Below are 144,179 nucleotides of genomic sequence, written 5' to 3' on the forward strand. Positions count from 1 at the left end.
AATGTACCGCAAAGACAGGTAACACCTAAAATAAGTTCCGATGTTACTATGCGGTCCGTGAATAAACCGGATACGCCCCAGTATGCTGCTCAGAACGTTTTCTATACTCAAGGTCAACCAGTATTATATGGCAATGAATGCCATAGCAACTACAATGAAGGTGAGTACCCATATCATGTAGTACAGGAACCTGAAGAGGAGTACCAGCAGGATTTTCCTCAAACCCAGGAGATGCCAGACCAGACCTAGTGAAAATAAACTTGTTGGTCAGGGATCACCTCCCTTACATAGAAATACCCGAATTAGGAGGTAAGTTTCTTATTGACACTGGAGCAAGCCGAAGTGTGATTGCTTCAGATGCTATTTTTAATACGTATTATGAACCTTATGTGGAATATCAAATAGCACATAGTTTATCTCTTATAAGTAAGAAAATTAGTTTTATTATTCCGCACATTAATAGAAGGAAGAGAGGCCTTGTAAATGGTTTAGGCTCTATAGTAAAATCAATCACAGGAAATTTGGATAACGATGATGCACTTAAATTCGAAGCAGAAATTTCTAATATTCATAATAAAGTAAATAATATCGTGAGCACCCAGGGCAAATCCCTGATACTTGCCGAAAATACCATTAAAGAATTTAGCCATCAAATTGAGAAAATAAATGTAAATCAAAATAAATTGCTTCTAACCATCCAAAATCAATCACGGATTAGCGATAAGATTGCCAACCATTTACATTTCTTAGAGATTTACGTAGAAATAGATTTTAGCTTACAAATTATTTTAGATAGACTAGAAATTTTAGAAGACGCAATGACGTTTGCGCAATTAGGAGTAATGCACCCCAGTATTATAAGTCCATACAACCTTTTAAATGAAATTTCATTAATTCATAAAAAACATAAGTTTTTGCCAGTAGCAGATATAAGTTTAAATAAGATTCATGAGTTGGAAAAATCAATAAAAGTAAAATCATATAGTACGGAACATTCTTTGACTTTTATCTTAGAAATCCCTTCCATTGATTCTAATATATATGACCTCATCCACATGTACTCCATTCCTAACTCGTCAAACCTAACTATTATTCCAAAATCCAAATACCTAGCACTTGGTAGCGATGAGTACGAATACCTAATGGAAGGCAAATGCAGAACAATCAACGGAAACACGCAGCTCTGCGAGATGTCCAACACAGCATCCACGAGGGCATCAGAAGATTGTATTATATCGCGAATTCAACACCGCATGTCAAACTGTACATACGCGAAAATGCAAATTAATAAAAGTATAGTGCAGAGGATCAAGGACAATACTTGGATAATTGTCCTGAGAGAAGAAACAGTCATCAACATCAAGTGTTTAGCAAAATCTACATACAAAAAGGCTTCAGGTACATTCCTACTTACCCTTACAGAGGAATGCCAAGTTGAGATACTGAATAAAACATTAAACTCAAACCGCAAAGAGATTACATTTAATGAAGTTGTTCCACTACCTAGAAATATTGAAAAGAGTGTACCAGTACAGTATCATATAAAATTGGAAAATATAGAACTGGACAACCTGCAGCACCTTCTGGAGACAGCCCAAGACATATCTGTCACGGAGGAACCACACTGGACCACCATGATGGCAACACCAAGTTGGACTACCCTTATCCTATATGGCTTGCTGATTGCTGTTGGAGTCACAAGGATCATTAGCTGGAGGAAGTCGCATGCAGTCAAGGACACCGCTGTACAACACAGTGAGGACACTGTGGGAAGCTGCCGGGTCAGCTTCCAGCTTAAGGAGGGAGGAGTTACGCAGGCCCAACACGGCTAAACCTGCATACGTTGCCACCCCGTACCTCGACGTAGTGCTGATCGAGCACCCATTGTCTTTTACATTTCTTTAGCTTAATTATAATATTGTTTATTCAGTCTTGTTCCAATTTTTCTGTGAGTAACATTAAATATTGTTAAATAAAGTGCTTTTTAAAAACTTAATTCCCGACGCCCGATACATAACTCCCTACAGAGATATTTTTGAGGATTTGGGACGTGGACGTTATGGGTCTCATAGCGTTAGAGACAAATAAATACTCAAGGCTAAATATTGAACAATATAGCAATCGTCCCACTGTTCCCAAGTATTTGGGGCAATGGTCTGATGTCACTATAGACGATTTGTATAAGTATTTCGCCTTGCTGATTATTTATTCGTCATACAATAAAGTTCTAGAAATTTTTCTTTTATATAAATTTTTAAAATAATTGTACTTATTGATTGGTTATAAATGTTCTTTTGTATAAATTTTTATAGATATTATAATTTCTTTGTTCTATAATTTAAAAAAAATGTTATTATTTATTCGTACAACAATAAAGTTCTAGAAATGTTTCTTTTATATAAATTTTTAAAATAATTGTACTTACTGGTTATAAATTTCTATAAATATTATTATTTCATTGTTGTATGTCTATTAGTCATATTATAATAAAGCTCTAGAAATATTGTTAGACTTGTTTCTAATTTATTCTCCCGTTTAGACAGCCCGCCCATGTTCATATAAAATTTATAGATATAATAATTGATAATAAACATGACACTAGGTCATACCACTCAGTCTGGACAGTAAGCAAGTCTTATGCAAAGAAATTCAGAATTCTCAAGAGGCGCGAAGTTAGAGCACCCGTATAGGGCCGGGTAAGTACACGTAAGCATGTGTGTGTGTGTGTAACGATTTTGCGTCCACGCAAGCCACTTTCATTCAGCTTTTCTCAATAGTTTTTGTTTTATGGTGTACATGTTTTATATATTGCTGAATAGGTCATTTCATTGCCATTTTGATAGATGTTCTGAATGAACAGAAAACATGGATTATCATGACAAAATGTACAGGATAAAAATATTTGGATTTTATGATGAATTTCCTACCCCAGTCTAGTTTTTGCTTCAAACAGTATAGGATTTTATAAATAATCTGATCTACTATTATTAGAAAAAAATCTAGATTAAATTTCCTACCGAATGGTATATAAATTAAAGTCTAGAAGCTAAATATCTATTCATAAAATCGTTTTGAAGAACGGCTCCTAACGCGAGCAATTTCTGTTGATCATCATTTTCGTGGGGTTGTTTCTGCATGAATATATCAAAATATTACTATAAAGGCATGTATATTTTGGTTTTATTTTATAAAGAACATATAATGTTTATTACAAAAACATAAAAGTTAGTAAATAAAACAAGTAATTATTATTGAAAATCATCATTTATTCTAAAATATACATATTTTTACACTTATTGTGGAAAGAAAAGTCTGTGTGAAATAAAATAAAAGTACAAAATGAATAATTTATACATGGTCTTATAGCTTGTTTCAATAGCTTTCAGTGACAGTCATTCAAATCACCAAGTTATAAGCATTTTATTACTACACGTAAAATAATACGCACGGGGAAAACGCTGCGCGAGCGCCGACCGCTTGCCGATCTAAGGTGTACATCGAGCGGCGGAGCGCGCCGATCCGGAAAGGTTAACAGGGATTTTGAAATCGAGTCTAAAAAAATTTTTATTAAAATTTTTTTTTTCTTTGAGCTGATGATCTTTTTACCAATACTCTTTAAGTTATAACAATAATTAGGTAGGTAGCTACCAATATAAAAATCTTAATGTTATCTCTTTCCATATTAATCTCCATCAATGATCAACACAATACATAGCACGAGCTCTCAGGTCCCAACTGTCAAGCAAAGAGGATATAAATACTACCTACGCAATAAGAGGCGGGATTGCCTAAGTAAAAATTAAAATTAGTTTAGTATGAAACGTGCAGTGAGATAATATTAATGACGGCATCTATCAGTCACTGCACGTTTCATAATTCATGCAATCGAGGTAGGTAATCGCTTTTATCATAGTTTCGCTAGGCTGCTTTCAAGTCGCAACTCCCAGTGTCAATGATGAATGCAATGCAGATTGCAGAATGACGATTGACGAATGAGGGAATGACATTCTTAGCTAGCTGCTACTGCTAGTGTGTAGGCAACCTTACATTCCTCCTTTTTAATAATAATTCTGTACTCCTAAACAGTTTTATTGAAATTTGATAATTATTTATTTTCATTTTACATCCCTACCTGCCTTTTATGTCGCGGAATTTTGTTGGTTTTATTGAAAATATTTGTTAGTTCTCACAGGAGAACCTCATCATAAATGGGTACAATTTTTGTAAAATAAATTAGACGTTTTTAGTTATATATATTATGTAGACAGGTAAATAATTATTTGCATTTTTTTCATTCATATTTCATAGCGTAAAGTGATGGAGTTCAGTGGATGTCGTACAAATGAAGTTTTGGAACCGGTAGAAGTTGAATTTTGTTCTGATCGATCACACACACCGAGTCCATTACCAGTGTTATCAAGCAATGTCTGTTGCGACTTGGAAGACATATTGAGCGACGTAAGATGCATTTATATTCACTTCTGCACGTTTGTTTAGGTAATGAGTTTCTAACTAGATTGGAATAGCTATGGGAGAACTAATCAGAGTACATCTATATTCTATAACACATAGGAGATAATCTGATACTGATTCATTATTATTGATTACAATGTAATACTAATTATATTTTTAAAACAAAATACCTTCTTAAGCATTTTTAAAATTAAATTACAAAACTTGCCAAATAGTAAATGTTTATATATTAGGTAAGATCTTAATAATTAAAATAGAACCAAATCTGTTAATCTTAATTAAAATATTGTTGAACTCACATGGATGCAAGATAATTGTCTGACCTTGACATTGATTTAGAGTATTGTTTTTACTTAGCCAAAGAAGAAATAAGTGCATAATATCTTGCACTCCTCTAATAATTTTAAATTTGGTACATATTTGCTATAAATAATTTGTTATATCATTTTGATGTGGCTACTTAAAATTGAGACCTTCTCTAGAATGAACTTAGCAAATAATAATAAGTTCTTTCTGAAGAAGGTCTCCGAAGGGGATAGAATGAAGACTGTGAAATTTTACCACCAGATGACACAAGTTTGTATGATTACCATAAAAAACCTCTCAATACCACACTCAATATTGTTAAACTTGGTCTCATAAGATAGCCAATTCAGAGACATACTGGGTTCATCAATACAGTGAGACTAACTTTACACTCTAAATGGTGCACAATTTTCATGCTCTATATGGATCTTTGTTCTCAACTCTTGTATGGTGTATTACAGTATGGTTTTGAACCTTGCAACACAGAGCTGAGGGAATCCAGTACACATACTGTTGTGTCTTCTGCCATAATTATCACAGGGAGTGTTCAGAAAGGCCACTTTACGTCCTCCACAATGTAATTTAAAGAAACTTTCTACCATGTATTACCAAACTTTAAATGAACTTCCTTGTGTTTTCAGAACTTTAAATGTGTCAACACTCTTGTGTGATTCCTGTGGTGGTGTAAGAAATTTTGGGAGATTAAGTAAGAGGGAGAGTAAGAGTATTGGTGAACTGTTCACTGGAAACTTATAAGAATCTTATATGTAGATGTTTTGTGTCTTATATGTTCATGAGTGAGTGATTTGGTTGAACACACATTTACTGCTGTCCCCAAAGCTTACTATATTTTTAGCTATCCAAAACATATTTTAATTATTTTTTTCAGGCTATATCTGAGTCTCTACAGGGCTCATTGAGAGTCAGTCGCAGTCAGCTAATAAATCAAGAACTTACTATAAGACCAGAGGCAAATATTGAGTCTAACGTACCTGAAGGATTGGACCTGTATAAAGTAATATTTGAAGTGGAAAGTGATTGTGAAGCTAAGATGGGAGATGATAGTGTACCTCTGAAAAATTCACCTAAAGAACAAGTGAGTACTACTATTTACTCTTTTCAGTAACTTAAATAATGAATGTGAGTCTACACTAACTGAAGAATTAGCAGAAATATGAACTGTATTAAAAACATCTTTGTATAATGTCTCTGAATTATGAACAAACAAACATACAGTATGAAGTGGCCATGGTACTTATTAAATATTTGGAATGAGTTAAATATAGAAGAGTTAAAGAATGTGAAAATTATTTGTAAATATTTCTGTTGTGTACAACAGAAAATTGTTTAAATAGTATTTTTATCAATAATACAAATATTGATACAAAAAATTCTTCCTATTTAAGTATGTGTTTAAATGTTGTCAATAATAAATATACTCATAGTAGTGTTAAATTATAAATAAATACTTACAAGTATTTTAAAGAGTATTTATAGATTGTAATAAATACAAATATTTGGTCCATCAACATTATTCTGCAGCTAAATGCCTTCAACCCTGTCTTGACATCTAGTCACTGAAAATATTTTACGGTAGTCACTTAAACTTTCTATAAGATTTGATAACAAATAATTCAATAACAATCACAATTGTGTTGTGATATAGTAACACCAAACACAAGCAACTGATTTGGACTATGTGGCTACTAAATATCAGTACCGAGATGCAATACAAGTTATCAGTATGATCGAACATATCACATGTAAGAGTGAGACATTATTGAGACCCCATTATTGTTCAGTGTGAGTGGCTACACTGAACAACAGTTGACTTACTGTATGAAATAACCGTTGAGTGTTTTCTCACGAGTTCTACTTTTTCTGAACATATGGTAGATTCAGTAATTTCAATTAAATATTTATAGTGATGATTCAAAAGCTCTTAATTAAGGCCTATTTGAATATGACTTAATTAGTTTTCGAAACTATTATTCCTTCCGAAATGTAACTCTGTATACCTATATATTATATCACGTAACAGTCCCAAATCTGACGCCAAGCTCAGTTAGAAGCTGAATGAACATTTGTATAAATGCTTTGCTTCAAAAGATGATTTGCTATGGACGAAGCGAACTTACAAGCAGAAAAAGGGACAGAAGAAGGTTTATCTGATGTTAAGTGACTGTTCTCTAAATCAATTTCAGTCCTAAATTGATGATTCATATTCGGCTTATCACATTTCAATTTCTTGGATAGTTATGGAGATCTTCATTAACATTTATCTTTTTTTTTTATGGAATAGGAGGACAAACGAGCGTACGGGTCACCTGGTGTTAAGTGATTACCGCCGCCCACAGTCTCCTGCAACACCAGAGGAATCACAAGAGCGTTGCCGGCCTTTAAGGAAGGTGAACGCGCTTTTCTTGAAGGTACCCATGTCGTATCGTCCCGGAAACACCGCAAGAGGAAGCTCATTCCACAGCTTCGTAGTACGAGGAAGAAAGCTCCTTGAAAACCGCACTGTGGAGGACCGCCACACATCCAGATGGTGGGGATAATATCGTAACTTGTGGCGTGTCGTGCGAAGGTGAAATTCGGCGGCAGGAATCAGGTTGAACAGCTCTTCGGAACACTCACCGTGATAAATGCGGTAGAAGACACACAATGAAGCGACGTCTCTACGCAACGCCAAGTGATCCAGCCGTTCACAGAGCGCTAGGTCCCCGACAATTCGAGCTGCTCTGCGTTGCACGCGGTCAAATGGATCGAGCTGATACTGGGGTGCGCCAGACCAGAGATGTGAGGAATACTCCATGTGAGGCCGGACCTGCGCTTTGTAGAGAGCTAGAATGTGGGCCGGCTTCAAGTATTGCCGTGCTCTATTCATGACGCCCAGTTTCTTCGAAGCCAATTTGGCTTTGCCCTCCAGATGGCCACGGAATTAGCAATCGCTCGAGATTTCAAGACCCAGTATTCCGATACTAGGCGAGGCTTTAAGGGAAGTGTTCTCGAAGAGCGGTGATACGGCAAATGGGGTTTTTTTTTGTGGTAAATGCGCAAACTTGAGTCTTCTGGGGGTTAGATTGGACAAGGTTGAACTTACCACATTCCGCGACCTTCTCGAGAGAGGACTCGATAGAAGACACAAGTTTCTCCCGGCACTTGTCGACGTTTTCCCGAGAGAGACCTGCATGGCCCGTGTATACGGCATCACCGGTGCTGTCGTCTGCATAGCAATGTATGTTGGCGGTGTCCAACATATCATTGATATGCAGAAGAAACAGCGTGTGAGATAGCACACAGCCTTGGGGCACTCCAGCGTTCACGGGCTTGGGATTCGAGCAATAACCGTCGACAATGACCTGTATGCTGCGCCCAGTGAGGGAGCTGGAGGTCCACTTGCATAAGCTCTCGGGAAGCCCAAATGATGGAAGTTTTGCGAGGAGCGCGTTGTGCCATACACGATCAAAGGCCTTCGCTATATCCAGGCCAACTGCCAGGTCTTCCCCCTTGCTTTCAATAGCCGCCGCCCATCTATGTGTTAGGTATACCAGAAGATCGCCAGTCGACCGACCATGGCGAAAGCCGTACTAGTAAGAGGTGCTTTTGTACAAGTTGCCGACCAGCTATATAACCTAAGCTATAGTGCCATTATTTGCCACAGCTTATTTATTGATTAACAAGTAAACAATTTTTTTATTTTTAAAGTGATATCCTAAAGGATAGAGAGAAGTAAATTTCTGGGATTAAGTATACAAATTAAATTTGTAACCAAAATTTATGAACGACGCGGGTGCCGAACCTGCGACCTCTCGGGTTCCGTCCGAGCGCTCTTACCAACTGAACCAACCGTTCGAGTGACGCATGATTCGTAAATCTTGGTGTTTCTTGTTCAACTCTTACACGTTCCCGCGACCCGAGACGTCGCGGGTTCTAGTCCCGCATCGTTCATAAATTTTGGTTACCAGTTTAATTTGTATGATTAACAAATAATCATAAAATTACCTAATGTTATAATATTCACTGAACCAGTACAATATTTATAATTAATTAAAGTGTTACCCACCTTGTCTCTTTCACATCATCATCACCAATCATGAAGTTATCCAAGGCTAATGAATTATATATTTTTTTTTATTAAAATAAGGGATGAAACGAGCAGGATATTCAGCTGATTGTAATTGATACGCCCTGCCCATCACAATGCAGTGCCATTCAGGATTCTTGAAACACCAAAAAATTCTGAGCGACACTACAATTGCCCTAAATAACACTAAAATAACAGACCTTTACAAAAATATAGATTACCCACGCCATAAAAATATCTGTAAGTATAACCTTTAGCGTGGGTATCGCAGCAGATAAAACTAGTTACAACTTAGGTTATAATATTATTCCAAGAGTAATACAAACAGTAGGTTATATTCATTGAACCTGTAGTGCTCATTCAATGAACCGACAAACGCTATAAATTAGGACACTTGCCCGCAACACTGTAATGATGAAATTTCATTATGAAGTAGATCTACACTAACCGTAGTCAGAGGACTATAGGTAATTGACAATATATCATAATACGACACTGACGTACAATAAACAACTTGACTCACAATCACGCTATAAAGTGACTGAAGCAAAACTATAGACTTTGAACATTACTGCCACGAAATAAGGTGTTAATTTGAATGATTGTCTTAATTTATAAGTTAATGTTTTACGGCCGTTCCCAATATTCAGTCTATCTCTTACTTGAAATATTGAAAATTTGTATGGAAATTGCAATTCACGCGTCCCATCGGGTATATTGGAACAGCTTCAGATTATTGACAGCTAATTACTGACAGTAGAAGGTAGTCATTTATCTCTATCTGTAGATAGTATATTGGGAACGGCCGTTAGTGTATACAACGCCGCTCGGACATTTTTTGACCACCTATTTTAGGCGATTAACGTATTGATGCTTTTACAGTAATAGTGTTCGCTCGTGTATAACGTGTCAATATAAAATACGTTATTGGTATCATTGAACAAAATCTACTTGCCTAGTTGAGGTTATGTTCGATTTTATAAAATATCTCCGAAACCCGGGTTTTTTTTTACAAAAAGAACTTCTGTAGGTGTTACTATAATAAATGTGGTCTCTAAAAAGCAATGTTTGAATTTGACGCAACATGGTACGGGGTTTCAAACAAAAATGGTCCTTTGCAAGTTTTATGTAAAAATATATTCAATTGATCTGTTCCATAATGATTTTCTCTTGTTTTTAAAAAAAAATTGGTATTTAAATATGCTTGAATGATATAATTAATAATCATCTTATATTTAATCCTACTAATATTATAAATGTGAAAGTTTGTATGTCTAGATGTATGTTTGTACCTCTTTAGCGCAAACTACTGAAGGGATTTTGATGAAACTTTATAATAATATAGCTTACACACCAGAATAAATCATAGGCTATAATTTATAAAATTAAAGTGTGAATTATCCAAAATATAAAATAAGTGTGAAGTAAGTAGAAAAGAAATCTGCAATTTATATGGCAATACAACGTTTGTCGGGTCAGCTAGTGAGATCTATAACATTATTAGAATACTGTTATCTATTCCAATCAGTTAATAATTAAATTTGAATATAGAGATAAACATTCGGGGTATCTAATTGTTATTAAATCGCAGCGTCAGTTATCGTTGGTATCTCGTCGATATGCGATTGTCGTCAATTGTCTGTTCCGTTGTTATGGTTCATTAATTCATTGTGTGCCGGCTGTCGACCGCCGGCCATGCAATGCAGAGTATCAAGTGTGTGTGTTGTGTGATTTGACCAAGTGGTAATTTGGTTCTATAACTTACATATAAAATTCTCGTGTCGCGGTGTTTGTTTCCAAACTCCTCCGAAACGGGTTAACCGATTTGTATGAAAATTCGTGTGCATATCTGATAGGTTTGAGAATCGGCGAACATCTATTTTTCATAATCCTAAATGGTAAGGGTGACCCACCTCCAAAATATTTATTTTTTATTTTTTTGACAAAACTTTTTATTTTTATTTTATTATGATTAAGCATTGAAAAATACATACAACTTCAAAGTTTCGCCCTTCAGCGATCTATAACTATTTTTGTATCCCGATTTTTATATTATTCTGTTCCATCCACAGTTCCGCAATAGAGTTGAACGATGGCAATGGATTACAATAATTATAGTACGATAAATTTTATATTAGACATATTTTTATACCCCATAAATTTTAATTATTGAATGTTTTTATTACTTTATATGGCAGTTGTATTTGCTGGGTCAGCTAGTAATTTAATATATTATTTAAAAAAAAATATATTGATTCGTATTTAATGCGCTGCAATATACAATAATGTTACATCCGATGCGATGAGACACCGCCAGCTTGTTGTTGTATTTGCGGGAAGAAGTTTTTCAAAGTCAAATAAACTATTCAATTAGGCTTAAACTGAATTTGAATCGCTACTACAAATATTTCATTTATATATTATACATTTATAAGTATATACATTTATTTGCAAAGTTTGATACTTATCAGCAACAGAGTCTATTGGTCCAATAATACAGATGTAATTTTTCTGAAAAATCATTCGGGTCATTTTCCTACAAAAGTTCAAGAAATTAAAAAAAAACTAAATATGCAGTTATTGGTTTCATATAAATCGAGGGAATGACTCCTTACACGACTTTCCTCTAATTCTCGTAGTTCATGACTTGCCCATCACCGCCCTTCTCAAGTTAAAAAACACCATTAACTCTGATTTTATCACATCAATACTAACTGATTCACCACAGATAATACGCGCACTGTATCCTGATAAAATATAGTAATTTCGCCTACTATATTATATTTTTAAAATGATAATAAGTAGACACTTTAAATAGTAAGATACTTTACTATATAGTAGTGCTGGCAACCCTAGATGGAAACAAAACGGGTATTACGCATTTTCGTGAAGTTAATTCAGGTCGCAGTCCGCCCAACAACTTAATTCCAAAAGCTTTAATGCGGTGAGATCACATTTACGATTTATTTTGGTCCGAGAATAAATTTGCACATAGCGTATAATGCTAATTAACGATTGGGCGAGAAACGCTTGTCATAAGTAACAATGTAAATGGAGGTCATTGTCAAGGTGAGGCATTAACACCCCAGCTTTATTTCGTCGAGACAAAATCGCTAACGGAAGGTCAACTTTTTATTGATATTAGATAATTTTATTGCGATTTGGCTGGATAATGATACTGACCGATTATACTAGTGGGAGGCTCCTTTGTACAGAATTCCGGCTGGATTATGGGTACCACAACGTCGCCTATTTCTGTCGTGAAGCAGTTATGTGTAAGCATTACTGTGTTTCGGTCTGAAGGACGCCGAATTAGGAATTAGCAGGAATTTGGATTAGCTCCTTACTATTTTGAATATTAAAACTAGCTAACGCACACATTGATTGGTCAAGCATTAGTGGGAGGCTCCTTTGCACAGGATGATGGCTAGATTATGGGTACCAAAATGGCGCCTTTTTCTGCCGAAAAGCAGTAATGTGTAAGCATTATTGTGTTTCAGTCTGAAGAACACCGTAGCTAGTGAAATTACTGAGCAAATGAGACCTAACATCTTATGTCTCAAGGTGACGAGTGCAATTGTAGTGACGCTCACAATTTTTGTTATTTTCAAGAATCCTGAGCGGCACTGCATTATAATGGTCAGGTCGTATCAATTACCATCAGCTGAACGTACTGCTCGTCTCGTCCCTTAATGTCATTAAAAAAAAAAGATATAAAAGCCTATTCGTAACCTTGACATAAACGTCAAGTATCCAAGTGGAGACGTGCCAGACCAAAAATTAACTAAATGAACTGGTGAAAATTGTCTCGTATAAATTATGTAGTTAGGGTAGGAGCCAAGTGACGTTAGTCGACGCAGCTACTTCAAAAAATCACCATTCAAAACGACTGTTTACTACACGCCCATATTATCTCTGGACCTCACTGGAACGTCAATACCCTCCCGTTCCCCTTGCTCCCCCTCGCGCTCGTCCTTTTGCGTCAGTACGGTTAGCAGTTTCATAACCGTTAGGTATATGTCGTGATATTTGAGTGCTATCATTGCTTTGTTTTTGAAGTTTTCATTGTTATGTTTTGACGTTTGTTGTTAATATTTCTGTAGTTTCTGTTGTTCTGTGTCGCTCTAAAAGTACTGCCAGAAAAATTAAATCTTTTTTTCCTTAACCCAGATTCTGTAATAGATGTTTTCTCATTTATTTATAATATTTTCCTAGTGAGGCTTGTTTTGCACACCATAACAAAGCGACAATGTGACGTCATTGACGTCCGCGTCAGGTCCAGAGATAATGTGGCCGGGCAGTACTTGTTGCCGACTGATTGTTGACGTCACTCAGCCCGTCCTGCTGACGTTCATTCAGAAGGTTCCGTCCATGTTATAACAACAAATATGTTAGATAAAACATTACATTGTTGGCAACCAGGAAGCCATCAAGTTGGTTCTTTACGACTTATCAATCAAAGTCGGTTACACTAACCATTTTTCTCACTCTATCTCCAATAGAGATGATCTTCTCCCTCCCACGCATGTCAGTACGACCATTAGGGTATACAGTTTAAACACTAGAAAAATATTGTCGTAATTATTTTGAAATAGTGAGTACAATAACAATTAGCCGGTCGTACATTATCGTCGATAAGAGGCAGGAGTCAACTTGTGGGTTGAGTCGCGCACAGGCGTGATTCACAGGGATTTGATGTGTTCCTATTTGATGTCCATATGCATTTAGCATTCAATTGGCGTTAGACGAGTGCTGAGTTTTAAGTCTGGTGTGTCTAATGAAGTGGATGGATATCTTAACATTAACATTTTGTGTGCTAACAACTATGCATTCAGACTATTCTGTATAGTAAGTTATGTGATGTTAATTTATTGAACATTTACATATAATACCTGATAGTTGAAAGCAAATTTTCGTATCTTAAGTGTTTGTGGCATTCAATTTGTGAATTTGAAGTGTTGTGATTGAGGAGCATAATGAAGAACGAAAGGTTTTCGCAAATTATATACAAGGTAATAATTTAACTTGGTACTATATTTTAATGGAATTTTAAAATCGTGTTATTTATACAACGTATATATAATTGTATATACTTATAATATTAAGAAGCGGGGTCTTATACTTGACTCATCGGTCATCAATCGGTCTCATAAGAATAATTATTTCACATTAATCTTAGATAACTGAAATGAAAATATTCATTATAAATTAATTTGAAGCTTTTCGTTAGGTGCTTTAGTGGCGAGAAAAGTAAGTTAATCTTTAATTCTGTTTTTATAGATATTATATTATCTTTTAATTCTCTGAAACCATTTATTAGCTCTATATTTATCTCTACTATTACAATGTTTAATACCTTTCATTTATAGTTAGTACCTACTGTATTCACACCTTTTTTATTTACTCAACTAAGTCGAAATATTCGAGTATTTGTGAGGCGTCATCTTTGAGAGATGGTGTTTTAAAATATTTTGTACTTTGCCTGTAGCTAATAAATAATATGGTAAGGTATAAATAATTCAAAAGTGGGTTTCTTGCCACTTTTTCTCATTATAGCTCAACTTGTCTGAAGTGGTGGTAAACATTAAATTTATATCTATAAGCAAGGCTTTAATGGCTAATCAAACAGTTAATTAATGGCTAACTCTGGTTTGAAGTAATTATTTCGTTCGAAAAAAATATATTTGATTTATCTTCTGTTCTCACTAGTATCATAATCATGTTTACCCCAATTTCGCTTCGTTTATATATTATTATGTTCCATAACCGTATACATAAAACTGTACGTATTCAACAACGTTTTAATGTTTTATCGAGCTATATCGTTTCAATTAATTTGCAATGCTTCAAACGCCTGAGCAATTTACACGAAATAAAATGTTTCATAGCAATTTAAATAATATTTCCGCTGCAATCAGTTTGCAGATTTAAAGTCAGTGATTTAAAATATTGTGTGAAAATAAATACAGCTGAAATATCAAAAATATTTAAAATTGTACTAGAACCATTTCGAAAGTTGTTTATATAAAGTTACAAACTTAAATATTTTCAGGAATCAATTTGATTCCGAACGAAACACCTAAAAAAACCAAAACGTAACTGATCTGAGAAGGTTTCTTTTCATTTTAATATTTTTTCTCTTAACAATATTACTATCTGGGTTAATTCCTACTCAAGTAATAAACAATAGATTCGAGTAGTTAATTAATTGTGACGCCAACACTCGAGTAGGATGAGTATGCAAAATAATTTTACGCAATCTTAATTACCTACGTCTTATGACAGGAAAATATACCTTTTTGTTTCATTATTTTTCTCCAGCGTTTTATAATTAAGTATAATAAAAGATGCAAACTATGATGAACAGGTTGAAGTGTTTCTATAGGAATAAGAGGAGTAGGTATGGTGGTATCTTGTATTGAGTTCATTTGGCTCTTTCCAGATGTTCAGAGCCTTCCTAGGGTGTTCTCAGATTTCTGGGAGCGGCTTAGTTTTCGAGAATTTTTGCCCGTTGATCGGCCAGTCCTGGATTTCATGATTGACAGTCTCTGCACTTGGGGCTGTATATTATGCAAATTGTGAATAGGTGGTTATTTAGGCGTACATGCACTGTTAGAGTGTCCACCATTATTCGGAGGTCATTATTGTTTTAGCTGACGAGATGATGGGTTTGTCTGGGAGATATTGCAGGTATTGCTTCAAAAGTCCATCGGGTATTATGATGGTTACCTACTGATAAGAGATCGCAGCGTAGAGCAATGATCGTTATCGGCTATGGGCTTAGAGGTAATAATGGCAATGGGCCAGTCTCCTATTTTATATACGAGGGGCAAACAGGTAAGAGGATAAAGTGTTAAGGCAATTGCCCATGGATATCCGCAACACCAGGGGTCAAGAGATGCGTTACCGGCCTTTAAGTTGGGAGTATGCTCTGAGCTTGAAGGTATTTGGAGTTGGGTGGTTGCTATTAGACATTTTGGTGCGGGAAAATTGCAGCCGATAATCAAGTACTGTATCGCCAATTTGCCCTTCTCTTCCAAGTTTTTTTTTATGGAATAGGAGGACAAAAGAGCGTACGGGTCACCTGTTGTTAAGTGATCACCGCCGCCCACAATCTCTTGCAACACCAGAGGAATCACAGGAGCGTTGCCGGCCTTTAAGGAAGGTACGCGCTTTTGTGACCGCAGAACTGAATCTACATATTTAATATGTAGACTGTTTTCTTTGACTGGTCTTCGTCAATGTATGTGGCTCTCTTGGATTTTTTTTTCTTTACATCGTTCCACAAGGCTACGATAGTGCTGTCATTTTCATTCTATACGCGTAAGTATTGTTTCTGTTGAAGATCCAACATCGTCTGCTCTCGTTATATATAGATGTGCAGCGGTGTTGGCTCTAGGGTGATTTCTAAGGCCATCGTTAGCAAGTGTGCTTTCGTGACAGCCATTGAATAAGCTTCAATTTTTTGCATGGTTATAAGCTTAGTCTTATAAGTGATGTATAAAGCCATTTGCTAATCTTTGAAGCAAGTCCCCAGGTTTTCACCATGAGTCTTATGCACTGCCAAAATATCCTACAGGCTTGTTCAGGTCGTGCTCAGAACGATAAGTACAGAGTAACTTACTGTCAAATATTACTCTCAGAAGACCTACCATCAACTTTTAATTAGCGATTCAATTCCGATGCAGTTCAGTTTAGGTACTTAAACTGAATCGCTAATATTAGTATCATGAAGTGCCTTTAACTGAATGCCGTTTGAATCGCTTATGGAAGAAGGAACGAAATAAATTTGTCTGTGGTCCGCGGTGTGAGAAAGAGATGACGCTGTGCAGTCGTTGCATAAGTCTGCCTCTGTTACTCGAACCATGCGTTTCGAATACGAAAATGATATGATTTTAGCGGCTTTTTTGCATTACTACAAATACATTTTATAATGGCGCTTTATAGCGTCAAATTATAAACAATTAAGGCCTTTTTAGAACTTTGAATTACAAATTCAAAATTTATTATTCTTTATGAATTACAAGAAGGTTTGCTTAAGTGTATTCGTAAAAATAAACTGATTAAAACGAGTTATGAACGCACCTCCACTCATATTTGATTTGACAGGAGCACAGAGTACTTTTTTTTTAATTCGTCCTTGCGAACAGGCTGTAGCCAGCGGCCTTACTGCCACCTCTTTAGTATTTTCATATTCGGTATTTATTTTCAGTATTTTGTTTCACAAAAAAGTATTAATAAGTATTCGCATCTCATCTTTCATTAATTCCCTTTTTCTTTTCTGTATGTTTTCAATATTTTTCAAAAGTTATTAATAAAACGATTCACATTCCGCTAAGAAATAGCAAGTTTTTATAAATCGCTCACTTTGACACTTTAGCTATCCAGTTTAAGTTGAAATATTACCTCATGGTACGAATGAATGAACGAACTAAAACAGTTTTCGATTAAATTTCCGACTTGATTTGAAGTCAACCTAAATTGGATAGCTCTAATGACGTCGTGGTACGAAATAGCATAGCAGTTAATTTTAGATCGTCAATTAAATCGCAATAAGAGTTCATGGTAGGCTCGCAGGTCCTTGACTTTAATTGTAAGGCTCAGTTCTTGCTAGCCACAGGGACTGGGGTTAAGATCTATAGAGTATACTAAGACATTGCTCAGACTTTACTTACGTAAAACTTGTAACAAAAAGCGAAGTTAACTTTTGAATTGGGCTGTGTTAGCTCAGTATAATTTCAACCGTCAAATGAGTATAAAAAATAAATCAAAGATTGCGCTAAGCTTGAACTCGGCTAAGTTTTACATAAGGAGAGCAAAGTCTAAGTACGCTATCTAGATGCCATCCTAAGACCGTAATCAGCTGCGCTCAAATGTTAATTTTATTAAAAAGTAGAATGTGAAAATGGTAGTGTTGAAAATGAATGTAAACCAATGAAGAATAGGCGTGATTGTCGATTTCGACGACAAGTGATTTGGGTCATGGGCGGGAATGTAATTGGGGCAACGTTGTGTTAATAATTCAGAAACGTTAGTTACGATTACTTTTACAAACGTGCCTATTTACTACACAATATTTGCTCATTTATTCACTTCACATAACATTTATTGCAATATCAAGATTCAAGAAAATTTTACATACCTACATAAGATTTTATAACTCCAATCTTATTTGGGTAATCAATCTCTTCTTTTTGTCAACCACAACTAAATTTGCAATTATAATGAGATCGGCATGAAATATTACCCTATAAATTTGTAAATGTGTAAATGTATGCCCATATGAACATTATCGTAGAAGAAAAAAAAACTTATTAAGTGCCTGCCTTGTGCATCCCAGGCCCAATAGTAAGAGGCGACTTTGATTTGATTTACCTGTGGGAGGCTTCTTCGCAGGATGCCGGCTAGATTATAGATACCACAACGGCGCCTATTTCTACCATGAAGCAGTAATGTGTAAGCATTTAGCTGTGTTTCGGTCTGAAGGGCGTTATAACTAGTGAAATTACTGGGCAAATGAGGCTTAACATCTTATTTCTCAAGGTGACAAGCGCAGTTATTGCAGTACCACTCAGAATATCTGGGTTTTTCAAGAATCCTGAGCGGCACTGCATGGTAATAGGCAGGGCGTATCAATTACTATCAGCTGATCGTCCTGCTCGTCTTTTCTTTTCCAATTAAATTCATTTTAAAAGAAAAAAAAGCCTATTATTTAGCTATAACACTTTTCCTAATTCATTCCTTGCTTACAGGACTCTTGCCGACACGTAGGGGGCTCAAAATTCTATGAGGTGATGGGGGAATCCACTTCGGCGGAGACATGCACTCCGTCGCCCACTGAGAAGCAGGACCATATGAAGCCAACTGAAAGCGATGATGAAGGTATGTGATTCCTCTAATGTCGTAAGATGTGGGCGGCGGTGATCACTTAACATCAGGTGATTGTTTGTCCTCCTCTTCTATAAAAAAAATCTTATATATATATATTTTATATTTTTAATAATACATGTGGAAACGAGCAAGTTGGTCAAGATAGATGTGGCAAACGAGCAAGTTGGTTAATTGATGGAAATGAAAACCTTCAGCCATCTACAAAAACACAGATCAGGAGATACGTTGCCAATCTTGAGATGTGAATATTATCTAAGCTTGAAGGTGTCCCTATCTAGTATTGTTTCGGGAATACTGCAGCTCGCAAATGATTCTCGCAATTTTTTTCTTGCGAAACGCGCGGTTGTCACATGCCTGACATCAACGTGATGCGGATACAATTCCGCATTTTGATGGGAAGACAGTGAAAATCTTCTGGTATTTTCTCTGATGATCAATTATCCAATATTACATTTAATTCTGTGTCTATATACGAGTATATATATGAGATTTCCACGTATATAGTCACTTATCACGATATCTCTGGAACCATAAGGTGTAGAGAATTTGTTAGGAATATTCCTTTCGTAGAGTAGAGGTCAGCTAAGAAAGTGTTTTACGAAATTAGACCCGCAAAAGTTTTTTTTTAATATGAACAGAACAACGTCTATCGGGTCAGCTAGTATATTATATTATATCTTGACTTCAACTTCAGTTGCCCGTGACTATGCAGGGTATAAACGCGAAACGTTGGGTATTCATAATGTTTATTAATATTGGAATAGCGATGTGATGCGAAATATTTGAATCTTTCTAGAGTGCATAGATTTACAATATAATTGCGTTATAAGGTATGGACGAGCAAAGCATGCTCCGGAAAGAATACCTCTGAAGGAGATACAGCAAGATAGCAAAAGGAAAGCGAATCTCTTATTTCTGTAAGCGATTTTTATTGACAAGTAGTAAACAATCAGCTACAGTTAGTTTTCTTCGTTGAGAGATTTTTAATTAAAGTCTAAAAGTGGAATCCTGGTGACCAGAAATACAGGTATTTTTTTACCTACCACAGGCACCAGCGATCCGCAATCAAAACTTTAGTGTCCCTTATATTAAAGCTTTCTTTGCATGTATTGTTGGTTGTCGGTGAGAAATAAAGATTTTATTAGTATTCTTATTTTGAATATTTTATCCTTACGCTCATGCACACATTGACAAATCACAATTGATTACGCATTATCGGGCTGTTAGGTTGTATACACTCTAGTATATTTTAAGTCTATGAAAGAATATAAAAGTTTGCAAGGAGGAGAAGTGTACAAACGAATAACATTTCTTCATCATCATATCAAAAAGATCCCAAAGATCTCCATCATCGGTCCATCTTGTGGGGGGCCTACCAACATTGCGTCTTCCGGGACGTGGTCGCCATTTGAGGACTTTGCTGCCCCAACGGACATCCGTCCTTCTTAAAACATTAGATTATTACTAATTATAAAATAAAATTACGTTAATGTTATTTAGTTTCAGACGTGGACCAGGAGTGCACCGTGTTCTGCGGCGTGAGTTACCTGGGCGCGCAGAACATCGCCGACCCCAAGTCCGAGGGGGACATCCAGCGCATCATGAAGGAACTCAGCTCCATGCCGGAGAACCGGGACGGTATCGCCGTCTCCATATCGATACCAGTGTGCTCGCAGGGACTCGTTGTGTAAGTATTTAGTGTGGAATTTAATGATACATAATAGTCTTAAGGCTGATCTATCGATCAACCTTTAGAGCATACTCAGACTCTCCTCTCACTTTACTTTCGTAAAACTCAGCTGAGTTCAAGATTAGCGCAATCTTTTATTTGTTATTTATAGTCATTTCTTTGGCCGAGATTATGCTGAGCTTACACAGTGGGAGGCTCCTTTGCACAGGATGCCGGCTAGATTATGGATACCACAACGGTGCCTATTTCTGTGTAAGCATTATTGTGTTTCGGTCTGAAGGGCGCCGTAGCTAGTGAAATTACTGCGCAAATGAGACTTAACATCTTATGTATCAAGACGACGAGCGTAATTGTAGTGCTCGTCAGAATTTTTTATCGGTATTTCAAGAATCCCGAGCGGCACTGCATTGTAATGGGCAGGGCGTATCAATCACCATCAGCTAAAAAGAGTGGCCATCGATTTTCTTGTAAGTTTTTCCCACGAGCTCTACTTTTTCCGATCATATGATAGGTTCATTAATTTAAAAAAGAAACGTTTATAGTGACGATTCAAAAGCGCTCACCTTAAGCCTAATTGAATAAAGTTCAATCGACTTTGACTTCGAGGAAGAAGAGTGTTTGAAAGTAGTCTAATTATGTTTGTGTCGTGTTCCAGGCTGTACCAGGCGGCCGGCCCCGCCGTCATGGCGCGCTACTCCGTCGGCCGCATCTCGTTCTACGCGCGCGGCTCGGCCGGCTCGCCCGTGGCCTCGTGCTTCGCCTTCACGTGGTCTCACGGCGACACGCGCGAGTCGGCCGTCTACCGCTGCCACGTGTTCCGCTGCCACATCGGAGAAGCGGTCGCGCAGGTCTCCAGTGAGTGGCCGACCTTCTATTACTTGTGCTGACTTAAATGTTATGGATTACCTAGTCACCTACTGCTCGCCTCGGTCGAGTTAGTGTTTTGTGGAGCAGAGGGTAGAGTGTATGCTTTTACAACGAGATCCTAGAAAATGTTCAAAACAAATGTATTACGATATTCAAAAGAATTTTTAAAAAACGTTTGTGTGGTATGGTTGATGTAACATAAATCACTTTCTTAACGATGACACGGATTGGGAACGGTGCGACCGCCCTCGGGATATTAAATAATTATAATATTATTTTATTGTACGATTTTACATTGTAACTGTATACTTTTTATGCAAAATAAAAAGATGCCCGCCGAGTTTCTTGCGCCCGTTCCTCTCGGGCCTTTAGGCATGCCTTTTCGAGTAGGTTTTGGGAAAAGTTTTTAACTTTCAATAACTGTTATTATATCCTATTTTGAATTAACATTTTTATTTTGAACTATTTCACCTAAGTTAGGGCTACACAATGGCCATCTATGCATTTTGTGGTACTGAGAAAGTATCATAGTCTCGGGTTTGGATGCTATATCAAAACAAAGCATTTTCTGTTCATGCTTAACTAATTCTAGATACGTTATCAATTATAAAAAGAAAAAATAATTTTTATTATTCATGGATGTTTTAAAAAATAATATTTCTTGAAAATAACGCTCAAATTCACCCGATTATTATAGTATAAAAATATATCAATTAGACTACAGTGAACAAGTTATAAATTTTCATTAAAATGCCACAAATTTTACTACACCTTTACTTCATTTTATTGATACTACTTCAACATATTTTTTCTTAGAAGAAATTGTGAAGGGTTTAAAGATTTTATTTTCTTACCTATTTCGAAGGTAAAAATTGGTGGATAGATACAGTGGAGACAATCGCTTATTAGGCGTGCATTCCAAATATTATTATAAAGTGTTTGGTTAGTTATAACAATCACTTCAACCAAATTACAACAAATGTTAACTAATTCGAAAGTATAGCAATTTATTTTAAATCAACTTTTATTTGTTTCTTCACGAAATAAAAAAAAACATCTGAATACGACGAAATAGCAAGGACGCGCTTCCCTTGCTCGTCTATTTAAATACATTTATTTTGTTGAAGTCAAATTCATGATTAGCCGGAGCGTTAAAACGGTGACCATAGATGACGCGAGTGGCCTCAAACCGGAAACATTAAATCAATATTCTAGTTCGAAATTGTAATTGTAATTTGATAGAAACTGTGATAATCATAATATTAACAACAAATTCAAAACTAAACTTGCCAGGCCTAGGTACTACTCGGTTAAAGCGTACTGCAAAACTTGTTGGACGAGGTACATGCCTTTATAACATGATCCCAGAAAATGTACAACACAAATGTTACGAAATTTAGAAGAATTGTGTAAAAAAAAATTATCTGGTAATGATTCAGAGAAATGAGAATCATTAAAATTTGTCTGTTGTTTCCGCCATTGTGGTAACTCCGAAACAATCAGAATGTATTCAGAGTAAGAACGAATTTCCACAGTCGCCGGTACAAACCAATAGTATGCTAAATGCTGTGAGATCACAAACATTTCGGTGTATGTGACGATATGCGGAGCTAGTTGGGAAACTAGCTTCTTAACTCAATCATGTTAGCGCCGCCGCCAAGCGATAACATTTTAGCTGAGATGTAACTCAGATGGCGCTGGCAATTACACCACAGAGTACGGATAGATGGATGGAGTACAGTAAACCTTTTTTTCCATTAACTGTTGTATTTTATTAAAGTTATAGATAAAATAGAATAGTAAAAAGTGTGTAAAGCGACATCTATGTTTTGAGTTTACAACAATATGATTCAAATACACTGAAATTGAAAAGTAGGAAATATAGCTTAGTGTAGAACTTTTCTATGCTCTTCATAATTTATATTCCTTATACCACATTTTCTACCCGTTTATAATATAGTACTTACTAAGATTGTAGACCCTGGCAATAATATAATAAGTACGGCTACCAGTCCGTCAAACGGTAACATTTTCGGTAATGCGCTAGCAGTCGTTTCATCGCGTTGACATTTTTGTATCGGTTTTGTAAAGTTAATTTGTTGTTCTTTTTTTGTAAGTTTGTACTTTATTGTAAGATTTATTGAAGAGTTATATCAAATTTATGTCTTGAATATCATTAAATGGATGGATAATAAATTTTATTATCCATATTAATAATAAAATATTACCCTACAGCACTAGTGAAGACTAGAGATGAGATGTACCAGGCAAAATGCTAGGTATGACTGTGACTCAAAAGTAAGTAAGTGACAAATACCTGTTACTTTAATACTACCTGTGATAATATACGAGCTTCTGTACTGGAGCGTATAGTTTTCATTGTTTGGTGTTACTTGTTAGCGGCTAGCGCCATCTATACGTATCACGTAGTACTTTCTCTTGTGGTAACTTCGAATTTTAAAAGTTCTGTTTATTGTGGTAATACAAATTTACATAATTATTTTTATAATGTAATACTAATAATTATTATTCAATAAACCTACATTATTTAAAAATTGCCCTTATTATACAAATAATTTAAGAATATTGAAGTAATAAGTGTCGTACCTATATACCTCAGATTATTAAAGTGGTAGGTACTATCAAATAACAATATAGGTTTTTTCGTATGTAGATTTGAGTTGTATTATGCTGCTCGTAGGCGCAAAATAGCTGTGAATAAATACGAATACGAAAAATATCAGAAATAAAAATAAATAAATAGATACTTACTGAAAATAAAAACGGTTTTAATTGAAATGTAATTTTAATATGTCACTTACCTTCATTTAATAACTAATCAAATAGTATGTTAATATATAATTAACGTGCATGAAAGTAAAATACTTCTTTATTATTGACGATATTATCAGAAATAAATATATTCCGTAGTCAATTTAAGTAAACAGGATTTTTCTTATCCCACATTTAAAAGAAGAGCTGAGCTATAATTAAATTAAATAAAAATAACATATGGTACAGATGTTTGTTACTCAAATATCAGTTATTTTTGATATCTTGTCACAGTGATAACTGGTGATATTTTAATACCTGTTCCTTATCCCTGTGACGGTAAATACGTCTCACCCCTAGTGAAGACTAAAGTTAAAATTTTGTTTTATTGTCGCCGTGGCTGTTGTTCCAGTTCCATAAAATCACCGTGACTTTGTCACTTCGGTTCCAATGTTCGTAGTGCTGTAGAGTTCCTAGTATCACGTTTATTAATAACGGTAAAACTAGGTAACAAAACAAAACAGTATCAGTTACGGCTAGTGGCCTAGTGCTAAGCGTGAGAACACAGAGTACATTATATTATGAGAAGGACAATACGCATGTTGTATACAAACTTCGATCAACAATCGCAACTACAAAGTACAAACTGTAGTGTATCTGATTTCATGATGACCATAAATCAATGTCAGCTGAAAGTTAGTTGTCTAAGTCAATGTACTCGTTATAGTGTATGTGAGTGAAAGAGAAGGAAGCATTATGTCATCTCTAGCGCACGTGTGGTCGTGATACAGTCAGTCCGCTGTGAGCGACGGGAGTGAGTGGACGCGTGTGTCTAAGAGCCGATAATATTGAAGAATATACTACATTTTGGCGACGAGGACAAACTGCAGGACTACTGTGAGTTATTATAATTTTAAAAAAATAAGAAAGAGAAAGAATAAATACTAATTAAATTTGAAGTACAAATACGGAAAAGCAAAAAAAAAAATTATAGAAAAAATTGTGCATAAGCAATTGATGAGTTACTTAGAAGCTCAAAATATACTACCGGATCACCAATCCGGTTTCAGAAAACAGCGAAGCACAACTACGGCCCTCATTGACGTAGTAGATAATATTTTGGCAGCGCAAGAGGAGAAAAAAGTAACAATTTTAATACTTCTTGATTTTTCACGTGCTTTTGAAACTTTAAATATAAATCTCCTACTTTCCAAGCTAGCGTACTATGGTTTTAGTGAAAATAGTATTAAGTGGTTTGAAAGCTATCTCACTAATAGAACACAGACGGTCTCAGTGATAGATGAGCAGGGTAACACAAAATTTTCAGAACGTGACACTATAACGAGGGGAGTTCCTCAGGGCTCTATTTTAGGGCCCCTTATTTTTATTATATATATTGCAGACATAATTAAAAAAATTAAACACTGCAATTATCAAATCTATGCTGATGATATACAACTATATTTTTCTTTTTCGCCACACGAAGCCCAACAGGCAATAGATATTATAAATGCTGATCTTCATGAAATATTCATGTGGTCTGAAAAAAACTCACTGATTTTAAACCCGAATAAAACAAAATTTATGATCTTCGGCAATTGTAACGGCTTAGAGTTAATTAATGAATTCAATGTAAGACTACTCATTAATGATAAGGATATCGAACGCGTACAAGAAGTTCGCAATCTTGGGTTGATAATGGATGAATCCTTAAGATTTGAGAAGCATATAAATAAAGTCATTTCCAACAGTTTTTATAGATTAAAAGTTTTGTACCAAATTAGACCATTTATAACCACAGAATTGCGCATACGTCTTTGTGAGGCTCTTGTTCTATCCAAGTTTAACTATACCGATACAGTGTATGGTCCGAGGCTGCTTGGCAGAACAAGAAAGTCAATACAAAGAGTACAAAATGCATGTGCTCGTTTTTGCTGGGACATACCGGCCCGACAACACATTTCTCCATACCTCAAAGAAGCAAATATTTTAAATATGGATGCTCGTAGACGACTTCATTTAGCCACGCTTCTTTTTGGTATTATTAAGACAAAAACGCTAAAATATTTATATAGTAAATTAGAATGGCTAGGTCAGCGCAGCCAGTTAAATTTTGAAACAAGGTTCGCATTCAATGTCCTGTCAGTCCCACTCCATCATTCCGCCTCTTTTAGAGGAAGTTTTAGGTACAGTGCCACCAAGTGCTGGAATGATATACCACCACCGTTTCGCAATCTGAAGACTGTTGGAACTTTCCAGAAAAAAGTTAAAAATCTCATCCTTACGTCTATTTAAATTATTAAGTATCTGCTTACAAATTATGTGCATTAGTCCTACATTATAAGATTTATCTTATTAATAATACATAATGGGATCGAAGTTTTAGTTTGTTTGTGCAAATATTTCTAAAATTGCTGTTATTTTAATATTTATGTATGTATGTATATTTATGTAATATTCTGAACAAGTAGAAGCTAATTTCAAATTATCATCTTTAAAAATAATATGATGGAACCTTTAATAAAACTAAATTAATTTTTTAACATTAATAGTTACTCAATGGGTCACCTGGGGGCTGCTGAAAATCAGCGCTGTGTTGGTATTATTCCAATGCAGCATGACGCTGAGTCAGTTCCTTTTGATAACAATGACTACTACACAGTACTTTTAAATTAAGATAATCACTATAATATTATGCATACATTTGTTTCATTTTTTTTTTATCATTTGTATATTTTTATGCTAAGTATAAGTTTTTAATTATTATTTTTTTACCTCTAAGTCTTTCTTAGTTGTATTATTCTGTGTGGTTTGTGTTTGTTATTAATAAAGTTTTCATTCATTCATTCATTCAAATATCCTATTCGTTTAGTAGTTAAATAGTTATCTATGATGCGAGACAACCACGTGATAATTGTTTTGTTGATACTGTAGGTTATAATTTTCGAGGATTTCGAAATTTGTTCTTTTTTTATTTGTTGGTCTGTGGGTTACAGTTCACTTTTGTCGATTAACGTAATTGTTTTGAATTGCACGTAGAAGACTACGGTAAGTGAACGGTTAGAACCGTGTCTAATTATTATATTAGTTTGTGTAATTGTGTAAACCACAAAGGTTTGAATTCAAATGAAATTTTCTTTTATAATTTTATGCTACCGTCAATATTTAGAAGAATTACCTTTTGTTAATTAAATAAAAGATAACGTCTTAAATATAGCTAAGGTAAATTTCTCTGGCTTACTTCGATACGGGGTGGTAACTTTCACTTCACTTTCATTACCACCGTACAACACCTGAGAATTAAATTGTAGTTTTCTGAAAATCATACCTACTATTCGAATGGAAATATTTCAGTTCAATAACTAGGAATTAAGATTTTAACAGCCCTTTACAAAATTTTCATAGTTTCATTTTGGATCTAGTTTTAATAGAAGTGTGTAGATTCAATATAGATATTACTTCAGGGTTATTACTTACGTAGGGTACGTAGCGTGAACCGCACGCAGGTGATGCCTGTAAGGACTTCGTAACATAATTCAGTACAGGTGATGCCTGTCAAAACATGATGTGAGGTGACATACGTGTTTTACCAGATGATGCCTGGTAGTCCGGAAACAGGTGATGCCTGTCAAAACATGATGTGAGGTGACATACGTGTTTTACCAGATGATGCCTGGTAGTCCGGAAACAGGTGATGCCTGTAAGGACTTCGTAACATAATTCAGTACAGGTGATGCCTGTCAAAACATGATGTGAGGTGACATACGTGTTTTACTAGATGATGCCTGGTAGTCCGGAAACAGGTGATGCCTGTAAGACTTCGTAACATAATTCAGTACAGGTGATGCCTGTCAAAACATGATGTGAGGTGACATACGTGTTTTACCAGATGATGCCTGGTAGTCCGGAAACAGGTGATGCCTGTAAGGACTTCGTAACATAATTCAGTACAGGTGATGCCTGTCAAAACATGATGTGAGGTGACATACGTGTTTTACCGGATGATGCCTGGTAGTCCGGAAACAGGTGATGCCTGTAAGGACTTCGTAACTTAATTCAGTACAGGTGATGCCTGTCAAAACATGATGTGAGGTGACATACGTGTTTTACCAGATGATGCCTGGTAGTCCGGAAACAGGTGATGCCTGTAAGGACTTCGTAACATAATTCAGTACAGGTGATGCCTGTCAAAACATGATGTGAGGTGACATACGTGTTTTACCAGATGATGCCTGGTAGTCCGGAAACAGGTGATGCCTGTAAGGACTTCGTAACATAATTCAGTACACGTGATGCCTGTCAAAACATGATGTGATGTGACATACGTGTTTTACCAGATGATGCCTGGTAGTCCGCAAACAGGTGATGCCTGTAAGGACTTCGTTATATAATTTAGTTCAGGTGATGCCTGTAATACATGTGATGCGACGTAGGTGTATCATGTGTGTGAAAGGTACTATGTAGTGTTGTATTCGGGTGACGCGCGTAACCCGAAGTTTGTATATGGGTAACGCCCGTTTACTGAAGTTCGAAGACAACTCATTAGATATTGTTAGTTTAAATTAAAACTATAGCGTTAGTTGAATAATGCAAGGAATAAATAATGAATGTGTCAGGTTATTAAAAGCATGATGCTCATTTGATGACCAAAATATGACATTCTTTATTTATTTAACTGTCCACAGATTAAAATACGATGTCGAGCCTTACTTTGGAAAAATTTGAATGCGATGGTGAAGCAGGATCTGTTGGAGCTAGATGGGAACGTTGGAAAAGAAGTTTATATATTTACTTGGAAACGGCTGATATTAATACTAGTTCAAAAAAACGCGCAAGTTTGTTGCATTGGGGAGGGCAAGAACTTCAAGAAATACTGTTTAATTTACCGGGTGGTTACGTTCAGTCGATAGATGATGGTGACATAGATGTGTTTGAAGTAGCAATGAAGAAGTTAGATGAATATTTTGCACCTAGACAAAATAAACGGTATGAGAGACACCTATTCAGACAAATAAAACAAGATGAAAACGAGAAATTTGAAAAATATTTAGTTCGACTAAGACAACAAGCTTTGAAATGTCAATTTACGGATATCGATGACAGTTTGATTGACCAGATAATTGAAAAGTGTTCATCGGAAGAACTCAGGAAGAAAGTGCTCCGGGCAGGCGAGAAAATTACCTTAAGTGAAGTAATAAACGAAGCTCTAGATGTGGTAGAGCGTCAATTAGGTGATTTCAGCCAGAAAGGAAAAGACCAAACTATTCATAAAATCGATACACAAGCGACGGAAAAGACATTCATAAATAATAGAAAAAAGACGTGTTTCCGATGTGGTAGCTGGAATCATCTGGCTTTCGATGCGAAGTGCCCAGCAAAAGGGAAAATATGTATTAAATGTAAAAAGGTGGGGCATTATCAATCTCAGTCTAGAGGAACAGGCTTAAAACGAAGCAATAAAGATACCAGAGCGGAAATGAACGTAGATGCGAAAAGATCAAAGAAGTCGAGCCAAAGAGTTAAAAATACAGAGCAAGCGAACGCGATAGAAAACAAAATTGATTATGTTTTTAATGTTCTCCCTAATGATACAATCACCTGCTTAGTAGGTGGAACTCAAGTAGAGATGCTTATTGATTCAGGATGTCAATATAATTTAATAACAGACAAGACATGGTTTGAAATTAAAGAAAAAATTTTGAAGACAGGAAAAGAAGTAAAAAGTTCAAAAAAAACATTTGTTGCTTATGGAAGTGAAGTTCCTCTCAAGTTATTAACATCTTTTAATGCAGATATCCACGTGGGATCAAAAACACAAAACATTAACTTTTACCTAATATGTAAAGGGACACGTAATTTATTAGGTAAGGCAACTGCAATAGCGTTAGGCGTATTAAAACTCGGATTAGACATAAATCAAGTCGAGACGACACCTTTCCCTAAATTCAAAAATGTTCAAATACAAATACCAATTAATACTGATGTAAAACCAGCCGCACAACCTTATAGACGAATACCGATTCCACTTGAAGAAAAAATCAATTCAAAAATCGATGAACTACTTCAAAAAGATATAATAGAAAAAGTAGAAGGACCGTCTGAATGGATATCGCCGGTAGTGCCGATTTTGAAAGCTGATGGGGATGTTCGTCTCTGTATTGATATGAGGCGTGCAAATTTGGCAATCAAGCGAGAAAATCACCCACTACCAACCATGGAACAGCTACTACCGAAAATCCAAAATGCTAAAATGTTCAGCAAATTAGATATAAAGGATGCCTTTCATCAATTGGAGCTAGTATCCTCTAGGCTCAAGACATATAACAACATTCATATCTGGAAAAGGATTATATCGTTTTAAGAGGTTGATGTTTGGCATAAATTGTGCGCCGGAAATGTTTCAGAAGAATCTCGAAAGGGTCTTAATTGAATGCGAAGGGGTTGTCAACTTTATTGATGACATCTTGGTATATGGAATAAAAGGAATAGGCATATGTATATGGAATAGAAGAATAAAAGGATAAGGCAGAACATGACAAACGGCTGCAAAAAGTAATAGAAACAATAAGGACGAATCACATAATGCTAAGAGAAGATAAATGTATCTACGGAACAACCAAAGTTCAATTTCTAGGACATGAGTTGTCAGATCAAGGAATCCGACCACTTGACAAATATGTATCGGCTATAAAAGATTTTAGGACTCCTGTTAACATTTCGGAAGTACAAAGCTTTTTAGGGCTTATTAACTACATTGGGAAATGGATTCCTAATATGGCTACTCTTACAGAACCGTTGAAACTATTGCTTCGTCAAAAATCAGCCAGAAATGCTGATATTAGGGATTCTTTGGGGGAAAAGTCAACAAACGGCCTTTTGTGCTTTGAAGGCCGCATTGAGTGACATACCAAATTTGGGGTACTACAATGTGGACGATAAAACGATGGTATTTGCAGATGCTAGCCCGGTCGGGCTTGGAGCAATCCTAGTTCAGACAAATAAAAGTGGTCCACGCATTATTGGGTTTGGAAACAAAACTCTCAGTGATTGTGATCGTCGGTATTGCCAAACTGTAAAATTTGTAAAAATATGGGCCGAATTTTACTACAAACTTGTGGTGAACGGGTTACAAATTATTGTTTGTCTGGTGCGAATTTTACTCAAATAATGGAAAAAATAGTCAATAGTAGTTACAGTCCCAACACTAAGTTAATAATTTTTATTGGGAGAAGAGGAAATGCTTATATGCAGACATTAATTAAATATTTTAATAGTTTGACCAAATTACATGTAAAAAAAATTATCATATGTACATTTCCCTACAGCAATTTGTTGCCCGAGACAGAAAATATGTGTAGATATAAACTTAATATGAAATTACATACATTGACATGCTATGAGGAAAAAATTGAATTATTAGACGTCAATATATTTAATAAATATTATGTTGTTAGTAAAAATTATTATTTGATTGATGGTACATACTACCTTCCTAGTTTTTACAAACGACAGATAGCCATTTCGCTATCCAATTATATTAGTATTACAGCCAAAAACTTGGCTAACCAAACTGCTTTTATTGAGCACTCTCCTGTGGCCAAAAACAAGACATTAGATATTATTCCATGTCATTTAAATTACATGCCAGGACAATAGAGGAAGTCTCTAGCATTGCGAAGCCAAAGAATAAACTGTCAATTAATAGTAAAAATGTTAAATATATTAACTTGGTACATCAAAATATTCAAGGGATTAAAAGCAAAATACTAGAACTGGAACTATTTTTGAACTCAAATAACATAGACATTATGTGCATTACTGAACATTTTCTAAAAAGTCATGAGGTCATGTTTAATCTTAGTAATCATCAAGTTGGTAGTTCTTTCTGCAGAGTGGGGGCCGAATGTGGTGGTTCATTAATATTAATTAATAAACAAATACACTCTAAGGAACGCTTGGATATTGTTAATCTCTCTGTAGAAAGACACATTGAAATAGCCTGTGTAGAGTTGAAGCAGTTCATAGTTATATGCGTATATAGCCCGCCTTCTGCTTCATTTGACATTTTTCAAAAAATTATGGAAGAAATTTTACATAAAATATCAAATTCAAATAAAAATATTATAACATGTGGTGACTTTAATGTAAATATATTAGAAAATAATTCAGATACTACCAAAATAATTAATTTATTTCAATCTTTTGGCTTGATGCCTCAATTTATGGAGCCTACTCGGATAACTGCCACTTCGGCCAAATGTATAGATAATATTTATGCAAATGCTAATATTATAAATAAGAAATTAATTTGTAGCCTTCCGTCTGACCATCTCGGCCAATTTATAAAACTAAAAATTAAAACAAAAATCCCTTGTAAGCGAAAAATTACCTATGTACCTATGACCATGGATAGACTTGAAAAACTGAAATTGAATTTGTCATCTATACTACCATTTCAATATGACACCAATAATCCAAATCAGATGTACGAAATATTTTTTAATAAATTTAGTAATGCATTCAATTCCATTTTTACAGCCAGGTCTATTATGGTCACCGACACCATAAAGTTTTGTGACTGGGCTACAGCAGGCATATATAAAAGTAGACTAAAATTGTATGAACTTTATGGTGAAAAGCAGTATAATTTTAGTGAGGAGTTTAAAGAAAAAGTTAGAAATTATTCAAAAATTTTTAAAAATGTTTGTCTTGAAGCAAAATCGCGTTACCTAAGCTCAAAAATTAAAAATAGTCAAAATAAAATAAAATCCACTTGGAAAATTATTAATAATGAGACTGGAAGAGTCAAAATTAGTAATAAGAAATTTAATTTGAAAATTAACAATACAGCCATTCATCTGGATGAGGAAGTAGCTATAGCGTTTGAACATTTTTTTACAGACATTCCAATCTCTACTACATCATCTTTAAACTCCTCTCCCCTAATAGCAGAATCTCTATTAAAACAAAACGTGTCGGAGTGCAAATCTCAATTCAAATATAACTATATTAATAGTGATGATATCATTAGTGCTTTTAAACTTATTAATGTTAAGAAATCAACAGACCTCTGGGGCATTTCTATTACCGTTGTAAAACCAATAATTGATATGATTGCACCCGAACTTGCATTAATTTTCAATGAATGTATCGACTGTGGTGTGTTCCCTGATTTAATGAAACACAGTAAAATAACTCCACTTTTCAAATCAGGTAGTTGTTCTGACCCTGGTAATTTTAGACCTATCTCTGTCTTACCAACATTTAGTAAAATTTTTGAAAAAATAATTTTAAATCAATTGTTAAGGCACTTTAATTCGCATAATTTATTGCATTGTAAACAGTTTGGTTTTACTAGGGGTAGTTCAACCATTGACGCTAGTGTCGAGTTGATATCACACATTTTTGATGCTTGGGAAGAATCTTACGATGCTCTGGGCGTTTTCTGTGATTTGTCCAGGGCATTTGACTGTGTACACCATGACACATTGATCAGGAAACTACACCACTATGGTATTAGGGATGTTGCTTTAGATTTTCTCTCTTCCTATTTGAGTGATAGAGTCCAAAGAGTCGACGTGAATGGAAAGCGTTCCCCAGGATCAGCAGCTAATTTAGGTGTGCCACAAGGCTCAATACTTGGACCATTTTTATTCTTAGTATACATAAATGATCTACCGCATTTTGTGAGGGACGATCATGAGGTTGTGTTGTTTGCAGATGACACGTCACTTTTATTTAAACTTAAGCGACAACAAAACGTTTTCGACGATGTAAACAATGCAATCTCGAAGGTAGTAAAGTGGTTTTATATTAATAATCTTCTACTTAATGAGAATAAAACAAAGTGTATTAGATTTATACTACCAAATGTGAAACAAGTAAAAGCTAATATTATTATTAAAAACGAAGAATTAGCTCTCGTGGACACCACTGTATTTCTAGGTATAACCCTCGATAATAAGCTTCAGTGGGGCCCTCATATTAATACATTGTCGAAGAAGCTCAGTTCTGCAGCATACGCAGTTAAAAAGATCCGTCTCTATACAGATGTAGCCACAGCTAGACTAGTCTATTTCAGCTACTTTCACAGCATTATGTCTTATGGTATACTGCTGTGGGGAAGTGCTGCAGATATTAACATCATCTTTGTGCTGCAGAAGAGGGCTGTACGTGCAATTTACAATATGGGTCCCAAAGAATCACTCCGTGAAAAATTTAAAGAGATAAGTATAATGACCGTCACTTGTCAATATATTTATGAAAATCTGATGTATGTGCACAGGAATATTAACTTGTTTAAGAAAAATAGCGATTGTCATAAGTTTAATACTAGGAATAAAGATAAGCTTGCTGTTACGACTACCAGGCTCCATAAAGTTGATAAATCATTTAAAGGGCAATGTATACGCTTCTATAACAAACTCCCAAGTGATATGCTTAATCTGACAATAAACAAATTTAAAAATTCAATTAAAGGGAAACTTTATAAAAAAGCTTACTATAAAATATCGGATTACTTAGATGATAAAAATGCTTGGGAATGAACATGCTCTAACTCTGTCTTAATAAAACAAAATATATATTATAATTTTCTAGAGTATAAGTATATGTATTATTTTTACAAACTACATTATGTAGCTCTTATTATTATAAGAAACCTTAAATTGACGATTCAAAATGATCAAATATGATCTCAATGAATAAAGATATTTTGACTTTGACTGAAAAGGAGGCTTTGGCATTGGTGTGGGCTGTGGAGCACTTCCACATGTTTCTGTACGGCAAGGAATTCGACTTAATCACTGACCATAAACCTCTTGAGGTTATATTCGGTCCGAAATCCAAACCTTGTGCGCGGATTGAGCGTTGGATACTGAGACTTCAATCCTATAGATATAATGTCATTTATCGTCCTGGAAAAAATAATATAGCTGACCCCTTGTCTAGATTATGTGCTTTTACCCATGATAAGACTCAATACAGAGACTACGTCCAGAATATTATTGAGCATGCTAGACCAATAGCCGTATCGCTAAAAGATATTGAAGAACATTCGAAGACTGACGCTGGAATACAAAAAGTGAAACAGGGCGTATTTAATAAAAAATGGGATGACTCTGTAAAGAATTATAAGCTATTTGAGAACGAACTGTGTTTCTTTGGTGACATATTGTTGAGAGGTACTAAAATAGTGATACCGACACAATTACGACGACTCGTTTTAGATGCTGCTCACGAGGGCCATCCTGGAATGGTGGCGATGAAGTTGAGACTTAGAACGAAAGTTTGGTGGCCTAACTACGACAAGGATGTGGAAAATTTAGTACGGTCCTGTAAAGGATGCACACTGGTATCGGCACCAAATCCACCACACCCACTCAAGAGCAGAGAATTACCCACCCAATCCTGGGTTGATATCGCCATAGACCTTTTAGGTCCGTTACCGAGTGGTGATTACCTTCTGGTTGTAATTGATTACTATTCGAGATACAAGGAAATCAAAGTATGTCGAGACATAAGCAGTAAGAAAATGATTTGCTTACTTAAAGAGATTTTTAGCCGTTTAGGACATCCAGTTTCCATAACTTCCGATAACGGCAAACAATTTGTTAGTACAGAATTCAAGGATTTTTGCTATGAAAATGATATAAAACTATTCAATTCAATACCTTATTGGCCGCAACAGAATGGAGAGGTGGAGCGACAGAACAGGGATATCATTAAACGTCTCAAAATATGTCAAGTAGAGAGAAAATGCTGGAAAGAAGCATTGACGGAGTATTTGACAATGTACAATAGCACGCCACATAGTGTGACTGGGAAAACCCCGGCAGAGCTATTTTTTCAAAGGAAATTTAGAGACAAGATTCCGATGATAGATATTGCAGAACAAAGTTTTGGAGACATGGATGTACGAGATAAAGACAAAGAACAAAAAGAAAAAGGGAGAGAATATGCAGATAAAAGACGAAGAGCACGTGATGTTGATATACATGTGGGAGATAAGGTGTATGTAAAAAATGCCAATAAAACGAATAAACTTAGTCTAAATTTTGATACAGCTACGCATACGGTGAAGTCCAAAAACGGGGGAGACGTAGAAGTACAGAACGATGAAACAGGACAGCAGTTAAGACGCAACATATTCCATTTGAAAAAAGTGGAGGGAGAGTGGAAATCCGTGAACAAAGAAGTCGATGAACAGAATTTAGAAATGGCAGTTGGGGGAAGTTCAGGAGAGGAGGTTGAGGATGATCAGGATTAAATTGAAGATCATAAATAGTTTTATGTATACTGATATATATTAATAAAATTGTAGTTGATTTTGCAATCATGTAATCAGAAGCTAGGGTGTTAATAAATTGATCAAATAAGAATTTGTAAATTATTTCCTTAGACAAAAATTAATAAAATAAGGAAGGGATGTAGTGTATCTGATTTCATGATGACCATAGATCAATGTCAGCTGAAAGTTAGTTGTCTAAGTCAATGTACTCGTTGTAGTGTATGTGAGTGAAAGAGAAGGAAGCATTATGTCATCTCTAGCGCACGTGTGGTCGTGATTAGTGATACAGTCAGTCCGCTGTGAGCGACGGGAGTGAGTGGACGCGTGTGTCTAAGAGCCGATAATATTGAAGAATATACTACACAAACTGTTGACGAATCCACAGTGAAATGTACTGCTGAGCACAATTTGAAATTATATGCTTCCTCTTGGTTTGTCTTTATCATAAAAATCAGAATCGGTTCAAACGTTATTTTTGTAGGTATATTAGCTTCGCGACTTTTTTCACATGGTAATGGACATACTGTCTGGTCTTGTTTGGAGCATAATTATTAACACCAGACTTAACACTAATAATTAAGAAATAACATAAAATTACTAAATACATACCCTCAATCTTTCTAAAATCAATAAATTTTCGAATTTATAATAGCGAAAATTGGTTCACAAAAAATACAACGCCCTAGTGTTGGGATGTGGTTGGAGTCGATAAAAAATAATTTAATATATTAATTAACAAATTATGTAGTTCGTAACTATTAATTTCATTTATCTCCTTATACAATGTTTAATGCACAAACTAGGTGATATTAAAATTAAGTGAAGAGATCAATACCCTATGTACTTTTCACACCTTCTGCGAGGCGATATGTATGACTTGCAGTCCTCTTTGTCAATTTTTCTATTTAAAAGATTTATTGATTGAATTTTTAGATTGAAAAATTGGTGCAATACCTAGTAAGACGCGACCTGTAGGCCGTTGCAAATTGCAATCCAGTATATCAATAATAAATATAGGATGGATACTATAGTTGTCTGAACTAAACAAAATATTATACACATTATCTTTTGCACCTGCACACTCTAGATGGCGCTGATATCGGTTTAGGACAGAACTGAGTACAGTTAATGTTGTTCTTTCTCTTCCCACTAGGTGTCGCTATTGTTAGACAAGTTTTTTTCTACAACGCGCTTTATGAATCTATTGAAACTTCGTCGGGTTGTGAGAGTTGGACCCATTTTGTTAAGACCCTACTTCATAGGATCATTTCTATAGTAAGCTCTTCACGAGAACCTTCACACTATGTGAGGAGTAGACGGCCATGTTGATGAAGCGTGGCGTGTTGCCCTGAGCGTGAGGCTGGCAGTAATCAACGGTTACTAGCCATCGATGATCGTTCACCTCCCTACTTGTAGGGGGGCGTGGGGTGATGTCGCTGTCTGAGTGGCCAACTTTTTGAATCTATTTATAATATCAAAATAATCTATGTTTTATATATCTAATAATCTTAACAATACTTAAGGGGTGCGTTATTATTTTTTAACAAGGCTGTAATAAATATAGAGTGAAATGTGGGGCTGAGCACAATAAAAATATGGTTTCTCTTGGATCTATCAGATATACTGATTGTGTATGTTGAGAAGGTTTATCATAGAAGTCATAATAAATTTTTTAGTATATTTATATTAGCGTCTGTTTTTTGATATGGAAATAATATCTGGTCTTGCCTGGACCATAATTATTAATATACGTTTTGCAAAAAGTCTCCTTACAAATGTTAACTATAGATAGTAAAAGCCACTTCGCTTACTTACCACTACCTATATAATATAGATCCGCGAGTCCGCGACGTAATGTATTCGACTAGGTTCTATATGATACCGCTCATTTACACCAAGGTATACATGTATTTTACAAGTCTCATGCAATGTTTTCAAATAACAAAAATACAAAACTTGTCGTAAACAAAATTTGTATGAAACTTGTTGGATGAAATTGTTTTAACTTGTTGTTAAATGACGACATCATCGTCATCATCTCATTAGCCGGACACGTACGGACGTACTGCCGGAGGTATATCAAATAAAGCACAAACATGGCGTTGGAATTTGGAAACTTTATCCCCCAGCAAACACAATAAGTACAAAACCCTATAACGTATATCGGAATGGTCTTGATGTGAAGAGCTTAAAATCGTTGAGTCTGTGTTTCTAGGTGGTCCGGTCTAGCCATCAAGTTCCCATACAGTTACATTGAAAATAAGATTTTTCAATAGAATGTGCAAAAAATGACCTTTTTTGAACTAATTGGTTTGCTTACAGTGTAACGCGTTTTGTTTTTTTAACTAATTGGATATAATTTTTCTTAGTTTTAACTACCATTGCATATACCAGGCAAGCATACACGGGCAGGAGACTCGAAGGACGAGCGAGTCGTCACTAGTTATGTGTAAAATATCACATTAGCTAAAATACTAACATCAATGAAACTCATCGCAGGCTGTGAGTCGCATAGATCGTGCAGTATTTCTCTGTATGATTGCTATTCTGATTCGATGGACATGCGATTTCGAGCTCACTGCACCCACGATAAAGTTTAATATTACAATGAGCACAGAGCAATTGTTTGTCGAACCGTTTAATATACGTTTACAGCAATCATTACGATACATGTTAGAGTGATTTGTTCAAATTATTCGGTGCACGCGTCTGTGTTGTGATAAAGAGAGTTGATATTAATAGTGAGCGTCTTTTAAATAATTGTAAACTGCGCAATTTTAATCAGATTAACACATTAGTTAACGTAAAGTGTTGATTAATAATTTCTTGTCAATGAGATTTGGTGGAGTGTTAATTGCGTTGGATTGATATAGACAATGTGACCAGTGGGCTGAAAGTGAGTCACATTTTGTGTACAATTATACAAGCAGAAATGTTATACATTTCTAACGAGGCTTAGAGAGTAGAATATTGTATGAGACTCTTTTTTGTAATGTGTCTATTTTTTGCGACGTTTTCACAGCTGTCATAGTCTATCTAGACGTATAAATGATCTAAGGTAATAATTCATAAAACTTACGTTGATTTCTCAAATATTAAAATATTATTATTAGAACAAGTTTAAAATTATATTATTTACATACAGAAGGTAGCAAAACTAGAAAAAATAGTATTGTCTGAATACAAAAGTGAAACTAAAATAAAGAATTACTTGAAGTAAGAATAGGTGTATATGAGTGTGTAGTGTTAAGATATGATATTTATTATTTATTGTATCAAATTCTCAAAAGTAATATTAATTGAAACAGAATGGTTTTTTTTTGGTAAGATTATACTTACTATGCAGTTTATTAATTCATTTCTATTTTTCTGATAGCTGTAGTAATAAATCACTTTATCTACTAATGGGACAAATGCTCTTCTCAGGCGTATCGGCCTTCGGCTTGGGCACCTGTTTATAACAACACCCACGCAGTAATCGCTTACTTTCATCCCGTGGTGAACAAAGTTATAATTTGTTTAAAATTTCTATTGTACAGTTTCACGAAAAAGCCTAAAACTAAAGTTTACTCAGTTATATGTAAAGCCGATAGTTACCATAACTATTCAATTATCCAAGCGGCAGAACCCTGTGAATAAATGTTCGTTGTACAAGGCGATGGCAAACAACTCTTTCTTATCGACCACGGTTATTTCTTTATTAAATAAATCAAATCAAAATATCTCTATTCATTTAGGTAAAAAGTTACACCTATGAATCTCAATATTCATGACTTGAGCTGATAGAAGTGGCATAAAAGCGTCTACTCACAATCAGAGGCAATATCGGGGTCGAGTAACTCAGAGATGGGTTCGGGCGAGCACACTATTTAGGGCCGATTATCGTCTAGGGTGCGTTGTCAGTGCGCGTGTAGCGAAATCAGAAATCAAAAAAATATATCGTACTTATAATTCTAGTATTCGATTGCCATCTTCCAACCCTATAGCGGATTTGTGGATGGAACAGAATAATATAAAAATCGCGATACAAAAGGTAGAAGGCCGAAAATTAGAAGTTGTATTTTTTTCAAAGCTGAATCATAAAATAATAAAAATAAAAATAAATGTCAAAAAAATATATGTAGGGGTGGGTCTTATCACTTAGGTGATGAAAAATAGATGTTGGCCTTTTCTCAGACCTACCCGATATGCACACAAAATTTCATACAAATCGGTTCAGCCGTGGACAGGGACACGAGAATTTTATATATTAGATTGATCTACGCGCGAACATCTGTCATAGAATTATGGATGGGTTATTATCGCGGCGCGGTCTGCTTATCTCAATATTTGTTATGTTATAATACACTCAGTCACTGTGCGAATGTTGAGCCAGTAGAGTGAAGTGAAAGTATAAAAGTGAAGTGATTTTAATATTGAAGACGACGAGTAAGGTATATTGTTGCAACAGAGGATGGTTGGCGGTGATCACTTAACTATTTTTATACAAAAAATCTCTGAATATTGATAAATTGTTCGCAAACTTTTGAATTGCAGTGAAAAACCAATAACAGTGCGATTTTTTGGTAGGCTTAACGTCGGTAGTAAGCCTGCATACGCATTTAATTTTTGTAATTGTAAGTTTGGATATGTTAGTTAAATATTATACAAAATTTAAATGTTTTATTTATAGAGTTGTATAATATTAACAAAGGTGTACTCGATAATGATTGTAGTACCTACGTTATGATAATTCCTGTTTCCGCCCACATACTATATTGAGACGTCACTTACATAGATATAAACCTAAATAATGTTTCATTTAAATATATTAAAGTAAAATGCAATGTTATCTGACTGGATATTATTTTAATTTGAAATGTATGTGGATTATTGAAATATTTTATATCATGATAATTTCTGTGTGAATATATTTTCATTGACACATATTATAATAATTTGTAAGAGCTATTTACCACATCTATTCTATTTGCCATGTTTTATGCAAATAAAGAATTATGATTTTGTTTTTCATTCATGTGAAAATATAAGTGCATGGAAATTAATATAAATCTGTTAAATTAGAAATTCGTTTCGTAAATAGGGATAGTATTATTTCAATAGGCAATTTTTTATTTTTAAATATACTTATATTCTAAAATGATCGTAAATATGCCAAGCCAACTGGTTTTTTATTTTTTCAAAAAAAATTCAATTATGCTAAGAAAGTTGCACCAAAAAGGGAACCGCCATGATCAAGACGTCATAATAACATAAACAAAGAAACGTGCCGTGCAATCCTTATTGATTTTTGTAAACAAAAAAATTGCCTTTCATAGTCCGCGCCGTTGGTGTGTTGCTAAAAACAAATTGTTTCTGCTATAGTGATGTCACAAAATGGTGGTTGGCGTTTTCGGTCACATGACATACAGATAATACAAATATGAAATTAAATTCTTAAGTTTCTATTACAAATTAGTACTGAATGCGTTGTTCTTGTGGTAATAACACTATAATTAAAATACTTTCATAACTTAATTTTTGAACTTTTAATTTTTCAAATTCAGCAAGGAAACATTAAAAATTATGTAAATTATACATTTATGAGTGTTTTCCCGAAAGCCGATTTCAATTTGCCACAAACTTGCCCTATCTTATTGACTTCCACTAGCATCGGACCTTTCATACGAGTACTCCTACTATTGGAACCCTAGCCAAGTCTAGGATAACATCTGCGATCAAAGATTCAAATTCCAATATTTTTAATCGAAATAGGATTTAAAATCACTTATTTAACGTCAAAAAAGTACCACCCATTCAAAGTAATGTGCCTCAGACCTGAGAAGATAAAGAAGACAGACGGAAGAAACCACTGCGCTTTCTTAACTTTGTTACATTATTTTGTAGAAACGTTTTCAAACAATTCTTTTGAATTTAAAATTTTCTGGCAACATATTGTAAAAGTACATCGCCCAACAAAAGACTTACTAACTTGATTTATCCGAGTAGGCAAAACAAATTTACGATTGTTCCTCGTGTTAACATTATGATTGTCGCAGTTTCTAGCTAATTCGTTAATGTGCTTATGAAAATTAGGAACATATTGAGATGCAATATTGTTTTTAAATCCTCGAAATGCGTGATGAGTAATAATTGTTTTGTATATTGTAGGTTGTTTCGCAAAGGCTTTCGAAAGGATCCCACGTTCGATGGCGTCGTCGGTGGTGGGCGAGTCGAGTGCGGCGCCGTCCATGACGGGGTCGCTGACGGAGGCCGGGCCCGGGCCCCTGCCGCCCGCCATGCAGCTGCTGCACGTGCTGGAGTGTACGGTCCACATCAAGGAGACGGACGCCAAGGTACCACACACATGTATTAACGATGCGGGACTCGAACCCGCTACCACCAGAGAGTTGAACAAGACATACCAACATTTACCAACCACGCGTCACTCCAACGTCATCTTACTCGTGTAACGACTTCTGAGTATATTTGATGCTACAATCTACATAAATTGTAATTAAAATAATTTGAAAATCGTTGAAGCTGTATAAAAGGCAATTATTTTCTCAAAATTGGATTCCTTTACAATTCTTTTCGATGTCACTTCTTATATTATTGTAACACTAGAGATAAGGGATTGCTTGTAACTAATTCTAGTAGGCTTCATAAGATACATATTAGCTTTAAGGGTAAATGTATACACTTCTATAATAAAGTCCCAGCCACTGTTCAGGCATTATCTATAAATAAATTTAAATATTTTATAAAACAAATGGCTCTGTCGTAAATCCTATTACTCCACAGCTGAATATCTAAATGATCGGACGGATCTAAGGATCAATGTGATTATTTTATAGCGATAGAAATGACTGTACAATATTGTATATTTATATTGAAAAGAGCGCAAAAATAATGCTGGGAGGGTTTCTTGCACCGCTTCTTCTCTCTCAAAGCGCCATCTATTTCCGAAGCGGTGGTAATATCTAGTATATTAAAAATGACATCAAAAAGAATTCTAAAGGAACCAATTTTGAAAATATAAATGCCTTTTATGTTGAAAAAGAGTGACAATGAGCTTCTCACCACTCCCTCTCATTAAAGCTCAACTTCTTCCGAAGCTGTGTATGTAAATGGTAAAAAGAATGGAAACTTGACATTCATTAGTGTCATTTCCTTAACCTATATAAATAAATAATAAATATATAAATATAATAAAATAAATAATGTTCCTTCGTCCCTTCGTCTATCCACCGTTGGACGGTCGCGCACAAAGTTATCAGAGTATAGGGACTAACCCGTCTATTCAGCATGTCTGGTATCAGAAGACACTATCACTGAGGCAGTTCCAGATTCTTCAAAACCTCAAAAGATCTGTTATTTCGTACATATTTCAGCGGTATTGTCTTAACAATATAACACCAGATGCGACATTTGCCCGTTCGCTCCCTTTAATAATATCTAAAACATGCACATGGGCCTTACAGCGAGTATAATTTATCATCTTACTCTTCGACGTTTAAGAAAATTATTAAATGATGTCCGAATGCATTATTCACAATGGACTATCAATAAGCGAAGTTACTATATATTTAAGTGTTATAACATTTTTATATATTTATTTTGGAAACTTTACTAGTTGAAGGAGTTATTCCCGATTGTACTTGTTTTGTTAAGATTGTTCATATTATAAAACATACTGTTTGTTTTTTTTGCATAAATAAATAAAATAAATAAATATTTCCAGGGAACATACAGCCACGTCCCTAAGGAGCGGCTGGGGTTCAAGCTGCGCGGCGGCATTGACAAGCAGGTCACCATCAACGTCAAACAGGTCACCAGTAACCTGGATACTGAAGTGGACGATATGACGGTACGATTGGACGCTCATACACTTACAGTATCTGATCACTCATTTCATTTATTATTATTATTATTTTAGTTCCTGGATGTCCATCAACAGTGTATCTCCATCACGATCGGTCCTGAGCATCTCTCTTAATTTCACTCCAGGTCTTTCCGTTGTCATTCGCTTCGTCAATGACTGTCCGCCGCCAGGTTTGCTTGTTGTTGGACGGCCGCGATCTGTTCTCTAGTTGTACATTATTTAGGATCTAATCTGAGGCTCAAGATAATCCACAATAGGTAGTTTTTGACGTTCAATAAGTGATTTTAAATCCTATGTTGAAATTATAATTTGAATACCATCTGGGTGCAACGGAAGACTGATGATCATATGCATTATGCTGAAATAAAACTCAATTTTGTAATTGAATATATCGTTACATCAAATGTTCGTTTCAAAAGAGTTCCATAGGTACGTACTGGTGTTATAGAAGCTTGACCTTGTAGTTGTTTACAAAAATGTGTTTTTCTCGTTAATATTTCCCACACTGTTCGACATAATTCTAATATTATTCTTACCAGTATATAGGATTGCGCGTTTATTCATTGATTCATTCGGTAACTGAGCGGTCAAGTGAATTGTCTTGGCGGTACTTATACTAGTATTTAGTGTTATTAGTACAAAAGGAATACTCCTTTAGTAATATACTTACTGCTACGACGTGAAATAAATTTTCGCTGAATTATGCTGCTATTTCCGAACTCTGTACATTCTCGCGCACACGTAATAATACAATAATAAACGTCAAAAACCATTGCAAACTAGGTTTTTACGTAGAAATTGATCTCAATTTTCATATGCATGTAGTATAGGAAACGATTATCTGCCACATTCAAGCGAACACCAATATAAAAATACCAATACATTTTCCCGTAGATGAGTTGGAAAAAAAAAACACCAAAACATTAATTAGATTGGTTATTGAAATGCCAGAGTTAAGGTTATTTGTGATCATTGTATTATATTAAGAAATTTTGTCACTTTGTTGATTCATGCTCGCATTGCTTGTGATTGAGTCGTGGAGCGGGTCGTTTATAAAAATCCTGACGCTGTATTATGATGGTAGTACACTATCCGTGTGTGCTCTCCATGTTTCGCCGAGAGCACGTGCGCACGAAGTCGAATGACGAGTGCGAGTTGCGACCTACACTCTCGTTATTTTCAGTACGGTTGCGAATACTGAATAGAATGGATGCGTTACAAGTTACTCTATGTGCTAACAGTTGATTAAAATTATGTACAAGAATAATCTCCCCTTAATCATATATGAGACGTCTACTCAGTAAGAAAGCTTACGGCTGCGATAAACTAACTCGCGCGAGAATGTACAGAAATGGATTCACGTCGCCTCGCGAGCATTAGTGAAGTCTTTTGACTCGCGCTCAAAAAACCGACTTGGAGCGATAAGCATACCAGGCGCGAGTAGACTCTGAGCGACGAAGCGAACCACTCGACGAAGAAGTACAGCCAACATTAGGTTTGCTTGTTACTTCTTCTCATCCAATCTCATAGCTGTAATTTTTTGCCACTTTGTAATGCCAGACCCTGGATTGGGTTTGTCAACCACGTTAACCAGGAATAGAGTAAAGTAACTAGGTTATCATCGTCAGACACGATGCGGTTTATATTGTCTAGACCCTCACATGAATTAGTAGCAAACGACAATAAAAATAATTTTCTATTACAGACTTCATACACTGGTGGTTTATATATCGAAAGATGTTTTGGAATACTGCTAGCACCGGGCAGAAGTGTAAAGCACTCCGACATGCAGTTGCTTGAAATGGTGAGATTTCATTTCATATATTTCTTTCCAATTTTATTACTGTGACATTGCTTAGTAACACCACACTTATGTGGTCTGTCAATATCTTGACAAAAACACTTAGTAAAGTAAACTTAGTATATATATATAAATTAAAACTTAGTATATATATAAAAAAATTAATTAAAGTATATATATATAAATGAATTGCTGTTCGTTAGTCTCGCTAATACTCGGGAACGGCTGGATCGATGGAGTTAATTTTGGTCTTGAATAATTTGTGGAAGTCCAGAGAAGAATAATGAAATAAATATGAAAATGCTCGGTATTAAATAAAAACAACAATTTTGTTTTTCCTTTGATGTGTCCCCGTCGTTCAGAAATCAAACTTATTAGAATTTTTATATCTTTCTAACTTTCTCAGGAGGTAAAAAATAAACTGAATTTTGGCTAACTATAATAAAATAGTTGGTAGATTAACTACAGTTGTTAATTCTCTATCAGATTATTTATGTAGATTGATAAATCTTATATAATTTATAATTATTGTAAGGCGTTAAAATATTACATAAGTTTACTTTACTAAGTGTTTATATATATATATATATCTACTTTATTATGCAACATAAAAGTACAAATTACAACCAACTATACGTACGGCACGCTATGATGGCCGTTTGTCCACTCATTAAGTTTCGTATTAATTAATAATTACATTGAAGGAGTAAATTACTGTTCTTTATTGTCAAAAGTGACGTGCAGTTAGTCATAAAAATTTATCGAATGTATAATTTAAGGACACAAAATTTATTAATTACATTGATTTTTAAACTATATTAGGGTCCCGAGAACATTTATTTTTTATTTTTATAAGATTATAATTATTGGTGTACTTATTTACCACAAAACACGGCCTTTGTTTTTCGAAATTATTTTTTTTTTAAATAAAATCTAACATAGGATCGCTGGCCAGCACAATTACAACCTCCGGTAAACTCGCGTCAATGCTCAATGCAAAACAAAGCAGTTTCGACTTGACGTTGCTTTGTAAACTACAATTTGTGAGTGCACTGCGATTGTGATATAGTTTTGACCTGGCTTTGGATTTCGGATATTGATACTGCATTACTGTTGACCCTTGGTCGTTAATTTGGACTCTGTTTACGCCTTTTGTTGTGGATTTCGTCGATATGGCGGAACATACGCAGATAACTGTTCTAAACAGCCAGACACGTGAGTTCGTTACACGCCTTTGTAACTATTTCGAGCTTCAATCTCAAAATGGAGGGCCAATTTTACCTATAACTTCAGTGGTTGAACGCGTAACTGATGCGCTTAATATTGGATAACGAACTGTTAGACGAATAACTAAAGAAAAATATGGCGAGACTGGCACAGAAGAAAATAAACTTCACACATCAAAAAAGAGAAAACGAGCAGAACCAGTCGTAGGCATCGATAGCTTTGATGCCGATGCCATCCGAAGACATGTGTACGGTTACTATTTACGGAAGGAGTATCCAACAAGAAAAAAATTAGTGCTATCACTGAAGGAAGCTGTAATCCAGTTTCTAAATCTTTCTTCGGTGGGGAAAGGTCTTTAACGAATATTTTGCAAAATATTGATGGTTTTTTTTTTTTTATGGAATAGGAGGACCAACGAGCGTACGGATCACCTGTTGTTAAGTGATCACCGCCGCCCACAATCTCTTGCAACACCAGAGGAATCACAGGAGCGTTGCCGGCCTTTAAGGAAGGTGTACGCGCTTTTTTTGAAGGTACCCATGTCGTATCGTCCCGGAAACACCGCACAAGGAAGCTCATTCCACAGCTTTGTAGTACGTGGTGGTGGAAGAAAGCTCCTTGAAAACCGCACTGTGGAGGACCGCCATACATCCAGATGGTGATGATGATATCCTAACTTGTGGCGTGTCGTGCGAAGGTGGAATTCGGCGGCAGGAATCAGGTTAAACAGCTCTTCGGAACACTCCCCGTGATAAATGCGGTAGAAGACACACAATGAAGCGACGTCTCTACGCAACGCCAAGTGATCCAGCCGTTCACAGAGCACTGGGTCCCCGACAATTCGAGCTGCTCTGCGTTGCACGCGGTCAAATGGATCGAGCTGATACTGGGGTGCGCCAGACCAGAGATGACAGCGATACTCCATGTGTGGCCGGACCTGCGCTTTGTAGAGCGCTAGTATGTGGGCCGGCTTGAAGTATTGCCGTGCTCTATCTATGACGCCCAGTTTCTTCGGAGCTAATTCGTGGCCGCGAAATTGGCAATTGCTCGAGATTTCGAGACCCAGAATTCCGATACTAGGCGAGGCTGTAAGGGATGTACCTATTGTCGAAGAGCGGTGATACGACAAATGGGTTTTTTTTAGTGGTAAACGTGCAAACTTGAGTCTTCTGGCGGTTAAATTGGACAAGGTTCAATTTTCCCCATTCCGCGACCTTCTCAAGAGAGGACTCGATAGAAGACACAAGTTTCTCCCGGCACTGGTCGACGATTTCCCGTGAGAGACCTGCATGGCCCGTGTATATGGCATCACCAGTGCTGTCGTCTGCATAGCAATCAATGTTGGAGGTGTCCAACATATCATTGATATGCAGAAGAAACAGCGTGGGAGACAGCACACAGCCTTGGGGCACTCCAGCATTCACGGGCTTCGGGTTCGAGCAATATCCGTCGACAAACGGGAAGCCCAAATGATGGAAGTTTTGCGAGGAGCGCCTTGTGCCATACACGATCAAAGGTCTTCGCTATATCCAGGCTAACTGCCAGGCCTTCCCCCTTGCTTTCAATAGCCGCAGCCCATCTATGTGTCAGGTATACCAGAAGATCACCTGCCGACCGACCATGGCGAAACCCGTATTGTCGGTCGTTGATCAACTGGTGACCCTCTAGGTATACCAAGAGCTGACGGCTAATTATGCTCTCCATGATTTTGGAGAGCAGGGAGGTAATAGCAATAGGCCTGTAGTTTGCCGGATCCGAACTGTCTCCTTTTTTTTGGATCGGATGGACAAGGGCTGACTTCCATGAGTCAGGGACTACGCCTTTAGAATAAGAGTGCCGGAATAAACGCGTTAGCACCGGCGTCAACTCAGGGGCACACGTTCTAAGCACGATTGGAGAAATGCCATCCGGCCCGCTCGACTTCCTGACGTCCAACAAAAACAGAGCTCGCCTAACAGTTTTCTGTCTGAACTGTACTTCAGGCATAGAGCTCTGACACCGCGGGATGGTCGGCGGTGTTTTTCCGTTGTCGTCAAGAGTCGAGTTGGAGGCGAAAAGAGTGCACAAGAGATCGGCTTTCTCTTTTGCCGTATGGGCCAGGGTGTCATTCGTCATGTGCAACGGCGGCATGGACGGCTGGCTGAAGTTACCAAGAGCAGCTTTCGACAACGACCAGAACTTGCGTGTTCCGGTCAGGTAACTGGAAAGCTGCTCGCCGATTTTGACGACGTGTTTTGATTTTGCACGGGCGATTTGCCGCTTAAAAAATCTGGAGGCACGGTTGTATTTCCTCTTAAGAACTATGCAGTTCGGATCCTTTGTGCCCATCGCCGCAACCCAAGCTCGATACGCCTGTTTTTTGCAGTCAGATGCTGCTTTAACTGACGCATCGAACCAGGGCTGTGATCTGCTACCGATGGGTACTACAGAGTTTGGTATAAAAATATCCATACCCTGTAGTATCACATCGGCTACTGCAACGGCGCAGTCACTAGGATCATCCGAAGGGAAACAAACCCTGCTCCAAGGGTAGGATGCAAAAAAGGAACGCATCCTATCCCAATCTGCTGACTTGTAGTGCCAAACGCGGCGGGTCGTTGGTGGTCTGCGACGTTGGCGTGATGGCAAGATAAAGTTTTTTACGGCAAGTGTAAGAAATTGAAGATTGGAAAAATGTTGTGGTTTTGAATGAAACATGGCCTAATGCTAACCATACTGTAAACCGTTCTTGGACCGATAACACTGCAGCATCTACGTCCAAAGTTCAACGGGTTTGTCGAAGGTTCTCTCATGGCTTTTGCGTCAAAAACCACTGGAGACTATCATTAAGAAATGAATGGAGAAAAGTTTAGCTCCGTGAACCATCTATTATAATTATGGACAACGCCCCATACCACTCGATGCAAATTGACAAGCCACCTGCCCAATCCCAAAAGAAAGCTGACATCGTCGCATGGCCTCAAAATAAAAGCGTAGATGCAAACATAAATATGTTAAAAGCGAAATTAGTACATCTTTTAAAAGAAAACAAACCAACCCCCATTTACCACATTACACCTTTCTAAAAGGCTGGCAACGCTCCTGTGATTCCTATGGTGTTGCAAGAGAATATGGGCGGCGGTGATCACTTAATATCAGGTGACCTCAGCGCTCGTTCGTCCTCCTATTCCATAAAAAAGTGCCCATGTCGCGTAGACTTAAATACACCTTACTTGGAAGCGTTCCACGGTTTTCCCGAACGGATACGACTTATTACGACTTATATTGTTGCGGATATCGATGGGCGGTTGCCTCACCTTTCCTCATCCCGTGCTCCTCTTGCCCGTTTGCCCCCTCTTATAAAAAAAGCTCAATCGACTGTTTACTTATGACATGGGTGCCATAATAAATATCCCGTGCACATTTGTTTAAACGCTGACACAAAGGAATGGCCAAGGTGTATCAATTACCATCAGCCTTGTCTGTCGCAGGTGAGTGGTTCGTCGGGCGGTACAGGGTGCTCCGTGTGCGCGCTGTGGAACGCCGGCGAGGCGCCGCTAGCCGCCTTCAACGTGGCGAGCGGGGACGGGGCGCCGCTACACATGTCACTGGCGCTCGACCTGGTCATACGGGGCATCCGGGACCCGCTGCGGTGAGTCGTTACACACCTCTGAACGTGGCGAGCGGGGACGGGGCGCCGCTACACATGTCACTGGCGCTCGACCTGGTCATACGGGGCATCCGGGACCCGCTGCGGTGAGTCGTTACACACCTCTGAACGTGGCGAGCGGGGACGGGGCGCCGCTACACATGTCACTGGCGCTCGACCTGGTCATACGGGGCATCCGGGACCCGCTGCGGTGAGTCGTTACACACCTCTGAACGTGGCGAGCGGGGACGGGGCGCCGCTACACATGTCACTGGCGCTCGACCTGGTCATACGGGGCATCCGGGACCCGCTGCGGTGAGTCGTTACACACCTCTGAACGTGGCGAGCGGGGACGGGGCGCCGCTACACATGTCACTGGCGCTCGACCTGGTCATACGGGGCATCCGGGACCCGCTGCGGTGAGTCGTTACACACCTCTGAATGTGGCGAGCGGGGACGGGGCGCCGCTACACATGTCACTGGCGCTCGACCTGGTCATACGGGGCATCCGGGACCCGCTGCGGTGAGTCGTTACACACCTCTGAACGTGGCGAGCGGGGACGGGGCGCCGCTACACATGTCACTGGCGCTCGACCTGGTCATACGGGGCATCCGGGACCCGCTGCGGTGAGTCGTTACACACCTCTGAATGTGGCGAGCGGGGACGGGGCGCCGCTACACATGTCACTGGCGCTCGACCTGGTCATACGGGGCATCCGGGACCCGCTGCGGTGAGTCGTTACACACCTCTGAACGTGGCGAGCGGGGACGGGGCGCCGCTACACATGTCACTGGCGCTCGACCTGGTCATACGGGGCATCCGGGACCCGCTGCGGTGAGTCGTTACACACCTCTGAACGTGGCGAGCGGGGACGGGGCGCCGCTACACATGTCACTGGCGCTCGACCTGGTCATACGGGGCATCCGGGACCCGCTGCGGTGAGTCGTTACACACCTCTGAACGTGGCGAGCGGGGACGGGGCGCCGCTACACATGTCACTGGCGCTCGACCTGGTCATACGGGGCATCCGGGACCCGCTGCGGTGAGTCGTTACACACCTCTGAACGTGGCGAGCGGGGACGGGGCGCCGCTACACATGTCACTGGCGCTCGACCTGGTCATACGGGGCATCCGGGACCCGCTGCGGTGAGTCGTTACACACCTCTGAACGTGGCGAGCGGGGACGGGGCGCCGCTACACATGTCACTGGCGCTCGACCTGGTCATACGGGGCATCCGGGACCCGCTGCGGTGAGTCGTTACACACCTCTGAACGTGGCGAGCGGGGACGGGGCGCCGCTACACATGTCACTGGCGCTCGACCTGGTCATACGGGGCATCCGGGACCCGCTGCGGTGAGTCGTTACACACCTCTGAACGTGGCGAGCGGGGACGGGGCGCCGCTACACATGTCACTGGCGCTCGACCTGGTCATACGGGGCATCCGGGACCCGCTGCGGTGAGTCGTTACACACCTCTGAACGTGGCGAGCGGGGACGGGGCGCCGCTACACATGTCACTGGCGCTCGACCTGGTCTATTGTTACTTTTCTATAAAGGATTAAATTAATACAGTCACTCACACCTGGGTCGTGCGCATAGGCCCTCAGGGGCCTCGGGGTAACTGTTCGGAGCGATGGCGCCTTTCAGTGATATAATCGCCGCCTGCAACTACAGGCGGGGCACTGGGTAGGACCGATTGGTCCAAATACAGTCACTTAAAAATTAATCGAAATAGGTAATATTAATATAATCTCTGTAGCGTGTTTCAGTGAATCCACAATAAATCTTGATAAAGTTACCTTTTCTGTAGTATGGTATTAAAACACACTGTTTTAAACCGACTTCAAAAAGGAGGAGGTTATCAATTCGATCGGTTTTATTTTATGTATGTACATCGATTACTCTGAGATTTATGATCCTATTTACGTATTTTTTTTGCAACCATTAACTTTGTAAACTAGCGACAATAGACAAACACTCTCCTCGTTACAGCGAGACTAAATTTAAAATGTTCATGTGTGCTTGTTTTACAGATGTGTTAGTGAGTTAGTGAAGTGTGTAGTATTTTGCTTTTGGTCAATATCTATGACAAATATCGATAAAGAGCGTCATATTTACGTTTACAATATTTTATTTTCTAACACATATTTTTTTATTAATATAATCTTTATTAAATAGAGTGTTTACCACGTATATAAAATGTAATACAAAATATTTTAAGCACTACGAAAGCAGTATAGAAGAATCAGTGTGAAATGTTTCTTAATTTGAATTGTTTCTGTAGATAACAACACACCCCCTTATTCATAATAGTCTGCTAACTTAAAGCATTGCTAATTCTCACTCTTTGTTCTTCTATTGACCTAAGTCAGAATGAGAAATAACACTCTGTAGCAGCTGTTTTAAGTTAGCGGACCATTATCAATAAGGGGGACAATGTTATTCAGAACCCGACACCATTATATTTTTTTAATTAAAATCCGTTAAAGCACAGATGAATTACGGCAAAAACACTAAAATTAAAATGGGGTCTAATTTGACAGGAGACTAATGGACACTAAATTGTTTCAAAACGGTTTCACGATCCATGTATTTGGTCTCTTTCTCACACCTAGTGTAATATCAAAGGAAAAGCAACTTAAAACCACATACTAATATTAATTCAGTAAAAAACATATCAAAAGCATTTAGGTGATAAGATATACGAACAATATTACCAACTAAATAAATTATGATATTGTTAACAATAAAAGATATTGATACTGCATATAATATGTCCGTCTCTTGTTATCATTTGGCGTTATGTATCTTTGCGTTCTTGTTGACGATTGAATTGATTTTATTGCTCTTTATACAGAGTGATTTTTTTTGAACAATGTAACACTATTAGAACGACGAGGAGGGTGAATAATAAATATTTTTATATCCATGTTCATTATCACACGCACTTCGTTAAATACAAAAAAATAAAAGCACATTTTTAATTGTTAAATATATCTTTTCTTATACAGGTTGGTAATAGAAACTCCAGTGAAAGTATTTCCGCCCACGGAGAGATTCTGGTACTACTCGAAGAGACCGCTAGTTCAACAGTTTTATATTAATTTGAAAGAGGTAAATCGTCATTTTTTTTTCGCCACTAATTTATTGTCACACATCTAAAGAAGCAAATTAGATTATTGTGGAAAATTAGTTAGGTCTCAGTGCAAAAAACAATTACCTAAGAAATTGTGCTGTAATGAACTTTAACTTGTCCGGATATTATTTTAAATTAGATGGAATACAGTAATAAAACTACATAATCTATATATTATATATTAATCTTTTGAGAAACGAAATTTAGACGAGATATATTTAAGGTCTGGACTTTTATCGAAATGTCAGGCTTTTTGTAAGAACTTTTCGAATTACTTAATGGGAACCCTAACTGTGGTTTTGATTTCAAAATGCGATTCATATAGAGTGGCGTGCGGAACATGTCTCATATGTTGTCTGTTGTCTGCAGTCAGTAGACTCCCTCGGCCAGCTGCAGTACGAGGTGGCCAGTTCGGAGACGTCGGGTGAACTAGACCGGTCGCGACTGAACCTGCCGCTGTCTCTGTCCAGCCTGCTGCCCTCCCCGCTGTCCACGGCCCCCGCGCCGCCGTCGCCCTCCGAACCAGACTCGGGTGAGATCTAGCACGTTGACATTTAACAACATGTTTGTATAAATTATTAAAACTTCATACCTCACGCGATAATAGCAAATGCAATTGTAGGAAATTGATGGTATGTGATCACGAGGATACTCTCAGACGAATCAACAAGACCGTTGCCAATAAGATTGGTGCCGTGGTGTGGTAAGTGCCGAGTAATCGTACATATCAATTTGAAAACCGAATCACTTTGGTACATACGTGGGTGGCGAGAACGAACGAGACTTGGTAGTGAGATTCAGTGGTTCTATCCGTAGCGCCGGCGACGTTGATTGATGATTGATGTGTTAAAGGTAGATTTTGGAGATGAGACCAATAGAAAAAGTAAAAAGAATGTGGTGGCTCAATCTTCGTTGTTCCTTATTCTTCGTCTTGGAATCCACATCCGGAAGGGAGACATTTTCTCAAAACATAGGATACTTTCTGACTCTTTGTTACGTTTTGTAACAATCAGACGAGAACGATGAAGCCATATGCAGATAAAAATTGATTTCAAACCTGCGTTAAAATACTTGGCCACATTGAGAAATAAAATAAATGTGATATAAATATATTGCAGACGGCGATGAACCTTTGCTGAGCGGCACTGGCGAGGTATCCAAAGACTGCGGCGTCGATGTACTCGAGAATTGGGCGCAAGTACTCAGGAGGTATTATTATTATTATTCACAATTACTAAATCATGTATAATTCGAGACTCATAACAGTGTGTCAAACCAAGTTTGATCTAAGTTACTAGTATACAAATACATGTATAGATTACCTATTATTAGCCATTTAGCGTCCACATGAGTTATCAGTCATTCCAACTTTAAGAAATTTATAGCGGTGGGGTATTTTTCTCGAAGATGCGCGATTACTATATTAAGAATCCTGTAGAAAATCATGCAATTCTATGATTTATATGGGAATCAGTAACGGAACAAGTGACAATATGATCTAAGCCGTTATGCACCATAAAACGACCTCTTAGGCTTTAGGGCATACATTTTCCATAGTATAGTAGTAATAATATATTTAAACAGCCTGGCGCCTATTGCATAAGTTTACTAATAATACTAGAAAATAATAAGAGTTACGAGCTAATGGTTTACAAGTCATACTAATTTGTATTGCATAACAATTTTTTTTGCTATTTATATAAGAATATAAATGTTGCTTAAATTGCTCATAATTTTTCTAATCTACAATTTATATGATCTCAACTTACAAATTCTAATGTATTCTGTTGCATAATGTATTTATCCGAACTGGTAATATTGATGCTAATATTATCAGCAAAACATCTGTATGTGTGAGGGTGAAGCTTTTGCACTAGGTATTTTTTTATCCAATAAAAAATGGCGGCAATTTGAATATTGCTAATATATTGTTGTCGGCAACTAACAAGCCTTTAACCTGTAGCATCTCAATACAAACATAATTCAATCTTGTGAAAAATTGAAAATGTGCATTTTCGATCAACTAATACTTTAATAACATGGTGCGGCTTAGGTACGTATAAATGTTTCAAATCAAAATCACAATATATTTATTTGTATACAGTCATTTACAATCACATATGAAACCCTCCTGGTAGATTTAGATAATCTGTGTTAGAAGAGAATCGCTCATTGCAAGTTATACAAAACAAAACTAAAAACTAAAAGTAAGGAAGTTATTGTCTCTAGTGAACTGGATTATAAAGAAACAAAACCAGTTATCTGGCAGCCCGGGCTATCGCATGCGAAATGAGTCATTAATTTCAATGTGGATCAAGTTGCATTAGCATCATGCTAGCCGTAGGTACTCAGCCGGACGACCACATAAACATGGGAGTTAGGATCATGTATAATATATTTTTTATGATATAAATAAAGTTTATAGTAATGATGTACAATATATCAAACATTGTATTTACTTATATTGAAACATAGGAACTTACATAAATATAACATCTTAACAATATATATATATATTAAACCTATATAAAAATATACACACCGGCACAATTAGCGGAACAGAAAAAAAAGTGAGACTATGAGATAATAACGCATATATTTGACGAAAATGTAATTAGACACAAAATAACAAATTGATTAACATCTTTTAACAACGACTTTGAAAAGTATTCGTTATTTTATAGTTAGTGTTTCCCCCTCTTGCTCTGATTACGGTTTCCATTCGTCTGGGCATGCTACAGATTATGTTATCGATGATTTCTTGAGGCAACCGCTCCCACTCCTCAAGTAATGCGTTTCCAAGTTCATTCAGATTGCTGGGGGGTGGCATTCTGGATTTAACCCTTCTTTTTAGCAAGTCCCAGACATGCTCTATCGGATTCATATCGGGGGAATTTGCTGGCCACTGCATCACCGGTATACCTACGTGGCTCAGATATGTCTGTACCGATTGTGCACTATGAGCACGAGCATTATCTTGCATTAGAATAAAGTCGTCACCAATAAATGGGGCAAATGGTACAACATGTTCTTCTAAAATGTCTCTGATGTATCGATCTGCTGTCATGGTCCCTCCTGTGACTATCACTAACTCCGTGCGAGCTCCCAAACATATCCCTCCCCAAACCATAATCGAGCCGCCACCATAAGCCACTGTGTGTTCAAAATTAGACTATATGTGGCGTTCTCCTTTGCGTCTCCATATTCGCTGTCTCCCATCGATCTGTTTTAAGAGAACTCTGCACTCATCAGTAAAGAGAACCTGCTGCCATTCTTTCAAATCCCAACGACGATGTTCTCGCGCATAGCTTAATCGGTTTACGCGGTGACGTCTCTCAAGTTTTGGGGCCTTTGGCAGGTATATACGACTCTAAACCAACTTCTTCAAATCTCCTACGAACTGTACGCTCACTTACTCGTACTCCTCGAACGTCTTCCAGTTCATTTCGAGCTTGTACAGCCGTTAATCGCGTATTCCTACGAACTCCAAGTTGTAAAAAACTGTTATCTCGCCTCGATGTACATGTTTTTCTACCTTGACCCCTCCTCCTCACAAGAGAATTAGACGATTTGTACCGCTGGATGCTGCTTTTTTTGTGTGCCGCTAATTGTGCCGGTGTGTATATATATACTACTATACTATATTGCTATATATAGTACTATAAGTAGATAAAAAAATTCATACATAGGAGCAAATTTTGAGAATGGGCTGTAAATCTTTTATTTTTGTGTTTTTATATACTATTTTTTTAATATGATTTTGTAATTAGAAACCGTTTACTAATTTTTACACTTATTAATTTTTAAGATTTTTTTCCGTATTTTCATAGTTGAGTGTTTTAGCCATTTAATAACATTAATTTTACATTTCCTAAATATAAGTGAAAAAATATTAAGAGATCTATTAATTTTATTATACATGTTGGTGGATTGTGCAGCAAATTGGTTATTGTGTTTTAGGACTGTATAGAGGTTTTTTTTAGAAGTAACGGAAGAGTCAATGATACTACGTTTCTAGAACCTCAGATACGATATTCATATTATTGAAGTCATAATTTTGCGCGGTGGCCATGTTGGATTTTAAAAATGATCCCAAATTCGTTCTCTGCACCCTCGAAAACCTCGGATTCGATATCCAAATTGTTGAAATCATAAATTTGCGCGGCGGTCATCTTGGATTTCAAAATGTTCCCAAATTCGATCTCTGCACCCTCAAGAACCTCGGATACGATATCCATAATGTCGAAATCATAACTTTGCGCGGCGGCCATTTTGGATTTAAAAAAACCTGCACGATACAAGGCTAGTATGGAAGCCCGAGAGTAAGAAATACTCTCACCCTCGGGGTCAATCGCTCTCTCCCTTGAATAAAAACGTCTCAAATTTCCGTGACGCTTCAATCGCGTGAAAAGATGTTTAAAATGTAAAGGAGAGTATTTCGAAAAGCAATAAACATAATAATATATTGTGTACTCGCGGCTCCAGCTGGGCGGGCGGCCGGCCCCGCGCGCTGGGCCCGCTGGTGCGCGGCGGCGTGCCCGAGGCGCTGCGCGGCGAGGTGTGGCTGCGGCTGGCCGGCGTGCGGCCGGACGACCGGCTCATGGACACCTACCGCACGCTCATCACCAAGGTACGACGATACGTCTTGCCGCTGTGTGTGATTCAATTATCCGAGCAAAATGTGTTTTTTTAACTCAGTAAAGTAATTATATTCATATTCAAATTCAAATATTTTTATTCAAAATAGGATTTGGCAACACTTATTGTGAGTCAAAAACTACCACCCATTCCAAAATGAATGCCTCAAACCAGAGAAACACGGGCGCAACAAACTCGGCGCACTTTTTTTTTCATCGAAAAAATTTGTTTACAAAGTAATATTGTACATTTAAACTTATTATTTAACAGCCTAAGGTAATTTATGTTATGGTAACGTTTACCACACAAAAGTTTTTTAACAATTATTTTAAATAATTCAATACTTTTGTTTTGAACATTTTCTGGGATGTTGTTGTAATAGTTATTTACGCAACTGTTGTGTAATAAGGGGCGAGGCGAAGCCGAGTGTGATAATAGTATCACATGAGTGTTTTAATACCTAACTATCAACCGTTGCATACAAGACTTTATCTACACCCAAAATATGAATCCTCTAAAAGATTCTGAAACAGTTAGCTTACTGCTAACATTAAAACAGCCAGTCCTAGTAGTGATGAAACCCATGACTAATATACAAATAAACTAAGTATTAAGAAAGAATTATTTATTTTTGTAGTAATTTACATTTTGTACAGTGCAATAATTAAAATTCACTTGAATATTATGTTCTTTTGCAGCGTTTAAAATGAATCGCTCATTTTTTGTAAACAAACAATAAAAATATCGAAGAAAAATGGCGGGGATTCGAATAACCTACTTTTTTTTACGAGGCGCGACGTTCTGGTAGTGTGGAACGCGCGTAAACGAAAATGTTCTTTTTAGAAATTCATACAGATACCACGCATCGAGCAATAAGAATGTGACTGTTTGTTAATACTCCTTACGCATGAAGGGATCGAAAAAAAAATAGTAGTGTTGTTATGAAATTCAGTACAACCATACAACACTCGTTTGAATGATGTAATGGTTATTACGACATTGGGTGTTTTAATGTTGGTAATAAGCTAACTGTTTCAGAATCTTAAGTAGAGGATTTAAAGCATGGGTGTAGATAAAAGCATATACATCGCCCCAAAAAAGATTTGCTAACTCGACTTAGCCGAATAGTAGGCATTATAAATTTATGTCTGTTCCTGGTGTTCACATTATGGTTATGACAGTTTCTAGCAAATTCACTTATGTGCCTATAGCATACATAATGATCAACAATATATTAACAAGCAACAGTCAAGATGTTAATTTCTTTGAATTTTTCTCTCAATGATTCTGTAGGGCCTAGGTTTTAAATAGCGCGAATAGCCCTCTTCTGCAGCACAAATATTGTATTAATATCGGCAGCGTTGCAAAATTTAATGAAATAAATATTATGACTCTTCATTGTTAGTACGTTTATTTTAAAATTTAATATACGTTCATAAAAATCGTCACCTTTTTGCTTTTTATAGTGATATTCATTATTATAACACTAGAAATAAGGGATTGCTTGTAACTAATTCTTGTAGGCTTCATTAGATACATTTTACCTATTAGGTTACTATATCGCACATATTCATGAAATCGTTTTTAAGAAATGGTAACTTTCATTATTTGGTGAAACTTTATAGGAGATTACTAAAACAATACTTTAGTAGTGTGTGTTAATACTCACGTAGGAGTGCCCGTTCGAGAGCGTCATAACGCGCGACATAGCGCGCACGTTCCCGGCGCACGACTTCTTCCGCGAGGCGGGCGGGCTCGGGCAGGACTCGCTGCTGCGGCTGGCGCGGGCCTACGCCGTGTACGACCTGGAGGTGGGCTACTGCCAGGGACTCAGCTTCCTGGCCGCCACGCTGCTGCTGCACGTGAGTACGATGGATGCGGTGATACGAGCGCGACATAGCGCGCACGTTCCCGGCGCACGACTTCTTCCGCGAGGCGGGCGGGCTCGGGCAGGACTCGCTGCTGCGGCTGGCGCGGGCCTACGCCGTGTACGACCTGGAGGTGGGCTACTGCCAGGGACTCAGCTTCCTGGCCGCCACGCTGCTGCTGCACGTGAGTACGATGGATGCGGTGATACGAGCGCGACATAGCGCGCACGTTCCCGGCGCACGACTTCTTCCGCGAGGCGGGCGGGCTCGGGCAGGACTCGCTGCTGCGGCTGGCGCGGGCCTACGCCGTGTACGACCTGGAGGTGGGCTACTGCCAGCGACTCAGCTTCCTGGCCGCCACGCTGCTGCTGCACGTGAGTACGATGGATGCGGTGATACGAGCGCGACATAGCGCGCACGTTCCCGGCGCACGACTTCTTCCGCGAGGCGGGCGGGCTCGGGCAGGACTCGCTGCTGCGGCTGGCGCGGGCCTACGCCGTGTACGACCTGGAGGTGGGCTACTGCCAGCGACTCAGCTTCCTGGCCGCCACGCTGCTGCTGCACGTGAGTACGATGGATGCGGTGATACGAGCGCGACATAGCGCGCACGTTCCCGGCGCACGACTTCTTCCGCGAGGCGGGCGGGCTCGGGCAGGACTCGCTGCTGCGGCTGGCGCGGGCCTACGCCGTGTACGACCTGGAGGTGGGCTTCTGCCAGGGACTCAGCTTCCTGGCCGCCACGCTGCTGCTGCACGTGAGTACGATGGATGCGGTGATACGAGCGCGACATAGCGCGCACGTTCCCGGCGCACGACTTCTTCCGCGAGGCGGGCGGGCTCGGGCAGGACTCGCTGCTGCGGCTGGCGCGGGCCTACGCCGTGTACGACCTGGAGGTGGGCTACTGCCAGGGACTCAGCTTCCTGGCCGCCACGCTGCTGCTGCACGTGAGTACGATGGATGCGGTGATACGAGCGCGACATAGCGCGCACGTTCCCGGCGCACGACTTCTTCCGCGAGGCGGGCGGGCTCGGGCAGGACTCGCTGCTGCGGCTGGCGCGGGCCTACGCCGTGTACGACCTGGAGGTGGGCTACTGCCAGGGACTCAGCTTCCTGGCCGCCACGCTGCTGCTGCACGTGAGTACGATGGATGCGGTGATACGAGCGCGACATAGCGCGCACGTTCCCGGCGCACGACTTCTTCCGCGAGGCGGGCGGGCTCGGGCAGGACTCGCTGCTGCGGCTGGCGCGGGCCTACGCCGTGTACGACCTGGAGGTGGGCTACTGCCAGGGACTCAGCTTCCTGGCCGCCACGCTGCTGCTGCACGTGAGTACGATGGATGCGGTGATACGAGCGCGACATAGCGCGCACGTTCCCGGCGCACGACTTCTTCCGCGAGGCGGGCGGGCTCGGGCAGGACTCGCTGCTGCGGCTGGCGCGGGCCTACGCCGTGTACGACCTGGAGGTGGGCTACTGCCAGGGACTCAGCTTCCTGGCCGCCACGCTGCTGCTGCACGTGAGTACGATGGATGCGGTGATACGAGCGCGACATAGCGCGCACGTTCCCGGCGCACGACTTCTTCCGCGAGGCGGGCGGGCTCGGGCAGGACTCGCTGCTGCGGCTGGCGCGGGCCTACGCCGTGTACGACCTGGAGGTGGGCTACTGCCAGGGACTCAGCTTCCTGGCCGCCACGCTGCTGCTGCACGTGAGTACGATGGATGCGGTGATACGAGCGCGACATAGCGCGCACGTTCCCGGCGCACGACTTCTTCCGCGAGGCGGGCGGGCTCGGGCAGGACTCGCTGCTGCGGCTGGCGCGGGCCTACGCCGTGTACGACCTGGAGGTGGGCTACTGCCAGGGACTCAGCTTCCTGGCCGCCACGCTGCTGCTGCACGTGAGTACGATGGATGCGGTGATACGAGCGCGACATAGCGCGCACGTTCCCGGCGCACGACTTCTTCCGCGAGGCGGGCGGGCTCGGGCAGGACTCGCTGCTGCGGCTGGCGCGGGCCTACGCCGTGTACGACCTGGAGGTGGGCTACTGCCAGGGACTCAGCTTCCTGGCCGCCACGCTGCTGCTGCACGTGAGTACGATGGATGCGGTGATACGAGCGCGACATAGCGCGCACGTTCCCGGCGCACGACTTCTTCCGCGAGGCGGGCGGGCTCGGGCAGGACTCGCTGCTGCGGCTGGCGCGGGCCTACGCCGTGTACGACCTGGAGGTGGGCTACTGCCAGGGACTCAGCTTCCTGGCCGCCACGCTGCTGCTGCACGTGAGTACGATGGATGCGGTGATACGAGCGCGACATAGCGCGCACGTTCCCGGCGCACGACTTCTTCCGCGAGGCGGGCGGGCTCGGGCAGGACTCGCTGCTGCGGCTGGCGCGGGCCTACGCCGTGTACGACCTGGAGGTGGGCTACTGCCAGGGACTCAGCTTCCTGGCCGCCACGCTGCTGCTGCACGTGAGTACGATGGATGCGGTGATACGAGCGCGACATAGCGCGCACGTTCCCACGTCCCGTTTGTCCACATTCACCTGCAACGCCAGTCACTGACGTTTTAGGAAGATATTTGTAGATTTCTTCACAATATTTTCCTTCACCATACGAGTTGAATTAGCCCTTGCGCCACCGATACTGTAAGCTTAACCCTTACGATGAATTTTTATTCATTATTCTGTTGGTAGATGCCGGAAGAGCAAGCGTTCTGTCTGCTTGTGAAGCTGATGTACGAATACGGTCTGAGGGAACTGTACAAGGATGGCTTCGAAGCACTGTATATGCGACTACATCAGCTCGACCGGCTGATGGAGGTAGGTGTAATGTATCTCGTTTGGTGACGGGTGAAACAAAAGTTCTTCAGTTAGTAGCACTACACCCGGGGACGATTATTTATATAGCACATAATGTCACACGGATAACGTCACCGTCGATGTCATGACAGTGACAATAACTAGATGTCAAGACACTAAATTACCTAGGTATTATATATAAAATAATACGAGTACTTAAACGGTACCCAATAATATAATGTAACGCTACTAGTTCTGAGAATCAGTTAAATTATTGTGCTGTTTGCCTTCAACAGTGCTTCGACAATTACCAACTATAGGAAAAAGCCTAAGTATTAGAGGCCTTAGCGGCTATTCACACACACAGTGTTAACTTTTAAGTAGGTACCTACTTAGTGATCATAGATATGGAAGAGTAGAATCTTTTGTATCAAGTTTTGTCACCTAAAAGAAGGTCCCAACCAATTATATCATGTAAGATAACTTTTGGTACCAATAAAGAAATTTGAATTTGAATTTATTCACTTGCGTCAGACTGAAGGTCAACGCTAACATTGTGATCATACAGTTCGACTCAAAGACTTATAATATATACAATATGCTAGTGTATATACAAACAAAGCATGCGTGTGAGAAAATATCTCTAACGTAGATAGAGCAAGATATAAAAGATAAGCAAATGTATTCATAGTGTAACGTATATTGATTATAATATATGATCGATGGTCGAGGTTCCGTGGGACACGTTAATAAAATTCAAGAGCTGACATGCCTGCCTTTATTTTATAGAACATCCTATTTATATCCTACACCATCACATGATTGACGGGTTGTAAATTACTGGGCAAATGAGACTTTTGTAGTGCTGTTCAGAATTTTTGGATTTTTCAAGAAGCCTGTGTGGCAGGGCGTATTAATTACCATCAGCTGAACGTCCCGCTCGAGTCATCCCTTATTGTCATAAAAATCAGACATTAGCGTGGCATTAGCTTTTTAGTATTGTATATTATACAATTAGAATATAATTTATACAAATAAAAATGTTTTGAAGACCTGAAACCTGTTGTTTACATTATTTATCTCGTCTCGCTCGCCTTACTATATGTAAAATAGCAGTTGTTGACTATTTGAATTAAGATAAATGGAATGTGACTTTGAATGTACAGTTGTGCGGTGACTGGTCCACAGGAGCAGCTGAGCGAGCTCCGCGGCCACTTCCAGGAGCTGGGCGTGGAGCCGCACATGTTCGCCTCGCAGTGGTTCCTCACCGTGTTCACGGCGCGCTTCCCTCTGCCGCTGGTCAGTCACAGTATTGTAATGCGCAAGTCAACACAAAGGCCTCCCCCAAACATTTCCACGACTGCCCTCACCCAACGTATTCCGGCCATCTTGACCACATCGTCGGTCCACCTCGTAGGGGACCTACCAAGTACCAACACCGCGTCTTCCAGTATGTGGTCGCCATTCGAGGACTTTACTGCCCCACCGACCATCTGTCCGTCGAACTTTGTGCCCTGCCCACTGCCACTTCAGTTTTGCAATCATTTGGACTATGTCGGTAACTTTGGTTCTTCTACGGATCTTCTCATTTCTGAAAACGATAATGCGATAGGAATCGCATTATAACTGCAGTAAGCGACAGCTCGAGTCATTTTGATGGCAATTTGCGTGCGAGCAACGTTACCAGGAGAGCGATAGTGACGAAGATTTGGTCATTATTTCGTTGTGGTGTGCAGAAGGAGAACTAGTTATGGAAGAGAAATAAAATAATAAGAAATGGATTGCCGTCATACCAAGGTCACTCTATAAAGAGCTGCGCAATGCAGGGCTGCGCCGCGGTAAATCGGTCGGCTTTTATAATTATACTGTTTATAACAAATTCTTTCTTTAAAAATATATTATAACTTTGTAGCTTAGGATGTGAACTATAAAGCGAACTTAGACTTTGCTCAGACATAACTCACGTAAAACTTTGCTGAGTGTGATAAAACGCGAACTTGGCTTTTGCGTTGGGCTGACTTAGCTTACGCTCAGCATAATTTAAGATGTCAATTACATATTATTATATACATTACTATTACATCGTAATCAAAGATTACGCTAAGCTTCAACTCAGCTATGTTTTTATAAGTAAAGAACAATGGCGATGTTTCATACTACAAAATATTTGAAATTGAATGGTAGCGTCTCAAGAACTGACGTGTACTAATTAATTCTCTATAATTTTCTGAATCTACTGACATTATACATTTTTAATTTGGAACCGGGATAATGGAGAAATAAATGTTTATTTTGTTTGAGTTTTTAGGTTAGGTTTTTCTTTTTATTACTTTAGCGTTCTAACTATAGTATACTTATCTATTATATTCCAACTAACATGTTCCAACAACAACAATACTGAATAACACCTATTCCAAAAATCTCATAGGCAAAATGAATCAAATCATAGGCAAATAGTTAATATTAATTAATACCCAAACACTAAACTGTCTACGGTCAACAACTCTGAGTAAGTATTATAGTATGATAAAATGGAAACTTGATGCAATGGTAATAACAGTTTATTTGCAATAGCTTTATAAGAAATTCTATAAGAAGGAAGTGAAATGCGCAATCCATAGTCGTAGGTAGGTACTTCTAAAGTGTACCTAATCTACGCCCGATTTTAAGGCTCGGGTCGACTTAGAAACTATGTAGTTACTTCCATTTATATAATCTTAAAAATCTGGTAAAATAAGTACCTAGTTTTCTAATATCATTTTCTCAATCCAATATCTTATTTTGTAGAAGTAGGTAGTAGTAAATGAAACAAGCAAAAGATTTTATTAAGTTTATAATTATATAAACAGCGTACGTTAGACCAAATCGTGGGGAAAATCATAGTCCGGTAATGGAGATTCTGATCTTACTTACTTCTGAGTAGTTCAAAATAAGGTTCAGAGTTTAAAACGAAAGATATTATTAAAGTCAAAAAAACAAGCCAGGTAAAATATAAACTACTTATTAAAATAAAGAAAGCACAAAACAACACAACCGTGGTAACTATTATTGATAGGTATTATTAGCATATGATATGATAGCCATGAGATTGTATTGTTTGCTGATGATACTTCACTTATTTTTAAAGTGAAGCGACGTGCGGATATTGATGACGAGGTAAGCAATGCACTCTCAAAGATAGTACGTTGGTTTGAGACGAATAATCTGCACTTAAACAGTAAAAAAACAAAGTGTTTACGGTTCATTACACCAAACACAGCGGAGGTACAAACCAACGTACTTATAAATGACCAGAGATTGGAACTTGTGGACACTACGGTCTTCTTGGGTATCACATTAGATAAAAAGCTTCAGTGGGGTCCACATATTACCCATCTAGCAGATAGACTCAGCTCTGCGGCATATGCAGTTAGAAAGATTAGAGAGTACACGAATGTTGCGACCGCTAGATTAGTGTACTTTAGTTATTTTCACAGCATCATGACGTACGGTATATTACTATGGGGTCATGCTGCTGACATTGATATAGTGTTTGCACTGCAAAAGAGAGCTGTTCGTGCTATATATCAGCTTGTTTATAGACAGTCTCTCAAAGAAAAATTTAAAGAAATAAATATTATGACTGTTTATTGTCAGTACATTTATGAAAATTTAATATATGTTCACAAAAATCGTCACCTTTTTGCTCTTAATAGTGATTTTCATTATTATAACACTAGAAATAAGGGATTGCTTGTAATTAATTCTAGTAGGCTTCATAAGATACATAATAGCTTTAAGGGTAAATGTATACACTTCTACAATAAAGTCCCAGCCACTGTTCAGGCATTATCTATAAATAAATTTAAATGTTTTATAAAGAAATGGCTCTGTCGTAAATCCTATTACTCCACTGCTGAATATCTAAATGATCGGACAGCCTGGGACTAGATTGTGATTATTTTATAGCGACTGTACAATATTGTATATTTTTGTTGAAAAGAGCGAAGAAAAAAGAATGCTGGGAGAGTTTCTTGCGCCGCTTCTTCTCTCTCAGAGCGCCATTTGTTTCCGAAGCGGTAGTAGTATCTAGTAGTATAAGAAATGACATCAAAAAGAATTCTAAAGGAATCAATTTTGAGAAAATAAATGCCTTTTATGCCTTTTATATTATTATACTTATATTTCCCTATATATTATTATACTCTTTGATTATTAGTATTAGGTAGATCATAGGTGACAGGTATAGAAACTGATTGATCATTCGCTCATCGCTGTCAGTCATATTGACAGCTTTCCTTGATGTAACCTAAAATGGATGCGATTTCATAGTTGTGACAGCATATAATGTGAAAATGAAATAAATATTTTATTTATTTCCCCGGTTCCTTCTGCAATACAATTTTATCTAACAAGTCAATCTATCTGCGAAGTTTTTTTTGTAACTATCCTAACCTTAGACGGTTATTCCTATAGTCAGGTAAAATTTCGCCATTGTTCTTTAAAGCTAAGTCTTAGTACGCTCCATAGGTAGATCTCACCCTTAGTTGCTTATTAAATAGACCAATATTTTCAAAAACAAGAGGCTCTATCTAGACGTATAAATTGTCAAAGAACAAGTACTTCCTGCCAATTATTGGCAACGTAAATAACTTTACGATTCGGTGGCAGTGTAATTTTTTTGATTGACGATTAAAAAATGTTTAACTTAACCTTTAATAAAAATATTTGAGTTTGATTTTTTTATTTTGTAGGTGTACCACATCCTCGACGTGTTCCTGCTGCAAGGCATGGACACGCTGTTCCAGGTGTCACTGTCGCTTCTCACCCGCTACAGGAAGGATCTCTTGCAGCACGATTTCGAAGGGGTGCTCAAGTATTTCAGGTTAGTTTGTATATTTCTTGAGCATCATCTAAATATAATATGCCTCACCTCCCACTGGTAATTACCCTTAATCACCTTTTACGACACCCTTGGAACTTCCCTTTTCTTTTTATGCCCCGGGAATTACATTAGCATATTGGCATATCGCGGCCATTTGAAAGGCTATGTCAATTTGCTTCCGGAAGAAATTGGGGTCACATAAGTGGTATTGCTCTTTTTCATGGGTTTGAGTGAGTATTGCAATACTCAGGAAAAATACATCAAAAAAATTAATTTATACAATCCCACTTCTCTGTTATATAGACATCGATAGTTATTAATCGATAGAATTTAATAGATATCGCTAGTAATTAGTAAAGTACAAGCGCTCATTTTTATTAAATTAGTTTTACCTTATAATTATAAAGTGTAATATTATTTAATATTGTATTATGTTGAGTTCATTCGAGTCGTACTTATTAAATTCCATCACTTTCACATTGAAGTAAAATCAGTATGTGACTAATATAATATAAAATAATGTCAAATGATAATATGTAATACCGGTATAGGGTAACTTTACCAAAGAAGTGTCGCGCCGAGGAAGCTTCTCGCCAGATCATCAAGTTGGCGTGCAGCGTGAAAGTGAAGCGGCTACATAAATACCAACTGGAATACGAAAAGTTTATCAAAGGTAATCTTTTTTTTCCTTTTTTTAATATTCTATAGACCTTACACAACTTGACTGGACTTTGTCTAAACATAATAAAAAAAGTGTGTGTGTACTTATATATACGCACGCAATAAGTTTTTCTACTTTGACGTAATTAAAGAAAAATCCTTAAAAACATTTTTCCTCTTCCTATTTTACGTTTGTAGAAAAATCAATACTTATGGACAGTCGAGTATTCGCCAGCGTCTTTCGGCGACAAGACATGGGCAACTAGGCTGGAGTCTAAGCAAACGAATCAAAATTGTTTTCCTCACCAGGTAAACCTTAGTTACCTCTGAGCTACCCCGATTGGAATAATTATCACTCGGTAAATCCCTTATAGCTTTAAAATTAAAAAATAAGACCGAGAGTTGTTTGGGCTTTTCGTCACTGAGCGAGAGCCAAATCATCCGGACGATCAAAGTGCGTTTACATCTATTTCAACAATAAAAAATTACTTTCGCTGGCAAACAGTTAACACGACGTAATAGATCATGTGTAAACTTACACAGATTTTTTACTTTCTAAAATTTGCTCCAGAATCCGCAGAGAAGGAGAAGATCAACGTGGAGCTGGAGCGACTCAAAGTGATCAACACACAACTACAACAGGAGAAAGAGACGCTGGAGAAGCAACTCGCTCAGGTAAATGTTGCATTCGTGCTTAATAACTGCTTCGTAGGGAGTATAGTTGTGCCCCGCAGTTTTACTTGCTTATCATAAAGTTTTGTCATAAAATACCTATTTTAAGTTATAATGGCCGGGACCATGAATAAAGAATACAGCAAAACAAGGTAAAATAGAAAGGGTACTTCTTCGTTTGCTAATCTTCTTTTTACGTGGACAAGGCCTAAGAAATAAGCTTTTTGTATTGTGGACGTGCTCCTAGATGTAATGAGTAGTTTGTATTTATCTATACTCTATACTAATATTATAAAGCTGCAGTGTTTGTTTGTTTGTTTGAACGCGCTAATCTCTGGTACTACTGGTCCGATTTGAATGATTCTTTCAGTGTTGGGTAGTCCATTTATCGAGGAAGGCTATGTTTTTTTTTTCATAATTAGGGATCCCTAATAAAATTGCTATTTTGTAACACAAGGTGTAAAATCGAAAACCTATTTTTACGTGCGCTGCAAAAACTATTGTCAGTAGAACAAAATGATGTACAGGCTATAATATAGGCAATATTTTATTACTTATAAATCTATCGCGTGAATTATGGCATAACAACGTTTGCCGGGTCAGCTAGTTATTTTATATAACATTAATTTAATACGCGTAATAAAAGTATACCCAAACATTATGAGCACGCGATTAAAATCACACTTAACAACAATTGATTTTTAAGGCTAGAGGTGGAGCCTATAGCTAGATATTATACAAATTTCGACGTAAAATGCGGATTGGAAACTATGCAACAAGATAATACACCGCCAATACTCTTAACCCAACGGGTGTTGATAAATTGGTATTGGTAAAGAGGCTCCTGTTTTCGCAATTAAAGCACTCAGTTATGTCCATTTTGCGTGCAGTGTAGGCCAGTCATTCCAACCAGCCAAGCTCCTTCCAGCAGTTCAGAACACTCCTGGGGTGTTCGCAGACTTCTCGGTGCGACCTTGTATTCATTAAGGTTTATGCCCGTTGGCCACCCCCACACATTCCAAGAGGTGTTTGACCCGTTATGATTCGGATTTCATGTCTGATAAGTCAAAGTGTCAGTTTGGGTGATGTTCGCTTCTTTCGAATGTCTCTTGCATGAGACAATTATCCATCGGTTGTTGTGTAGGTTGTTGGTGAGAGAGCGTATCCATGACCGCATTTGGCTGAGGGCAGCGGCAGGAGAGGCAATTGGCCAGCCACTTGGATCTCTGACCCCGCCTTGCAAGATCATCAGCTAGGTAATTCCCCAACGAACTGCTGTGTCCCTTGATCCATTGAGGAGCTACCCAGTTGTTAGAGGCAACATGTTCCAAGGATTGGTGACACTCGTATATCAGCGCTGGGTTATAGGTATTGCTCCCGAGCGTAGTCAGTACCGCCATACTAGCGGATATCCTTTTGGAAGATGGAACGGGTGTTACTTTTATGTAAATTTTACCAGTGGATGGCTAAAATTACTGGGCTAGTGTGATTTAACATCTCTTATATCTCAAAGTGAGGAACGACATAGTAATGCTGCTTGTTTTTTAAGAATAGTGAGCGACTTTGCTCTTAATGGGCTTATTATGAACTCGCATTAGTTAAACGTCACGCCCCCTTTTCACAAAAAAAAATCGTCCGTTATTCAAACCGCTTGTAAGTCTTGGTATGTTTATTAAGTATTATTTGTAGTCTATAGTAGTGATATATATTTATAGGAAAGATAAAGACACTTTCTGTATATGGACTTCAAAAAATCGCTATCACAGTAGCTACTTAAATTTTTTTTTTTTTTTTTTTTTTTATTTATTTATCATATTACATATACCAATATAAAACTAGGTCAAATTAGCATCTAAAAAAAAAACCACAAAGGTTAACAACTAATGCTAATAACACTTAATAATACGTCACAACTCAACAACAACTTATGCTATAAAATAAATGAACACAGTGAAAATATTTTAAAAGACTTAAAAACGAATAAATATAACTTATAAATATGACTTAGCAGGTTCAAATTCTCTTAGCTGCTATAATTTATGTAATAGGTAATCCTTTATTCTATAATTAATGTTTTTAGTATTTAAATTTTGCCGCTCACTGAAGGGCAGCTCATTTAGCAAGCGAGGTATTAGGTAATCGGCAGTTCGTTCGCCGTACACGTTGCAGGCCCGGAGAATCGACAACCGGTTCTGAGTTATGGCTCTTGTTTGTATAGGATGTTCTATCTTTTGCAATCTTATTTTTTCATTAAAAAAGTATTGGCTTAATAGCATTTGCTTAACTTTATGATAAATGGGCAAGATATTGCAATGTTTAAATATTTCATTTTCGTTTTGTTTTAATTTTCGAAACATATTTGCAGATAATGTATTTTTTAAAATTTTTAATTGAAGATTGTATATTTGCTTCAGATATGAGGAATATGTACGGCCATAGCTTGTTAGGCCATATTGAATATAGGATTCCGCTAATGAATTATAAAGCATAATTTTTACTTTAAAGGGAATTCTATTTTTTAATATTTTTATATTTCCTAGGAACTGGCGTAACTTATTGCTAATGTGTTCGATGTGGTAGCTCCAGTTGAATTTTGAATCAATTATTAGGCCAAGGTATTTATGTGTATCCACTATATCAATTGCAGGACACCTACAGGTTCCTAGCCCATGCAGACAGTTATGATTGTGTGCAATTATAGATTTTGGTGTAGGGTGCTTGATGTAGGGTGATTTGATAATCATGAGCTTAGTTTTACTAATGTTTAGTACTAAACCAGCATCATGACACCATTTAGTTATCGTGTCCAAGTCAGACTGAAGATCTTCACATGCTCTATGGATATCTTTACTTGACACAATAAGGCAAGTGTCATCTGCAAATTGGTAACACGTGCTGTATTTTAGGCAGTTTCCCAAATCGTTCACATACGATAAAAAGTGTAGGGGACCCAGGACTGATCCTTGAGCCGTTCCCTCAGTCACCATTTTGGGGTCACTGTATGTATTTTGTACTTTAACAGTAAATGTACGATTTGTGAGATAATTTTTGCACCACTTTAGTAACGGACCCCTGATTCCACAATCATCTAGATTTTGGATTAGTTGTTCATGCTGCAATGTTTCAAATGCCCGCGAAAAGTCAATAAATAGGGCCAGTACAAATTTTTTGTTGTTTAAGTGAGCATTTACCTCGTCAGTGAAAGAACATAGGAGGTCTGTTGCACTTTTATTACACAATATTTATGCCGTCTTCACAGGCCCTAATTACAAGAATTTATTTTAGCTGATATAACTTGCTTTTCGTTTTATTAACTTTTTTTTTAGGTAAGTTAAGAATTTTGTTTTTCTTTTGTCCTTTTAATGTACTCAGATTATAATGGAGCTGACATTTACATACGTATAAAAGCCCCTAAATCAATAAAGAAAAAAAATGAATTTATTTGAAACACTAGAATTTACACGCTAACTAATACTTATTAAGAAATAACATAAAATTACTGGATACAAACGTAATTACAAAACAGACCAATGAAAAAAATATTTGAAAAATCACTAAAAATATTTTGCACTCCACTATTCGAAAATGCATCCTATTAATATTATAAATGTGAAAGTTTGTATGTCTGGATGTATGTTTGAACTTCTTTAACGCAAAAACTACTGATTGGATTTTGATGAAACTACAATAATATAGCTTACACACCAGAATAACACATAGGCTATTTATTATTTATAAAACTATCGCGTGAATTATACTTTATATGGCAAAACAACGTTTGCCGGGTCAGCTAGTAATTTATAATACAGAATATTCGTTCACAAAATACAACGCCCTAGTGTTGGGGCTGTGGTTGGAGTCGATCAAAATAATATAATATTTAATTTTACAACTTATTTAAATTCGTATTTATTATTTTAATTATTATCGTAATACATCATTGAATGCACAAACTAATTTAAAGATTTTGTGAAAAATTTATACAATACCTACGCAAACGAGAGCTGTAGGCCTTTGCCTAGGTATCTCTACCGATCCTGTTCGTCAATAATAAATATAGGATGGATGCTACAGTATTTGTCTGAATTAAACAAAATATATTATACTCATTATCTTTTGCACCTGCACACTCTAGATGTCGCTAGTATCGGCTTAGGACAGCACTAGGTACAGTAAATGTAGTTCTTTCTCTTTCTACTAGGTGTCGCTATAGTGAGACAAGTGGTTATTACCACGCGGTTTAAGTATCTATTGAAACTTCGTGGGGTTGTGGAAGTTGGACTTATTTTGTTAAGACCTTACTTCATAGGATCATTTCTATAGTAAGCTCTTCACGAGAACCTTCACACTATGTGAGGAGTAGACGGCCATGTTGATGAAGCGTGGCGTGTTGCCCTGAGCGTGAGGCTGGCAGTAATCAACGGTTACTAACTATCGATGATCGTTCACCTCCCTACTTGTAGGGAGGCGTGGGGTGATGTCGCTGTCTGAGTGGCCAAATTTCTGAATCTTTTTATAACAGCAAAATAATCTTTTTTTTTTTTAATTTCTATAAATCTTAACAAAATTGCTTAAGAGTTAAGGTAAGGTACGGTTGCATTATTATCTAATAACAAGGCTATACAGGTGTCCCAAAGTTATGGGACATGAAGGGAAAGTACCTTAAATGTCGAAGATAGGCTATTTTACTGAAAGAAGACTTTATGTTATTTTTAAAAGTTAGTACTTCTGCATTCAAAGATTTTCTAAAAATTGCCTCGTCTGGGAATCGAACCGAATATAATAATCAGTTTCTATTAATTGCTATATTATCTATGAATAGCGTAATTATACAGTGAAATGTGGCGCTCAGCAGTAAGCTATTTGAAACATCAACAATTAAGGAGGTAACTTATCAAAGGTTTTATTTAGATTTTGAACAGACTTGCAAATAGAAAGCTGTTTATTGAAAAAAAAAAAAACAACAAATGAACACTAGTCCGGGATAATTTTTTATTCGTCATTGATTTTGGAAAGTAATTATATTTGACAAAAATGAGTTCAATAACATTGAGCTGATCAAATCATTTTAACGGGTTTAGTTTTTATTTCCGGCCATTATTTAATAAAACTACTATGAAAGCCTTGGTCACAACTAGGTATTGCTAGACGTTACGTCTGTGTCCCTCGGCTTCGCCTTGGGTCACAATTTCACGTACCTACGTACATCAATGACAAAATGAATATATTATTCCGCTGAAGAATCTTTAAATGCCTGTCGCGCTGGGTTATTTAGTTCTATGATGTCATAGTTCAAAACAAAAACAAGCGAGAGATTGTATTGAAAATTAAAGTTAGTTGTCATAGTTTTACGTCACATTAGCTCTTTACAATGGCGTAACTTCTTGAAATCATCTATATTGTTTAACGTTAAAAAAATTGTATCATACTCAAACAATTATCATTATATATAAATATTACCTACTATTTTTTAAAGTATTATGAGGTTATTAAATTATATTCAGGGTATAACCAGACTACCCCGAAATACGTAAGCGTTCCTTATGTTATAACTAATTCAAAGCTTTTGTAATTTGAGTGAGAGAATGTACCTAATTATTACAGAAAAAAAGTGTGTGTCACCTTCGACGCACAACTGTAGGTTACTCCTTTTGAATTAATATAAAATATATAGATTAGTAGATTAATTGTATTTAATAAAATAATAGTATATTATTTATCTTTGTATTTACCTATTTATCTATACTACCTACACTAATATTATAAAGAGGAAAGATTTGATTGTTTGTTTGTTTGTATTGAATAAGCTCCGCAACTACTGAACCGATTTGAATAATTCTTTCGCTGTTGGGAAGCTACATTATCCCCGGTTGATATAGGGTACATTATATTTTCAAAAAATTAGGGATCCCTACTAAAAGTCCAATAACGCGAACGACGTCGCGGGGTATCAGCTAGTATTCAATAAAATACACTACAATAGTCATGGAAACACAAAGACCTTCCGTACACATATACGGTCGTATCATTCGCAGTCTGATAGCGGAACAATGTAAGAACACTGTTCTCCTTAACCGTGTGTCAACTGTGGCTGTGCTAATCAAACCTGAAATTAATTAATGTTTTACATTGCCGCTTATTGACCAAAAATATTTTAAACAACTGCAGTAAATGCGGCAATCTATAGATACAGTAATGGAAGCTTCTTACTGTGTAATGTATATCATGTTCCATATTTCGATTTAGTTTTTATACGACGTGATTTGTCTGTATGTATAGAACGACATTGTGGAAACAAAAACAAAAATTGTTTATCCTTTTTTAACCAATTTCTAATTAAGTGTTTTTTTTGTCTGCAGTGTCGCAGCAAGATGGAAGAGTCGCAGAAGGAGTCTCAGCACCACGCGGCCGTGTCGCGCGATTACCGCGACATCTGCGCGAGGCTCGACAAACAATTACATACACTTCAGGTATGTCCTGCTGATTTGGACTAATGAGCAGTGTTACACTAATAGAACAGAACTTTAACTTTATACTAGAGCGCCCGAATCGACGCACACACACATACACAATTACACGGCCGCCAAGCAATCTTGGGGAGACAAAACTATTGAGTGCCACGCATACGCGTGACGTACGCTACCGAGACTGGTCGCTGTGTGAGTTAAATTAGCTGCAGCGCGCCGTCCGCGTCGTTAATCTTTTTGTATGTGCCAAACATATCACTCCGTAGTGCGCCGACGTAGGTATAAACTTCAAGATCGCTGAGTTACGCTACTGTTGTATTACTTGTACTGTGGTCCACAGCTCAGTAACTACTGTCACCACACCTTATTGGCCTCAGAAGGATGGTGGTGTTTTAAAACTGGAACTTTTGTTCAAACACGAGTTGAACAGATATGCCTCAGAACCCTTCCGTATTCGGGGGTAGTCTGGTTAAACCCGGTATATATGTTACATAATTTACGTAAAATGTATAATTTACAGGATTGCACAAAAAATTGTGTCCATTGCAGCCTCAAGTTAACGCAGAAGGATAATAAAACAGGTTAGTTTTGTCAAAACTGAATAAAATGTGATATGCCTTAATACTTTGAATTGATGTTTGATTATATTGATAACTTTAATTATAAGTAGAGGTATTAAGGTAGTGAGCAATATGTAGAAACACATTATATCTTGTTATGTTGGTTGAGGTTCTTATGGCAGGCTTCGTCATGCTCGCTTGAATGTTATTGGTCATTGGGGCGGGCCGGCTGGTCGATGTGTTTTGCTTGTCAATGGACGCTACTCGAAGTTTTTTTTTAATATAAGAGGGGGCAAACGGGCAAGAACCTCACGTGATAGGGAGTGGTGAGGGAACCGCCCACGGACATACGCAAAACCTGGGGTCAGGAGACGTGTTGTGGACCTTTAAGGTGGGAGTAATGCTCTTTTGTTGAAGTTCCCTGAGTCGCATCGGGAAAACAGCAGCCGGTAAAGATGGCTGAACGATCATCGTGTTATTAAAATATAAAGTTATCAGAAATATAAAAAATAAAGTGTGCGTAAATAATATTCAGAAATATATTTAACACGTAGCTGACCCGACAGACGTCGTTCAATAATTATAAATAAAATACTGTTTTTATGAATTTGTCAATAATATTTCAAAACATCAAGAATTTTTTCGTAAAATATGCTGCCTTATAATGAAATTGTTTCACAGCTCTGTCAAACCGTGCGTCAATATCTTCTCTCGTAGAAAATATGTCCATACAAAACAAATATTGGAAATAAAACTAATTATTGGTCCCAAATCGAAACAAAAACTATCTCTCAAGTTGGACTAAACTGCACTCCATGAAGTAATCCCCATTAAAAGCCGTTCATTAGTTTCGGAGTTCACTGTTAATTTTCCACCCACAACCCATTTATACAACTTTCGAACAGCCGTATTATTTGATGTTAACCTATATGTAATGAATGACAGAGAGTGAAGAGAAGAGCGAGGAGAAGCAAGAGAGCTGGAGCGAGGCGGAGGCGCGCCTGAAGCAGCGCGTGCGGGACCTGGAGCTGGAGCTGGCACAGGTGAAGCTGGCTCACGTGCAGGCGCAGTGCAGCAACCAGGTCACCCTCGCCATATCATTATTTCCCTTTTTGTGTCCTTTGCCAACCGCGCAACAATATTATCTTGCCTGTTAGCCCTGTGCTTCTGGGGTATAAAAAGAATAGGGAAGTCCACGGGTGTCGTAAGAGGCGACTAAGGGCATTTACCAGTGGGAGACTCCTTTGCACAGGATATCGGCTAGATTATGGATACAACAACGACGCCTTTTTCTAGCGTGAAGCAGTAATGTGTAAACATTATTGTGTTTCGGTCTTCTGAAGGGCGCCGTAGGTAGTAGTGATATTACTGGGCAAATGAGACTTAACATTAGAATACTGAGCGGCACTACATTGTAATGGGCAGGGCGTTACCATAAGGTGATCAACATAAAAAGGCCTACAAAGCATGGTTTTGCAATATTTGAGACCGGATGCGTTACTACATGCACAATTTAGGCTTAGATGGGTGGCTATTATTACCTATCTACTATCACAGAACAGGTACCTAGGTAGCATATAAGGTTGTCACAGTCAGTCTTTAATATTTTATGAAGTAAAATATATTGAATATATACTATCACTGATATGAAGTATGATAGCAGTGTACTATTTTCCTTCGCCAATAGGTTGCGTATTCTTTTAATAATTCAATTAAATGGTTCTTACAGGAGTTAAGTCATCAGTTGAACGCAGCGCTGAACGAGATTCAGGCAGCCATGAATCAGAAACAGACAGTGACGCCGTGGCTAGTTCGTACGCTCGGTGAGTATATTATCTTAGTACAGATACGTCCATCTCTATGGTCATGGTAGTATTGTGTGAGAAAAAACAGTATAAAATTTGTCAGTTTTAAATCTTAGGCGAAATCGTTTTGCTAACAGTACTGCAGTTCTTTTTGCAAGCTTTTATTGTTAGCATTCTAAATAAGAAGGTATCTAAGGTACCATCCATTAATGACGTGAAACACAAATTAAGAGGGGGGGGGGGGTCAACCAAGGGATGAAATGTTTTGTGATGTAATTTGCTAAACTCTTAATATTAAAAGTCGAAAGTTAAATGTTAGTCAAACTAAAGAAATATTGCTTATTGTACATTAATGTGACGAGATAAATATAAGATTTAAATACTTTTATTGAATTAGGCCATTTTCTGGAAATCACAATTATACAAATGTGAGTTTTGTTGAGTGTTAATTCCGCGATGCCCGACTTGTCTTTAACCAATTTGACACGTGTTTCGCCTCTACACGAGGCACCTCAGGAGATGTGTCTTGTGCCAGAATTCGGCGAGTCAACACCAATATTTATGCTATGTTTCACGTCCGTTACAATAAATACTAAAGCATGTTGCCACTTATAAGTATTTCCTTCCAGGTTCGTTAATGGAGGCAGCGCAGAACCGACCCTCATTCCAGACGTACTTACCAAGTATGAGCCCGGAGCCGTCGCTCCACAAGCCAGGCTCGCTGGTGCACCCAGAGCGCCGCTCGGACCCCTACAGCCCTGACGTGGTCCGCCGGAGGGACGTCACCTCCAAGCGACACTCGATGCTCGTGGACAGCGCCATGACCAAGGAGGCCAAGGAACTCAACAGGCGGAGCCACGACGTCCCCATCGTCAAGAATCTCTCGCTGGGTTGACACCAGATCCGACAACAATCAATGAAGGTGTGATGACTTGCAACTGTTTGTCTTAGTTATTGTGTTGATAAGGAGAGTGTCACCATCTTTTCACTACTAATTTTCTTACGATAATGTTTTTACTATGGCAATAAGGGACGAGCAGGACGTTCAGCTGATGGTAATTGAAACGCCCTGCCCATTACAACGTAGCGCCGCTCAGGATTCTTGAAAAATGGTAGTAAATTTGATTTTATCTTTGAGTAATTATTGTTTTTATGTAATAGATAATCGGTTTCGAAGGACCAATCGTGAACTTTTATTCGTTTACTTGGATTTCCAAATAGGGATAATTTTATCGCCTTGGCAATGGTTTTGCCAACTGTTTTGTTTGTTACACCTTCATTGAATCATTATCCGAGTTGTAGATTTTTCTGAAGAGTTTCCCAAAATGTTATTAACCAAATATTCTCAGCAATTAACCGAAAACCCCACAGAAAAAGTGAAAGATATTTTCTTTTCCGTCCGATATGATCTGCTGTTAAATGGGCTATTAATAAACGATTTAGAATATTAAATTTTATGATAGACAATCTTTGTAAAAAACGCATTAAACCGTTTTTTTAAAAAGCATTATGTTTTAAACGGCTGATTCCTAGCTTGCTTTTTATTTCAAGAGAACTTTTACAGAGCAATTATCTAAAATAAAAACCTTCATGACATATTATATCCCTAATAATGTTGTAAAGGTACATTATTTTTTTAAAGAAGTTCAATTTTTTTAAATCAATGTATTTAAGTAATAACTTATATATCCTCCACTTAATTGGCACAAAAGTGGCCCAAAACATTTAAAATCGCGACGATCACATAAGGCCATCTCTAAGTGCAAGAATAGCATAGGATTACTATATAATTATTTAAGATAGATAGACGCATTCCACGAGAATAAGTTGTTACAAACCTAGTAAATACGCCTTATTGCAGTGCAGGTTTGCAAGCTGTATTTAAAGTGATGAATCAAGTATGAATGTGGCATTTCATATCATCAATAAGTATTCATTCAATAAGAATCTCGGTTACCGAGAACCAATGTTATAATCATTCAACCTTAACTATGCTTTTAAAGTGATACAATCATTTATATATTTCTTTGTTAAAAAATAAAGGCAGTATATTATCCATATAATTGTCGTACGAATTAGCATGAAAAAAGCGCGCAATGAAAAATTCATCATCAATTAAATTTTGCGCGCGCGGCACCGCTCACACACAGCACCGTTCGATTCCATTGGCCATTGGCTAAGGCTGAGATCTATAGAGCGTACTTATCCTTTGCTCAACTAACATATAAATTAGCTGAGTATAAGCTTCGCATAATCTATGATTTCGTTTTTATAGTCATTTGACAGCTGAAATTAAGCTGAACTTAAGCTAAGACAGCGCATTGCATAAGTCTATTTTGCGTTTTTACACACCCAGCTAAGTGTTAAGCGTAAGTAAATTCTGAGCAAAATCTAAGTACGCTCTTTGCCGTGGAGGGCGTGTCTTGTTACATGCGCAAGATAGTAGGAAAAAGAGGTCGTATTATTGCATATCTTAATTATTTTCTCTGAGTACCTTTGTCTGCGCGTTTATACTTAGATTTGATTTGTACAAAATAATAAACAATAATATTGGATTGCCCTGCTCTTTTGAGTTTGTTTTACATCAATGTTCCTCATCGACCTCCTCGTAAGGCAACTGCATTGTTTAAAATCCCACTTCACAGACATTAACCATAATTCTGAAAATTAATTAACGCGTGGGCTTTGTTATTTTTAAATAATAATTAAATTTTTTTTATTTAAATATATTTATTTGTGTAGAAGTTATATAATTTTTTATTACTACATAGCCAACAAACAGCGTCACAAATTTATTTTTCATGCATGTCTGATTGCATGTAAGTGGCAACGCAATTATCATTTTTTTAATTATGTTGTATTTGTAGTGGAATATATGTTGTAGTTTCTGAAACTCTCTCATGTTCTTTAATTAAATAAATAAAAAAATAGCTCAAAATAGCGATACCTTCACTTTTTCCTTGCGGTTGGGTGGCTCTTCAATAACGTGCACATAAAACTAGTCATACCTACTACCCTTACTCTTGTTAATCACCACTTGCCATAATCATTTTATAATGTGGACTGCTCTCAATGATATTAATGTTATTTTATCTAGTTAGTTGTGCAATTATATATTTAGATTTCGTTGTATGTTATTTATTTAAACTTAGCTTATGTTGAAGTAGATTTTAGTTAACAACCACACAGATAAATTGGGAGTCAATAGGTGAAATCATATTTTTTAACTATAGAATTACTGAAAAATAAAACTAAAATGTTTATAATACTATGCCATATCCTTTTCAATTTTTTCAGAAGATAGTACTAGCACTAGTGGCATATATAATTTTATAAGATTTATTATTAGTATTCCCAATTGTATTATTGTTGTGAAAAAAGATAAGCAGACAGGTGAATAAGAAATGTCAACAAGTGATTTGAATAATATGTACATATAACGCGTGAGTTGACTGCAGCGACTAGGAATGCGATAGTGGTCGCAACTTTAGTATTAACGCGATAACATGGTGCGACGAATACGGCACAGCACTACACTACAGACGCGCGAGGAGAGACGTGCGGACAGCGGGGGGAGATGACTGCATTCAACTCGAGCGATAACTATAATTACTGTATATAAGGTCAGCGGCCATTTGATAAAGCCAAAAGAAAATAACTGTCGCCGCTACTCGAGAGAGTTATTTGTACTATCATTTTTAGAGTTCATCACACGAAAGGAGTTTGACAGACTGCATTCATGCGAAGAAATGTTGCAGCCTCGTGCTTTTATAATCTTTGGTCTGTACAGATTATGACTCGTATAAAATTTGAATTTTATAACATTTATATTAATTAATTTACACATTTTAAAATATTACGTAATAATTTGTTATTTAAAGTGATATCCCTCACTTAGTTTTACATATTCGATCTGTAACCAACATTTGTTAACGATGAGATGAGAGTTGAACAAGACATACTAAGATTTACGATCCATGCGGGACTCGAACGGGCTCGGTTAGAGCGCTCAGACGGAACTCGAGACCCGCATCGTTCATAAATTGTGTAACCACAATTTTAATTTGTTAACACAATTCGTGCGACGGACTCTATGAACGTGGCTGAAAAAGGAGCCTTCTTGAAAAATGTCACTTGTGCAGGTACTTAGACACCATATTGAAATGTCAGTTGTGACAGGTAATGTTTGAAACATTACCGATGTCAGAAGCGACGTTTTAGTTCAGTTTGATGTACGAGTCTGACAAATACTTATAATTAATAATATATTCATATTGTTTTGTTTATTATATTTTTTCGTGAGTGTTAATAGTTAATTGATAAGGATTACTTCATAGTTAAACGAATATATTGTTATAGACGCATTTATATTGTCATCATCATTCATCATTTAAGCGGGAAGACGTTCACTGCTGGACAAAGGCCTCCCCGAAATATCGCCATGATGATTGGTCCTGCGCTGCCCTACCATCCAACCTACTCCGGCGATCTTGACCAGATCGTCGGTCCATTTTTTATTCCTTCCGGTACGTGGTCGCCATTCAAGGACCTTACTGCACTATATTGTATTTAATTTCAATTTGTAAATCGATGATTGGTGGCCTCGGATCTAGTATGTTAAACTAGTCTATCTTAGTAAGGTTACACAAGAGCTTATCGTTGTAAATAGTTGCGAATTGTGTAAAGTAGTTCTAAAAGAAGTATATTAAAGCAGGTATGGGCTTTAGAAATCCCGTGCGACGTTTTTTAGCAAATATCAAACCTAATTGGCACCTGGTGTTGTGAAACGAAAAAAAATATGTTTACTATTATTATAATCACAACATTAAATATATTATATAAGTATATATGTTAAGGCCCACAAGACGAGATTAAGAATGTAAAAAAAGTCTCAAGGGATCAAAACATTTTCATCGATATCTTTGAATATTGAAAAGAATTGATATATTTAGAAGATTGTCTAGAACTGCCAGGCTATGATTCCATAATTAAAATCAACAGCTACTCGTAATAACAGCAAAAATCAACAAAACGAACAGTAATGGATTATTAATAAAAACAAACTAAGTAAAAACAGAAACGATAAAATACGTATTACTTCAAACGCAATTCAAACAGGAATGCACTTGTTCACAAAATGGCGGACCGAATGTTGACAACTGCGGTACTGACTGCTTCCCTGTACCACGAAACACGCAACTACAGCTGTCGTCGACTACCTGAAACCATTACTGCGTACGAGTGATAGGTACAAAGATAATGGCAATGTAAAATAAGACAGTAACGGTCCGTTTGTTTACATTATTTATCTCGTCTCGCTGGCCTTAGTATAGTAATATATTATGTTAGTCATTTGAGATGCTTTTTAGTCAGTAAGTTTAGCCTTAGCATCTCTATATAGCCCTATACCTGTAACACTATAAGTATTACTCTAGCTTAGTTCTCTTTACAACATATATCATTCGTTCGACAATAATTTTTTATTATGTTACTTTGATGCGAGTCTGTTGGTCATCTCTAGTGTATGTGTGCCTTCCGATTCTATTAGATATCATATCATTATCGATATTATTGCGAACCTTGTGATTATTCGATACTTAAGATATTATGATTAGTTAGACGATAGCTGATAGCAATTTTGATTGATCTCTTAGCTATATCCACAAAAATAATTTTATTTATTCATATATTTTATTTGTATCAATATTTTATCAGTTTGTTTTGCATGACGATATTTTAGCATTTTTTTTATCTCAAGATTATGTTCGTGACTTTATGATTTATTTTCTAGCGTTAAAAAATCGCTTATGTGTTGTACTATTGTCAAACACTATCTGTCCGCGGTGGCATGTGCGCCTAATTATAGTGTACAATCAGTAATGCAACACACGCGTGTGCCCCTAACACCGCGGGTATCGACAATTTGCCATTATTTTAGAATTATGCATATATTATGACAAAAATGGCGGCCGATGTCGGCTCTCGCGCACTGCCAGTGAGTCGTTCCGACCACCGTTAGTTATAGATGTATATTAGGTGGTCTTGCACGATGTAAATATGTGTGTTCAGCGTACAATATATAAATCTTATGAATACTTTACCCATAAGTCGGCGTAACGTACTAATTATAAGATGGAGCCTTTAGTGATGCAACTAATCAGATTTTATTTTAATAGCTATTGTTATTAGTAACAGACGTATTAGAAAAAACCTTAGTGAGAGAAAGGGGAAAGCAACTAGCGAATGAATGACTAATACAGTCCTAAAGTTATTTAAATGTGAAAGAGATAACGACGAATTGACTAAATCATTATTGATTTAGTGTAACTTAAGATCTATCATTTGCGAATCAACGGTAGTAAATATTAATAAACACACGTATTATAGTAAACTCTACCTTCATAAACAATTTATATTGAATTGTCACCTATTTATTTGCATGTTCTGTGCTGTGACAAACTCACCTATTACAATTATATAGCGCCTTACAAGTATCGCATGATCCAACTAAAATGCAACAAAATGCTAATAAGGGCGCGATTTTCCGCTTGGGTATGCCACTTCTGATGATCCAGTTCGATCCATTGCAACATAGCGCTTTCCGACCGCTCTGGTTTTATATTGTGATATGTCATCGGGTTCTTTTAAAGCTATGTACAAGTTGTAACCCACTTCTAATATAAATTCAATCAATTACTTCGCAAGAATGCAAAAATGCCTAATGCACAGTATTCTGAAGTAAGTGTCAACAAGTCGTTATCTCTAAGCATCTGATATCAATGCCATCACAATTAAAGATCCGAATGTTCATGTTCTAAAATATTTTAAATTTAAACGTTTTTCCGAAATATAATATAAAATCAGAAGCGGGATTAGTTGTTCGATGAAGCGCTAGCGTGTGTGACTAATATTTAACTGCAATTGTGTTGTTACATTTAGAGGTATTGCTGACGATTGTTATAGTCCATTAATAATTTATCGAAATAAACATTTTATAATAATTTTGTTTTTTATTTATTTCTTACTTCATTGTGCCTGCTAATAAATTATTGTTTCGGACAAATGTTCGAATATATTGGAGTGGTCAAAGTTTTTCAAACATTTCATATACATAATATTGACTATTAAAACTACTAGGGTAGGGAGGGGGAATGGCGTTCACTTAAGGAAAAGATATGGTGTGTTTTTCAAATTAATTATTATAAATCAAAATTAAAGAAAGTAACAAAATCATTAACTATCGAGTAATCAATAATTTAATGACAAAAGCATATGCAAAACATACACAATAGTTAAAAAGTGATTGCATTATCACAAAAAAGAATAGTTTAATGTCTGAAAAGTAAAATTAATAATTAAATAAGTATTAATGTTTGGATCTACTGACAAAACACCGAACCAAAGATTAGATCAGCACGGCCGCAAACATAGAAAAGCACTTCAAGGTCGTATGACGCGAGCTGGTTGTCTTTCTTTATTCTGTGCCAGTGAGAAAAATATCAAAATTTTGCTTTTAATAAGCAGTAACAGCACGCTGAATATGATTGCTGCCAGAGCTGACTGTTCCTTCCAGAAACTGTGGATACAGTTAGCTCCAGGTTTATAAATATATTTAACTAATAATACTAACATAGTTTATAAGAAATATTGTTACTAATACTCTCTGAATTAAATAAACTCGAGTTAGATGTTATCTAGACAAGAGATTTCAGAAAAATAAAAGATACGTAAAGATAACCCAAAGTAGGTACCTACCTAAGTAGGTAATTATTGCTTTTGTTATAGAACATGGTAGCTTTAATAATATCAGATTATCCGCCTTACAAGCAGAATAACCTAACTAATTAGGTACTTATAATATATTCTTTACGAAGAATTATAACGTCAAATACGCACGTGTAAATTAGGGAACTGGTGAAACTGAAGGTGTCGTCAGGAAGTACGTACGAATAGAATAGATAGATAGTAGTTTGAGTCATCGGATTTATTATGTGTTAAGCGTCCATTGCAACTGTGATCAAAGTGCGATTTTAAAAGCGCCTTATAAGCGAGCATCTAAAGTAGATATTACTTTAAAAGAATTGAGCAATGCTTAGTTCTCACTTACGTTGCTAGATCGAGTAAACATGTCGAACCACTGTTTGGTCTTTCGTCCATACATTCATCATTCATCTATTGAGTACGCGCGACGCTTAGTATTCAGCGAACCGTTCCAGCCAAAATATGTCTGTTAAACAACGCAAGCTCGTTAGCCCCGTTTTCACCAATGACACTTCAAACTGAGTTTAATGAAACTCAGTTTTACGCAAACGAGTTGCCAGTCACCAACATTAAACTCAATGCGAGGGTTAACGTAAACTGAATTAACTTTTCATAAATAATAGAATGTATCACATACCTGTCAAAACTGTCATCGATAAGAATGAACAAAATTAAAATGGTTATAGCTATGTCAATGTTTCTATTACGATAACTATAACGACAGTGACACTGACTTGAAAAATATGTTCAACGGCCAACATTGGGCGGTGAGCATTTAAACGCGTTTAGGCTACAACTGCGATAAGTTTGTGTTGGTGATATTAGAATTGAATCTGTAAACTCGTTTACAGTCGTAAGCTTAGTTCTAAGTGTTTTAATCATGTTCTACTTTAATGGTGAAATCGGGGCTTAGTTTGACTGGGCTATATGCGCACTTAGTCTCTTGACTGGGCCATTGTACGCGTCAGTTAATCTTCTTACTCCAACCAGCCCAGACCGTTCCAGAAAGATAGCAGCCTTTTCAGATTGCTGCAGGCATTCGGGAACGATACTGGAGATTATAGAATTTATGTCCGTTGTTCGGCCACGCTCCTGCCCTCTATAAGCACATGCAGTGGAGTTTATACATACAGACAAATAACGTCGCATAAAAACAAAGTCGCAATATGGAGCATGCTACAAATTACACCATAATAAGTTACGACTCCAATATCAATACATTGCCGCATTTATTCCAGCTGCATAAAATATTCTTGGTCAATAAACAGCAATGTAAAAATTCAGTTCATAATTCATTCGGACAGTGTCAGTTTACACACTACTAAGAAGAGAAGTGTGCTAACATTGTCTTTAAACACACTTCTGCCGTTCAGACTGCGAGTGGTATGTCCTTATACATTATATGTATAGAACGTCATTGACTACGATTAACAATCGCAGACTGCTAGTCGACATACCGACACGTACATAAGCTCTAATTAAGTTCGACAGCTCGCTTCAAGTAGTCCGAAGGTATACAATATAAGTATATAAGACATACTTTCATCTAATCCCATTTAGCCGGTTTGATGCGAGTCTTCTAGTGGTGAGTTTTGCGGCCCATATGTAGTTTTTTACTCGTCTTGGAATAAAACTATCGAATAATACCGAATGTGAGTACGGACCTTAAGAGAGACTTCTGTAAAGTAAGTGATTACTGTCCATAGTCTTTTGCATCGACTAAAGGAGCGTTACCGGTTGTTTGAATGGTTGAAGGCCCTTGTTTAAGGTACCCACCGCGTATGCATATTCATTCCAATTTGGTTGCAGGTGGAGGGGAGGGGGAGGCAAATACCGGCCGTCTTCAACACCAAGTGCGGAAAGGAGTAGTTTTAATTTTATTTGTTTTACTCTGAGGCTATGTTAGGTTACTTTGAAAAGGGTGTGCCAGCTGTTTGAGGATTGCCTTAGATCTTTGACCTCAGACAGGTCATTAACCTCTATTACCATTACTTCCGTGTTTTCAGGGCTTTACGAGGGTCAAATTGGGGGATCATATACAATAAGTTTTAGATACAAATTCGGGTCTGCGGCGCTGCGGGCAGCCCCTTCCTCCTTTGCGTTATAAGATATGGCTAGCCGAACGAGCCGGAGCGGCTAAGGCTGGACAGCGAGCCCCAAGGTCGAGGCCTCCAAAAAGCCCCAGCTGTGTAGGTACTTACAGTGGACGGGTGCTACCCACTCTCCGCCCCACGGCTGTTTTATAACACTCCAGCAGTAGGGCAGACTAGTACCAAGTGGAAATCGTGGTCCACTGATTAACTTCTGCCACAGTGCAGTGGTAAAAACAAAACAAAACGTTGATAGACGTTTCGCCGTCACACAAAGATTATTTTATTTTATAAATATTATGAAAAATTTGTCCCGTTGTACGTACCACGAATCTCCGCGGGTGGAGAGGGTATTAATTGAAAGGGGCAAACAACCGCCATAAAATGAAACTCGTACCAATCCCAAATTCAGGATTCGCTAACCCTAAAAAATTCACAAACAATATACTAACAAAGATAATTTTCAGTGGTAATTTTAAATATATATTATATAATGTTCATCGAGAATTTTGGTAGGTACTGATCGAATTGATTTATTATTTATAAACTAGGTATAATTAACATTAACTGACTCTAGAACTAGTGATAATGTTAAAGGAGTTTGTCCACTTCACACGAGCTATCAGTCAAAAAAATATTTTGTTTTGTTTTCAAATCTTTCACAATACTTTTATACGAAAACATTTTTAAAGTTCACATTATTTTTATGGAATAGGAGGACAAATGAGCGTATGGGTCACCTGTTGTTAAGTGATCACCGCCGCCCACAATCTCTTGCAACACCAGAGGAATCACAGGAGCGTTGCCGGCCTTTAAGGAAGGTGTTCGCGCTTTTTTTGAAGGTGCCCATGTCGTATCGTCTCGGAAACACCGCACAAGGAAGTTCATTCCACAGCTTTGTAGTACGTGGAAGAAAGCTCCTTGAAAACCGCACTGTGGAGGACCGCCACACATCCAGATGGTGAGGATAATATCCTAACTTGTGGCGTGTCGTGCGAAGGTGGAATTCGGCGGCAGGAATCAGGTTAAATAGCTCTTCGGAACACTCCCCGTGTTAAATGCGGTAGAATACACACAATGAAGCGACGACTCTACGCAACGCCCAGTGATCCAACCGTTCACAGGGCACCCACGTGCAGCAGAGAATTGTGGGGGACCCCACAATTCGAGCTGCTCTACGTTGCACGCGGTCAAATGGATCGAGCTGATACTGGGGTGCGCCAGACCAGAGATGAAAGCAATGCTCCATGTGTCCGGACCTGCGCTTTGTAGAGCGCTTGTATGTGGGCCGGCTTGAAGTATTGCCGTGCTCTATTAATGATGCCCAGTTTCTTTGAAGCCAATTTGGCTTTGCCATCCAGATGACGACGAAATTGGCAATCGCTCGAGATTTCGAGACCCAGTATTCCGATACTAGGCGAGGCTTTAAGGGAAGTGTTGTCGAAGAGCGGTGATACGACAAATGGGGTTTTTTTAGTGGTAAACGCGCAAACTTGAGTCTTCTGGGGGTTAAATTGGACAAGGTTCAATTTACCCCATTCCGCGACCTTCTCAAGAGAGGACTCGATAGAAGACACAAGTTTCTCCCGGCACCGTTCGACGATTTCCCGAGAGAGACCTGTATGGCCCATGTATACGGCATCACCAGTGCTGTCGTCTACATAGCAATGAATGTTGGAGGTGTCCAACATATCATTGATATGCAGAAGAAACAGCGTGGGAGACAGCACACAGCCTTGGGGCACTCCAGCATTCACGTGCTTCGGGTTCGAGCAATATCCGTCGACAACGACCTGTATGCTGCGCCCAGTGAGGAAGCTGGAGGTCCACTTGCACAAGCTCTCGGGAAGCCCAAATGATGGAAGTTTTAAGAGGAGCGCCTTGTGCCATACAAGATCAAAGGCCTTCGCTAAATCCAGGCTAACTGCCAGGCCTTCCTCCTTGCTTTCAATAACCACAGCCCATCTATATGTTAGGTATACCAGAAGATCACCTGCCGACTATGGCGAAACCCGTATTGTCGGTCGTTGATCAACTGGTGACCCTCTAGGTATACCAAGAGCTGACGGCTAATTATGCTCTCCATGATTTTGGAGAGCAGGGAGGTCATAGCAATAGGCCTGTAGTTTGCCGCATCCGAACTGTCTCCTTTTTTTGGATCGGATGGACAAGGGCTGACTTCCATGAGTCGGGGACTACGCCTTTAGAATAAGAGTGCCGGAATAAACGCGTTGGCACCGGCGTCAACTCAGGCGCACACGTTTTAAGCACGATTGGAGAAATGCCATCCGGCCCGCTCGACTTCCTGACGTCCAGCGAAAACAGAGCTCGCCTAACAGTTTTCTGTCTGAACTGTACTTCAAGCATATAGCTCTGACACCGCGGGATGGTCGGCGGTGTTTTTCCGTTGTCGTCAAGAGTCGAGTTGGAGGCGAAAAGAGCGCACAAGAGATCGGCTTTCTCTTTTGCCGTATGGGCCAGGGTGTCATTCCTCATGTGCAACGGCGGCATGGACGGCTGGCTGAAGTTACCAAGAGCAGCTTTCGACAACGACCAGAACACGCGTGTTCCGGTCGGGTAACTGGAAAGCTACTCGACGATTTTGACGACGTGTTTTGACTTTGCACGGTTGTATTTTCTCTTAAGAACTATGCAGTTCGGATCCTTTCTGCCCAGCGCCGCAAACCAAGTTCGATACGCCTGTTTTTTGCAGTCAGATGCTGCTTTAACTGACGCATCGAACCAGGGCTGTGATCTGCCACCGATCGGTACTACAGAGCTTGGTATAAAAATATCCATGCTTTGTCATCACATCGGCTACTGGAACGGCGCAGGCACTAGGATCATCCGAAGGGAAACAAACCCTGCCCCAAGGGTAGGATGCAAAAGGAACGCATCCTATCCCAATCTTCTGACTTGTAGTGCCAAACACGGCGGGTCGCTGGTGGTCTGCGACGATGGCGTCGGATAGGCACTACAAAATCAAAAAACAGTTTATTGAAAGTAGGTATTTCAAAATACACTTTTTCACGTCAAATAACTACAATAATAATTTATACGATATCATTAAAAAATACAAATAATATGTATATAAAATATACGAATGCCATTCATTACAAATTAAATTAAAATTTATACAATATCGATACAGACTACACTCATTAATGTCAAACATATATATTAAAAACTAATCAAGGGCACTTGAGAGCAATATAGGTATGATATTTTTAGGACCAAGCATTCTTGTCATTAATATAATCAACTACCTTATAATAAGCTTTCTCAATTAGTTTACTTTTAAACTGAGATTTAAATCTATGTAGCGTTAAGCAAGTTACGTCATCAGGAATTTTATTTAAAAAATCGTATGCAGTTCCCCATAAACGAGTTGTTCACTTTTGTTAATCTTACATTTAATTTACATTATGTACATCACTTTTCTTTTCAATTTTTTTAATATTTTTATAAACGAACATAATATGTATTTGAATAGATATATTGTGAGGGTACACAAATATATTGTTTATATCAGCCGCATTGCCCCACATGAGGATACCATACGACATGACACTATGGAAATAACTATAATACACAAGACGTGCGGTCGGTTCGTCAGTCAGTTGTCGTATTTTATGAACAGCGTAAGCAGCTGAACTAAGCCTTGTTGACAGAGCTGTTATATGAGGTCCCCATTGGAATTTTTTATCAATTGTTACGCCTAGAAACACAGTACTATCAAGAATTTCTAAGGGCTCGTCGTTAGTATTTATGATTGTTTCATAGTCTTTCACATTTTCCAAGGCAAATTTAACGCATTTAGTTTTCTTTGGATTAAGTACAAGATTATTTATCCTGAACCAATTCATTACTTGAGATAGCGCATTGTTAACATCGCTATAGCTTTGTTTACACCTATCAGTTTTAAAAATTAAAGAGGTGTCATCAGCAAATAGTACTATATCACAAAAAGATTGAGCATTGCAAGGTAAATCATTTATATATATTAAAAACAAGAATGGACCCAAAATAGGACCCTGTGGAACTCCCATTTTCATTAAAGACCCATCTGACCTAGAACCATTTATGTCTATAGTTTGTAATCTTTCACTGAGGTAGGATGACACTAAATCTACTGATTTATTTGATATACCGTAATATTTCATTTTTTCTAATAAAATTGAGTGTTGTACACAATCAAAGGCTTTTGAGAGGTTGTGACCTGTGAATACACCAATAGCGTTTTTCATGTTTTCCCAGGCATCAAAAACATGTTTCATAAAAGTTGTACCCGCATCTACGCTTGATTTTCCTTTTGTGAAACAATATTGCTCTTTATGTATAATTGAGTTTATATTAAAGTGACTCAATAGTTGGTCCAAAAAAATTTTTTCAAAAATTTTGCTAGTAGCGGGAAGAATAGAAATTGGTCGGTAGTTAGTTGGATCCTCTGAATTGCCATTCTTGAATAAGGGAATAACTTTACTACATTTCATCAAATTTGGGAATGTGCCACTTTCAATGCACTTGTTAAATATGAATACTAGATGTGGCGCAATGATATATATTATATGACTAAGGTCTTTTACCGATATTCCCCACAGGTCTTCAGTATTTTTTATTGTAAAGAATTAAAGGCGCTTTTTATTGTTTTAGAATTGATATGGTGGAAAGAGAATTCAGATTCACATTTGGGAACATTATCTTTAACTATATCCAAAGCACAAATAGGGCACGATTTTAATGATGAAGTAATTGTAGTGGGAATATTGGAAAAGAATTCTTGAAAAATATTGGCAACTTCTGCAGTTGAACTAGTTTTTAAGTTATTATGGGTTAAAATAATATTTTTATCGGTGGATTTAGCTTTTCCGGTCTCTGAGTTGATGACTTTCCAGGAGGCTTTAATTTTATTATCAGACTGTCTGAATAAGTAAGAATACATTCCTGACCAGGCAATGGTCGGACGTTCCGAGAGTTCCGTTCGACAAAGACCTGGTAACCATCGGGATGTGTAGTCAGCAGAAGATCCAAAAAGGACGGCATATGGCTATCCACATCCGGGAGCCGCGTTGGCGACTCAACCAATTGGGACTGACCATACGCCAATGCAAAATTATGCACAGATCGCCCTGCGTAGTCTGTGGTACGTGATCCAAGCCATTCGGCATTGTGCCCGTTGAAATCACCCAAGACTACGATTTCAGCGGAGGGGATCTGTGCAAGCACGTCGTCAATTGGCGATTGAACGCAGCCCATGAGATGATCGGTTTCTGCGATACCACTATGGGACCGGTCCCTACCCTCAAAATTGCCGAGACGGCGACAGCAGATATCCTCCCTAACGTACACACATACCCCGGCATGAGGTAAAAAATTGTGCTCAATTTTGTACCCGGGGTACGTTAAATATGACGTATCGCTAGGTAGAGATATCTGCGCCTCCGTAAGGAAACACAAGGCCTGCTGCGCCGTCTCAAGGTGGTGGTGGACGGCGTTTAAATTGGAGTGAATTCCCCTGATATTGCAAAAGTCCACGTTGAGTTTGGAGCGGGGTGCCGTGGTGTTACTGCCTCGTTTGTCCTTGGTCATGCGTGGTTCTGTGCCCTCCCCAGAATACGAAGGGCAGCCCGAGCTAGAGTGCTCGGGGAGGGATTCTCCGACTCTGGTAGAGCCGGTACCCTCCTGGGGTAAAATCTTTTGAAGATCCGCTGTCATATTTGGGTGGAGGGAGGGGGGAGGCCACCGGTCCTCGACACTAACCTATGCGAAACATAGCGGCACTAGGCCGCTGCTTCACGCCGGTATTTTGTGCGAATGTGGTAATTAACCCGGACGAGTCTGGCCCGATTGTTCTGACGTCAAAAGACGGCAGCGTGACTCTCCCACTTCTAAAAAGTCCTTAGTCGCCTCTTACGACACCCATGGGCCTGGGACTCCCCTATTCTTTTTACGCCCCAGGCAAAGTAAGACATGTTTTCAAATTAAGACAAATGACTACTAAACCGGTCCGTTACCGATCAATACGGAGCTACACCACTTGTCTTTGCATAGGCGAGTAATATGTGCTAGTGGTTAAGATTAATAATTTATTAATCTGTGGCTAGAGGGTATAAACTGTGTCATATTCTCTCCTTACCCGATACGTTCATAACAAGGTCATGTTATTATACGGTGCTGGGCAGCCGACAGATTTCAAGAAAAGTAAACAAACATTAATTCAAACAACACATTATAATGTCGATAAAAAAAACTAGTTTGTATGGTTCGTTTAGCACTCAGTTATATTAACGTGCTATATTAGGGCGTGAGGCAGGGTATACAGGAAGAGAAAGACAGGTGCGTTCACTAGTGCGTGACAGATGCTGTCAGAAGTACCTACAGGCACCCCTGCGAGCGAACTGTATCGTGTGGGAAGTTCGAACGGAAATTACGCATGGATTACATGGATTATTGACAGCGGCAAAAAATATACATTAAGTTCAAGCGAGACTACGGGACAATGCGCGGGAATAATTCATTTGTTGGCTCATAGCCTACTGTTATTGTTGTTAATATTAATAGTAGGCTATGGTTGGCTGAATGTGTATAAGGTGAAGTACAAAAAAAAACTATATTTGCTTTGCAAATATGACATGCGCCGATAATGATGTCACTTAGTAACGGACGAATCGTTCATGGAACATGTAAACTGATCCACAAAATTTAAAAATAGACTGATACGTACTCGTAGCGATATAAAGTTTTGCATGTAACTTTAGAGATTCAACACTGGCCATCGTTTAAAGAGGACCTTCCACAATAATAACATTTGATAAAATATCAAATACAATAAAAAAATCTCACTTGGATGACTCTCACTCACCATTAATTTTTTTCTTTTCCATTCCACTATAGGTACATAAACAGTATTTTTAAAAAGTTAGTAAAGCAATAACTGCATGTCCCTATAAAAATGAAATAGAAGCTAAGGAAAAATAAATAAAAGGGCAAATTCGTTAGGCAGTAAACTTAAATGAAGTGAAAACTGAAAATCGGAAGAACTAAAACTACTAAAATAAGCAAGACCTTCATACGAAGATATACGAAGAACAATAGGATATGGAATCATGTCTATGTCAACTATAGACTTACAATATACTAAGCGTGTAGACTGCGATGTTGGAGGTTCGGGGAGTAAGATATGATTAGTGTGACTGCGATTATAAGCTGCTTTAATGTACGTAACACGTGTTAACATTCTTGTTGAAGAGTTGAGTGTGTGCATATGTGTATAAAGGTAAATACACACACTACAAGACAAACAAGAACTTCTACGAGACACATCTCTAAGATAGATAGATACAGCAAGATAGAAAAGCTTAGTGGATTTTTGTTACTGTAACCGGTTTTGATTGACAAGTCGTAAACAGTCAGCCACTCTTGGCATAAGCTCCATAATATTTTGAATTTTAAATGCATGCACATGCCATGCACAAATTGATAAATAAAAATTTGCCAAGCATTATCCGGCTTCCAGTTCTTCTATACGCTAGTATATTTAAAATCTAATATGCCAATTATCTATAAAATAAGACTTCACCTATAGGACGGTTAAAAGTAACATTAAGATATAACATAATATTTATCATATTATGTCATATCTTATTCAATACTTTTCCAGTTCCTACTCAATTCTATAATATTATTTCCTTAGGGGGTGCAAGTTTAGCAACATTACACAACTAGTAATTATATACAAAAAAAAGTCGGGCTGTGTAGAAGAATTATTAACAAAACATAAATACTGAGTTAGTATCATATCTATATATCATACCCACCTGTGCGAAATTATTTAAATATTGTTCTGAGAAGAAAACATGAAATTATTTGCAATTTTTTCCTAATAATAATAATAATAAATAAATAGTGACACATTTCTACACAAATTATTTTGCCCCAAACTAGGCTGTACTATCGGGATAAGACAACGATATATTTAATATAATATAATTACTTAAACATACATAAATACTTATAAACATCCATGACTCGGAAACAAACATTCGTATTCATCATATAAATAAAATCGATTTCTTTATAGATGAAATTAACAACGCTTGCAAAAAAAATGGTTATAATGATAACCCCAAATACATCACTAGACACCATCAACCTAACTCACTTTTTTTTAACCTAACATGCTCCTATGACATTCTGGATGCAATAAAGTCATTAAAAAACACAAATAGTAACGGATACGATGCTAGAAATACAACAGTAATAAAATATGTCGCTACCATAATATCCCAGTATTAAGTTACATTATGAATCAGTATATCGAATATGGTATATACCCAGATAAAATGAAACTTACGATAATAAAACCTATTTTTAAAAAAGAAGACAAACTGGATATGCAATTTTACAGGCCTATCGCCTTGATTCCAATCTTATCAAAAGTTTTTGAAAAAATTATACACAAAAACCTGTATTCGTACTTTGAAACATTTAATATTTTGACTAAGGAGCAAGTAGGCTTTAGGAAAAATAAGTCTATCAATGAAGCAATTTATAACTTTTTGGAAACGGTAATGACTAGTTTAGAAAATAAAAAACGAGTGACAGCAATATTTATGGACATGACTAGAGCTTTTGACTATGTCGACCATTTAATACTGATGAATAAATTAGAAACGTATAGCATAAGAAACAATGCTCTTAATTAAATTAAATCATATTTATCTGGTAGACAACAATCAACAGAAATATCTAAAATAAATCTTGTAACTAAAAACCAAAATGAAATATTTATCAGACCCCCGGAAAACAACATTTGGCGTGCCCCAAGGCAGTCTTCTAGGACCACTGCTTTTTCTTATTTATATAAATGACCTTCCTCAAACTATTAAGGATCCAATGGTCCTATTTGCAGACGATAGTACTGCCATATTTATGGACAACAATCCATTAACATATGAAAATTACATAAACAATTCGCTTAACGAACTAATAGAGTGGTTAAATTGTAATAATCTAAAAATCAATCTAAATAAAACATGCATGACGAAATTTGCTTACAAAAACACACAATCTTATGGATTAAATATAAATTATGACGGTAAAGCGGTTAATGAAGAGAAGACCACAAAATTCTTGGGCATTTGTCTTGACCACAATCTGTCATGGAGAACACACATTTATTATGTCATTAAAAAACTAAATAGGTTCTCATTTGCTCTACATATGCTGAAAAAAGTAGTTGATATGACTGCGATGTTAGCAGCATATCATGCGTATGTAGATAGCACTCTGAGATATGGGATACTATTCTGGGATAATGCTCCAGGGATTTATGAAGTATTCAAAGCTCAAAAGAAATGTATCAGATCTGTCTGCTCACTCAAAGCAACCGAATCATGTAAACCTCACTTTATTAAATTAAATATTCTTAGCATGCCATCAATATATATTTATGAAGTAGCAGTTATGGTAAAGAATAATATCAATAAATATAAAACCCTAATTTCGAAACGAAACGACAACAAATTACGACCTTTGAAGTCCAGAACAGAGTTGTATCGAAACAGCATCTTTTGCATGGGAGCAACAATTTACAATAAGTTACCTGACAATATTAAGCGCGAAAATATATTCTACTTTAAAAAGTCACTGAAATCTTACTTAATAAAAAAAGCATCCAACTCATTAAAAGATTTTCTTGATGATAAAATAGTAAATAATAAAAATTAACTTCGACTGAACTCAATATCATTGTGTAGCTAATGACATTATATTATAAATTAAAATGAATAAGCTTAAGAAATAATAACTATTGTATGATTGATGTTAATCTAAGTTTGCTTGGGATGTATATCTTTTTTTAGTATAGTACAGTAAATTATAATTGTTACAAAAATTAAAACGTGAACTATGTATTCCTCTATAAGTTTTCATGCCTTGTGGGTTAGGATAAGAACACTTGTTAATTATAAGCCAACAACACATTATTACCTTATCTTGCAAATAAAGATGATTTGATTTTATTTTATTTGAAATGTTTGCACCTACCGGGATTTGAACCACTGGGCTATAGGGGTCGTCATAAATAAAGTTATGGTTTGTAATGTTATTAATTTTTAATGTGAATTTAGGGTACAATCAATTTAATCTATCACGGGCATATAGCTCAATATTATACTCAAATTAAAGTATTATTAATTTACAAAATGATTTTTGAAACTACATTTAATAACAAATAAGATAATGAAAAAACTAATTAAATCGAACATGTAATAAAAACATTAGAAGGATATTATAATCAGAAATATTAAATATTTTTGATTATACTATAATGACATCTTAGTATTGCCATAGTATCTCTACTAAGTATACAAATTATTGTTTTGCGAGATACGAACAGAACATCCTTACTCTAAGATTTTATTTTCTTTTTTAGTCTACTACATATTATTTTATTTTATTCTATAACCAAATATTTATTATTTATTTATAAAATGAGTCAAATACCCAATTCTCGGATTCAGGAGCAGAAATTGCTTTTTCTCACATAAATTTGGCTTTTCACATAAATCATATTTTGTTTTGACGTGTTATCATTATCTATACTAATATTATAAAGCTGCAGTGTTTGTTTGTTTGTTTGTTTGTTTGAACGCGCTAATCTCTGGTACTACTGGTCCGATTTGAATGATTCTTTCAGTGTTGGGTAGTCCATTTATCGAGGAAGGCTATAGGCTATGTTTTTTTTTTTCAAAATTAGGGATCCGTAATAAAATTGCTATTTTGTAACACAAGGTGTAAAATCAAAAAACCTATCCTTGCGTGCGCTGCAAAAACTATTGACAATAGAACAAAATGATGTACAGGCTATAATATAGGCAATATTTTATTACTTATAAAACTATCGCGTGAATTATACTTTATATGGCAAAACAACGTTTGCCGGGTCAGCTAGTAAACAATATGGTTTCAAATCAAATGACACTTATGATTGTTAAATTATCTTTTCTTTTTACGTTTAAGGACGCGTTTACGAATCCGACAAAAATAAGATATTTTTCGGTAGAGTTTGTGATGAAATGAAACTAAATCTAACAAAACTAAAAATTGCCACAAATAGATTACCTATTTGTGGAATTTCTATTCTATTTGTGGTAATTATATATTTTTGTGTTCTTTATCTCCAAAAAGCGGGAAATTTTTGCTTTGAAATTTTGATATTTTATGTCGTAAAAACGATTATCCGTTACCTCTTCACACAAAATTGACGAAATGGGGCTTCATTCAGGATCATTTTTCTGCTACTACTTAAATAATTTTGTCTCTTAAAAAATACGTAAGGAAAGTAGATATAATATTTTCAAAAACACGGGAAATAAATTAATGAATATTTTATAAATAATCTCAGGAAAAAATGAAAATGAATCGTCTAAAATTCATATTTTTTTCTGATAAGCATGACCTTTAAAGTGTGGTATTAAGGGTTATTTTATTGTGTCACTCCGTACGCATTGCACAGAAAGATCTAGCAAACGTTAGTCCGCGCAGGGGGGTGCAACTTCCCTACATTGGCACACGAAAAAAATTTGCATTGAAAGTGCTGCCACCTATTCTATTAGGTACGCTGCAACTTCACCACGATGGCGATAATTTAACATACATGATAGATGGATAGATGGAGCTAGTGATAGCAAAAAACTCACTTAACTTACTCATTAAAGACTTGACTATCGTGTTGTAATCATTAAGGTGGCTGCTGAACTTAATAAACGAATAATATTTCCACCCACACAAAACAAACACCAATATAATGCATTCAATACGGTGTACAACAGTAGCAAAAAGTAAAAACTATAAACATAATTAGCGCCATCTAGCGACGGTACGCTAAGAGCGTAAAAATAACGCAGCGCCATCTCTTGGCCTGGGTACACTGATTTTACAAAATAAAAACATGAGTTGCACATCTATCTCTAGTATATAGTGTTATTATCTATGAGTCCGCGCTCAGCCGCCGTCGTGGGTAGATACTGTGTCGGTTGTAAGCAGCAGCTCGTACTCGGAAAGATCGCTGTACGAACATGAATATTCCTTATAAGCTCTACAATTCTGTCTTTGATACTTTACATATTTTGTACGCAGTCGGATTCTCTAAAAATTATGTTTCTGTATTTCTTTGAAGAATTAGTGATTTATAAGTTCATCTCTATACATAAGGTCTATATATTAAATCTAAACTCAGGATGGCGCTTATAAAATTGGCAACTTTTCTTAATGGGTGTCATTTTCATGGATTTCGGGGTCAAAAATAACGAATATCGGGTCAAAATCGCAATCCAAGATGGCGCCTATGCAATTTACCAACGTCTCTTCATGGGTGTCATTTTCATGGTTTTCGGGTTCAACATTAACGAATATCGGGTCAAAATCGAAATCCAAGATGGCGCCTATGAAATTTACCAACTTCTCTTCGTGGGTGTCATATTCATGGTTTTCGGGGTCAACAATAACTAATATCGGGTCAAAATCGTTATCCAAGATGGAGCCTATGAAATTTACCAACTTCTCTTCATGGGTGTCATTTTCATGATTTTCGGGGTCAACAATAACGAATTTCAGGTCAAAATCGAATTTCAAGATGGCGCCTATGAACTTCACCAACTCCTCATCAAGGGTGTCATTTTCATGGTTTTTGGGGTCAAAACCAAAATCCATGATGGCGCCTATGAAATCTACAAACTTTTTTTCATAGGCGTCATTTACAGCGTCAAAATTAGAATTCATTCATAAACTTAAATTTTATTATAAAAGGCCTGTCTAACAAGATCCCACATGCTAAATTAATTCTTCATTCCCTAAATATTGAAATATTTACGTTTCGATTTTTCACCCATAATATTTACAAAACACATTCCGTTACCAATTTAATTAAAAAATCTCAAAATTTGATTTTGTAAGATCTATCTTATGATACCCTACATGCAAAAAAAAAATTTCATCCCCTTTTAACCACAAGAAGCTCTACCACACTTATTATTACCACCATATTATGTCAAGAAGAGTTATTTCAATAGATATTGTAATCATAAGGTATAACCTATTACGTACTATACCTATTACATTAATAAATAAATAAATACCCCACAAGGTAAGTCTCCAGTATTTTTTTCAACTCCACTTTAGGGGAGGTGTCCTTAGGGGGAAGCTATGTCCAAAGCACCAGACAACACAAAAAATGGCATGCATACAAACTACACATTTCAGAGTTTAAACTTCTTTGTGAAAACCAATTTTTAAATCTCGTTTATATTAATTATTATCCTTATCTGTTCTCTAAGCCAATTGATTTTTGTCAATATTAGAAATTATTGGATGTTGTACTAATTATTATTACTTATTAAACCTGCATGATAGTAAACTAGTAGTGAAGTTGTTTTACTTCATAGCGGTACCGTCTGCTTCATGCTACATTCGCCCTTTCTCCCTCTATCTCAATCAGACTCAATCTCCCTCCCCTCTTCTTGGATAAAAACGTCCTTCATTGTCGTGATACTTTATACACTCGTGCGGGCAAAGAAGTTTCACTTCAAAAATGATCCCAAATTCGTTCTCTGCACCCTCGAGAACCTTGGATACGATATCCATATTGTTGAAATCATAATTATGCGCGGCGGCCTTTTTATATTTCAAAAGTGATCCCAAATTCGTTCTCTGCGCCCTCGAGAACCTCGGATTCGATATGGATAATGTTGATATCATAATTTTGCGCAGCGGTCATCTTGTATTTCAAAAATTATTCCAAATTCGTTATCTGCACCCTCGAGAACCTCGGAGTCGATATCCATATTGTTGAAATCATAATTTTGCGCGGCGGCCATCTTGGATTTAAAAAAAAAACTGCATTTGCTGCACACGACGTTATGCGACAGAATTGCCATCTAAAGTTCTTATATTTAACTACTAAACGAATACATCAACCATCTATCAAAAATACATAGGTATTAAAAAAACAAAATTCCAATTTGCTAAAGTATCAAATTCATTTAATTCCCGCAATTAACTTTAAGTACGTGTATGTGTTTGAGCGGTGTCAGTGTAGTGGTGCGATTCAATACCTCTCTGTTTTGAGAACGCGTCCTTAACGTCACTTCGCAAAAGGTTGAATTCGTCGTTTTACAAATCATTTCAACTGTACAATAAATGTAAAGTGACGCAACTAAAATACTCAAACTTCAAATACTTAAAAGTTATGCCTTACACGAGTAAGTCAAAAAAAAGGAAATGTAAAATAATACGTAAAAACTATTACTATCACAATCTGAAATAATATACCAATCGTATGGTAATACAGCACTTTTTTCCTTAACAAAAAAGTCCATTATAGATCGTGATCGAGTCAACATATTATCATTGTGTCAGCTCTATTCTCGTTGATTTCACCAATAATGCACATTTCACACGCCGACCGCCGACTGCCGCACGTTCGAGTGAAACGTTCGCTGTCTACGGCATAATGTCTCTACTTTCCCACTGTACTTAACACATCGTTAATTACTGTATTTTTCACATTGTTGTTCTAATCTCTACAGTTTACGAATCGAATGTGAATAGTTTTCTCTTTTTTATGGGAAAAAGTAACAACATAGAGCGCACATTACGACAGTGACTGAATGACTTAGTGTAACCATATGTGCGACTAGTCAGCTAGGAACTCTACTGCATTGACTGTTTTTTTTTTAGATTTTGCACCAAAAAAGTTGTGGAGGGTCACCCAGGTAAGAGAACAGGTATTAAACACTGTACGGTATTTGAAGTTTGTTTGACCTATTTCATTTAAAAATCAGATACCTAATTATACCCCTCGCCAAACTTTTAGATCGCTCCGACGTTGAGGCGAATAGCTGCGCAGTAAAAACAAAAAGGGTCGCGACTCGCGAGTGCTAAGGCTAACATCTATAGAGCGTACTTAGACTTTGCTCAGACTTATCTAGAGAGTTAAGTCGATAAATTTGAGTGCGAGCTTAGCTTAAGTTTAAACCACCATAACGAGGACTTAGGAAAAACTCAGACTACAAGCAGAACAAAAAGGGGGTCAACAATTCCTTGCGTCATCACAACAGCTGTTGTTTGACTTTTTATAATTCTCGTATAATAACACTAACTGCTGTCACCCACAGCTCGCACGCATCTAAAAATGTTCCGTTTCTCATACCATATAAGTTATCAAGTCCGCATTACGCACAAATCATTCAGCGATTTCCACTTATTTCAATAAAACTAATAATCAGATAAGTTTTGGATAGTGTTATAATGTAGTCTAGTAGTACATTCTATTATAAAAGTTTGTTTAATAATCTACAATGTACCTACTGTAGGTATATAATGACACGCGCGCTTGACGTTTCTGTTGGGCTGTCTTACCTTAAGGTCAGCATTATGTCAGCTGTCAAATGACTATAAATAACAATTTGTTATTTTTTAAAGTGATAACCTTCACTTCTGGGATTAATACACAAATAAAATTTGAAAACAAAATTTTATGAACGATGCAGGACTCTGTATGCTTTGTTTAACTCTCAGGCTGTGGCTCCATCTACAGGATCTACTTTACAGTTGATAACCTGCTCAATATCAATATTTGCATATTAGGAAATTGACTTGAGATGTCGCTCTTGTAAGTCTAAACACTCACTGCCTCACTGGGGCACTCTCGAGTCTCGACTCTCGGCACTCGAGCACTCGCACAGAACGCGAGAGGTCGTGGGTTCGAGTCCCACATCGTTCATAAAATTTTATTTGTGTATAAATAACCAATCAAAGATTGTGCTAAGCTTGAACTCAGCTGACTTTTACGTAAGTAAAGTGTGAGCAAAGTCTGAGTATGCTGTATAGATCCTTAGCCCTAATGTCCAGGTACCTGCACGGTTCATGAGGTAACTTCAGAGCGAACAAAAACTTTGGCAAAAAGTAGAAAAATTATACCGTATACTTAGCCATTTTCAATTAGAATTATAAAAGAGACGCTCGACAAATATGAAGAACATCGAATCGAATAGACGCGATATTTGGAACCATGAATTATTGTTTAGTACCAATAACGTTCTATACATAATATGACAGATAAAAAAAAATATAAAAGATAGAAAAAAAAGCCAAAATATGGAAGTGGGAACATGACTGAAATGACACAATAATTAGCTTCGACTGCTATATATCTATACACTGCTCCATGTACTCGAACTGTTTAAAATATTATTTGTCAATTAGCAGCAATGTAAAATAGTTATTTAGTTCAGACTTGATTCGGACAGTGACACTTGACACCCAACTAGGGAAAAAGTGTGATTACATATTTTTCTATATGCACACTTTTGCCATTCCCTAATCAGACTGCGATTGATATGTCCTTAAATGTATATAGAACGTCATTGTTTAAAAGATAATCCTATTTATTTTTCCATCGTAACCGTAAGTAGAAAATAATTTCTACAAATACTGGATGGCTCCGCGACAAAACTAACAAATAATTTATATTGATAACGAAAGTTTTTATTACAAGAATATAAAAAGACAAAAGATTTAGTAGTAAAAAGAACAGCATCCAAAAAGCTTTCAAACCAATTTAGAAAAACATTTACTTAATCCTATAAAACTATATTGTGTTCAATATATGGCAATCAGGTGCAATTTGGATTTAGGTAATTATCCACAAATAACCGAGACAGACGACGTCTGTAGTGTTTTGTTCCTTGTTTATGCGAGCTGATGCTTACGTTGTGATATTTAGAGTGAGCGGCGCCGACTCGGAATGCTGTTATGGCTTGTTTGATGCAGAGGACACAAAGTCTGATGTCGGGGTCGCAGCTATTTCGTATTTTAAGTTAATGACAAAAAAGGAAAGATATATCTGTTGATCTATACACAACTTGTACATTCCATTGTTGATTCATGTTTTGTATGCTTTTGGTCTTCTGTACACTCACCAACTGAGTAATTCAACATCATCCCGAAGACGTCTAATGCTGGACAAAGCCTCATCCAAATATCGCCATGACGATTGGTCCTGGACTGCCCTCATCCAACCTATTCCGGCGACCATGACCAGAATAGGTTGTTGATTTCACCAAATTAATAAGACACCTGTCCGTCCGTCGGTGTGTAAATGGGCTGTAATTCATAAACATAACACATCTGGTAGGTTTATCGTTGAGTATCCGGGGCAGGTCTTGTCATGCTCGCGTGGGCGTCGTGGACCGTTGGACCGTGGGGCGGTCGTTATCTCCCCTAAGATATGTGCGAGAAAAGCGATAGCTGGTCTATTCATCATGCTAATGATTGGGAGCACTTTATCTGCATTATCACACGTATTAGTATAATATATACTATAAATTGTTTGCAAAACTCTAAAACGTAGTGTACACGTACCTGTAAAACGATCTTTTGTCATATGATACATTAATAATATTATTAATGTCATATTATAGTTATTCGTGTAATTTGTCAATAGCTATGAATTTAGAATGGTATCAAAACCATATGGGATGAATACAAACTATAAACAATATTATGATGCATTATAACTGATGTGTCGAGTTACACCGCGGCCATTTCTCGGTAAACAAGATGGCGGTAACATTTGATTTGTTCCACACAACAATACAACAATAATGCAGATGTAAGCGGCGCTCTCCGTTGCATTACAAAACACAATCATTTACAATGCAATGCCCCTTAGCATTTAACAAATAAAAGTAGTATTCAGGAGCAGAACAGACGCATAAGTTAATAATTTATGTAGATAGTACCTGTACCTACAAATTGGATGTAATTCGAGAAAACCGTTCCAAACCACAATCATGTCGAAATTGAGTTAAGAACACAAAACTGGTCATGGGAATCATATTAACGGACTGACAACTATTGCAGCCCTACTGTCACTCTTCGAATGACATCATGTCTTAGTAGCCCAACCCACATGTATGGAATACAGTTACATGTATTTATTAAACTGTAAGATAATAAGATAATATAATAAGATAAGGCAAGCTACGTCTTATAGGCTTGTCACGCACACTAAACTAATACTCCTGGCTTGTTTGTATCTGTTGTCTAACAGCAAGAGACTATCTAGATGTATAAATTATATATAAGGTGTTCGGAGAGTACTCTTTTTTCTGCTCTTTTACACTGTAAGAAAACCTACACCTGTGAAAGGCTGAGTGTATATCTTGACCAACTTGTACTAGATCATTGTTATTGAATAAAAAGAAGTGAAAAAATGGGCTAAGAAATCATTTTTGGACAACAAATAATAAATAATATTGACACACATCGTCACAAATTATAATACCTCAAAGTAAGCATTGCCTGTAGGTACTATGGGTGCAAGATAACGATATAAAAGGCATTAAAGGAATTTAGTTTCTCAATTGATTCGTATAGAATTCTTTTTGATGTCACTTCCAACACTACCACTGCTTCGGAAACAAATTTCGCTCTGAGAGAGAAGAAACGGCACAAGAAACTCTCCCAACATTTTGTTTGCGCTCTTTTTGTTAAAATATTGTTTTGTTATTGTTATCTATTGCTTACTTACTGAAATATACATATAATAAAGAAAAATGACTTTGAAACAAACATCTATATTCATCATATTAATGTTTGCTCCTACCTACGAGCCTACCCTGGACCTCAAGCTAAGTCGCTAAACACTGGGCTATATGGGTCGTCATAATAATTGTGAGTATATTTAAAATTGATTAAATATTAAAAATAATAGAAATGAAATTAGCATAGGTACTAGGCTCACAGACAGTTAAAGCGGTCGCTATCACTTCCGTTGTACGTAACGAGTCATAACTTACAACAATGCCCATTGTAGCGGCCGCTGTTTCCATTTCACCAGCAATTGCGTTTACTACCGCGATACAGTCACTCTTGAGGATGTTTGTTTAAACCATAGACTATGGCTGGACTGTATCGACTAACTAACTTTAGCAATAACAAACATGTGCAACACATTTTTTACTTAACTGGCACTTTAGGTTAAGCAAAAAATGTGTTGCACTATTTGACAATTTTTAGATGACGTCACTTTAACTGTTAACCGTAACCGTCTAATCTTCTCCGGTTAAAAGTTTTGTTAATGTTAAATAGCGACATGTCAAAAGTTTCAAATAAATATTTGATATTGACTTGATGTAACTGCTCGATTCTGCAGGTTTTTTAAAAAATAATTGAATTTATCAATAAAGAAAATTATACAGATACCTCCTTATTCATAATGGTCCGCTAACTTTAAACAGCCGCTTAGGAGTGTTTTTTCTCATTCTAACTTAGGTCAATAGAAGAAGGCAGAGTGAGAACTAGCAATGCAATAAGGGTGTTAGAAAACAAAATTTTAATCAACCAAACGTGGACGCTATTCTCCTACGACTTCTGACGGCTACGGCGCGAAGAAGATGTTAGTGCCTACGTTAGCTCGCGGCTACTAAATTACTTACAGATGTTTTTATTTTATTTCCATATTTATTTCATTTATTTTCCAAAAAGATGTTATGGAAAATTGATTTATTTAGAGAAGCGCCACGCTGTATATAACTGGACTAAGCATTAATAGAACATTCTAGAGTCTAGACTGAGTGGCTTTCTAGGTAACGCTTGTAGTGAAGATGTTCTTCTTGCTAGGGCATACGCCCCAAGTACGAACGTAGCTAAGTGCAAGAGTATTAACAGCGAAACCCAACCGCAACCAACCCACTTTTAATAGGCATAAACAACAAGATTACCTTACCACAGTAATTACTTACTATATTGAAGTAAGCTTTTGCACAATTATCAATTTAATGAATATTTTATCTGTAACTATGCCAATCGAATAACAACGAAACATCCACGTGAGTACCAGGGATGCATAACAATGAAGTAGTGTGGCAATTTGAAATAAACAACACAATAGTCATTGTTAGGCCGCTATCTCATTACCGCTTTCCTCTCTCTCACACGGGCTGGTCAAAGAATATAATATTTGCTCGAACGACGCTTGGTTGTCTTTGAGCGTCAGCTGAAATATTTCTTTTGCTTACTACTGTATCGCGGTTTTATATTTACGTTATAGCTTCACACGATATAATTCTATATAAATAGTACTTTCACAAGATTAAATTAAAAAAAAAAACAATAACAATAGAAATATTATATAAACTTATATTTTACTAGTCCATGCGTCAACTTGGAACGGACGCTGTTTGTGGTGCCGGGTCTACCTGTTATGGTTAATGAATCAATGTATTTGATGGATTACTATGACACATCTCTTTACAGTATTGTATATCAAGCATTTCATATTTTTTAATGGAAAAGAAAGGCAATGATCGTACGGACCACCTGATGTTAAGTGATCATCCCTGCCCACATTATCTTGCAATACCAAAGAGATCACAGGAGCGTTGCCGCCGGTTAAAAATGTGGTTTTCTGAAGGTACACACGTCGAATTGTCTTGGAACCACCGCGCAAGGAGGTTCATTCCACAGCTTAGTAGTACTTGGAGTGGAGGAACTCCACACATTCAGATGGTCTGGATGATATCCTAATTTGTGACGTGTCGTGGAATTCGGTGGAATCTGGTGAAACAGCTCTCCGGAACATTCCTCGTGATATATGCGGTAGAAGACACACAATGAAACGAAGTCATCTAGCCGTTGACAGAGCACTGTCTAGATCCCCGACAATTTGAACAGCTCTACGTTGCATGCGGTCAAATGGTTCCAGCTGATAGTTAGTATACCTAGGTGAATCAGAACAAGACAATTTACATTGTGCATAATGTGTCTGTTTCTCCACAGATTAGATAACATTGTCCACAGACAATCGAATAATATATCTTCCGCATTAATCAGCTCATCGCTTTTGAGCGCTGGGTAAATGGACTAAGTGCATCGTCATGCGAGTCCCAGAAAGAAACAGGAAATGAGCTAATATACTAATTAAACTTGTTGAATAGCTTATTAATATTTGGTTTTGTAGACTTGAGTCTAGTTGAGATTTGTTCTGCTATCATTGTTGTGTTTTTGCATTTTTTTTTACCTGGTACAAAATAGGAAGTTATATTTTTGTTTATTTCCAAAAAAAATATTAATAAAGTAATGAGTAAAGTGTCATCTTAATTAGTCAAGTGCATTCATAAGAAAAATACGTTTAACTTTATTCTTTCAAATTATTACCATATGATTGAAATGTTTAATACCTTTGTTTATTTTATATAATTTGCTTTGATCATATGAATTTGAATATAAATAATGCAGCTTTATATTTAATCAAAACAAATCTCATAATTATATTTACAATACTACGACTACATAAAATTAAAACTATCATTATAAATAATTGAAATTAAATTTGATACAACGTACTCGTAGCACTTTGAAAGTAATTACTTAGCTTTTACTTAGGTGCCTACTCAATTAAGTCGAAATATTCGAGTTTTGTATTATATAAACTTTTAGAAAAATTTTGAAACCGTTTATTGTGATTTAAAAGAAGTGGCGACGAATTTTTTGCCACTTCTTGTATTATAAAAGCTCTTCGTTTCCGAAGTAGAGGTCAATAGTAAAGTATATTTTTTAAACATAAGATTTTGATAACGATAAGTGCAATTTTTGGAAATAAATGTATAAATGATATTATTTTAATTTGCTTTTATTTCCTTTGTTTGTGTATCGAGTCGTAATAATATATAATATAATAAATTTCGAATATTTGTATATCCTCTTCGGTTCCTTGAAGTTTTAGATTAAAACATTTATCTTTTAAGTCATAAGCCATGGATAACCCTAACACAGAATGTACCTTCCGTCGCGGCCTAAATATTTGCTATCAGAAGTCTGCAAATATAATTATATTTTGGTTTAAAGTGCACAGTGGCCATTGAAACTAGCCTGAAGCCTGCCCGCTGAGTTAGAAGTCCCGGGTTCGAGGTTTCAAATTTCGGTAGGTGTAAAAATTTATGGCTTTGACACTTATGATTTTTTTATGGTAGAGGAACGAACGTATTGATGTTAAGTGATCACCGCGGCCCACATTATGATAAATATGAATGTTTGTTTCCCACTCTTGGGTGTTTACCTATATGTATTTATGTATGTCTCAGGATGTATATCGTATGAAATATATCGTTGTCTTGCACCCATAGTTGCACAACTCTTCCACTTCCGACCTCAGATCGCCCGTTATTTATTTTTCCTGTCATATGTGTTATATTCTCTTCCTTTTCCAATAGGTTTCATTCTTCTATTATATTTTTTTCACTTTTCATTATTTTTAAACGCCTGGTCTACTATTTCAACAATGCACAGTATAAAATACATTAAACTTTTTAGTAAATCCATTCAATTTCACTCATAAGATATACACAGCACTAATGTTGCACAATACGTCAGCTGTATAGCTACAGATATACTGCTATAAGCATTTCAGTGACGCGAACTCACGATTTTGCAGCCATCCAAAAAAGTGTCTGTATTTATCGCGAGCACCAGTCATGAGCATGTCGGTGCCGCGAACTCATAAGACTTTCCCCTACCGAAAAGTGCCCAACACGACTAAAGAAGTTTTCATTCAAAGATATAATTGATAACGTCAAAGTAACAAGTGATTTCAATGTTTCAAATTCAATTAAAAGTGCGCCACTTCGAATATAGTTTCCGAACAGAACCGCACGTTGTTCGTAATAAATTCGATTGCAAGCTCACATCTAACGCGGAAGGAGTGCCGTGTTGCAAGTCGATAGATTGTTATAATTTTCGATTAGTTTCGGGTCGGTAGGTAATGCCAGCCATGGTTGCGATACATTTTGTTATGCTCAAACGTTCAGCGAAATTGTTGTTTCAAAATGTAGTTTATTGTTGCCGTGCACACTTGTATTGTGTTGTGTTCGTACGTCACTTGTTACTGACTCAAATACTATCTTCATAGCTGATATGGTTAAGTAGTCATACAATCGTAAATCGAATAAGGACCTGCGAAATGTTATAGACTAGTCTAGACTAGAGAATCAGGGCAGTGCCAGGTCAGGAGTATCAAGGGGACGTTTTACTTGTGGGAGGCTGCTGGCATCCTGTGCAAAAAATACTAGCCGGCTAGATTTTGGGTGCCATAACGACGTCTTTTTCTGCCGTGAAGCAGTAATGTGTAAGCATTATTTTGTTTCGGTCTGAAGGGCGCCGTAGCTAGTGATATTAGTGAGGAAATGATACTTAAAATTTTTTGTCTTAAGGTGACGAGCGCAATTGTAGTGCTGCTCATAGTTTTTGGGTTTTTCAAGAATCCTGAGCGGCACTGCATTGTAATGGGCAGGGCGTATCTTTTACCATCATCTGATCGTTCTGCTCGCCCGCCTGGTCCTTTATTGTCATAAAAATGTTAAGAATAGGAGAGCATTTATGAAAGGTTTGATACAAGTGGTAGAAATGAAGCGAGTGTGTCATGGCCCTAGTAAATAAAGCTACCAAGTTAACTATTGTTCTGACAGACATGATTATATATGTTAGTATGTACCACATAAGATCTAATAAGGCTCACTTATCAGGATCGATTCCACAGGGCAGTGTGTTGGGTTGTATATTGTTTCTCATATACATAAATGATCTTCCTAACTTAATAGATGATGATTGTACTCCTTTTGCTGATGACATTTCTTTTTTGATCCCATGCTCTAATTTAAAACAACTAGAAGAAAAATTAAATATTACAATGGACAAAATCTTTTGTTGGCTAAATAATAATAATGTTGAACTTAATATTAATAAAACTAAAATTATACCTTTTAAACCTTATCAAAAATCCCCTTAAATATATCATATTTTTACAAAAATTCACAACTTGAGACAGTTGGGAACACAATGGTTACACTACTGGGAATTGATTTAGACTCACACTTGACATGGAAGCCATATCTACAGAAATTAAAAAGCAAAATGTCTTCTTTTACTTATGCTCTTTCCCAACTAAAACGCGTAACAGATTTCAAATCTGCCCTTGCTGCTTATTATGCATATGCACATTCTAGATTATCATATGGAATATTAATATGGGGAAACTGTAGTGAAATAAAAGATATATTTATTCAACAGAAAAAATGTATCAGAATTTTAGAAAATATTCAGCAGATAGATTCATTTAGACCATATTTTATTAAACACAAAATTTCAACTCTTACTTCAATTTACATCCTAGAAGCATGTAAATTTGTTAAAAAACATTCGGACTCAACACTACCAAATAACAAGCGAAATAATAAAAATTTTAACAAATTAAAAGTTCCCCAAACAAGTATGTCATTAGTGTTATCGAGCCCTCACCACATGGCAATAAAAATTAATAATCACATCCCAAACGATATTAAAAATAAAGAGAAGCCTTCTCTATTTAAAAGACATCTTAAAAATTTTTTAGTTTCAAAATGCTTCTACGATTTACCCGAACTTTTTAATTACACTAAGTGTAAGAACTAGTTACAATATAGTATAAGAATGTATAAAATGTATAAGACTTATTTATTTTACGTATAACATTGCTGTGCCCTTGCTGGGCGTCAAATATTGTCTACCTACTGTAAAATGTGACTTGCAATAAAATATTTTGATTTTGATTTTGTATTATGTATGTTCATTCAAAATTCTGTACCCAAAAATAAGAAAAGAATTGTGGAAATGTCAACTAACAATTGTCTGTTTATGTTATATAAGAGAGAGCAAAAGAACCAGAGAATCGAGAACCTACAAATCTCCGACGGCAACGTATCAAGCCGATCGCTAGATGACTCGATCATCAAATATTCGAGCCGCTCTAACCAAATCAGCAACAGCGACATCTGCAGGATCACTCTGCCGCTCAAAACAAATCTGCCTCTTCGGGTAAGATGCAAGTAAGACCGAATCTTTAGTGTTTCCACTGATAGTACCACACGAGGCGGTGACCTATACCTACTTAAAAAATTTGTTTAAAAAAAATTTTTAACAAAAAAACAACCGACTTCAAAAACACTATTCCAAAACAATAGATATAATATACACTAGAAAGTATAAAAATAATTGCGTAATTTTATACAATCTAATTAATTAATCTAATTCTAGTTACGATTATTGTTATTTTTGGAATCGGTGTCCTTCCGCCGCGACCCGCTCTCGCCTCTCGCCTCCTCACGACTCAAGCACATCTCACCTATAACTATGTATGTAGTAACAAACCTATCTTGGATGACACCGACTCCAAAAATTCCTATAATCGTAACTAGAATAAGATTAATTAATTAGATTGTATAAAAATACGCAATTATTTTTATACTTTTTAATACACATTATATCTATTGTTTTCGGGTTTTTCTCGGTTGTTTTTTTATTATTTTATGATTTTTAGTGAATTTGAAGTACATTAACTAACAATTTGTCTAAATACGTGTAGATATACTAAAGTTTTCAGTGCAGCAATTAACGTTAGTGCTTTGCAATTTGATTACAGACAGAAATTCTGCCACAGATCGCACCCTTACTGTAAGGAGTTAAAGGAGTCCCATTGATCATCATATTCAACTACGACAATTACCTGACCATAACTATGTTATGGTAGATGTCTTAAATATCCGGATAGCATAAAAAAGATTCGGCCGAGTAACGTAAATTTGCTCCTAAGAATTTAAGAGTTCCGTTACTTTGTCATGGATTCCTTAATCAGAACCTAAGCAAACTCTCATCAAACTATCTTTGAAGTATATCCTTTCCAATAAAAAAAGAATAGTCGATATCGTTTGGTGCGATATTGAGTTATTCGTTAATTTATCAGCCACTTTGCTATACGCTATACGTATGTATAGCAAATTTAAGACTTTTATGGTTTTCTCATGGATGCCACTGTCAGATCTGGACCAAATTACAATTACCGTGGAACACACGGGAAGCACCAGCTTTCAAATAAGATAAGAATTATCAAAATCAGTTCACCCAGCCGAAAGTTTTGAGGTACCAAATTTAAAAAAAAGAACATACCGACGAATTGAGAACCTCCTCCTATTTTGAAGTCGGTTAAAAAATAAGGTTTCTCTAGTTAGAGTATATAATTCACGTGGTAATTATGTACTTTAAAGGCAATCGACGGAAATAAACACACCCAATCACTTTGATAATACAAAAGTAATACTTTCTTGTCTCTTGGTTAATCTAAAGAAAGTCTTTTATATGAACGTAATCTTTATTAACTAAAGGGGCCTTTAGAAAACTGGTTATTACTGCAGCGATAAGGAAAGTGACTAATGCATTCAAGTATTTTTTGCAAAGCGGCTTTCCATAAAAGAAGCTTATCATTTTTATAATATTATAAAATACGAAATACCATCGTGTAGATAATAAGTTTGTCCCGAATTTTCGTCTGCTTTAAATTTAAATACCTTCATTCGTATACCATTAGAAGAAATAGGTATAGCGTGGCCCTGTCGTGGCGAAATTAAATGAACCCTCAGGTAGAACTACAGGGTGGCGCATTAGAACGTGCATATTTAAAATATTGATTAAAAAATAAATACAAAAGGTATTGTTAAAATAAAACTTAGGTATTATTAAGAAATCACTGAAGTTTTTTTTTTAAATAACATCGTCTAAATGATGATCCTCTCTACGACGACACTCCTCTAATCGCAAACGGAAGTTATTGAAAACTTTCTTCAGTAATGCTGGTGTAATTGCTGCCATTTCACCACGGATATTCTCCTTGAGCTGATCGATGTTTTTCGGATTATTGCTGTAGACTTTGTTCTTGAGGTATCCCCACAAAAAAAAGTCAGGAGGCGTCACGTCTGGACTACGTGGGGGCCATGGGATATCACCTCTTTTTGAAATCAGTCTGCCAGGGAACATCTGTTTCACAACCGCCATGGAGTCATTTGATGTGTGACAGGTAGCTCCGTCTTGTTGAAACCAAGTCTCTGGACCCAAAAAAACCTTCCAACATCGCAACATAGCGTTCGGTATTAACAGTGACGTTTTGCCCCCGCGCATTTTCAAAGAAAATCGGTCCAATTATTCCTCTACCAGAGATTGCTGCCCATACTGTCACTTTAGGACTATGCAGTGGTTTCTGGTGCTTGAGTTTGGGATTCTCACTGTTCCAGTAACGACAATTTTGACCGTTTACGAACCCATTGATATGGAAGTGGGCCTCATCTGAGAAAAGGATATTGTCAAAATTGGAAAATCGATTAAGCATTTCATTAGCAAATGCGAGCCTTGCTCCGAAGTCAGACTCTTTCAATTCTTGTGTTAACTGCAGCTTGTAAGGATGCAGTTTAAGATCCAAGTTTAAAATTCGTTGCAAACTTCGTCTCGATAAGTGTAAGACAGACGATCTCTTGCGAGTAGACATTTGTGGATCTCGTCGTACAGACTGCATAACTCTCTCAATATTGTCGTCGGTCCTAGATGTTCTTGGACGACTTTTTGCTTGTGGTTTAAACGTTGAGCCAGTCTCTTCAAAACGCTGTACCCATATTTTAATTAAATTAGCACTCGGAGCTTCACTAATTTGCCGTAGTCCATATTCAGAACAATATAAACGCCTAGTAACGATGTATGAACGAGACTTCTCGTAAAATGCGCGCACGCAAAATGCGCGACGCTTCCCGTCGAAATGAAATGATAGTGACTAAAACTCCATGAGCCCGCCTACCCAACGATGCAGACTACCCCCGCCCGCGCACTTTCTACCCCGCGAAAAAAGATGATGCAATATGCACGTTCTATTGCGCCACCCTGTATCTAACCTTAATCGTTAAATAAATAATTCTAAAATTTAAAGTAAATAATTGAAATTTGAAAATTTTCAAATTAACAAATTCTATATTTAATAATCAAAATTTTAAACACCCTAACGTGGTCTCTTATGACGGCACGAAGCAGGTGTAGGATAGCGCGCGGCTACTAGGTTTTTCAAAATGATGATGAAATAAATGAATTATGTATTTTATTTTTGAATATTTTTGTATGATTACGGTTAAGTAGTTCTTCCTTCTTGTAGCGCCACTATGTATGGTATATGGATTTTCCAGTTATGCCTTTTTCTGCCACCAAGAAATACAAGCAATATTTTTATATAAGCAATCGCACAGAGGCTCACGTGATGGGTAAAGATGGGGCAACAACCCAGGAACATCCGGAGTATTAGGAGTCAAGTGATGCACTGCGGGCCTTTAAAATGGGAGTATGATCTCTATCTTGAAGATAAGCTTGCACACCAGTGGGGGGCTCCTTTGCACAGGATGCCGGCTAGATTATGGGTACCACAACGGCGACTATTTCTGCCGTGAACCAGTAATGTAACATTACTGTGTTTTGATCTGAAGAGCGCCGTAGCTAGTGAAATTACTAACCAAATGAGACTTAACAACTTATATCTCAAGGTGACGAGCGCAATTCTAGTGCCGCTCAGAATTTTTGGTTTTTCTCAAGAATCCTGAGCGGCACTGCATTGTAATGGGCATGGCGTATCAATGACCATCAACTGAACGCCCTGCTCGTCTCATCCCTTATTCTCATAAAAAAAGGTTCCTAAATCAATAAAATATAGCACAACTTGAAAATAGGAAATTTGCCATTAGGCTCCACCGTAAATAAAGGACCAAGGACTTCAGAGAAAGAAAGAAGTTCATGTCAGAATTTGCAAGAAAACACCGAACCACACATCCAGATGACGAAAATAGGGATAATTAAGTTTCGGGATACAAATCGGAGGCAGTGATCAAGACATACACGATTCATGATTGATTGATTTACTATGTAGCAAACTCGTGATAGCAATATCTGATACCAGTGTAGTATATTATTTAGTTATGTAAAGAGTATCAATGTATGCATGCAAGAAAGAATGCAATAAGTGCGTAACCAAACAGACTCCGGTACTTTTACTAGAAATGTAATAAAAGACTTTAATTGGAGTTAGAAATTGTCTGAATAAATTATTCACTATGACGTAAGTATACTTTACGTAATTGTTTGTTTTTATCAATAAATTTATGCTCGGGACCTCGGATCACAATCATAGACCACAATCTATATTATACTAGCTGACCCAGAAAACGTTGTACTGCCGATATTAAAATCGCGATACAAAAGTAACTGTTGATCGTAGATGGGTGAAAATTTGAAGTTGTATGTATTTTTTAATGTTGACTCATAATCAAACAAATTTAAAAAAAAATGTCAAATAAATTAAAAAAAAAATCGTGTGGACCACCCTTAACATTTAGGGGTATGAAAGATAGATGTCGGCCGATTCTCAGACGTACTCAATATGCTCACAAAATTTCATGAGAATCGGTCAAGCCGTTTCGGAGGAGTACGGGAACGAACATTGTGACACGAGAATTTTATATATAAGATTATATTCAACTATAGAATCAGATTTGTTCATAATTTTATAGGTATAATTTTATAAAATAGAAGTAACTAGGTTATTATATCATAAACTTTATTCTCTTGAAATATCCGTCATAATAAAATATTAAAACATACGTAATTGCAGCGATCCGCGATAAGCTCCTGAACTACTGAACCGTTTTCAATCAAATTTTGCACACTATGTGCTGTTTGATCCAACTTGAGAGACATTATGTAGTTACTAGTAGTTGCCCGTCGCATTCGCAACTGAAGGTTTTATCTCAATAAAATGGTTTAGTAGGGGTAACAGAAAGAGTTGTCATACTGAAACATGCAGGGCAAGCCTGTCAGCCATTAAATTGGCATAGCGACATCCCATTCTGCACGGACGCACGCCAACAAAGGGAAGATATAACTAGGATCATTTCGATTCTTCGATAAGGGATAATTTTTTGACGCACAGTTACGATCGTTCCCAACATTCAGTCCATCTCCAGTTGTGGCCTACTTGATATAAAATATCCTAATTATCCTTGACTTTTCTATTCCAATAAACTTATCGACGGTAATTCACCTTATCCGCACACGCTGTCTGTCAATAATGGAACGTATAGCTAACCAGCGATAGAAGTTTGTATGGAATTTGCAATTCACGCGTCCCAATATGAGGCGATAAGACTGACTTATCGGGAGCTTCAGATTATCGACAGCTAACTAATTACTGACAGTAGAAGGTAGTGATTTATCTCCATCTGTAGATAGTATACTGGGAACGGCCGTTAGACAGTTCTGCTGTGAGTGTCATTACAAGAACAGGGAAAAACAAAATAATAAATTGTAAAGATTGAACTACGAAGCGTACCGGTCACCAGATACTAAACAAATAAATTGGCGCTGTATAATATGTTATAAGTATCACTACCACTTACCTCAGTACCCCTGACGTGACCCTGAAATGTCGGGTTAAATACTACACTCGTTTTAATCCTTTAAAAAGTATTTTATTGAAATAAAAAGTTGTTATTACCAGAGAAATTCAATTTTATTTATGTGTGCGTACGGCCTGTTAGTGACTTAATATTATATTTATCTATGCCTTGCAATAACTTCATACATACATAAAAGGGATACCTCAGCAGTTCCAAAGTGTAAAAATTCAGAAAAGGGTTCAAAATAAATAACTCGAGTTGTTACTGTATGAAACGAAAAAATTCTAGACTTATGAAGAAATATTGGATGTATCAACTAAACTGCATTCACTTATTGACATTGTTTCTCTACGGTATAATGGTGGGTTATTGTTTATAATAATAATAATAATAATAATAAACTTTTATTTCAGGCCATTAGACCCATAACTGTGTTAGTATGACAAATAACTTAAAACTATGTTAGTAGGTACTTATTTCTAGCTTAACAACTAATTCTATAACTAAAAACTATAACTAAAAAACCCGAGGGAGCCTCTTGGCGCCTATGTGCGCACCCCCCCAGCACCTCCAGAGAGGACTATCTAGTTTCCTGGCCAATGCGCTGAGAAGAGTGTTGGTACTACTCATTAGCCTGCGCATCATGGACGCGGCACGCTTGCGCATGATCGCGTAGAAATCATCCACGCGAGCATCCGCAAACATTGCCGACGCACTGCAGTGTCGAGGCTTCCTCAACACCGCTCTCAGCACATTGTTATATTGAACACGCAAGGCACCATAGGTCCGCTGCCTGTAGTCCATCCACAGACTGCACGTGTAAAATGACTGGCAGTAAGCCCTGAATAAGGTCAGCTTTACTTGCCCAGTACAGCGCGCAAATCTGCGGGCCAACATATTGCCTCGGACCGACAGAGCCCGGCGCTCTCGTTCCATGTCACTATCATCCCTCAGGCTGTCGGTTACTACATGACCGAGATACTTGAACTCAGTCACTTGCTTCAGGGGATTACCACATAATTGTATCTTTGGTTTAAAGCTGGATAGTTTGTTCTTTCCCCTGAAAATAAGGAACTCGCTTTTTTTGGCGTTGTAACTGAGTCCATTCATCCCGGCATACTCCTCACAGAGTTGCAGCAACCTTTTAAGACCCCCAACTGAGGGGCTCAGTAGAACCATGTCGTCGGCGTAGCTAAGGTTATTCATGCGTATGCCATCTATTGAACACCCGACACCAGCTCCACCGAGCCCCTCAATCAGCTGGTTCACATACAAATTAAACAGCCCAGGGGACGTCAGCCCTCCCTGTCTCACTCCACACTCCATTTTATATGGGTCACTAAGTTCATTACCCCACCTAACCACATTAGTTTGGTTACCATACCAGTATTTAAACAATGAAATCAGTTCGGGTCTCAAAGCTGATTCCTTTTCGAGCTTATGCCACAAGACGTCGTAAGCTACTAGGTCAAAAGCTTTGGATAGATCCAAAAAACAGGCATAAACAGGAGTTTTCCTGTCGGTATAGTACCGCACAGTTTGCTTGAGGCACAGGATTGCGCTTTCCGTAGAGAGTTCAGGCTGAAAGCCGAACTGAGCGTCGTGTATTTTAATTGATTTACTTAGCTGTGCATCCATCAAACTGTCCAGCACCTTAGCCACTATCGTCGCCAGCGATATCGGCCTGTAGTTGGATCCATCCGCCGCATCACCTGTTCTGTTTTTGATAATGGGCACTACTACTGTCTTCATCATGGCTTCTGGCAGGTAACTGTGGTTAATACATAGGTTGTAGAGCAATTTGAGGACTCTGGGAAGGTGCGAACCCGCATACCTTAAGTGCTCGATGCTCAGGCCATCGTGTCCCGGTGACTTTCCATGTTTCATACTCTTTAGTGCTCCCTTGACTTCAGTAAGCGTAAAACGCACCAAGACTTCCCTGTTAACCACGATGTCCTCAGCATCGTTGTTCGTAAAGGGTATTTTAAGAGGCTCCACTTTAAATTGCTCCCTAAACATATTAGCAATCTTTTGAGATCCGCTCACTCCACCTACTTCACTCGGAAGATTCGCCCTTGCATTCAGTCTATTGGTGTGCTGCCAGAACTTGCCGAAGTGCTTAGTCTCGTACGATGTGGCTAACATGTCCATTTTGATTTGCTCCTCGTTGTTCTGGCACCATTTAAGTTTATTTTTAAATACCTTGCGAGATTCCCGCATCTCGTCGTACAAGACCCCACAAGACGGCCTCCCAGCCCACACCCATGACTGAAAACAGAGACGAGCCTTCGCATGAGCCGGTCTCACATGCTTGTTCCACCCAGTGATATATCTTTTTTTTATGTCGCTGGGTAGCTCTATGACTATATATTGCCGCATCCTGTAGTATGCTTGTAATATCCTCGTACCATTGTTCTAAGATCCGTTTATGTTCCGGGTCGTTACATAGTTCATTACAGCAATCTACCATCTCTACGGGAAAGTCTACCATCTTCAACCTATTGTTACAAAACTCAGTATACAGACTAATCTGATCAGTGTCCCTACGTCCCCAACTTATTTTATTAAAAGCCGTCGATTGCGCGCTTTCTAGACGAGTGTGAAATAAATTGAGTTTACAATAAACCTCTACAGGATAATGATCAGACCACGACACATTGTTCACTATGTTTATACGATCAACGTATTTTCTAGCCATACTCGTTACAAGGCAGTGGTCTAGCCATCGCGAGCAGCCGTGAATATCACTAGTATATGTAAATACATCGCTTTTATTTGACAACAGTTCGTAGTCGGCACACACCCATGATTGCTCGCCACAAAACTGTATCAATTCATTAAAAAATAATTCCCCAGGGTGTGCGTTAAAGTCGCCTAACATAAAAACCATACTAATACCGCAGTCTTCAATAATTGCATTAATTTCACTCAAGCACTCTGTAAATTCCGCTAAATTATCCGGGCAGTCTGTAGGCATATACACAGAAAAAAATAGCATCGAGTGCTCACGTACCTGACATTTGAGGGCGCACAACCTAACGCTGTCGCACTTCACTATAGACACGGACGAAAACACATTCTTACGCCATAACAGCGCGACTCCTCCGTGGGGACGGCCACGTAGAATGCCGGCTCCCGTATCCACAGCCGATGTACCCGTAGACTCAAACTCGTCGTGAATGGTGCTAAGGTAGGTAAGTTCAAACGGCAGCAGCCAGGTCTCCTGGAGTGCGACTACATCCGCAGATCCGCATAGGCTCCTCACGCTGTCCACCGACCGCTTCAAGGACTTACAGTTATAGCTAACTAGCTTTAGTGTATGTTTGTTCCCTCTAATTTTGTTTAGATCCATTATTAATGTCCACTTTTTCTGGATTTACTATGGCCTTTTTTCCATGTCTAAATAATATATATCTTCTAAAATATATACCTTCTGGCCATAATTTACTGTCCGTAAATAATAATAATTTACTTCTAGGTATATAAAATTTAAAAGAATTGTAATCTCTAGACGATTTCATAGGTACCTTTTCAGGCACAATATTTATCTGCGTCTTTCCATATACATATTCCGCGACATCACGCTCCGTGTTTTCCTTCGAAACATTATAAATATATAACGGGATTTGTAAGTCCGCTGCTTTTAGTTTTGTTGAGGAGTCTACCGTCGCTGTACCTCTCGTTCCTTTAAATCGCGATGACTTACGCCTTACGACACGAACCCATTCTCCTTCGTTGTTATTTTGCGTTTCCGCGCCACTCGGTTCGCAATTCATTGCATTACATGACATCATCGCATCAGCTGGCGGTGACGCGTGCGCTTCTACTTGATTCACTCGTTGAACGGGCGTGACAGAGATAGGTTTACTGGTCGGCACCGCTGCCACACACGCGTAAGACGGTGACGGTTGCGCGGGAACTCGTTTTTGCATTGTCACGTTCGGCGGTGTGCCATTTGAAAGGCCGGTCATTAACCCCATCGGGCCACTTGTTGAGTCGTAGCTATCTTGCAAGCAAAAACCGCCTCTCTTGGTATTGACATAAGGTTCAGTCTCTCCTGCTTCAGCCTCAGACACAATTTTCTTCTTTTCGTAGTCTCTAACGGAAATTTCAAAATCTTTTTTTGTCATATACTCCTCCTGCTTCTCTTGAAGAGCCCGCACCTGACTCTGCAGGGTAACAATATCCTTCAAAAGGCGTGTCACATCAATATGATCGAAAGTAACGGGCGGCAGCTTGTGTAGGTCTTTAGCCACAAAAGTTGGAATATCATCGGGCTCTGTACTTCGTAAAACACTAATGATATCCTCTATATTTTTCTGTTTTCGATCCTCACCCTTTCTTTTGACGAGTCTCTGTGGAATCGTCTCAAACAGCAAGCGTTTCGCCTTGAAAATTTCCTCTTCGTCGAATGATTGCCTACAAAGAAGTGCTAAACTGACATTATCAATTGAATCTAGGGTGTTAACACAAAAACTCAGGCACTCATTCACGACCAACCGGCACTTGTCACAAGATAAGGTATCCATCTCGCAAGAGGTCTCGGAACCTCTGACCGACCGCGCGTGCTGTCAGCCAGCGACTGATTATAAAACAATTTCTGATACTTATCTTAAACTTACTGACTTTCAGACTTGTTACACTTTGGAACTGAGGTATTGATAATATAATATATAAACACGTAAGTAGAGACAGGTAGAGAATACAGACTTCCAAGGTCCTGACATCTTCGCCTGTCTTGACATTCGTCCACTAGCGTTGTACCTATATATCATAAATGCTCTATTTTTTATGAAAAGAAGGGACGAGACGAGCAGTACTGATGGATAATTCATACGGCTTGCCCATTACAATGCAGTTAATTATCAATAACTTTTAAATTTATTTTTAGTACTCTTAAGCTAGCACCTTTTCAAAGTCTGGGTTGATGTTTCCCAACACTAGGACACACTGGATTTATGAAACGTAATAAATCTTCTTCCTATATCAAAGCCTCTTTACGATTTATTGATGTAACTGCATGACGTTTACCAACTGTTGTTGCTGTTATTTTCACTCTCTGTGGTAGATAAATATATTTCTATTCTATTATATTCTACTTCCTCATCAATTTGTGCTGTCAATCTTTCATCCTCTGTCAGACTTAAACGTCCCAACATTATCTTCTCAATAACCTTTACCTACTTACCTCTTACCTCTTTGACTCCACATTGATCAATAACTACAAACTATCAAGTCAAGCATTATATGTATAAGACACTGAAAGACAACGTTTGCGAATCCCTTGAAGTCCCGAATGATGCCTTTCTCCTAAGACATACACGACATTCATTCGATAAAGAATTGCAATTAAGTCAAAGCTAGAACATGATTTAATTTCAAATAACATAACGATATAAAAAGAAAGAAGTTGATAGTAGATACCTATACTATACTTTCGCAACGTGCCACCGCAGTATTTGTGGATCAAGTATCAAGATAACTCTGTCCATTGTCTGAGGCCGCGCTATCTGACAGCTGTCACTTCTGCATTACAGATAAGATATTGAAATGGTTTTGAATTCTACTTATTTTGACACTCGCGGTCGTCGAATGAATTAAGATTTTAATCCGCAACAGCTTAACGTCCGCATCCGCTTGCCGCTGATGTGTCTTAATTAAGGCTTTTAATTATTTTTGAACTTATACTTATTTTGGTGTGTTAGAGAAAAATTATCAGAGTGAAATTTAAAGATGCGCGCGCACACCGTCATGCACATTCGACACCCTGACGTTAGCTGGTTAACTAGACCATTTGTAACATACTTCAGCTAACAAGCCTCTTGTAACTATATAGAGCCTACTGAACCACAACCAATGGACGAGAATTGAATAAATTTCAATATATAATTTCTATTTATATAGTTTTAATAAAAAAAATAATCTCTCTCCAATTGTCTTAAAATAATTTAATGACATTTAAGTACACGTTAATTAACAAAATTATGCGGTATAATAATATTTTCATTGGTTGTTTTTAATACCTTCTTTATTATAATATTGTTTTTTCTACAAACTAAAAATAGTACGAGTAATGTTTTTTATGGAGTTTTGTTTTATTACGCCAAACATGAATAAGTACAGTAGATTATTTTGAATTTCCTATAGAGAAAATTAATTTTTATCGTGTTACGTCCTTATAACTAGTCTCGCCATAAATACTGTTACTTAGAAAACTTTTCTTTTTTTCAACCTTTTAATTATTTTAAAAACTAATTTCGATTTTGGGCCATTTCACATATTTTTTCGTATTCATTTTCTTAATTACAATATGAAATGGGGCGTTAAAGAAAATAGGATTGCAGTGATCGCCTTGCACAAATTGGGTATGGAGCCGTCGATCATATTCCAGACACTTCAAAAGCTTGTTATCAGCCGAACATATTATACGAACATATTCGTATATCGTACTATCAACAGATACAGCAACACTTCGTCTGTCGAACACCAGAAAAGATCTGGGCGGCCGCGTGTTGTTAGAACTACAAAGACTGTAAAAGCCAGAATTCGTTGAAACCCCAAAATCTTATCGCGAGAAGTAAAGATTCCCGCTAGGACTATATCGCGTATTATAAAACAAGACCTGAAGCTCGGTGCTTATCGCCGATATACAGAACATGCCCTAAATCAATCTTTACAATTAAAGAGAGTGGATCGATCAAAACTCCTTCTGTCGCGATACACAGGTGAAAGGCACAGAAATATCGTCTTTACCGGTGAAAAAGTTTTCACGATTGAAGAACACTACAATAAGCAAAATGATAAAGTGTACGCTCACAGTTCTAAATAAGCTGCTCAAGTTGTCGGAAAGTCATCATCCCGCGTCAGTGATGGTTTTGTGGGGCCGTCCTTCCGGACTTTATAAGAGTTGAAGACTGACCCTTCATCTAGCCCAGATCTCAACCCTTAAGACTTCATATTATGGTCAGTTTTAGAGGACATGGCCTGCTCTAAACGACACGACGACATTGAGTCTCATAAAAAATCTTTGGAGCATGCAGTAGCGAAATTTCCCTTGTAAACAGTGCGTAAGTCCATAGATTTGTGGCCAAACAGATTAAAGGCCTGTATAAAAACTAAAGGTGGTCATTTCGAATATAATATTATTAGTATAAATTTACATTACTTCATTTAAAAAAAATGCATTTTCATTTGTAACAGAACTTATGGCTGGTCTAGATATATGTTGAGTATTCATATATTATCTATACTAATATTATAAAGCTGCAGTGTTTGTTTGTTTGAACGCGCTAATCTCTGGTACTACTGGTCCGATTTGAATGATTCTTTCAGTGTTGGGTAGTCTATTTATCGAGGAAGGCTATAGGCTATGTTTTTTTTCAAAATTAGGGATCCGTAATAAAATTGCTTTTTTGTAACACAAGGTGTAAAATCGAAAACCTATTTTTGCGTGCGCTGCAAAAACTATTGACAATAGAACAAAATGATGTACAGGCAATATTTTATTACTTATAAAACTATCGCGTGAATTATACTTTACACGGCAAAACAACGTTTGCCGGGTTAGCTAGTCATGAATAAGTATAATGAGAAATAAGCAGAACATTACTGCAGATACTTTTATGTTTGAGGGCCCCTTACTCCGAGCTCAGCAAATTTGTTCTATCGATTGTAAATAAATCTTAATATTAACAATAAATTATTAATTTCAAATAAATTATCACATAAGAGTCAATATTATTGTAGTTTCTGTTTAAGGATAGAATTACGCTGTACGTAGATACTGAAATAATTCTCATTTATCATGGTGCCAGCTTGATTTTTTATCTCCTACAAAAAGTTATTATCCATCCTACTACCTACTACCTCCAGTTTTGTTACTACTATATAGAATACAATAGATAATATATTATGTGTGTATATATCTCTTGTATCTTGTATTCAGCCCACTAAAGAAAACCAAAGCTATATTAAACAACAACACCTTTACTTTACCTAATTAAAATCTCATTGACGTTGGCAGTATCGTTGATACCCAGTTAACGGAGACATTTATTATTAAAAAAAATCGTTCCATAGATTACAGATTTTAATAACGACATTCAACTGAACAACCACTCGTATTAAAATAACATTAGCTTTCTGGTGAAATGAAAGCGCTTCTTATGTACGCTAAGTAACACCATGTTTTAAAATATTTATAGCACTTACACAATGACTTTTCTATAAATAATTCTAGAAGTAACGCATCACATAACAACCAATAACTCCATGAAGTCTAGAACATACATACTCCCATATCGTGTATCATATAGCTGACGTCAATTTGTGGCTGTTTTTTGTGTTTTTGGGTTGCCCACTCTTATATAATATAATAATAATAATATTGGCACACTTTCAAACAAATTACCTTACACTAGGCATTAGCCTGTACTATGGGTGCAAGATAACGCTATATTTAATACGTTTAACATACTTATCTTATTCTCTCTTCTTAGTCCACCGATGGCGACTCCTGCTGTGTATTCCTGGCTGTGGCTGGCAAGCCCACAGTCTGGAACACCTGTGTTACAAGAGTTAGTGGTGGGTCTTACGGATTCGATTCTTCAGATCTGATTCTAAAACACGAGCATTCTGAAATATTGTAACGCTTTCGATCAATTATGAGCCTCTCTTTTTACACTTATACGTTGGTATACTTACAGAAGGCAAATGATGGTGGAATATATGTGTGTGTGGATGTGATCACTTATAATCAAAAGAATCCAATGCTCTTTCCATTATAAGTTACATAAACACATAAACGTAAAACGCGTGAGCTATACGTTTCTTCACCATTGATAATATAATCTAGCCAAAAGTAATTAATTAGGATATATAGAAAGTAACAAATTGGCAATGTTGTGTAGAGTACACTAAAGTCGTACGACTTTTTGTAATGGTTATTATTATCGCCTTTTACTTCACAATTTGTGATAAACGTGACCTGATAACAAACACAACGAGTAATTCTCCCGGATCTTGTGTTGCCAATATTTTGCGATATTTTAAGACTTTTAGTAAGTTGTGGAGAGTAGAGTTAGGTGTAGAGAAAATAGTAACCATATCAATACATTTTTTCTGATGGTAAGCAATATGCCCTGCCCATTACAATACAGTGCCACTGAATACATGATTCAACTCAAAGTTTGGAGTGCCATCGCAATAGTGAAACATAAGATGTTGTCTCAATATCCCAGTAGTTTCACTAGCTACGGTTACTAGTTATGATTGCACATTAATGCTTCAAGGAAACCTTGCCCGCAACCTGTGCTAAGGAGGCTAAATAATATAAAAATTAAAAAAATAAAATAACTATTAAATAATAAAAAAAATAAAAAAAAAAAAATAAAATAAAAATAACTGTTTTAAAATAACTATTTAAAACTCTATACCTACAGTATTTCCCAACCGATGCTACTCAGGGGCCTTCATTTTGGAGCATGCTTTAAGATATATTTTCGTAATGCAGGTGTCCATTACTTCTCACTTCCTATTAGATGGCCTCTTGCCTTATCAGTTAGAAAATCGCAAAAGCAGTTTGTCTATATCAAGCACCAAGATATAGATGTTGGTTAAAAAGGCATTCGTTTGCATATTTTTTTGAAAACAAACATGTTTGAATGAATTCCGTTTTATTACTATTTATTTATAACCTACGTCCTAAAGAATCATTAAGAGCAATATTCAAAGAAATTAAGATCTTGACTGTTCCTTCTCAATATATTCTTGATAATGTAATGCATGTCCATAGGCACATAAGTGAATTTGCTAGAAACTGTCATAACCATAATGTTAATACCAGGAACAGACATAAACTTATAATGCCTAGTACTCGGCTAAGTCGAGTTAGTAAGTCTTTTGTGGGGCGATGTATATGCTTTTACAACAAGATCCCAGAAAATGTTCAAAACAAAAGTATTACGTTATTCAAAACAATTGTTAAAAAAACGTTTGTGTAGGTTTCTATAACATAAATTACTTTCTTAATGATACCACAAATTGTGAATGGAGTGACCGCCCTCAGGCTATTAAATAATAAGTGTAATTGTACAATATTACTTTGTAAACATATTTTTTCGATGAAAAAGTTTGGGGCGCCCATTCTTCTCAGGTCTGAGGCATTCATTTTAGAATGGTTGGTAGTTTTTGACTTTCAATAAGTGATATCACAGTGTATTTTGAATAATAATATTTGAATTTGAATTGAGAGAGTAGCTAAATACATCATTTTATTGGTGGGGTGTCTTTATACGAAGGCTCCGTCGCTCCAACTGCCAAATCGGCATGATCTACTCATTCCAAAGATATACCTCAGACATTAGATGAAAGGAAACGCAGCGGTTATCTGTTTTCTTAACCGACTTCAAAAAAAAAATGAAGTTCTAGCTTGAGGGCGGTTCCTCAACTCCCAAGATGTGGTATAATAAGAAAATTAATTTTGCTATAGTGACCTTACCACACAAAAGCTTTTTTTCGAATATCGCAACACAGCACAGGACTATTCCATAGTACGATTAAAAGATCCAACTCGCTTTTTGATGCCATACTGTAGAACAGCGCTTCATCAAAATAATGCAAATGTTATTTGTATTAAAACACTAACTTCCAATAAATATTAGAGAGATGCTAAAAATTATAATTCATTAAAAATTAAAACTATAGCTAATAGATTAATGCTTCTATAGTTTAAAATAATTCTTTAGCCCAAAATATAAATATTTGAAAGTTAAGAATGGCAGGTACCTACAAACTAATCTTTTAATGATATTATTTAATTGTAGAAATACTTATTATCTCTACTTAACAACAAGGCAACAGTTAATATGGTCATTTCTTAAAAATTTTCTCTTATTTTTTTAAGACTAGGTTAGAAATAGCGGCAAATCGCCCTCTTCCGCAGCACAAATATGGTATTTATTTCGGTATATATTTGTTAATAAGATATGTACAGAATTACTTATAATCTTATTAAAGCAATTAACAATTAAGCCTTATATATGTAGGTCTCAGAAAACTTATTTCTACAACCCTATATACGTGTTGAGGGATAAAACTTTATTATGCTTAAAACGAATACATATGGTTTGTGGGGGTAAAACCAGGAAACTGGGAAAACCTGGCTATTTGCTATCACATATTATTAACGATTATAAAATATATATAGGAACTGTCCATTTAAATATGTAAGATATTAACGAGCTAGGTTACATAAATATTTCCAATCAAATATTTCGTTTCAAATATTCAGTATCAAATATCCATATTTTACGAAAATTATGGTCACAGTAGTGCGGTAATACTGCACTTGGTACATCATTAAATATTTTATAAATAATGATAATCTCACGTTCTTTATGCACGGCTCATGTTATTCACGTACTGTGTTAGAAGATTCGCCATTTTGTTATATAATTGTTGAGAACGCATGTGAATCTATAATTTTGGTTAGTAAATGAAAATAGTGTAACCAGTTCAGGAGGCTCCTTTGCACAGGATGCCGGCTAGATTATGGGTACCACAACTGCGCCTATATCTGCCGTGAAGCAGTAATGTATAAGCATTACTGTGTTTCGTCTGAAGGGCGCCGTAGCTAGTGAAATTACTGGGTAAATGATACTTAACATCTTATGTCTCAAGGTGACGAGCGCAGTTGTAGTGCCGCTCAGAATTTTTGGGGTTTTGAATCCTGAGCGGCACCGCATTTTAATGGGCAGGGCGTATCAATTACCATCAGCTGAACATCCTGCTCGTCTCGTTCCTTAATTTTCATAAGAAAAAAAGCTTTAATAATTTCCATGAATTAGAGGTATGTAGATGATACATAAATACTTTTTTAATTTGTAATAATTAAAGTTTTATTTATCAAATTTCTATATGTACCTACGTTCTGTCTTTTTTTTTATGGAATAGGAGGACAAACGAGCGAGGTCACCTGGTGTTAAGTGATCACCACATTCTCTTGCAACACCAGAGGAATCACAAGAGCGTTGCCGGCCTTTAAGGAAGGTGTAAGCGCTTTTTTTGAAGGTACCCATGTCGTATCGTCCCGGAAACACCGCACAAGGAAGCTCATTCCACAGCTTCGTAGTACGAGGAAGAAAGCTCCTTGAAAACCGCACTGTGGAGGACCGCCACACATCCAGATGGTGGGGATGTTTTCCTAACTTGTGGCGTGTCGTGCGAAGGTGGAATTCGGTGGCAGGACGTCACACAGTGAAGCGACGTCTCTACGCAACGCCAACTGATCCAGCCAATTCGAGCTGCTCTGCGTTGCACGCGGTCAAATGGATCGAGCTGATACTGGGGTGCGCCAGACCAGAGATGACAGCAATACTCCATGTGTGGCCGGACCTGCGCTTTGTAGAGCGCTAAAATGTGGGCCGGCTTGAAGTATTGCCGTGCTCTATTTATGACGCCCAGTTTCTTCGGAGCCAATTTAGCTTTGCCCTTCAGATGGCCACGGAATTGGCAATCGCTCGAAATTTCGAGAACCAGTATTCCGATACTAGGCGAGGCTTTAAGGGAAGTGTTGTCGAAGAGCGGTGATACGGCAAATGGAGTTTTTTAGTGGAAAACGCGCAAACTTGAGTCTTCTGGGGGTTAAATTGGACCAGGTTCAACTTACCCCGCGACCTTCTCGAGAGAGGACTCGATAGAAGACACAAGTTTCTCCCGGCACTGGTCGACGTTTTCCCGAGAGAGACCTGCATGGCCCGTGTATACGGCATCACCAGTGCTGTCGTCTGCATAGCAATGTTTGTTGGCGGTGTCCAACATATCATTGATATGCAGAAGAAACAGCGTGGGAGATAGTACACAGCCTTGGGGCACTCCAGCGTTCACGGGCTTGGGATTCGAGCAATAACCGTCAACAACGACCTGTATGCTGCGCCCAGTGAGGAAGCTGGAGGTCCACTTGCATAAGCTCTCGGGAAGCCCAAATGATGGAAGATTTGCGAGGAGCGCCTTGTGCCATACACGATCAAAGGCCTTCGCTATATCAAGGTATACCAAGAGCTGGCGGTTAATTATGCTCTCCATGATTTTGGAGAGTAGGGAGGTAATAGCAATAGGCCTGTAGTTTGCCGGATCCGAACTGTCTCCTTTTTTTTGGATCGGATGGACAAGAGCTGACTTCCATGAGTCAGGGACTACGCCTTTTGAATAAGAGTGCCGGAATAAACGCGTTAGCACCGGTGTCAACTCAGGGGCACACGTTCTAAGCACGATTGGAGACATGCCATCCGGCCCGCTCGACTTCCTGATGTCCAACGAAAACACAGCTCGCCGAACAGTTTTCTGTCTGAACTGTACTTCAGGCATGGAGCTCTGACACCGGGTCGGCGGTGTTTTTCCGTTGTCGTCAAGAGTGGAGTTGGAGGCAAAAAGAGTGCACAGGAGATCGGCTTTCTCTTTTGCTGTATGGGCCATGGTGTCATTCCTCATGTGCAACGGCGGCATGGACGGCTGGTTGAAGTTACCAAGAGCAGGTTTCGACAACGACCAGAACTTGCGTGTTCTGGTCGGGTAACTGAAAAGCTGCTCGCTAATTTTGACGACGTGCTTCGATGCCGCTTAAAAATTCTGGAGGCACGGTTATATTTCCTCTTCAGAACTTTGCAGTTCGGATCCTTTGAGCCCAGCACCGCAACCCAAGTTCGATACGCCTGTTTCTTGCAGTCAGATGCTGCTTTAACTGACGCATCGAACCAGGGCTGTGATCTGCCACCGGTCGGTACTACAGAGCTTGGTATAAAAATATCCATGCCCTGCAGTATCACATCGGCTACTGCAATGGCGTAGGCACTAGGATCATCCGATGGGAAACAAACCCTGCCCCAAGGGTGGAATGCAAAAAAGGAACGCATCCTATCCCAATCTGATGACTTGTAGTGCCAAACGCGGCGAGTCACTGGTGGTCTGAGACGTTGGCGTCGGATAGGCACTACACTCCTGACCAGGCAATGGTCGGACGTTCCGAGAGAGGCGTCGACAGAGACCTGGTAACCACCGGGATGTGTAGTCAGCAGAAGATCTAATAAGGACGGCATATGGCTATCCACATCCGGGAGCCGCGTTGGCGACTCAACCAATTGGGACTGACCATACGCCAATGCAAAATTATGCACAGATCGTCCTGCGTAGTCTGTAGTACGTGATCCAAGCCATCGGCATTGTGCCCGTTGAAATCTCCCAAGACTACGATTTCAGCGGAGGGGATCTGAGCAAGCACGTCATCAAATGCCGCTTGAACGCAGCCCATGAGGTGATCCGTTTCTGCGTTACCACTAGTGGACCTGTAGACACACGCATAGATGCGGACGCGGTCCTCTAAATCTACGCGGAGCCAGAGAATAGACAGGTCCCTACCCTCAAAATTGCCGAGACGGCGACAGCAGATATCCTCCCTAACGTACACACATACCCCGGCATAAAATTATGCTCAATTTTGTACCCGGGGTACGTTAAATATGACGTATCGCTAGGTCGAGATATCTGCGTCTCCGTAAGGAAACACAAGGCCAGCTGCGCCGTCTCAAGGTGGTGGTGGACGGCGTTTAAATTGGAGTGAATTCCCCTGATATTACAGAAGTCCACATAAAGCGTGGAGCGAGGTGCCGTGGTGTTGCTGCCCTGTTTGTCCTTATATATGCGCAGTACTGTGCCCTCCCCAGAATACGAGGGGCAGCCCGAGCGAGAATGCTCGGGGATGGATTCTCCGGCTCTGGTACAGCCGGTACCCTCCTGGGGTAATATCTTTTTAAGGACCGCTCTCATATTTTTGTTGGGGGGTGATGGGGAGGGGGGGGGAAGGGGCGGCCTCCGGTCCTCGACACTAACCTATGCGAAACATAGCAGCACTAGGCCGCTACTTCACGCCGGTATTCTGTGCGAGTGTGGTAAGTAACCCGGACGAGTCTGGTCCGATTGTGCTGACGTCATAAGACGGCAGCGTGACTCTCCCACTTTCAAAAAGCCCGTAGTCGCCTCTTACGACACCCTTGGACCTGGGACTCCCCTATTCTTTTTACGCCCCGGGGCAGCACAGGGCAAAACCAATGTCTTGTGGGAACACAGAACTGTTTAAAGAGATTACCTATTCTGTGTGTGGGAAGATGCCGTGAATGGGACACAAAGAGATCACACCTATCGTACAATCGTTTCGCTCACCGTTCTAGATGCCTAATGGTGTATCGGAGCCTATATGAGCAGGGGCGGATCAGGACGTAGCCCCGTAGATATAAAGTGCCCCAGTGTCCATTGAGTTTGGATTTTTTTTTCAATTGATGTATTATACTGCAATAGTTTTCTTTTTTTAATATTTTTGTAATAAGTCTTACTCTATTTGTGTGTCTACTTCATTCAATCAATAAAATATTTAATTGTCCTACTTTTCCACCGTAATTTATGAATTAGGTTCCTTATAAATAGTGATATCAGCCCTGGGCCCCAAAAACTAACAGTCCGTCCCTGTTAACGTGTACATGTATGAGACTATATTATAAAAAATAAGGAAAACCACAGACCGCACGATTGATAACCATTTAATGTGACTTAAAAGGACACCGGTGATGAGTAAGTACCCTTACGTACTTAACATAAAAGTTACGTTACATAAATATTGTCAATGGATTGTTTTCTATTATGACAAATTTAAATATGTTAAACGGCGGATAAGTTGATTACTTCACGAGGATTTTGCGCACTTGTTTATTTCCTGTTATACATACAATAGTAGGTATACCTCCTGATATTAGTAATTATCTATATATATAGTCCCTAAATGTAAGTCGTGCAATGTTAAATATCGCCCGTGGTATACTTCATCTCTAATCAGAATGATTAAAGAAAAATTCAAATTCTTTAGAAAGTTCAAAGTCTATGGAAACAAATCAGACGAAGCCTCTTTCAGAGTTCTCAGAGAACGTGTTGATGCAACTGAAAGGGAATGTTATGATAATTATATGAACAACATTGAGCAATACATATGTACTAATCCCAAAAAAATGTTTTCATACGTCCTAGCTAGGCGTAAGCGTGGTACCATTCCATCCATAATGACATTTAAAGACAAACGTTGTACTAAAGGAGGTGATATTAGTGAGCTGTTCTCAGACTATTTTTATACTACTTTTTTATCGAGCTCATCTCCTAGCTCTCAAATGCCTCCACCATCATCAAATCCGGCCTATCAATTGGAGAACCTAGAAGTCAGTTGCAAACAAGTATATGAACTCCTTAAGTCATTAGATCTTTAAAAAATCTCCAGGACCTGACCATTTACCAGCTGAATTTATCGTGGCATGTGCCTTCGAGCTGTCATTACCAATAACATTATTGTTTAAGAGATTCTTCAACGAAGGTCTGGTTCCCCTCAAATGGAAAACTGCTTATGTCTCTCCAATACATAAAAAAGGTTCCAGGGAAAATGTAGAAAATTACAGGCCAATATCCAAACTTAGCTTATTTGCAAAAGTTCTTGAGAGACTTGTGTTCACGCAAGTTTACAAAACATTTAGTTCGGCTTTTGATCAATGTCAACATGGATTTTTAAAAGGACGCTCTACCGTCACAAACTTAGCAGTGCTAAATGACTACATATCTGAACAAGTGGTACAGGTTAATCAAGTTGATGTTGATGACATGGACTATACGAAAGCATTCGACCGAATTGACCATTGTATTCTTCTCAAAAAGCTTACAGCACTTGGTATCCGTGACGATTTATGCAATTGGTTTAAATCTTATCTCTCTGATAGAAAACAGGCTGTTGTTCTCAATGGCTACTGCTCTTCTAGTAAAAATATACCCTCTGGGTCCCTCAAGGATCATTACTAGGACCTCTGCTTTTTATAATTTTCATAAATAACATCGGACGATTCATCAAAAATTCGAATTACCTTTTGTTTGCAGATGATATGAAAATTTTTGGTACAGCAAATAGTAAGACAGATGCATTACGCATTCAAGAAGATTTGTATAGACTGGATGACTATTGTACCGTGTACAAATTAGACCTTAATATATCCAAATGTTTCTACATGCTTTACACTACTAAGCCTACCCCTTTCCCTCATACGTATATTTTAAAACAGGAACGTCTATCTGTGGTAAACGAAACAAGAGATCTAGGTGTTGTCCATGATAGCAAAATAACTTTCGTACCACATATTGATCAGGCTATCATTAAAGCGTCTAAAGCACTAGGTTTCATAATACGTACAGCCAAACCTTTCAAAAGTATGAAAACATTAAAAATTCTCTACTGTTCTTTCGTTCGCAGCCATCTTGAATATGGTTCACAAATTTGGAACCCAATGTATGCTGAACACATTAATCGAATTGAAAGGGTTCAGCGGAAGTTTACACGATATCTAGGCTTTAAGTTTAAAATACCTAATGTAAGCTATGAAGAACGCTGCAAGCGCTTCCATCTTCTACCACTTAAATATCGTAGAGATATTTCTTATACCTTAATCAAAATACTAAGAAGTATGATTGACTGTTCTATAGTACTGACCAAAGTCTGTCTGGCAGCCCCTAGTAGAATGTTAAGACAACAGCCTATCTTTGCTGTACCATTCTGTCGACAAATTATAGAAGTAACACATTTATTTTAAGAGCTATGCAGTCATTCAATCATTTTTGTGACACGGATAATATTGATCTCTTTAACTCCAGTATTAATTCAATTAGAGCCCATTTGGTAAAAAAATTTAGCAGTGATTAACAAATTAACATTAGGAATGAAATTACTCTTTTTTGATCATGCTCTCAACTGGCGATAGGAGTGCGAGAAGATTTTATTTAATAATTTTATGAAGTTTTATTTAATAATTTTTAATTATACTTGTTTTGTTTGTTTGTAATTAATATGTTAGATTTAATAATATTATACTTGTTCCTATGTACATGTGGAAGCCTATTATTAGCTCGAACGAATTATGTTTGTAAATTATTTTAATGTATGTAAAACCAGCTGTTGGCTTTCTTAAAAATATTAAATATAAATTAAATATAAATTATAGTCATTAATTCGACACGTTGTATTCATTCATTACGGCTATGTACCATATCGGCATTTAATTAAATTTCAACATACCTATTCGACACGTAAAAGTAACATATTCTTGCGGGTCAAAAGTCAAAGTTCATTTTCCTATTAAGATTCTATCACAGACATGGAATAACATAATAATTTAATGTTGCACGCAAACACAGCGAGTAACTATTACAAAAGTGAAAGTCATTTTGTGTTATTTGTTTATTGCTTTTAAGAGCAAACATTAATGGCCATTTTTCATACACACTCTCTCGTTCTCAACTCTATCTATGGTTTTTAACACTAGATCAAAATTATTTTCAAATAAGATCACAATGCTTTGTGTTGTTTTGCTTGTTTTTTTTTTAAATAAAAATAAAGGAAGAGACGCGCATGAAGTTCAGCTGATAATAATAACACCCTGCCCATTACAATGCAGTATCGCTCAGGATTATTGCGCTCGTCACCTTGAGACATGAGTATTAACTGTCATTTGCCTAGTAATTTCACTACTTACGTCGCCCTTAAGATCGAAACACAGCAATGCTTACACATAACTGCTTCACGGCAGAAATAGGCGCTGTTGTGGTACCGGGTATACTAAAACATACATTGTACATTGTTGTAATTCTGTTGTATACGCTCATTCGAAGTAGTTACACTACGTCACTCGTTAGAATAGCTCTGACGCGAACACGAGGCAAGAACATTTCGTTTTAGCAATTCAAATGTAATTATTTAGTAAAATTATTGGAAATTGCAAGTTTGTTTGTATATGCTGTTGTTGTTGTATAACCGTCATTGCGGGGCGTTGTATTCAAAGCGCGGTGGAAACATAACTGAAGGAAAACTCTTCGACGCGTTGGCACAGTTTAGCAAGACAATTTTCGAGTGTGATTGTTGATCTAGATGTTAATTGTACGTCAATGATGATTGATTAATTACTGAAGGATGAAATAGTCCGGACGAAACATTGGCTTTTGAATTTTTATCTCACGTTTTTTAATCGGAGCTGCAGTTGTCTTTATCACACAGATACGGGTCTCACCCGCGTTAGGCTAGGGTTACTATGGATGCGAGTTCTGACGAAAATTTGTTCTGACGAGTTCTGACGGATTCGTCAGAAGAAACAAACGCCTGGTATCCAATGACAGTGTTTACACTGGCAACGACGAACGCGTCAGAACATGCACGACGTCGTCAGAACCACTCGAGCTTTCAAACGAGTTTGATTTTTTCGCACGACCTGCGTCTGCGAATTTCGAGTGATTTGGTTTCCACCATGGATAACCATAAATTGATCAGTCTCGTGTACGAGAACAGGTGTTTGTGGCATATGAGAGACGAAAATTATCACAACAGAGATAGTTTTCGGTAAAAGTGGGAGAAAGTTGCTACAGAACTCAACACTAGCAGTAAGTACAATTTTTTATTTTGATGTGGAGTTTACATTAATTAGGTACATGAGCAATTAGAATTAATGTTTACATTTTATCTTTCAAGAACATGACTTGTGATTATTACAGTAGGTTGTATTGAAACGGAATTTCATCTGCTGGACAACAACAAAATAATTTTTCAAGGTTTCTCTAGTCTCATCCGCGTCTTCCGTAGTGGTTATATCTCTGTGAAACTGGCGCATTGTGTAGGCACTCAATGTCCACCTCGGGAATATCAACGGAAGTAAGACCTTCTTTATCGATGTCAAATCATATTCATCAAATTCGTCCATCTTCGCTGTACGGAAGAAACGAACTGACTATCAGATTAACAGAAAACGCGCACAGTGTAAACGCCTTGTTCTGACGAGGATTTTGGACGTACTCGTCAGAACAAATTTTCGTCAGAACTCGCATCCATAGTAATTACCTACGCCTTACAGAGACGGTATGTTGTTTTAGAATTATTAAATCTAAAAAAGGCATCAGCTAAGGTGGGCCTCTTTTTATATTTTAGAGAAATCAGGACTAAAGTCATCATACCCCTCTAGGAACAGAAAAAATCTTATTATGGTAAACTAAGCTGGACCGGTTAATATCAAGATATAACTGGCTAATTAAAGCAACTTTTCAACCTACACGAATTTAGACCTAATTGATGCCGTTAGGAGTATCTAAGCCTTGTTCGGTATTATCGTGTATGACTAACATCTAATATGTTACCACAACATTTTAAATTGTACATTCGAATTTCTCTAAGCAATTATAAATTAATACATAAATAAATAAGCCTTTAATTATTTCCCATTTTTTAATTTAATTCTAAGTTACTTACCCCCAATGGGGTAAGTAACTTAGAATTTTTTTCTGACGGAAGTAAAAAAGTCAATTGAAACAATTTTTAAGCCGTTATAATTTTATGGTTTTAAAAAACATTTCAATATGCTCAGTAATATTTTTTGAATATCTCCAGGTGTATAATTTGCTTATTAATTACTACTTTTGTAATAAATAATATATAAGTTATCAGAATTTTTCTGACATTTGCGACATTCGTTTATTTGTTTTTGGTTTCTTCGTCCATTATTAAAGGCAAAGGGTTCGAGCCCATACAGCCATATTCGTTAATATTCAATAACAACGCCATATGTGCTAATATAACCTTCAATTTCTTATTATCAATTATCTTGTTTAATGAGTGAATATTTTAAAATGTGCGAATGGTATTAATTATAAATAGAATATTTTTCTTTATAATATATTATATTTCGGCGCAAATACTACAACACGAATTGAAAACACGTGCACGTGCACCGAGCCTCATAAATACGGCCGCATTTCAAAACAGGTAAATTAGCACGTGCGCCGGGTCCTATAAATACAGCCGCACGGTCGACACTTGAGTCTCCCACAAGCACACAGCCGGTCTGAGGTTCGAGTCTCCTTAGGAGACGCCCCGCGACTGTTGTTGCGTAGTCTTTGCGGCCTCCACGGCCCACGTCCTACTTCGCTATGAAAGCCAGGGCTGCTAACAGCACAGAGGAGGTTTTAGACGGTATGGGGTGTCCGCTTACGCGGACACTCGAGTCCGACATATTACGCCCCGTTCCGGGGCGTAAATACGTAACAGTATTTCCTCCTCTCAAAAAAAAAAAAAAAATAAAAAAAGACACTTGAGTCAGTCGTGCTCAGGCTGTTGTTGATCTCTCTGGGACGTCGTAACGCTGCCCGTTGAATAAACTAAAGTAATAAAATACTTACTTACATGAGTTTTCTTTGGAAGAACCAATGAGTGATCTTCAGCAAGATAGCAATTGTTATGTCAACAGTAATGACGTCACACCTTTTAAAAAACAATACAGAGGTTCTTTGCCTCGTCATATATAAAATGAAAATAATAATCAGTCAAATAAAATGGCGAAATCTTAGGAACATTTTACTCTTTCATCAATAAATAAGCATAAAAGAGAAAATCAAGAACCTGATAATGACCTCACCTGTAAAAAGTTTGTGTTTATTTTCTGATCAATAATAATATCAAAACATAACATTATATCATTCTTTATAAAATTTAGAAAACCTACGTTGAATAAATGATATTATTTATTATAAAGGCATTCTTTTATTTTAGGTAGAGAAAATGCCAACTTTGCTCAAAAGATGAAGTTATATCGTTAGCGTTTCCGAGAAAAAAAAATAGCAAAAATCTAACAAAGCTCCTCAGTAATACGTGAATGCTTATTTGGTAACAAAGCTTTATTTAATGTAATATATTAATGTATCTGTTAATTTCTAAAGTTAATTATTATTAAGTTTTACTTTAATCGCGCGTTAAGATTGTGTGCACAAAATTATTATAATAAACTAAAAAAATTACTTTTTACAGAAAACCGAAGTAAAAATAGTTGAACATTATATAAATTAAAATATGATTTATTTTGCAAATTGAAAAATGGATTAATAGAAATAAATATAAAAAATATTTTAACAAAAAAACAACCCACTTCTTTTCTTCACTATTCCAAAAATAATATGCACTAAAAAGTATAAAAATAATTGCATATTTTATATACAATTTAATTAATTAATCTAATTCTAGTTACGATTATTTTTATTTTTGGAATCGGTGTCCTTCCGCCGCGACTCGCTCTCACCTCTCTCCTCCTCACGACTCAAGCACATCTCACCTATAACTACATAGTTATATGTGAGATGTGTCCAAGATAAGTTTGTAACTACATACATATGTACACTTGGATAACACCGACCAAATTACAATGGGACCACTCGGGAAGCTTTCAAATTTAAAAAAAGAATTTTCAAAAGAGGTTCACCCAGTCGAAAGTTTTGAGGTAACAAAGATAAAAAAAAATACCGACGAGTTGGTAACCTCCTCCTTTTTTGAAGTCGGTTAAAAAAACAACCGCCTTCAAACAAAATGTTCAAAATTTTAGATCGAAATATAAAAAAACTATTTTAGAATCATTATATAATAATTATCCTTGATATGCAATGTATCTTATTAATTAACACAATTCTGTATTTTTATTATGTATATTTAATGTTCACCAATATATAGTAATATATATCTCATTTATAGTAAGTACCTAATGCTACCTTTATTATATTATATACAGTTACGTACAAATTATAAAATGTTGCGTTGGTGTCTTCTGCACTGACCAACAATATACTGAGTCAGCTTCTTTTAGCAGGGAATCACGCTCACACTGTTATTTTTATTACTTTATTTTTAATCTTTATAATAGTGTTACGGTATTTAATTTAGTATTTTAAGATTTTAATTAATATTGTAAATTGAAGTGCTTTTGTGTGAGTGTTTTTTGTATGCTAATAAAGTGTTTCTATTTCTATTTCTATTTCTAAACACTATTCCAAAACAATAGATATAATGGATGTCATTGAGCTGTCACGCAGAACATACTACTGGTCCATATTTTAATTCTGTTTCAGATTATTTTCGCTGCAAATCAGCGCTTGCTGTCCCATCCCAGCCTCAGAAAGTGGTGCTGCATCGGTACAAGTGTTGGTGTGTCGGTGTGGCTACCCATCACAATGTTTTAGGATAGTATATTTCCTAAGTATTTTTGTCCTGTTAATATATTTGCTAAGGTATTTATTGTTTTCAGATTTGTCTTCTGCACATAGCAACGCGCAGTTCGTGTCATTCGAGGACCAATAGCTGAGCTTGTGTGTGAAGTGACTGTTAAATGGACCAATAGTGAATTAATGAGTGATAATAATCGAAACATAAACAATGTTTGTAGCCAAGCCAGTGATCTTGTGAAATGTGACCTATGCTCTCCTACACGTTATTTTAGAGGTGCAAGAGGCTTAAAAATTCACACCGGTAAAAAGCACCGTTCCGCGTTAGTTTCGGATATACATCATAGCACCTTGCCCTCGACAAATAACGCATATCATGTTACAACAAATTTTTCGGAATTATTAGGAAAATTAAGGAATTCGGTTCCAGTAGTAAAGCGAATTCCAAAAGGCGCTCGCATTGCTGTTGCAACTACACTCTCCAAAGTCATTCGATCTACAGTCAACCAAAATTCAAAAGATAGTTGGGAGCATTTGTTCATGTTCGCATATTCAACTTTACATGCAAAAAAAGATGACCACAGTTCACTCACACAGAAAATAAAATCAAATTGTTCTGACCCAAATATCTTTGGCAATATTTTTATAGTAACCAAAATTCCAAATTCAACATTTTTCGAAAAGTAGAACAGAAAGTTAATGACGGTGACGTGAAAGGTGCTGCATCTATACTTTTTTCAAATGATATCCTGGCACCCGACTCAAATGAAACACTTTTGGCTTTACAAAGTAAACACCCATCACCAGATACTAATTGTGTTATTCCGGAACCATCTTTTTCCGATAATCATCTACGGGCTAATGATGGTGATGTACTAAAAGCAATAATGTCCTTTAAGACTGGTTCTGCCGGCGGCCCCAATGGACTGACACCCCAGCATCTGAAAGATCTGGTATGTCCTTCCACATGCGGGTAGAGCGTTGCTTGAGGACATTGTTCTCTTAGTAAATCTCATGCTTTCTGGAAAAGTTAATACCGAAATTACCGAAATTTTATATGGTGCGAATATATGTGCTCTTAAGAAAAAAGATGGTGGTATTCGTCCTATAGCCGTGGGCTGCACATTTCGACGCCTTGTTTCTAAAATTTGTTGTAAACATATTTTTCCTTTCCTATCAACTAAATTCATTCCAACTCAGTTGGGTTTCGGCTGCAAAAGTGGTTGCGAAGCTGCAGTCCACGCTGCGCGAACTTTTTGGAGAGGAACTCTGGTGACGTCTTTTTAAAATTAGATGTGAAAATGCTTTTATCTCTGTTGATAGGGGAGCTCTGCTGAGAGAAGTTAAAAATTCAATTCCTTCAATCTATCAGTATATTTGGCAATGTTATAGTAAACCATCCAAAATATTATTCAAAAATCATAATATTTGGTCTTCTGTTGGCTGTCAGCAAGGCGACCCTCTTGGTCCAGCAATAATTAGCCTTGCCATTCATTCCGCCATAACAAAACTAAAATCAAAATTTAATGTTTGGTACTTGGATGATGGTACTTTGGGTGGTGAAGTGGACTCTGTTTTAGATGATTTGAAAGTTGTAATAGAAAGTTTTAGCTCAGTCGGCCTTGAGTTAAATTTTTCGATATGCCTTGACCTTCTTGGAGCTCCATTATTTCCTGTTTCAATTCCAACGATCTTAAACGATAACATTAAAAAATTTAATAATGTTTCGGACAGATTATTAAAAATTAATTCTCATATGGCCTTAACTATTATTCGGTCTTGTTTATTTGGTCCAAAATTTACGTACCTCTTAAGGTCTAGCCCGTTATGGAAATTTCCAAATTTGCTTGATGTGATTGATATTTCACTTAAAAATATTTTAGAAACCGTTTTGAATTGCGCGTTTACAGATCGTGCATGGTCTCAAGCCTCTTTACCGATACGGTTTGGTGGTTTGGGTACTCGTAAAGTTTCGGGCGTTGCCTTACCAGCATTTCTATCTTCAGTTCATAGTGCGCAGCCTTTGGTTACTAGAATTGTAAATCATGTACCAGGTAACTCAGAGATTGTGTATTTGAACGAAGCTAACAATGCTTGGTTAAATATTGCAAACATTCATAATTTTCCAGACGATTTAAAGTGTCAAAAAGCATGGGACGCACTTCTTTGTAAGTCAGCCTTTGATGATCTTTTGATCTCATCTACTGACATAACAGAGCGTGCTCGTCTTTTGGCCGTGACAGAAAATCAGTCGGGATTTTGGTGACAAGCCTTGCCTTCTGCGCCGATTGACTACTTGACAATATGACATTGTCAATATGCGTATCACTCCGGCTAGGTATAAAACTGAATGAACCACATCAATGTAGATGTGGCGTTCAGGTAGATGCTCTTGGACGCCACGGGTTATCCTGCCTAAAATCGGCAGGCCGTATCAGTCGTCACGCCAGCATTAATGAAGTCATCCGCAGGGCATTTGCCGCTCTTAATATACCAGCTGTTTTAGAGCCAAATGGTATTACCCGCCGCG

General features: G+C 37.4%; 1 protein-coding gene, 2 long non-coding RNA genes and 2 other non-coding genes across 8 annotated transcripts; 4 read left to right on the forward strand and 1 right to left on the reverse strand.

Annotated features, from left to right (window-relative positions):
- The first annotated feature begins 4,021 nt into the window (after positions 1 to 4,021).
- Positions 4,022 to 85,361, forward strand: LOC126964637 (rab GTPase-activating protein 1). 4 transcript variants are annotated; one of them, XM_050807863.1, is made up of 25 exons: positions 4,023 to 4,212; positions 4,309 to 4,458; positions 5,669 to 5,875; positions 18,619 to 18,748; positions 20,258 to 20,444; positions 21,103 to 21,302; positions 42,526 to 42,710; positions 44,099 to 44,224; positions 45,945 to 46,043; positions 50,738 to 50,898; positions 53,909 to 54,011; positions 54,403 to 54,565; positions 55,152 to 55,242; positions 58,519 to 58,663; positions 60,345 to 60,533; positions 63,228 to 63,353; positions 64,521 to 64,631; positions 68,066 to 68,196; positions 68,748 to 68,869; positions 69,428 to 69,531; positions 75,888 to 75,998; positions 76,516 to 76,576; positions 77,501 to 77,637; positions 78,285 to 78,378; positions 78,990 to 85,361. In XM_050807863.1, the coding sequence occupies exons 2-25, from the start codon at positions 4,318 to 4,320 to the stop codon at positions 79,253 to 79,255; spliced, it is 3,390 nt and encodes a 1,129-aa protein (XP_050663820.1). In that variant the 5' UTR covers positions 4,023 to 4,212; positions 4,309 to 4,317; the 3' UTR covers positions 79,256 to 85,361. The 4 variants fall into 4 exon arrangements, with proteins under 4 accessions (XP_050663821.1, XP_050663820.1, XP_050663822.1 ...); XM_050807864.1 differs by lacking the exon at positions 4,309 to 4,458 and having other exon boundaries at positions 4,022 to 4,268; XM_050807865.1 differs by lacking the exons at positions 4,023 to 4,212; positions 4,309 to 4,458; positions 5,669 to 5,875 and adding an exon at positions 13,288 to 13,878.
- Positions 27,271 to 29,266, forward strand: LOC126964700 (uncharacterized). Its single transcript, XR_007729418.1, has 4 exons — positions 27,271 to 27,631; positions 27,705 to 27,816; positions 27,928 to 28,039; positions 28,152 to 29,266. It is a non-coding gene; the product is annotated as an uncharacterized LOC126964700 (long non-coding RNA).
- Positions 37,621 to 37,824, forward strand: LOC126964747 (small nucleolar RNA U3). The gene has a single exon (XR_007729423.1). It is a non-coding gene; the product is annotated as a small nucleolar RNA U3 (small nucleolar RNA).
- On the reverse strand, positions 51,193 to 51,686 carry LOC126964703 (uncharacterized). Its single transcript, XR_007729421.1, has 3 exons — positions 51,595 to 51,686; positions 51,387 to 51,490; positions 51,193 to 51,282 (listed from the first exon to the last, which is right to left on the reverse strand). It is a non-coding gene; the product is annotated as an uncharacterized LOC126964703 (long non-coding RNA).
- On the forward strand, positions 73,821 to 74,024 carry LOC126964751 (small nucleolar RNA U3). Its single transcript, XR_007729426.1, has one exon. It is a non-coding gene; the product is annotated as a small nucleolar RNA U3 (small nucleolar RNA).
- Positions 85,362 to 144,179: the final 58,818 nt, after the last annotated feature.

Source organism: Leptidea sinapis, chromosome 5 (genome assembly GCF_905404315.1).
Source record: "Leptidea sinapis chromosome 5, ilLepSina1.1, whole genome shotgun sequence".
Lineage (NCBI taxonomy): Eukaryota > Metazoa > Arthropoda > Insecta > Lepidoptera > Pieridae > Leptidea > Leptidea sinapis.

Coding starts and splice junctions, on each gene's coding strand:
- LOC126964637 (XM_050807863.1), top strand. CDS start 4,318: ATGGAGTTCAGTGGATGTCGTACAAATGAAGTTTTGGAACCGGTAGAA. Junction 55,243..58,518: donor TGGGCGCAAGTACTCAGGAG/GTATTATTATTA, acceptor TCGCGGCTCCAG/CTGGGCGGGCGGCCGGCCCC. Junction 68,197..68,747: donor GGGGTGCTCAAGTATTTCAG/GTTAGTTTGTAT, acceptor ATACCGGTATAG/GGTAACTTTACCAAAGAAGT.